General features: G+C 40.2%; 4 protein-coding genes and 1 long non-coding RNA gene across 10 annotated transcripts in view; 1 reads left to right on the top strand and 4 right to left on the bottom strand.

Moving 5' to 3' along the window:
- Positions 1–1,107: 1,107 nt before the first annotated feature.
- LOC124875846 lies at positions 1,108–3,398 on the bottom strand. 2 transcript variants are annotated; one of them, XR_007040151.1, is made up of 4 exons: positions 2,923–3,398; positions 2,677–2,819; positions 2,536–2,590; positions 1,108–1,679 (listed from the first exon to the last, which is right to left on the bottom strand). It is a non-coding gene; the product is annotated as an uncharacterized LOC124875846 (long non-coding RNA). The 2 variants fall into 2 exon arrangements; XR_007040150.1 differs by having other exon boundaries at positions 2,677–3,388.
- A 5,626-nt stretch (positions 3,399–9,024) lies between these two features.
- xrra1 (X-ray radiation resistance associated 1) lies at positions 9,025–19,427 on the bottom strand. 3 transcript variants are annotated; one of them, XM_047378618.1, is made up of 16 exons: positions 19,259–19,427; positions 18,314–18,427; positions 18,160–18,231; positions 18,012–18,084; positions 17,831–17,928; positions 15,308–15,456; positions 14,830–14,934; positions 14,623–14,735; positions 14,055–14,185; positions 13,891–13,984; positions 13,692–13,807; positions 10,462–10,632; positions 10,188–10,329; positions 9,962–10,077; positions 9,749–9,854; positions 9,025–9,295 (listed from the first exon to the last, which is right to left on the bottom strand). In XM_047378618.1, exons 2-16 carry the CDS (start codon positions 18,386–18,388, stop codon positions 9,132–9,134), a joined length of 1,725 nt encoding a protein of 574 aa, XP_047234574.1. In that variant the 5' UTR covers positions 18,389–18,427; positions 19,259–19,427; the 3' UTR covers positions 9,025–9,131. The 3 variants fall into 3 exon arrangements, with proteins under 3 accessions (XP_047234574.1, XP_047234575.1, XP_047234573.1); XM_047378619.1 differs by having other exon boundaries at positions 13,761–13,807; positions 18,314–18,454; XM_047378617.1 differs by having other exon boundaries at positions 18,314–18,454; positions 19,259–19,426.
- A 190-nt stretch (positions 19,428–19,617) lies between these two features.
- On the top strand, positions 19,618–26,856 carry LOC124876110 (sialidase-3-like). 2 transcript variants are annotated; one of them, XM_047378622.1, is made up of 3 exons: positions 19,618–20,018; positions 20,220–20,459; positions 21,755–26,856. In XM_047378622.1, the coding sequence occupies exons 2-3, from the start codon at positions 20,235–20,237 to the stop codon at positions 22,760–22,762; spliced, it is 1,233 nt and encodes a 410-aa protein (XP_047234578.1). In that variant the 5' UTR covers positions 19,618–20,018; positions 20,220–20,234; the 3' UTR covers positions 22,763–26,856. The 2 variants fall into 2 exon arrangements, with proteins under 2 accessions (XP_047234578.1, XP_047234579.1); XM_047378623.1 differs by having other exon boundaries at positions 19,618–20,012.
- A 6,596-nt stretch (positions 26,857–33,452) lies between these two features.
- On the bottom strand, positions 33,453–71,824 carry LOC124876109 (voltage-gated potassium channel subunit beta-2-like). Of its 2 annotated transcripts, none has more exons than XM_047378620.1 (14): positions 71,228–71,824; positions 47,471–47,514; positions 47,354–47,391; positions 47,070–47,149; positions 46,563–46,607; positions 46,135–46,179; positions 45,979–46,022; positions 44,782–44,868; positions 44,606–44,691; positions 44,392–44,512; positions 44,201–44,295; positions 43,937–44,057; positions 39,321–39,409; positions 33,453–37,404 (listed from the first exon to the last, which is right to left on the bottom strand). In XM_047378620.1, exons 1-14 carry the CDS (start codon positions 71,521–71,523, stop codon positions 37,315–37,317), a joined length of 1,281 nt encoding a protein of 426 aa, XP_047234576.1. In that variant the 5' UTR covers positions 71,524–71,824; the 3' UTR covers positions 33,453–37,314. The 2 variants fall into 2 exon arrangements, with proteins under 2 accessions (XP_047234576.1, XP_047234577.1); XM_047378621.1 differs by lacking the exon at positions 71,228–71,824 and adding an exon at positions 64,954–66,084.
- Positions 71,825–96,959: 25,135 nt separating this feature from the next.
- ephb4a (eph receptor B4a) overlaps positions 96,960–144,179 on the bottom strand; it is a 54,421-nt gene continuing 7,201 nt past the window's right edge. Inside the window, exons 2-17 of the mRNA XM_047379238.1 lie at positions 119,695–119,765; positions 116,410–116,697; positions 114,485–114,875; positions 110,643–110,795; positions 106,496–106,831; positions 106,296–106,420; positions 104,137–104,302; positions 103,746–103,845; positions 102,435–102,499; positions 102,164–102,277; positions 101,536–101,783; positions 101,225–101,440; positions 100,975–101,124; positions 100,554–100,747; positions 98,305–98,463; positions 96,960–98,149 (exon numbers count right to left, since the gene is read on the bottom strand). Of these exons, the coding sequence (XP_047235194.1) occupies positions 98,041–98,149; positions 98,305–98,463; positions 100,554–100,747; positions 100,975–101,124; positions 101,225–101,440; positions 101,536–101,783; positions 102,164–102,277; positions 102,435–102,499; positions 103,746–103,845; positions 104,137–104,302; positions 106,296–106,420; positions 106,496–106,831; positions 110,643–110,795; positions 114,485–114,875; positions 116,410–116,697; positions 119,695–119,765 (2,885 nt within the window). The 3' untranslated portion in view covers positions 96,960–98,040. The remainder of the gene's footprint in view (positions 98,150–98,304; positions 98,464–100,553; positions 100,748–100,974; positions 101,125–101,224; positions 101,441–101,535; positions 101,784–102,163; positions 102,278–102,434; positions 102,500–103,745; positions 103,846–104,136; positions 104,303–106,295; positions 106,421–106,495; positions 106,832–110,642; positions 110,796–114,484; positions 114,876–116,409; positions 116,698–119,694; positions 119,766–144,179) is intronic.

The raw sequence follows: 144,179 nt of genomic DNA on the forward strand, positions 1-144,179 counted from the left end.
AACCCTCGACATGTCCTCCTTGACCCCCACCCCCTCCCTTCTAGACAATGACCCACTGTGTTTTTTTCACACTTGCACCAGACACACAGGTATGAACCAATATTTTGAAAATGACGCACTTCCCTTGAATGGCTTCATTACGTTAACAATAAGAAAAGTTTTTTTGTGCATGCTCTCAGACCTGACTGTGTCCAGCCATCTCTCCCTCTTGCTGTTCCAGGTAAAACTGTGAAAAAAACAACTCTGCCTTGATGCTACCAACTTCAGCAGACACAACAAAACTTTTAAGCAAGGATCAGCATTTCTAAAGTGGGGAACTTATAAGCAGTCAATATCTTAACCCGCAAGAGAAAACTCTCTTGGCACCTTCCTTTAGTATAGATCCAGATTAGCTGGAGTGACTCACAGCACTATGTTGGCAACTATGCATCAAAGTGGTTTGCACTAACACTATTTAGTGAAACTTTTATCCATTGTCATTTTTACATTGAGTGATTATTTACAAAGTAGCCGACGATTGTTTTGACAGAAAATGGAGGAAGGTGGCACCAATAACGTTCCTACTGTATGTGAAACACCAAAACAAAACATGTAAACTGTTTCTGGTGAGGACCACTGTCCAATATTAGAGTAAAGGAGTGTAGAAATAAAGTATTAAAGTGGTTTAAATAAAACCTTTTTTACAGATTTTTACACTGCTTTAATACCAGACAGTTATTCTGAATGCAAAAGCTTTCCATGTTCGGGTTGTACAGACGAAGATCATTCCTTTGTACAACAGCCTTCTGCCTCCATTTCCAATGCTAATAATCATTGAGTTCTCTGTAAATAAATGCATAACAAAACACGGCAACATTTTGAAAGGTTCTTAAAATAGCTTTAGCTTAAACTACTTGAATAGTTTTGAGATTGAAGTTGTTTTAAAAAGAGTACAAGTTCACTCTTGTCTGTTATAAAATATAAAATACAAAATATTATACCATTCCTATGGTTCTGTGATTTAAATGAGAGTCAACAGAAAGTCCAGAGGGTGGCTGTATGGAGTACGGTAGCCGTCCCTTCCCCCACTTGTTTCTGCACACAGCTGGTCAGTTGGCTGGAAAAAAAAACCCAAAAAACTACTACACTTTTCTCTAGCTTACAAAAAGACAAATGTGGCTCTTGGAAAAGAGTTCTGGTGATGAAAAACACAAATATTTAGGGTGTGGAAAATAAAGTAGCATCACCCATCACTTTTATTATCGTAATATTACTCTAAAACTAAAGTTGACAAGCAGCATGTCTGTCAAGGAGCAACTGTCTGAATCTATAACTTGAATAATTACCCATCTAATATAAGTTCTCTAAACTATTTGGAACCTTTTACAAGACCTCACTTGAAAAATCCTGAAATATCCCTTTAAATGCCAACTTCCAGATTATCCAATTCCAATCAAGGTATTTACTGTGCAAATCTGTGTTGGTAAGAAGCATGTTTAAGGATGTCGTTATCTGTCATTTTTGCAGAAAATCCCATCAGTTGGCATTTCGTGGATGTTTAAATAAGTTCTATGGGCCATTTCAGCCATGCATGCTTAGTCTTGGCTCCGGCAAATGAAACAGCTGGGGGCAGTCAGTGGGTATAAATCACCCACTCTGTAAGCTCTCTTTGTACGAGTTCTTCAGCCTGCTGCCCAGGTCTAGTCAGAAAAAGAAGAAAATATTCAACTCAAGGTGATACGATGTTGCTTATATTGTGAGTCATATTTTTGTTTTTGCATGCAACATCCAGGGTGACACAATCAGAAATAGTCATGCACAATGAGGAAAACATCATGTCTTTACACATCTATTTCTTGTTTTTGCAGTAATCATAGTCTTGCAAATAAATACAAAAAGCTCAGTTCAAGTTGCAGAACAAAAAGTGCTTGAGAGGAACTGAAGCATTCAAATCAACCGGACAGTCTTTTGATTCCAAGAGAGCCAAATTATGTTAAGTTAATTGAGTCTGATAGAATGTGTTTGCTTTCAGGGTTGATAAAGGTGCTCAGCAGAACCCCCGAGTTTATACTTCATCAAAATACTTCCGAAATCTATCAAGAGCTTTCTTTTTGGGTTTTTTTTGCACTCTTATCCACTTGCTAATTGAGCTGGCTCTGATCATTTTTAGCTAACAGTTGGAGTATTTCCAGGAAATCATGCACAATAGCAGGACACATATTAAAGACATTTCATTTTTTGTCCTCTCACACAGGCTGATGGTAAACTGTGATGAACAGCTTCACAGTTCTGATCTGCAATTAATAAAAGGCTCTATTCAGAGTATCTGAAACCTTTCCAGCTCTACATGGTAAGTGTGTTATAGTTTAATTGTCCATCAAAAGACATAATGAATAGGTCTAGCCTGCGGTGAACTCATTTGGCACTTTAGTAATGAGGAGTGTTGATGGGGTATTTGAGCCTATTCTCCCCGAGCCAAATCTGGTGTTTAAGTCTGTGGAGTTATTCTCTGAGTTTAACTGCTGGCCCTCAATCTGAGAGTCAGACAATCCTTACCCAAACAGTTTTCAGGCATGATTGCTGCGACGACTTCTCCACTTGTGAAACTGTCCTGTGTTCACAAAGACATAAAGACAAAAAAAAAAAATAAATACATTTAGAAATATAAACAAAGATGTGCCTTCCTGAAATACAGACCACCAATCCTTTCCTTCACTGGGTCCTTGTTGTTTTTGCTCTTGGATGGAGTTTCCGGCTCCCCTGCCAGATTTTGTTATATCACCAAGGGCATGGATAAAAATGTGTTTTCATTTAAAAACTGGTCTCATCGTTTCTTCGTGCTAAGAGAAAGAGAGGAAAATATGTTTAAGTGAGCCCTGCATGTTTTGATGTTAATGTGATGAAGCATCTAGTCCAATCTGACTGAGCTTGAACTATTATTACTTGCAAAAAATGTTGTCTTCAGAAATGGGGACATAAAACTAAAAAGACTTGCAGTTGTAACCAGTGGTAGTTTTTGAAATGGTCCAGTTGCCCATGGCGGCATTAAGCAGGGAGACAAATGATCACCAGATAACAACATTTAATTTATCAGTCAGTTGTTACCTAAACTGTATTTGTATTGGTTTAATGCCTGTCAAAGGGGAGTTGGCATCCCCATTTGTTGATTAAGTGCTATCTGCTGAGAATAGAGAGTAGCTTACATGTTTAGTGCAGGATTGCACTGCATTTTGTCCCACTCCAGAATCTAATTTGCTCATTTTAATTTGTTATTTGGAAGGAGGGGCTCATAGCAACCCAGAACTTTTAAAGTTGATTTGCCTTCCACTTCAGTAATCTGAACTTATTTTTTTTTGCTTCATCACATAAAATTTCACCAATTATACATTGAAAGATTTCATAGTTGATTTAGTTTTTATAGCACATTTAAAAACAAGGTTGATTAAAGAGCTTTAGTGTAAATAAAAAGAAGCTGCAATGTAGATACAACAAAATCAACATACAAAAACAAGGAAATGCAGCAAAATATAAATAACAACTGGCTTAAAAAGTAGACATTGAACATGAATCAAAGGTCAATGTAAAAAAGTGAGTTCTCTGGCAGGTTTTATTTTTATTTTTTTTAACTGTCCTGTCCGGTAGAGTAGCGCTCAGAATTGTTGTCTGAGTGCCATGAAGAAGCCCAACAGATTTACTTTCACAGGTGGAGCATTACAGCTAACGCTTTAAAGCTCTGCTTGATATTTATAAAATAAACTTTATTAGAAACTGCTTTGGGATTATTTCAATTGCTACGGACACGGAAACAGAAATGAAAAGGAAAAAATAAGCAGCACGAAAGAGAGAGAGGTGGGGCAAAAAGGAAAAGGGGAGAGAAGGAGAAAAGAATAGAGGAGAGAAAGAAGGATGAAGAGAATACAAGATAACACCCTGCTTGCTTCTACACCTACAGAAACATTCATATTGACAACTTTTTACCAAAAAGTGCACGGTACTTATGCAAGATGTATTTAGTGGTAAATACTGCTCAATATAGAACATCTGTTAACACCTGAATCTAAACACCTGTGGGTCTGAGTGTGAGCACCCTTGTGCATACAAGGTTTCTCCATAAAAATATGCAATAGCGAGTGTGAGGAGCCACAGACCTGCCCCCCTGAACCTGGTACAGATATGGAGATCCCAGCCATAGACATCCAAAGGCCCCCCAGAGCACAGGTACCCCAGGAGAACCATCGCCGGGACTACCGCGATCCCCCCAGAGAAGAGCAGGGGAGAGTCCCAGGGAAACCAGCCAGCGGCCACAGTGCAGAAGCCCCAGGGAGCTGCAGTGACGAGCCCACAGGCCCTGCTGGCAGCTGTCTACGCCCGAGCAGATCCAGCCATGGACCGAGAGACCGGAGACCCCGGGACATATCACTCCCCAAGCAGAGGCCTGAATTAGCCAAGGGGTCCAGGCCCCAGCAAGCAGCCACCGGGAATGAGCCAGCACACACCAAAAGCACCCAGCCCCAGACACCAAGAACCACAAGTACACCAGGAGGCAGAGACACCAACCACCAGCAGGTAGTGTGGCGGGGAGGAAATAGGCCCCACATTTGATGGGGGGCCTAAACTGATCCAGGTTGGGTCTTGGAGCAATCCAAGACTCAACCTGACACAAAAAACAGGCACACAGTCACAATCACACATTCCAGCCCTCATGCGTACACATTAAAACACTCACACCCAAGCACCCAACGTGAAGACAAACAATGGACGTCATACACTCACTCACACTCCCCATACATACTTTATACTCCCAGGTCCAGGTGCTGATACCCCATAGGGGCAACCAGCCCCAGGACCCGGGAGGTGGTCCCCTTCCCTCCAGGTGTGGAGACTGGCAGACCGCCCCAGCACCTGCACCTGGGCTGGGCTAGCCTGGGCTGGTGCCTGAAACAGAGCGACCCGGGCCCAGACCCAGACCCTCCGCTCCGACCTCAGTCCCTAACGACCCCCATCCTCATCCGGAGTGGGGGCCATGTACAAAAGAGGGGTCTACATGGTCCAAACTAGCCCACCAACCAGAGCCGCCACAGAATGAAACAGTCCGAACCTCCCAATGAATTCTGATCCTAAACCCATGAGCCCCCTACACTCAATGAACCCAACATGAATCTACCCACAGGGCCACCCCCAACCAGGACACAGATATCGAACACATGCCCCCAAACCCAGGTTTCAAATGACTGTATTAAATTAGTTATAAAAGCACCGTCCCCTGTGTGCTTCAGTTTTGACTTTGGCTCAATTAGGACCATCTTGCGGGATTATCTCTGTGCTCTTTTGGGGTTATAAACCACAGGTCTTTGTGCAAGACCATTTAAAACTTTAAATATCAATAAAAATTTTATAATCAAGGCAATAGCAAACAGGTAGCCATTGTAAATACCCTAAAACTGAAACAATGTGATCATGCCTTCTACAACCTGTTAACAGACCTGATGTGGCATTTTTAACTAACCTGTTCAATATTTAAAAACTGAAGTGGTCCAGTCTATAAGGTAAGAATACATTAAGTAATTCAGACTGAAGAAACGATGTAGTTTTGCAATTTGATGAAACAAATATAAATTGGTCTTGACAAATGATTTAACTTGCGAGAAACGATTAAAAAAACATCTAAAAACATATCAAGTTTTCTAAAAATGATTAATGAATCGGTGAGCTCATCCAAAGGGGTCTGATTGAAATGTTATGGTTATAAGATTAAAATGTTCAAGGGGTAGATATACTATCACAAGGCACTGTATGTGATATGAATGCAATCAGAAATATTTTAGTCTATACATTTTGAGGTGAGGGGTTTGAATGCAACATGGGCCTTTTATAAAGCTGCAGTGTGGGTATTGTAAGACCCAGTGTTTCAGAAGCTCCATAAAGTCTTTGGTCTTTGTTCTGCTTTCATTTTAGATTAAGTTTACTGCTACTTTTCACCTACAATAAATCTATATATTTTTTTTCTTTTTAGATGTTTATTACAGTGAATGTATGAAATGGCCAATGGGAACATTTATTGCAAAAAACTCTCAAGGTACCAATCATACAAGTAACATAGTGAAACAACGTGCACATTCTCATTTATTACATTAGGGGGACATTATGAGTTATAGACCGAAATTCCAGAGTAGATTTATAGAGAGTTTACAGCATAATGCAGATACACTATGCCTGTGGTAATCATGTATCTTAGGTAGTTTACTTTCATTGTTCGAGAAATCCCCAAAATACACAACTAAGAGCATAGATTTAGCGTCAGGCCTGCAATACCTGAAATTTCATCCCATACTTCTTTATAAAATGTGGATTTCCGGACATTCCCATGAACTATGCGTCAGTGTGTTATTGGTCCCACATTTAACACATATATCTGGGCTATTAGGATCAAATTTGTTCAGCAGAAAATTTGTTTCTTATGCACTCCTCTTCTACTTTTAAAGGGCCAAGTCTTCTAGCTGAAAGTGCATACTGTATGTGTTGCACTTCAAACAGTAATATATAATATATGGAATTGTGTCTGGCCAGTAAACATGGACCACTTCTATTCTGTGTATAGAATAGAATAGAATAGAATAGAATAGAATAGAATAGAATGGTCTGATATTAATTGGTAAATTAGGCTGCTGGCACACTGTTGCCTCTCTTGCCATTTTTGCTGGCATTTTGAAAAACACCTTAAAAAGTTACTTGACTGTTTTGTATAACTGAGATGAGGTGTGTGTTTGAAAAATAAAACCACTTGTACCAATGTTCACTGGCCAGAACCATGAAGCTCACACTTGTGTCCAACAACCTCTAGCAAAAGAGCAGGCATCAAAGAACTCCAGCATGAAAACACAGCTTTCATGTGACCATCAAAGCATAACACTTTTCATCATTAACACATTAGAATTTCTTTGAAAACGTTTGTTTGTCCTGCAGAATATGTTATGAAGTGGACTCCCAGGGTGGGGAACAAATCTTGTTAGTGAACATTTTCTCAGAGGGCTTTTACTTGAGCAGCCTTAGAACAAATGTTGAAGGAAATGTGTTCTAAAAACATACCAACATATAAATGTTATGAATATCAAAGACTCTAGATAAATATCAGGTGACTACGTTGCAATAAATGTTTGTTGCCCATTGTATGCTATTCTAAGTTGACTATTTTTGAGTAATGCTCTATGAACCTCCAGTTTGGGTTTTCACAACTTCTTCAGCTTTCATTAACTTTTGTAATGCATCACCCAAGTCCAAAGTGAGGAGCCTCCAGACATCTAAAAATCCAGTGGAGAAAAGAGATCCATCCTAGGGGTTTCTCTTCTGACAAAGATTTGATGATCATTGGTAGTTGTGGAACCATGCACCTGGAGAATCCAACCTGGTTCCGAAAACCGAGGCAGACAATACCATGTTCCGGACCAAAAGTAAGTTGTCTTTCACTATGCTCTTGCTGCCGGTCTGATGCAGAAAGATGACAGATTACCATGGTGGCTCTGAAACGTTTGTATCCCTGGTTAAATGTTTTCCCTGCTTTTAGTCTACCTTATTAGATTTAAATATGTCATAAAGGTCCAATGAGAAACCTTCTTCTTAACATCAGAGACTCAAACAGATTCTTGATAACCGTTAGGTATTTGATCAGCTTTTATTTTAGTTTAACTCATCATCAATAAACAGTGTATAACTAAGAATTTGAATCATTTGTCCTGAAAAAATGTTTTAGAAACGTTTTTTTTTGGTTTCTAATTCCTCAGTAGTGAGTGGACATTAAATAAATTCGATTAGATGTGCTTTTTTACTAAGCTCTTAGATTTTGTAGGTGCATTTTTTTCTCTCAATAAATATAAATAGTTTTCCCTTCTACTGTTTAAGTTCAGTTGTTAATTTAGTAAAAAGATAGAAGAAATAAACCTTCTGATGGTGTTAATTTGATTGACACTTTATGAGACTAATCCAATTGTAAATAACTAATTAAACTGCTTTGGTAATGAACACTATCTTTTAAAGTAGCAGATATTTGATACATTAGATACATTAACCAGTTTATTTCGTGTTTGGAATACATTAGTCATGTATCATTCACTACAAACAGAAAAAGGAACATATCCCAATACGAATGTAAACACGCAAAACCACACTTGAATTATCCTGATGCTGCCGACTGCTTTATCCCGCTGAGGCTGGATGTGCATTCCACATCTGTAAGTTGCTCCGAAGACGAATAATGGAAATCATATGAGCAACACAGCCGTGAGCCGAGAGCAGAACTTAACTGGAAATTTAAGATCGCTGTAATCAACCCCTGTTATAATAATAAACATGAGGGTTTAGTTGTTGTAGTCATAAGGCGTCTTTGTCAATTTTCCATAACCCAAAGTGGAATTGTTTCAGTAATGTGTACCATAAATCATATTGAAGTGCGCAGTCTGTTTAAAGTCTTAACCCCTTCTAGCTCCAAGGCACTTATGCTCATTTCTGATAAAATGGGTTATAAATAATTAGGTTACAGGATAATATACAAACAAGACACAATAATCATAACAAAAGCCAGACTAAAATCAACTTGAATGTGTCTGCAGACCTTAGAGAAAGACTCTTTCAGCTTTCTAGGATTTTTTTTTATGTAGGGTATGAGACAAAATAGGTCAAAAATTATAAATATTACGCCAAGTGTAAAACACAATTCTTAGTCTGAAACATAAATAGCGGATTTCTTATACTTGCAAGTAAGTCCTACTTGATGTATAGGAGGAATGTTTAGTGGATTAACTGTGGTCGCACTCGTGGCTCGGGCAGCTGTCCCAAACCATCAGAAAAAGACAGCTTGAGATAAATACATTTTTTGCAGATGAAGTCACAACTGCAGACACTTCTGCTCTATAGCTTAATCTGAAGTTTCATACTCTGGGTGCCAACTACTGTATGGCTTTGTCTTACATAAACTTCTCGGGTTCTCTGTTAGATGTGCAGAATCTGTCTTTGTTGTTAAATCCTGCTTCAAAAACAGCTCAACATGACTTGTTATCTTTGACGTGAGGTTTATTTTCATCCACTCCACCCATAGCAACACTATCAAGGTGCAGTTCTGGTCGACATGAAGCCACCAAAGCTCCTGCATAAGACAGCATCTAGAAAGGTGGATGTTCAGCTGTACTTTGCTCAAATCGAACCCTGGCTTCTTGTTCCATTGTTTTCTCATGGAGCATCTTTTGCTTTTTCTTCATATCCCTCAGCAGAAATAAAGCTTCCTTATAATCCTCCTTGTTAACTCCTCTGCTGTGTATAGCACTGCCTGCACAGAAAATAAACAGTGATAATACTATGAGACTGGAGTGGGTATATTAGTTATATTAGTTGGCAGTGCAAAGCTATAGAAATGTTCTGTCATCAATTGCCCAAAATTATTTATTCCAATCTCAATAATAAAACAGCAGTCAAATCCATGTTATAACTGCTACCCAGTGTTTTGCATGTTTCCACTGGTATTTTATTTATCTTTGGCGATGAACTCCAAGTCCTTGAGGTTTTAGGCCTTCCTGCCATCACCCTAAACTTTAGCTCCCACCACAGATACTCTATCAGATTAATAAGAACTCTCATAAAAGCAGGGATCCCTCTTTTTGTATCAACATTGGAAAATGTTATAGAAGACTAAGAACTGCTCTAATGGCAAAAAGGGGTTGTGCAAAGGATTTATAGCAAAGGAAGCCAAAAATTGTGGCGAGCACTGAAGACACATGCATACCTAAGGCTACAACTTTGACTGTTGTACTCTCTTTTATTTCCTTGATCAGCTCTTCAGCCCTATGAGCCGGCTTCTTTACTGGTCTCAGAGGTGGAAGCTCCTTTATCTGTTCCCAGAAAGACAGAGGAAGGTAACAGTAGATTTAGATTTATTAGGATCTAGAAGCAGTGATGTGTATGTGAAAAAAAATCTTTGTGGCAAAACAAATCAAACCCTCTTTTTCATTTCTCTGTATGGTGTCTGGATGCTATCAAGTCTTGGTTTGGAGTCTCTGTAGATGTTTGGATTCCTTAATGTTTGCTCCAGCATCCGAACAGCTGTTTGAATTCCTGTTGTGAGAAAGAGCAAAAAGCACATAACAGTTTTCTCCGGGATGAATGTATAGTCAGAGTTTTGTTTTCTCAAGATATCATGCAGCTGCATATCTATCACTCCGAACCGATATAGGGAATTGGTTTTGCATCCATTAACACGTCGTAGCATGGGAATTGTCCTGGACTGGTTCCATTTCCATGTTTGTTCTGTGGAGATTCTTTCTGATATGACGAAGAATCAAGTTGAAGCTCAGCTTTATCTTCTGGCTGACCATGCAACAGGAAAATGTGAGGGAGAAGTAATTTTAAATGTTGCTTGACATGCTTTTTTTACGAGCCCAGAGGAAACTTTGATTTTTAATATCTGAACTCTAATATCTACATACTATATATAGATACCTGAGTAATAAAGAAGTGTTCTGCATTTTCCTGACATTTGCTTTTATTCTTGTCCTCAGAACGTGTTGTTCTCCAATCCCTCTGTCTACTTTTGTTATCCTGAATATGTCTCACACACATTGCACCCAGTATAAATGGCCTCTGTGACAGCTTTGAGGTGTTTTCTTCAACCTGGGAAACATCAAAACAAAAGAATAATCAGAACTGACGCAAATGTTCCAGTAGGCAATCAGTAATTATGCATCTACTGTACCATGAAAATGTATTCAAACCCCATGACCTTTGTCATGTTATAGCCACAAACTTCAGTGTATTTTATTCAATTTTAACACGATAGCCCAACAAGTATTGTGAAGCGGAAGGAAAACAAAACGTCGTTTTCATAAATCTTTGCAACTTAGTGTAGCACACATTTGTAGTCAACCTGTTTTAATCTGATACCCCTAAAAATGCAATGCATTTAATTGCCTTCAGATGTCCCCTATGTAATTTACCGGTATGTAATTTAATCTCATCTGGCCTTAGAGGAACAGTGGTTAAAAGACTGAAAGAAAGCCCTAAGAATTCCTGTGTAAGGTTTGCCACAATCCCTATGCATGGAGGACACAGCAGGATGCAGAAAAACGTTATTAATTCCTTAAAGCAGCGGTGTCCAAACGTTTTACACTATGGGCCAAAACCACCAAGCTGAAAGTTTTCAGGGACCTATATATTTCTCGTACTCATACTCGTCGTCTTCTGCTTCATCCAGGACCGGCTCGCAGGGGCAGCAGACTCAGTAGAGACATCCAGACTTCCTCCACAGACACCTCCTCCAATTCCTCCAGGGAGAGCCCAAAGAGCCCCCGGGCCAGCCGAGAGACATAGTCCCTCCAGCGTGTCCCGGGACGTGTCCTGGGCCTCCTCCCGGTGGGACGTGCCTGGAACACCTCCCGAGGAAGGCGTCCAGGAGGCATCCAGTACAGATGCCCGAGCCACCTCAACCCTCTCCTCTCGATGTGGAGGAGCAGCGGCTCTACTCCGAGCCCCTCCCGGATGGCCGAGCTTCTCACCCTATCTCTAAGGGAGTGCCCGGCCACCCTACGGAGGAAGCTCATTTCAGCCGCTTGTATCCGGGATCTCGTTCTTTCGGTCATGACCCAAAGTTCATGGCCATAGGTGAGGGTAGGAACGTAGACCGACCGGTAAATTGAGAGCTTTGCTTTTCGGCTCAGCTCTCTCTTCACCACAACGAACCGGCACAGTGCCCCCATTACTGTGGCAACCGCACCGATCCGTCTGACAATCTCCTGCTCCATTCTCCCCTCACTCGTGAACAAGACCCCAAGATACCTCCACTTGAGGCAGGAAGTCCCCTCTGACCTGAAAAGGACAAGCCACCCTTTTCCGGTCCAGAACCATGGCCTCGGACTTGGAGGACCTGATCTTCATCCCAGCCGCTTCACGCTCGGCTGTGAACCGCCCCAGTGCATGCTTTAGATCTCGGCTAGAGGGGGCCAGCAGGACCACGTCATTCGCAAAAAGAAGAGACGAAATGCCCTGGTCCCCAAACCCGACCCCCTCCGGCCCTTGGCTGCGTCTAGAAATCCTGTCCATAAAAGTTATGAACAGGACCGGTGACAAAGGGCAGCCCTGCCGGAGTCCAACATGCACTGGGAACAGGTCCGACTTACTGCCGGCAATGCGGACCAAACTCCTGCTCCGCTTGTACAGAGACCGGATGGCCCCTAATAAAGGGCCCCAACTCTGTACTCCTGGAGCACCCCCCACTGGTCACCACGAGGGACACAGTCGAATGCCTTCTCCAGGTCCACAAAACAGATGTGGACCCTTTGGGCAAACTCCGATGAACCCTCGAGTACCCTGCAGAGAGTATAGAGCTGGTCCAGTGTTCCACTACCAGGACGAAAACCACACTGCTCCTCCTGAAGCCGAGGTTTGAATATCGGCCGGACTCTCCTCTCCAATACCCTGGCGTAGGCCTTACCAGGGAGGCTGAGGAGTGTGATCCTCCTGTAGTTGGAACACACCCTCCAGTCGCTCTTCTTATGAAGGGGGACCACCACCCCAGTCTGCCAGTCCAGAGGCACGGTCCCCGACTGCCATGCAATGTTGAAGAGGCGTGTAAACCATGACAGCCCCACAACATCCAACATCCACCACCTGAAAATGTCCCCAGTCGAGGTGAGCAGCTCCCCACCCGCACTGTAAACAGTGTTGTCGAAGAACTTCTTCCCTCTCTTGAGGCGCCGGACGGATTGCCAGAATCGCTTCAAGGCCAACCGGTAGTCCTTCTCCATGGCCTCTTCAAACTCCTCCCAGGCCCGTGTTTTTGCCTCGGCCAAGCGGTGCCACGGCCCGGGCCGCGGCACGCTTGGCCTCACGGTACCCGTCAGCCGCCTCAGGAGTCCCGCAAGCCAACCACAGCCAATAGGACTCCTTCTTCAGCATGACAGTGTCCCTTACTGCCGGTGTCCACCACCAGGTTCGCGGTGGACAGGCACCGCAGACCTTAAGGCCACAGCTACGGGCAGCAGCATTGACAATAGATGCAGAGAACATGGTCCACTCGGACTCTATGTCTCCAACCTCCCCCGGAATCTGGTCAAAGCTCTCCCGGAGGTGGGAGTTGAATACATCCCTGACCGAGAGCTCCGCCAGACATCCCCAGCAGACCCTCACTATGCGCTTGGGCCTGTCAAGTCTGTCCGGCTTTCTCCTCTTCCAGTGTATCCAACTCACCACCAGGTCTCCACCTTCATCCGCTGCCCAATCCTCTTTGTACCGGTCCCTCATGGTTCCCTCTGCAGGTTTTGGGCCCACTAGGGGATGGCCTCACGTCTCTCGTTTGGGCTTGGCCTGGCCAGGTCCCGTAAGGAGCAACCCGGCCACCGGACATTCTGCCGATGAGTCTCGACCCCAGGCCTGGTTCCAGAGTGGAACTTTTCAGATTTTAATTTGAACAAAACAGAAAAATATCATATTTCTTTCACTTCACCATTATGCACTACTTTGTGTTATCATTCACATAAAATCTTTGTAGAATACTATAAAGCTTGTGGTTATAACTTGACTAAATTAAAGGGGTATGTCTACTTTTGCAATGCTTTTCATGTTTAACTTTGAAGTCTTTCCTACTTTGTATCTGCCAAAATAAAATTTCTCATTTAGTCATTCTGTGTTTATCTATTAATATTCTCATGTGCCTGTCGGTGCAGAACACAGCCAACCTTCCATCCTGGATAAGTAGACAACTTCTGAGGGAGCTTCACAACATCTTCAGACATCTTTCTCTTTACCTTAATTCCAAGCCTCTCTTGGAGGTAAGTCAGTAAAGGCATGTCTCCTGGGTTCAAACACAAGCATAAAAGGGAATTTTTAAAATTCAGCGACTACCTTCAACAAATATCTATAAAAATGTAGGAATACCTCTCATGTGTGTGATTAGAGGGTTGGAGTGAATATCTAATTCACAAAGCTTTGGGAAAAGAGCAGCAGCAATCAGAGCTTCCTCCGAAGCGATCTGTTGACAAAACACTGATGAGATGTGATAGACAATCACAGATGGTGTAAAATGTCAACAAGCAGCACACCTTGTTGTCAGCTAGACTGAGGCGTTGAAGCTCAGGCAGAAACAGACTGGAACCTCTACAGCCGTCCTCGCTGTCTGTGTGAAAGAGCTCAATAATCTTGAAGAGGTGATCGACATTAGACTCAGCGTGGGCTAAATTAGGGAGAAAAATGTACAAATAAAATAAAATAGAATATTATTCATTTTTTTGTTCGCTACATAATTCCATATGTGTTCATTCACAGTTTTGATGCCTTCAGTGAGAATCAACGCACACAATGTAACTAGTCATAAACATAAAGAAAACCTTCAAATTAGGAAGCTGTTCTACAACTTTTGACCAGTAGTATATTCTCTGCTCTTGATATAGGTCAGGAAATACATACATCTAAATAACAGCTAATTTTAAACAACTGATTTCTCCATCAAGAGCTATAACTAAAAAAAATATTAAAACAATTGCAACTGTGACAAAACAAGGCTGGACGAGGGTCTGTGTTTGTCTTCCCCCTGATTATAGAAAGGATGGTAAGAGAGGTCAAATCCAAATGGATCTCCAAAGCTTACTTACAAAGAACTGCAGTTTTTACCTTCCTCTTCACCTTGCCTCAAAGCAGAAATTGGCCCAGGTTTTGAACTCTCCGTCACTTCCATACAAGGTATTTCAGAAATACGGTTCCCCTGAAGGTTTAGATGCTTCAGCCTGTGCCCGGTGTTCAAAAACAACAGTTCTAAGAGTTTGCATTAGGTAAAAAAAAAAAACACACCAAACAACAAACACTGAACCTTATAAAGACCTCTTAAGGTTTCTAAGGCTGTAAAAGACCCTAGAGGTCAGTTTGTTATCGTCAAGCATCAGGACTTCGAGAGCTTCAAACTGTTTGGCTCCCTCTTCAGACAACCTATAAGTACAGACATAAACAAAGAAAAAGTTTACAATTCATTTTAATTATAAAATGTATTTATACTCACACTAATGATAAGCAGTAAATAATATGAACAATGCAGTTAGTAGTTAGTATCTACTCTGATCAGCTTTACAACTGGTGGTTTGCAAAAATTAAAAAATAATGTTATAGTAGAATTTTTGGGGGATTTTAAGCATAAAAGTATGTCAGTGTTGACAGAAAAACAGGATGAAAGGCTGCGAGCAAAAAATAGCAAATGTATCATGTTTTGACCTATTCTATCACATTGAAGCAGATTTTTCAATCTACTAGAGGAAAGAAACCTTTAAGTACTATAAATAGCCTTCTTTGTTCCTGATGTGCTTACAGATAAGACTGGTCACTGTGCAAGCCACCACAATTGGGAGGAAGACTGAGGAGCCGATTTCCAGTCAGATGAAGAGTTTTAAGATGTGGGATCTGACCGAGGAGGAGTAAATCCGCAGATGATAAACGGTTGTAGGACAAATCTAAGATCTGTGAGAGTAAAAACACATGGTATTAGGAATATTTATACCCCTGGACCCTTTTCAGTTTGTCACGTTAAAACCACAATCTTCAATGTATGTAGGGTTTTTGATGTATTTCTCTATCAGCTTTGCATATTCAGAGACTGAATTGTGTGCCAAAATAGCTCAGCAAACACTCCCAACTAACTTAATAAGTCGTTTATATGTCTGCTATTATTTGCACAGTCTTCAATATTCTTGTAAACTGTTCATGTTTTTGCACATCATACATTTTTTTGTTATGTCAGTTGCACATTTCCTAGAATGTGAGCAAACTATTTTTCATTATACTGTTATATATATATATATATAGTCAGTCAGTCATTTTCTACCGCTTATTCCATAGTGGGTCGCGGGGGAGCTGGTGCCTATCTCCAGCAGTCTATGGGCGAGAGGCAGGGTACACCCTGAACAAGTCGCCAGTCAATCACAGGGCAACACACAAACAACCATGCACACACTCATTCATACACCTAAGGGCAATTTAGAGTGACCAATTAACCTAACAGACATGTCTTTGGACTGTGGGAGGAAGCCAGAGTACCCGGTGAGAACCCACGCATGCACAGGGAGAACATGCAAACTCCATGCAGAAAGACCCTCAGTTGGGATTTGAACAAAAGGAGGCCCTACACCATACTAATAAATTATTGTGGTCTAAAACCAGGTGTTTCAGTTTCATGGTCCAACCTCTGTTGGATATATATATCCAACAGAGGATATATATATATATATATATATATATATACAGAGGTTGGACCATGAAACTGAAACACCTGGTTTTAGACCACAATAATTTATTAGTATGGTGTAGGGCCTCCTTTTGCAACCAATACAGCGTCAATTCATCTTGGGAATGACATATACAAGTCCTGCACAGTGGTCAGAGGGATTTTAAGCCATTCTTCTTGGAGGATAGTGGCCAGGTCACTACGTGATACTGGTGGAGGAAAATGTTTCCTGACTCGCTCCTCCAAAACACCCCAAAGTAGCTCAATAATATTTAGATCTGGTGACTGTGCAGGCCATGGGAGATGTTCAACTTCACTTTCATGTTCATCAAACCAATCTTTCACCAGTCTTGCTGTGTGTATTGGTGCATTGTCATCCTGATACACGGCACCGCCTTCAGGATACAATGTTTGAACCACTGGATGCACATGGTCCTCAAGAATGGTTCGGTAGTCCTTGGCAGTGATGCGCCCATCTAGCACAAGTATTGGGCCAAGGGAATGCCATAATATGGCAGCCCAAACCATCACTGATCCACCCCCATGTTTCACTCTGGGCATGCAACAGTCTGGGTGGTACACTTCTTTGGGGCTTCTCCACACCGTAACTCTCCCAGATGTGGGGAAACCAGTAAAGGTGGACTCATCAGAGAACAATACATGTTTCATATTGTCCACAGCCCAAGATTTGTGCTCCTTGCACCATTGAAACTGACGTTTAGCATTGGCATGAGTGACCAAAGGTTTGGCTATAGCAGCCCGGCCGTGTATATTGACCCTGTGGAGCTCCTGATGGACAGTTCTGGTGGAAACAGGAGAGTTGAGGTGCACATTTAATTCTGCCATGATTTGGGCAGCCGTGGTTTTATGTTTTTTGGATACAATCCGGGTTAGCACCCGAACATCCCTTTCAGACAGCTTCCTCTTACATCCACAGTTAATCCTGTTGGATGTGGTTCGTCCTTCTTGGTGGTATGCTGACATTACCCTGGATACCGTGGCTCTTGATACATCACAAAGACTTGCTGTCTTGGTCACAGATGCGCCAGCAAGACGTGCAATTGCAATGTGCAATCAATGAAGACTGGCTACCAGGCTGGTCCAATTTAGCCATGAAACCTCCCACACTAAAATGACAGGTGTTTCACTTTAATTGTCCAACCTTTGTATGTATTGCATCAGCGTCTTTCCATTTGCTTCTCACTTTGCTGCTGAAATTCTATTCTATTCTATTTTCTTCCAGTGGTGTCCTGTATTTAGTATTATTGATCTTCTATCAACTCTGACAAGCTTCCCTCTTCTTGCTGAAAAAAAAGCATCCGCACAGCATGATGCCACCACCACCATGCTGCACTTTGGGGATGATGTATTCCTAGTTATCTGCAGTGTTAGTTTTTTCACCATACATAGCATTTTGCATGTAGGTCAAAAAGTTAAATTTACACAATTATGCACTACTTTGTGTTCATTTATCACCCAGAATCCTAATTTAATATATAATAAAGATTGTGATGGTATCATGTAAAATGAGAAAACATTTGGTATGAATACTGTTACAATCAATGTTTATTTCCAATATCTCTATTTTATTCCTTCATATGAAAGTCTTACCTCTAAATGTGGGAAATCAGCAGCATCAAAGGCAATGTTGCTGATTCTGTTTAAAGGCAGAATAAGTTCTCTCAAACCAATGAAACAGCTAAACAAACCTGCAGAGAATAATAGAAGTTTAAGACGAAACCAGATATGAAAGATAACCAGGCTGAAGATGTATCATAGTTAAATTAATCACCTAAAGAGAGGAAGTTATCAGATGCATCAATGTAGGCTACGTTTTTAAAGGCCTTGAGCTCCACTGGCTTGACCTATGTAAATTTAGGAAATTGTTTAGCGTCATGTTCACCTACAGAGAATCAAATACATTCTGTGAAAATTCTTACAGAATTCAGTTTCTGCTCGCTGATGTCGACAGAGCAGAGCTGAGACGGGTCATCTACACAGTGTAACTGGAGCTGAAAGTACAAATACATCACTAACTAGGGTGGGTATAGCTGTTTTCAATCATATAAACAGTGACATGTTACTGTTTCTTACCAAGAAGCGTCCATCTAATGTGATCCCGCCAGGAGTACTAGGCTCCTTGTTTGCACTGTTCCAAGTCTTCTTCATCCTTCTCCTGGTTTTCTGCTGCTCTGGTTTTCTGTGAACCTTAAGACAATGACCTACATCTAGAATCTGGAGAAAAGAACTTACAAGTAGATTTCTTTTTATGCAGATTGCTAAACCTGAACACTCTTTAAAGACTACAGCTCATGTTACACATTACTCTCTTTTACATCACAACAAACGGTCATTTGTTGATATGTCTGAGGTTCATTTACAGATTTGCATGACCGACTGTAGACAAAACAAAACAACAAAGAGTAAATTTATCTTCAACTTTATCCTCACTGATAGATGTAACTCTGATGTAAGCGAGATACGTTGATTGTTAAGATCTTTTAAATCTTCATAGCCTACTTCATGTTTTCAAAGAGGTTCTATTCAGGTAAAACATTTAATTGTGACAAAACAGTAGCAATCTGTTATAAGGCAGATATATTTTCACAGAACTGTATTCTGAGTTCTAGCTCAAGGACAGCTGCACCAAAACCTACAGAACATTTCTTTCTTGGATCACTCCAGATGGCTTTAAATTTAGTCAAAGCAGTCCGGTAAATCATAATCACGAATCTGCTAAATTGGTATTGTCTTGCTTGTTTGATTGCCTGACAGTATGTGTGAAGGATTTTCAGAGCAAAGGGTTTGAATGAGGGCCCTAAGCTGCAGCAGCTCGGTTTGCTTATGCCTCTGGCAGACTCTGGCTATCATGGCAGTTTTTAAAATAAATAAAACTAAATATTATAATTGTCTCATTTAAGAGAATTCAGATGTTGGTTTTTGGTGTTGTCTTTGCCAACTGATCAGCCGTTTGACAATGAAATCAAAACTATTGGATTGCTTTCGAACAGCTCATTATTGTGCCTTGATTTAACTCACCTATTTTCCTTCCTTTCTGTGATTTCCTGGCGGGGAAAATGTATTAGGAAAACTCTGCCGGTCATTGTTCACGGCAGGCTCCGTGGTCATTCCGTTTTCCTGTCGACAAACAACGTTTTACGCCTGTCATTACATGTTAAAAGCTGCTGCCTGCTTCGGTAGACCTGATCCTGAGCAACAGTCTAGCGCTCCGTATCCTAGCAACTGAGTGAAAGGGGAGAACAAGTCCTCTTATCCAGCAGGTGGCGCTAACAAAAGCGGTTGACAGGCGAAAGAAAAACTGATCAAAGAGTAGCTGCATCTGTAAGATGGGACCCTGCCACGTCAACCTAACGTGAAGAGTGTAGCATCCGATCTGATAAGTTAACAAGTTAAATTTCCTCTTTGATGCAGTTTTTATTTTTTTTATATTGCTCAGTTTAGTGGCTTCAAATCACAACTGACAACCCGTACCATTGAGGCATCGATGGCGGTTATGTTGTCACTGTTATCAACGTTTAAACGTCACCTCAACTCCGTTCACAAAATGAACAGAAACTGTAAAACTGACGCATCTATTTAAACTCGGCGTCACGTTCAGTAGAGAGCAAGCTCGAACCCGGAAGGGAAGGTCCATGCATCTCTCGTGTCGTTGTCATCTTCGTTTCTGCATGAACTTCCAGCATTAGTGTCGTGAACATAGAGGTTCCTGGTTTCGCATCCAAATGGACTGTGTAACGCGGAGCCGAGGATAGAGGCAGGTCAAGAGTGACAGGTAAAGGTGAGGTCTCTGCTGTATGCGTGGTGTGCACGGTCTGGTCTATGTGTGTGAAGAGGCATTGGAGTGTGAAGTCTTCCTGTGAGGCTGAGCTTCTGTCAAAGGTTATTACAGCAAGATTATAAAACAAACCTCTGCTTGTGTGTGTGTGTGTGTGTGTGTGTGTGTGTGTGTGTGTGTGTGTGTGTAATGTTTCTGTTGCAGGAGCTCTCATCCGCCATGGGGAACAAATCATCGAAGAGTGTGAGCGTCGAGGAGCCCCCTAAAACAACTTTGTTTGAGAGGGAATCAGATGGGATCACATACAGGATTCCAGCTCTGCTCTACCTGAGGCACTGTCACACATTCCTCGCAATTGCAGAGAAAAGAACCTCCTGTCATGACCATGACGCCAAACTTTTGGTTATGAGAAGAGGATTGCTCCAAGAGGACGGATCTGTTCAGGTTTTTTACACCTCTGTTAATATTAATGTAGTGTCTTCCAAGAGTATGCATACAAGATGAGTCTTACATTACAAAGACAAACTTTTGATATGATAGATCACAAATTAGTGCATACTTGTGAAGTCAAAGGAAAATGATAAATGGTTTTCAAATTATTTTACACTTTAAAATTGCTTAAACTCAGATTGTATGGAGGTCAGTAATTTTCAAATGTAGCCACAAATTCTCCATGGGATTGATTTCTGGACTTTGATTAGGCCAAGATTAGATCAAGATTAGCCTATCGTCGTTCTGGCTGTGTGTTTAGTGTCTTGCTGTTAAAAGGTGGAGTCTAAAGTTCTTTGCAACCTCCTAACAAGTTTTCTTGCTGTATCGGCCTGTTTTTAGCTCAATTCATCTTTTCATCAACTCTCTCCAGTTTTGCTAAAGGAAATCATCCCCACAGCATGTTGCTATCTCCATTATTTGTCAGTGTGGGGATAAATGTGATGTGCAGTCTCAGTTTTCCACCACACATATAGCTTTGCATGTAGATAGTTCCGTTTTGGTCTTATTGGATCAAGGCACCTTCAATTTTAAGCACGTTTTTCCACAGGAGATTTCTCTCCCCTAAATGGCTTCTGTCCAAACTGGACTTCTTATGACTTTCTATTACCAGTGGCTTCCTTCTTGCAGGTTTTGCATAAGGAGCAAATTGGTTAGATTCAATTATTTACAATTTCTACCGGCTGAGTTGTGGCTCTCTACAGCTCCTCCAGAGTTAAGATGGGGTTCTTGGCTGTTTTGTCTGATTAATGGTTTCCTTGGCTGAACTTAGATGGATGTCATACCTTCGTAGGTATACAGTAGTGCCATGCTCTTTCCATATTTGGAACATCTGAACAGTTCTCTGTTAGTTGTTTACTAACGTTCTAGACCAAACATCCGAGGCCTTCATATAACAGCTTTATTTATACTAACATTACATAAACGTGGAATTTTTTTAATTACTTCTGAATGGAATCACTTACACTGGACTTTAATTAGAATTATCAGAGTAAAACGGGGTTGCATACTGCAGCATGTTAAACTTTCCTGTTTTTTGTTTACCAAACATTTTGCAAATAAAAATGTGCTTTCTGCTTCACATACAGTTTATGTTCTGATGTGGGTTGGTCTACCCCATTAAATCCCTTTAAAATCCCGTTTAGGAGTGTTATGTGCCAAAACGTGAAAAACTTCTGCATACACTGTAACACCTGTCGGTGCGTCTTGCTCTTAACTAATGCTGTTTTTTTTTTGTTTTTTTTCTTCAGTGGACCTCAAGCCAGGAGCTTTCAACTGCATTTCTGCCAAACCACCGCACGATGAATCCCTGCCCTGTGTATGAGAAAAACAGCAAGACGCTCTTCTTGTTTTTCGTCTGCATATGGGGACACACCACAGAGATAAAGCAGATCGTGACAGGTAAGAACAAGGCCCGTCTTTGCTGTGTGAGCAGCATTGATGACGGGCACACCTGGAGTCAAGCAACGGACTTAACGGAGCTCGTGATCGGGGAAGCCGCACACAAATGGGCTACTTTTGCTGTGGGGCCCGGCCATGGCATTCAGTTGGAGAACGGCAGGTTGATCGTGCCTGCTTATGCCTACCATGTCCCGTATAGATGCTGCTCCTATCCCATTCCCTTTACGGTCTACCCACGTGCGCTGTCGATATACAGCGAGGACTTTGGCCAGACGTGGCGTCTTGGTAAGATGCTCCGAAAGAAGTCATGTGAATGTGAAATGGCAGAAATCATCGACCACGAGGGCAGGAGTCACCTGTACTGCAACGCCCGACACACTGGGGGCCACAGATGCGAGGCCCTGAGTGAAAACAGTGGCCTCTATTTTGATAAACCCCACATGGCCAGGGAGCTCGTCGAGCAACCCTCGGGGTGCCAGGGCAGCGTCATCGGCTTCCCTGCACCCGAGTTCGTCCCCAACGACGACACCGAGAGCAAAGCCTGCGGAACGTCCCTCCTTTCGCCAGACACTCAAACCTGGCTCCTATTCATGCACCCGACCAACAAGTCCGATCGACGGGACATGGGCGTATACTTGAACCGATCCCCCCTGCACTCGTCTGGGTGGGACCGGCCCAGGATCATCCACAGGGGGCCGAGCGGTTACTCGGACCTGGCCTACAATGTGGACAAGGATCAGTTCTCCTGCCTGATGGAGTGTGGGAAAGAAAGTGAACTGGAACAAATTGCATTCATGACCTTTTCCCTCAATGATGTCATGCAGACAGGCGATAAGAAAGATAAAAAGATGGTCTGAATTTGGGTTGAATGAAGCTCTCCTTTTATCATCCCACAACCAGAAGCAATCCAAGCAGAACACTGTTAATGTGCTGTAACATTTATCTGTGTTTACTACTGTTTTACATTCTGGAGATAGTGATGCATGCATGAGTCATGTGTTTTCTTGCCTCCTTTAGTAAACTAAATCTTATTATAATTTTGCAGGTGCATATATTAGAAATAGGTTATTTTAAATTGGTCATGTGGTTGATTTTAAGCATGCTGTGTTGAAGTGTCATTTTTTTAAGCAACTATTGTATGTGGCATGTTTGGTGATCGCTTCAAAGCCGTTTCAGCATCTTATTGAAGCGGCACAGCAGAATTAGCCTACCTCTTTATTTTCTTATGAAGATCATAGGATGCCTTGCAAACTAGTCCACTGATTTCCCACCCTAAAATCCTCTCCTTTACATTTAGTGTACTCTAATTCACATATGCCTTCTACTGTATCGTTTTATATGGAAGCTGTAGAGCAGCATCGTTAGTGCTCCGCCTGTGAAGGTCACAGTAAGTGCCATAAAGCTGTCGATAAAACAGGGAAGGGGAAATTTAACATGGACATCTAACATAGAGTTCATTAATGAAGAGACCAAACATACCGCTATGAATCTTTTTATTTTATTTTATGTTTAAAGCAGCTCAAGCAACTGGTCTCTTGGATCCAGTCTTCACTTGGAGAATGATGTATGCTGTGTAATTTTAAAGGGCATATATCATCTTTTTGATACAATTCTGCCTTTTAAAATGTGTTCAGGCTTGTAGCTCATGATAATTATTTTCATTTGCTTGACGGAAGTAAAGAAATATAAATAAATAAAAATTAATAATAATAATAAATTTAAAAAAGCAGGGAAGATAGACATTGAGCACATGGCAGCTGAGGAAGCAGCGGATAATTACCAGTAAGTGATGCTGTTATGTTTGCAACGCTGTGCATAACACAATGGCTACCAACTCGAATTTGATATATATGCCCATTAATTCGTTGCGGAAGATGCTTTCTGAGAGCTGTAGCTTGGCAACCCTACAAACCAGTAGCCTAACTAAAGATTAAAAAGTGCTCTCTGGTGAGACCAGTAGGCTCGTAATTTTCCACAGCAGTGAATTGTCACTGCTGTCAGTTTCTGCCAATTCACATTATTTGTCCATGAATACAAATTACTTGAAGCTAATGGTACACATAGGGAAGAGAAGTTAAAATACTGATAGACAGGCCGACCGGAGCTGCGGCAAATGCTTGTACATTTGTCTCAGACAGCTGAAGCTAATTATCGTGGATAAACATGCCAGAGGATCGTTTGGGGAGAGTAGTTTTTGGTACATTTCCTGCACATAGGGTCACTTTAGTAAAAGTCCCTGCTCCATTGTCTTTTAGTGTTCCCAGTAAGAGGTCACGCATCCGTTCGACATGCACTGGTAAAATTGGTATTATTATTTTTTTTTAATATCAAGAACGCAGTCCCTGTCTTATGTAGTCCATCTAACGCCACGGATCTGGATATCACGTCATCATCCATATGTGGTGCTTACTTTCTGTTTTTTGAGACAGACGTGTCTTCAAAGGCTTTGTAGTTGTCAAAAAGTGCTTTTAAATGTACTTAATCTGCTTTGAAAGACAGTGACAAAAGCCAGTTATGATTTATTTATTCACTATACCTCGTTAACTCTAAAATATATTTGCCCTGTAAGCATTTGAAACTGTATCCTGAAGTTTACAGGAACCTAGTGAAGAACTGCTCAAATATGCAGAACGTTTTTTTTTTTTGGTGCTTCATTTGCACTGAGATAAAACTGATTTCCAGTAATTTACCCTAAAAGAATGAGACTAGTTTTTGAGCAAAAATATGATTAAATGCTTTTTATAGTTTTAGCTGTTCTGCACAGTAATAATAGACTGTTTATATGCGAGTTAAAGACATCATGTTTTAGTAGAAACCGGATTAGGTGAGTGGTTAGACAGGGTTTAGAAAATGTAGTCACTACAGTTTTGTCTGCAAACAGATGCAGAACATTATATGTTGCCCAGGCATTTAGAGCTCCCTCCACACTTATTGGTACACCTGGTAAACAATGGGTAAAAAGTCATCTTTTATCAGTACCTTCAAGATGGACTTTCAGTTCAATTTAGTTTATTTATATAGCAGCAATTTTATCCCAAATATTATCTCAAGGCTCTAAAACAACAAATTATTGAAATTAAAATCCAGAAATATATAAACAGATCAAACCAATACAATCTAATCGTATAAACAGATTAGAATCTAATTGCATGCATTTCTATTTTTCTGTTTTTTTGAGTTCCCAGTTGGAAATCCAACAAAACGTCTCTTGAATTCGGAATTAAAACTGGGAAAATTGAGCAGGCCCAAGTTTAGTATCCAATGTAGCTGCGTTGCAAAAAGAAATGTAGTGAAAGTTCCCCTGCGCAATCTTTCTTAACTCAGGTGTGACTTCATTTCCGCCTCCAAGCTCTGACTCTCAAAGGGCAAAACAAACGCACCAATAATTATTTTTTATTGCAACAACTAAGATATTTTAGAAAATACAATTTAAATTCTTCCTATAATGACAATGAAATTATTGCCACCCAAACAATTCCTTTACATAAATGTAACTGAAGTATTTGTTTTTTCTATTTTACACTTTATGTTTTTTAGATTGATGTCTACAATAGCTAGAACTGTGACAAACAACCCAAATTTTTGCTTCCCAGAAAGAGAAGTAAAAAAATAAGGAAAAGTCACCAAGTCTCTATAACAACCATTTAATTAAGGGCTTTTAACACATCTAGTAAGAGTTTTCAGCTTGCAATATTGGTAACAGAAGGGTTTTGTTGGTATTAATATTTTGGGATTAATATTTTCAGCATTAGACATGCAAAGGTTTACATGTCATAATGTAGACCAACAGCTTGCTGAACGTTTGGCCGCACCACAAACGAAGACCATGAATTTAACTAGAATAAAGATCGAAGCATCCAAACATGAGCAATGAACACCTTACATGCTTTTTTACAGCCTCTTCCTGGTCCCAAAGCATAAAGTACTTCATAGTGATGCATTTTATTCAGATTTTTTTTTAAGCCAACATCATCTTGATATTCTGGCGATTGTTAAAACAAAGTTATTGGATAAACTTCAGAGGCCAAGAGGACTGTGAAAATATAATACTGTGTATGGATGATTTTTTTTCCTAAAGGCAATGTTATGTATAGCAGCAACCATACAGTTAAGTCTGGGTCAAATTCCAATAATTGGAATAAACCATCCATGTACTTTTAATTGGTTAGCAGCTGTCTATGTTTCATCAGAATAAGTAAAAAAAATCAACAGTTTTATTTGCCAGTTCCTTGTCATTACAAAGGTGATTTGGAATAAAATATGATTCCAATCATTATTTTTAAAGTTATGCTAATTATTCTTGACAACAAACTGCTTTTAACTCAGATTTTGCGTGGTTATGACTGACAGGGAAAAGCTTCTACGTCTTTAAATTCAACATAGAACAGTTAAGTGCTGCTTTTTTATTATGGTGCCAAAAAGGCAAATATCAAACATAACTTTTTTTTTTTGCCAAAAACTTAAACACTTCTCATGTTTGCAGCTGTGGTGACTATTACAACAGCAGAACGGTAAACTGCAAAAAAATGTTCTGTATTTATTATTTGAACATGTACACTCATCAGATAAATAATATATTTATTGAGCTTTAATATTTATTTGCAAAGCAATATTCTTTTTTAATTCCTTGCACATTTAACATTATTTCGTGAACAGGCCTGTATTTCCAGACAGAATTAGTAAATATGTGCAAGACTGTGATGCAGATTCAATAAGCTTGGTACTCTGGGGTAAAAACTTGTTACAGCAGATGGAGACTCACTGTTTGTGGGAGCCACTCAGAATTTGCACAAAACAAACTACTGTACCGACTTTAACATCTCATTTGCCTATTGTTGTGAGGCAAAATGCCTCATGGTTGTTTTGTTGTATTCCTACTGGCTGTTGTGGAAAGTGAAAAAACCTGCATGAAACCTGTATTTTAGTAAAAAATAAAAGTAACTTCCAATGACTTGGTTCATAATTTGTCCATTTGTTTTCTTGATTACATTGCAATAGTGATAGAAATTGCTTTGAAAACCAGTAAAACCTTACAGCTGCTGGTGATACTGAAGCACCAGTCAGCCAGTGATTCAAATTGACCACATGCACTTTGTTGTTTAGTAAAAAAATCATATACAGGTTAGGGATATGTGTTTTAGTTTGATAAAAGTGGGTTAATCTTCTTGAAACCTCTACCTACTTACACAAATGAGTAAGTATGGAAAAAGAAAACAGAATATGTAAGAAATGTGTTTCCATAATCCGTCCATTCATGGACAGATAGAATAAACTGAAACCTGTCCAACCGTCCGTCCGTCCTAAATGGACTGTACACACATTGAGTTTCGAAAACTATAAAATGCTGACATGAAAAAAATTGGTAAATTGTTTTAAAAGCAGATATAGATGCCATTTTTGTTCAAGGGAGTGTTTCATCCCCTCAGCTGTGAACAGAAGCTGAGAACTGCTCAGATGATGCTGGAGACTTGTGTTATAAAGCTGTCTGGGGAGTTGAATAGGATTCAGCAGATGTGCAGGCTTTAGGGACGAATTAAGGACAAGCACAAGCATATAAGACAGACTGAATATGGATATTCATTTTCTGACAAATTACCTCAAAGCCTTCTGTGCATATATGAAGAAATTGTTTTTCAATGAAATTGTGAATTTGCATCTTGATGGCATGAAGGAAGATTTGTATTGTAATGATAATTCCTCTATAAAAGCTCAAGGAGTAATTTTGATGTTACTCTTAACAGTTTCCAGTTCATTGCCCACATAAAGTGAGGTGGTCTTACGTATTGATGTGTTTACTTGTAAGAAATTGGAGACCACATGTAAGAACCTCATCATCATTTGCAGTTTTAATTTAAACAAAAGCAAAGAAGTAGAATAGAGGTCTGTGATTCCAGAGAGCAGGTCTTTCTTTTACTACAAATGGGGTAAATTCAAGCTCACTCAGCTTGGTTTATCAGCCTCCAAAACATGCAGTTCTAAGAAAATTACAGAATAGATGTCTGTGCCCTCAGGTTGAGAGCAGTAGCTGCAATCTGCTTTGGATTTCATTACCCTGACTTGTCACAAATCTAAGCCCTTACATGGCAGAAAAAAAACACCTAAGGTGTAAGAAGAGCGGTTTATTAGATGTGGGAGCTTGTAGATCTCAGATGTGCTCATCAGCTGACCGCCTGCTTCTTCGATGTTTTTTTTCTCAAATTGTCCAACCTCATTCCTCATGTAAAGGATGATTTACGTGGCAACAAAACCTGTTTGGCTCCAATGTTGTTAGGCGGTGAGGGAGTCATCATTTTCTCAGCACATATGCTTCATCTGCTGCTCTGATGGCACTGGGAATCCCAGTGACAGAGAGGCTTGTAAGTGTTGGCGTCCCAGATGTTTTTTGTTTGCAGTAAGCATGTGTGCGTCCCAGCAGGGAGGGGCACAGACACTGCTGGACACACCGCTTTGGTACGTTTGGTGCATCGTCCATTTCAGGGTCGCCGCGGCTCACATGAGGAAGAGCTTTTGGCATTTTTGATGATGTAAGGGGGGCAGGAAGACAGTCACTGTTTAATTTAAACTCAAACTAATGACTATCAATGTTTCTTGGAAGTGCTATTTGTATATAAGTCTATTTGTAACGACTGCAGTCTTTAAGCAAAGCAAAATGCCTCACATACAAACCTGATTCCAAATTAGCTAAGATCTGAAACTTATGGAAACAAAAATAAAAATAGTGATTTGAAATAGTTCAGAATGTGTATTTAAATGTAAACCAATTATTCACATTTTTACTTCAATCAATTGTTTTGCAAAAGTAGTAATATCCCTTGAAATATTTAACATGTTGTCAAATTACAACCAAATACTGTAATGAAGACATTTTGATTTTATGTGATACACCAGTACAAAGTCCTTGAACCACCACCTTAACGTGGTGGAGGGGTTTGAGTGCTCAAATGATCCTAGAGGCTATGTTGTCTGGGGCCTAAATGCCCCTGGTAGGGTCTCCCATGGCAAACAGGCTCTAGGTGATGGGTCAGACAAAGAGTGGTTCAAGATTCCCTCATGAAGAAAAAAATATCGAGGCACGTGACGTCGCCCGGTACAGCGGAGTCGGGGTCCCACCCTGGAGCCAGGCCTGGGGTCGGGACTCGTCGGAGAGTGCCTGGTGGCCGGGTTGCTCCTCGCGGGACCCGGCCGGGCCAAGCCCGAACGAGAGACGCGAGGCCATCCCCCAGTGGGCCCACCACCTGCAGGGGGAACCGTGAGGGTTCTCCCATTTCCTTGAGAGGGGTTGGACTCTGTTCTACTCTGGAGTGGCCCACGGGGAGAGGCGGCGGGCTGGTGTGGGTTTGCTTATTGCCCCCCAGCTCAGCCGTCTCGTGTTGGGGTTTACCCCAGTGGATGAGAGGGTCGTATCCCTGCGCCTTCGGGTTGGGGAGAGGTCTCTGACTATAATTTCAGCCTACGGGCCGAGTGGCAGTGCAGAGTACCCGGCCTTCTTGGCGTCCCTGTCGGGGGTGCTGGATAGTGCCCCTCCCGGGGACTCCATTATTCTGCTGGGGGACTTCAACGCCCACGTGGGGAACGACAGTGACACCTGGAGAGGCGTGATCGGGAGGAATGGCCTCCCCGATCTGAATCCGAGTGGTGTTTTGTTACTGGACTTCTGTGCTAGTCACGGATTGTCCATAACGAACACCATGTTCAAACATAAGGGTGTCCATCAGTGGACTTGGCACCAGGACACCCTAGGCAGGAGGTCGATGATCGACTTTGTTGTCGTATCATTAGATCTTCGGCCGCATGTTTTGGACACTCGGGTGAAGAGAGGGGCTGAGCTGTCCACTGATCATCACCTGGTGGTGAGTTGGATCCGCTGGAGGAGGAGAAAGCCAGTCAGACTTGGCAGGCCCAAGCGCATAGTGAGGGTCTGCTGGGAACGTCTGGCGGAGCCCTTGGCCTGGGATGTATTCAACTCCCACCTCCAGGAGAGCTTCTACCAGATCCCGGGGGATGTTGGAGACATAGAGTCCGAGTGGACCATGTTCTCCGCATCTATTGTCGATGCTGCTGCCCGTAGCTGTGGCCGTAAGGTCTGCGGTGCCTGTCGCGGCGGCAATCCCAGAACCCGGTGGTGGACACCGGCAGTAAGGGATGCTGTTAAGCTGAAGAAGGAGTCCTATCGGCTGTGGTTGGCTTGTGGGACTCCTGAGGCGTCTAACGGGTACCGTGAGGCCAAGCGTGCTGCGGCCCGGGCTGTGGCAGAGGCAAAAACACGGGCCTGGGAGGAGTTCAGTGAGGCCATGGAGAAGGACTACCGGTTGGCCTCGAAGCGATTCTGGCAAACCGTCCGTCGCCTCAGGAGGGGGAAGCAGTGCTTCGCCAACACTGTTTACAGTGGGGGCGGGAGACTGCTGACCTCGACTGAGGACATTATCGGGCGGTGGAAGGAGTACTTCGAGGATCTCCTCAATCCTGCCATCACGCATTCCGTGGTGGAAACAGAGGCTGGGGACTCGGGGTCGGACTCTTTCATCACCCAGGCTGAAGTCACCGAGGTGGTTAAAAAGCTCCGCGGTGGCAGGGCTTCGGGGGTGGATGAGATCCGCCATGAGTACCTCAAGTCTCTGGATGTTGTAGGGCTGTCATGGTTGACACGTCTCTTCAACATTGCGTGGCGGTCGAGGACAGTGCCTCTGGACTGGCAGACTGGGGTGGTGGTCCCCCAGACCGGAGGGTGTGTTCCAACTACAGGGGGATCACACTCTTCAGCCTCCCTGGTAAGGCCTACGCCAGGGTATTGGAGAGGAGAGCCCGACCGATAGTCGAACCTCGGCTTCAGGAGGAGCAGTGTGGTTTTCGTCCCGGCCGTGGAACACTGGACCAGTTCTACACCCTCTACAGGGTGCTCGAGGGTTCATGGGAGTTTGCCCAACCGGTTCACATGTGTTTTGTGGACCTGGAGAAGGCATTCGACTGTGTCCCTCGTGATGCCCTGTGCGGGGTGCTCCAGGAGTATGGAATCGGGGGCCCTTTACTAGGGGCCATCCGGTCCCTGTACGAGCGGAGCAGGAGTTTGGTCCGCATTGCCGGCACTAAGTCGGACCTGTTCCCAGTGCATGTTGGACTCCGGCAGGGCTGCCCTTTGTCACCGGTCCTGTTCATAACTTTTATGGACAGGATTTCTAGACGCAGCCAAGGGCCGGAGGGGGTCGGGTTTGGGGACCAGTGGATTTCGTCTCTTCTTTTTGCAGATGACGTGGTCCTGCTGGCCCCCTCTAGCCAAGACCTACAGCATGCGCTGTGGCGGTTCGCAGCCGAGTGTGAAGCGGCTGGGATGAGGATCAGCTCCTCCAAGTCCGAGGCCATGATACTCGACCGGAAAAGGGTGGCTTGTCCTCTTCAGGTTGGAGGGGAGTTCCTGCCTCAAGTGGAGGAGTTTAAGTATCTCGGGGTCTTGTTCACGAGTGAGGGAAGAATGGAGCGGGAGATCGACAGACGGATCGGTGCGGCTGCCACAGTAATGGGGGCGCTGTGCCGGTCCATTGTGGTGAAGAGAGAGCTGAGCCGAAAAGCAAAGCTCTCAATTTACTGGTCGGTCTACGTTCCTACCCTCACTTATGGCCATGAACTTTGGGTCATGACCGAAAGAACGAGATCCCGGATACAAGCGGCTGAAATGAGCTTCCTCCGTAGGGTGGCCGGGCACTCCCTTAGAGATAGGGTGAGGAGCTCGGCCATCCGGGAGGGGCTCGGAGTAGAGCCGCTGCTCCTCCACATCGAGAGGAGCCAGTTGAGGTGGCTCGGGCATCTATACCGAATGCCTCCTGGACGCCTTCCTTGGGAGGTGTTCCAGGCACGTCCCACCGGGAGGAGGCCCAGGGGACGGCCCAGGACACGCTGGAGGGACTATGTCTCTCGGCTGGCCTGGGAACGCCTTGGGCTCCCCCTGGAGGAACTGGAGGAGGTGTCTGGAGAGAGGGACGTCTGGGCGTCTCTGTTGAGTCTGCTGCCCCCGCGACCCGGTCCCAGATAAAGCGGAAGACGACGACGACAACACCAGTACAAAGTTGTGCATATTTTAAAGAGGCAGAAAATGATACTTGGTAAAGATAAAATAATAAAAATGAATGAAAAGTGTGACATGCTTTTATATCTTACCCCCTTTAATTACCCTGATACTTCGAAATAAAATTCAGTGCAACCAATTCATTTCAGAAGTCAACTAATTAGTAATCAGAGTCCATTTGTGTGTATGACAAGAAGTTTAAAGCATGATCAGATTAAAAAGTAATATCCAAAACTTTGAACATCTTATATTGTTCAATCCATTACCTGAAATAAAAAAGTATGGCTCAGCTGCAAACCTAAAAAGACTAACAGGCCAGGCAAGGAGAGCATTTATCAGAGAAGCAGCCAAGGGGCTTGTGGTGACTCTGGGGGAGATTTTCTGGATGATTGGCCTAAAGAAAGCCAAAAAACGACTGTTTGCAGTTTGCTACAAGCCATATAGGGAACACTGTAAATATAGATGTTCTCGTCAAATTAGACTAAAATTGATCGTTTTGGCCTACATTCAAAACGCTGTGTATGACAATAAACTAACCCTGTGCATCGCCCTGAACACACCATCCCCACTGTAAAACGTGGTGGTGGTAGCATAATGCTGTGGGAAGGTTTATCATCCGAATGGACAGAGACTCTGGTCAGAGTTGATGGAATGATGGATGAAGAGATCCTAAAAACAAGAGATCCTGGAAGAAGACTTGTTGGGGCTACAAAAGACTTGAGACTGGGACAGATATTCACCTTCCAGTAAGACAACAACCCTAAACATACAGACAGACCTTTAATGGAATAGTTTAGATCAAAATGCACTTATGTACTAGAATGGCCCAGTTAAAGCCCAGACCTCAATCCAATAGAGAAGCTGTAACAAGAATTGAAAATTAATATTCAAAGACCTCCATCACCGTCCAATAATTAAGTAGTTTGCAAAGGAGAAGGGGCAGAAATGTCGGCTTCCAGATGTTCAAAACAGGTAGAAACATACACCAAACGTTTTGGGGCTGTAATTGTAGTCAAATGTAGTTCTTTAGGTATTGACTTACCTTTCTTCTTCACATTTATTTACAACTTGTGTTTGCCTGTTACATAAAACCTGATAATGAACATTACAGTTTGTGGTTGTAACTTGACAAATTGTGAAAAGGTTCAAGCAGTGTGAATACTTGTACAAGGCACTGTATATTTATAATTCAATTACATATATTTATCATTTATATAATTACACTATTATAATATATTTGTACTCTTTTTAACATTCGAAGAGGCTGGTAATACAATCCCAACCTTCTGAAAAAAAAACAAGATCATAGTTCTCACTGATGCCAGCTGCCTAGGGTTCTGTATTATAGACAAACATAACAAAATGCTTTAACTCAGGAATGTGTTGTTGGGGGAATAAATGCTCATTTACGATTTTATGTCAACATATTTCTAAAAAATTAAGCAATGGCAACAAAAAAATCAGTTCACTGTAAAAAAGGAAAGCGCTGATGATGAAACAGAGTCTTAAGTTTATTGTCGGTGAACAGGTAAGTAGCCAATATTTTAGGACTGTATGATATTAGGAATGTATGCGGTCGCCCTATATTTTATTAATCCGATGACAAAATGCAGTGTGATAAACCCCATTTTCCTTAGTCAAGTCTTCTATAACATTACGATGCATCCAACTCTGTGACTTTTAGTGTATCGGTCAATATCATGTATGTTATGTGTGGGCATATGGTAGAGTTAGCTTTTATTAGCCAACATGCTATATGTAGCAAGTTAGCTAAGTCTGGCATTCAGTTACATTTTATTGACTTAGAATATCATCAAAAAGTTTGTTTATTTTAGTAAATGAGTATAAAAAGGGAAACTCTATATACTATATTATAAAGATTCATTATGGCTTGTGCACATTTTTGTACTGAGTTCCTTCCACCTAATTTTCCATTATTATGCTTGGGTACAGCGCTTTGAACAGCCAGCTTCTTTACCAATGACCTTTTGTGGAATATCCTTGTGGAGGGTTTCAGTTACTGTTTACTGTTTCATTAGCCTTCTCATAACTGTGTTTAATAATAATGTTATTAGTCTTATGTCATAGTTTTATGAGAAACTGAATTTTTGGTTTTCATTGGCTGTATGCCATAATGACCCAATATAACAGACATAAATGCTTTAAATATATGACTGAGTGTAATTAATTTATAAGAAATATGAGTTGAACGTTTTTAATAACTGAAATAAATTTTTTGATGAAATTTAAATTTTTGAGATGCTTTTACTGACTTACTTTGGCACAGTAGATAAAGTTGCCTTATTTATAGCTAAGATGTTAATGTTATGTTAGCATGTTAATGTTATAGCTAAGATGTTAATGTTAGCATAGTAAATAGTTGATGTTTGGTGACATGCTAGGGTTAGCTAACATGCTCCATCCAACAAATTGAATAGATTAATTGCATTGAAATCAATCAGTTAGGATATAGGAAATATACCATCTAAGGATTACTGCATTTCAGTAGTTTATGATACTAAAATTACACGACATGTTTCCAGTAAATTTCCAGCTAAAGCCAGCATCTGTGAAAGAAACCATAATGTTCAATCATTCATTCATCTTCTATACCGTTTATTCCATAGTGGGTCACGGGGGAGCTGGTGCCTATCTCCAGCAGTCTACAGGCGAGAGGCAGGGTACACCCTGGGCAGGTCGCCAATCCATCGCAGGGCAACACAGAGACATACAGGACAAACAACCATGCACACACTGATTCACACCTAAGGGCAATTTAGAGAGATCGATTAACCTAAGTCACGTTTTCTGAACATTGTGTCCCAATTTTTCATTGTTGCATAACTGATGGTCTGTGGCAGGTAATTAAGTTTTTTCCACCTCAGTATTTTTTTGGAGATTGGAAAATATATTTTAATTTATCCTGGACAATATTGTTTTTTTTTTTTTTATGAATATTAGAACTAGAAATGTGTAGGAAAACTACCTAACTGATGAAATTTATCTTTCAAGAATTAAAATCCCTGAGGTGAAAAAGAAAAAACCTGGTAACACTTTAATTAATAGGCAGGATTTTCTAATATCTTAGCTGCTTTCTGTCTGATTCTTTCATCTGAAACATTTAACAAAGACTCAGACAGAGTCATGGGATTATTTCAGTTAGTTCTGCAGCTACAACCAAAGCCTGAGTCTCAGTGAGGGCAAAAATGGAGCAACCAGATTTGATAAGCAGCAGAGGAATGCACTGTGCTCTGAATGTTATCAGCCTGCTTCAGTTAGCTCAAGTTAAGAACAAGCAGAAAAGCTGCAGGTGTTTCTTTTGCCTAGAAAAGTGTCTAAAGAATCTGAAATATTTTATTTATGACGGTCCACAGCCCACAGCTTGCTATTGTTTAAAAAATAAATTTAAAAGTTATTAATCAAGGCTTTAGTGGGACGTCAAGTAGCTCAATGATAGAGCAGGTGTAGCTGTCCTGGGTTCGCTTCCTGGCTTTGGGTTATTTACTGCATACCTTCCCCTTCTCTCTCTACCCTTCTTCCTGTCCAGCTACTAATGAATGAAGACCATTACTGCCACAGAAACTTATTAAAGGAAGGTTTTACTTTAAATCCTTCACCCTGCAAGACATTTTTTTCAGTTTATAATATAACAAATATATATCAGGGTTTTGGGGAGAATGTGCCTATGAAGCAAATCAGAATCTAAATATTTGCTTGATTGTGGTTCATCCTTTTAGCATCCTCCCTGGTAGACCGGTTTAATAATTTGTACATCCCCCACATGAGTTCTGGTCTCTCTTATATGCTCTCCTCTCTTCATCTCACCCTAAAGTTTTTCTACAGGATTTAGGTCTAAACAATAAGATGGCCACGGAAGAACAATGATTTTATGTCTGGAAAATCACTTCTACTTGTATACGGCCCTAGCATTTGGATCATTATTCTGCTGAATTATTCTCAAAATTTGTAACTATGTAAGAAAAACTGCAAAGAAATCATGTAAGTGTGTAAGAATCAAAGGGTAGACTGACACAGAAGGAGTACTTACAGAGATACTGTATGAGCAAAGAAGCTATATTTTGAATTTCAAAACAAAAAGAGAAAGACAAAACAAAACAAAAAATACATTTGCTAATTCTTACCCTGGAGCTCCTTGTATCATGGTAAATAAACTTTTTTCCTATGATTGCAAAAGTACAGTTTCACCACAGTGTGTCCAAAGCTATGTGACCGTCCCACTCTCTCCTACTGTCTCAAACCTTTTCTTTAAGTACAGCAACAGTCTTTACATTATTGACACTTTTCGTTGGCATTTGCCTGTACAGTTTAAGACAATACAAAGGGTTTACATCAGATGGATACGGCTGTGTTCCAGGATAGCTGGGCCTATTTAAAGTAAGACCCCAGCAGCAGGGGTACTGGATCAAACTCCAGGACTATTCGAATAAAAAAAATAAATAAAAATAATGGCTTACAAGGGCACTGCAAATCTACATAAGCCGTAAAAGCCATGCCACATTTACGCCCGGTTAGGGCTAATTCTCTCTTAAAGGGACATGCGCACAGTTTACAAACAGAGGAGGCAAAAAGACTGCCGGGAAAGCAGCAGGGTTGGGAAAGTCTTTCTAAACTGCACCCACTAATAATACCTGTTTTCATTTTTTTAAAGTGACCTTTGCTAGCCAAACTAAATGGTTAATTCAGCCTTTTCTTTATACTGCACAATACTTATGAGATCAGATCCTTTTTTAAAACTAGACTGATGGTTTTGTTTGTTTTTCACAACACAAGTAACTCATTGTTCCCAACCCTGTGAAGCAGTGAGTGTTGCAGACCAGTCACATGCACATGATGGGAAATGTTCAGCTAGACACACTAACCTTTGGCTCTCTGGCTGCTGGCTCCTAAACATCACACAGAACAACAGGCTGCTGCAAGGGAGGGCAGACTCAAATGTCCAGTGAAAGCACCATTTAACCAGCAATGTTGAATTTAAGAAAAGAGGTGGGATTTATTTTCCACTGTGGGCCATTTCCTGTGCTTTGACTGCAGCTGAACGCTTGCAAACCTTTCTCGGTTTCTGTGAACAGCAGAAGCTTCTCACTCTTGTTCTATGAAGTCTGCGAACAATTGACAGTGAGCAATATATGATCCTTTTTTTTCACAGCTGAGCGAGATTTTCTTTTTTGTTGTATATGATACAAATTTGTGCGCCAACATGGGTATGCGCACAGACTGGAAGCATAATGTTTGCGGAGAACATGCAATTTGAGTATACAGCAGAGCAAGAAGCGAAGTTTCCCAAGGTTTTCTTGTCATGAAACATCACCCGTCACTGTTTATTTTGTATCTTTAAGCACGCGTCTCTTTCTTTGAGTGTGGTTTATTTCCCAGCAGGGTGTCGATCTCAGTAATGGTCTGAGGGGTCATTTGGGATAGAATCTGGGGAAAAAAGGAAAGGGCAGTTATACAATGTTATTTTTATTGTGTATGTCAGTTGTCTCTTTGAATGGCACACAGGGTAATGTGTATCTGTTGGTTTAAACATCTGTGTCTCTAAATACTTGCAGTGCCTTGCCAAAACGTTCATATGACTTGAACTTTCACATTTGTTGTGAGGTGAGGTTAGCTGGATAAATATCTCCCAACTAAAGCTGTGTATTTTGCATGGGTAGCATCAGTACATATAAGAAATCACTCATTCAGTAAAATCATTAATTTCGTTAGTCTCAAGCTATCTTTCTGTCTAAAATCAGTTTGCCTGAAGGTTAAATTCTCTTTTCCAGGGAATTGCATGAAAAGATGAAAAGAATATACTATACAAATATATTTTTTCTCAAAATCACAATATTAACTTCACCTGTAAATAGAATTATTATAATGCATCCGGTCACAAAAAAATCAATCATTAAACTATTAACACTTCCAGTAATATAACATGAGATAAACAAACATGAAATTGAAATACTTAAAGGGGAATTCGAAAGGGTTGGAGAATGAACGTTTAGGTTTTCTTTAGCTGACAGATTTACCTTACCAAAACGATCTCCCTCTCTCTCTCTCTGGAAAGGTAAACTCATGGTTCTCACGCATATTTTGGATTTCTCAGTCACTGGACAGGACGGAAAGTTTGGAAGAAATCAAGAAAGGGGACCCAACAGAGGAAGGTCTGTAGGTTGGGTGGCGTCTTATGATGGGACAGGATAGAGAGCATCTCCAGGCGGGTCAGATGCTGTTTACTTTCTTGGTACCAGCTTGGCCTTCTCCAGGATACTTCTCTCAGTCTAGTTTCTCTCAGTCATAAAGGATCATCATCATTGCCTCACACAGGTGTTTTCTGTTTGTTCTAATTTTCTCTAGCAAGTCTCTGAGGCCTTCACAAAACAGCAGCTTTTTTTCAGCAAAAATAGGGCAAAAAAACAAAGGAACACCACGGTTTTTAGATTTTTATTTACAAAATCATGTATCAACCTCCTTCCAGTTTTTCAGTACTTTGTGTCGGTCTATCACATAAGACACAACAATATTAACTGGAACTGCAAGCAGTTATCAACAGGTTCCAAGCCTAAACTAGCAACCCCGCACCTGGCTCCACCCCTCCCAGCACTCCATGTCACGTGCCCTGCCAACCTAGCATGCGGCGACCATTTAATATGAGCGGATTTTCCATTATGTCATGTTATAACTAGCTTGCAGAAGCACTCAGGCCTCAAAGGCTTGGCCCTTACAATACATTGTGGCCAAGTTATATCATTGGTAAAAAAAAATAAAAAATCATAGAGGATCCAGTTTCTCCTTAAATTCTTAAAATATTGCTAGAGGAAGCATTTTAAGACAGAAGTAGGGTATAAAAGTCCCACGTCTTTGCATGATTTTCTTTTTAAGAAAAATGTTCATTCCATTTTGAGAGTGAACAGAGCATTTTATGCGAATTTCATAAATTCACAAAAAAACCATCCTATGCCTCATAATTTTCAAACAATTCTCAATTAACCATGTCTATATCTGCAATAATATACATTGTTTTAATCTCCCTAAATGTAATGATTTTTCAACAAAAAAATTATAAAGCATTGTTTATACAATATAAGCCAATAATGACACAAATTTAGAAAATCAAAAAAATCCATATTAATAAAATGAAGTTAAAATTCCCAAAATATTCTCCGATGACTGACTGTAGAAGTGTTTATTCAAGTCCTGGATTTAGTGCTTTTTTACAAAAAACGGTTAACCATCATGTCTACAGTCCTTGAAATGTGGTTGTAATGGGACAAAATGATAAAGAGTTCAAGTGAGATTAATACTTTTGCAAGACACGGCAGAAAGAATACAGAGAAAGAATGAAAAATATATACCTGGAGGGCTCCAAGGTTCTCTAGTAGCTGGTCAGTATTAGAAACACCAAGAAGCACTGAGCTGACACCCTCACTTCGCAAACACCAGGCTGTAGAGAGAAAACAGAAGATTGTGAGCTCCTGAGTTACTTGTTAGTGATTTTGTTTATTCCTCCTATGTGCGGCTAAAATGTCAGTAAAGGTTAAAAGCTGTTTGCATTTTGTGTGCAGATGATGCATCTAACAAAACATCTCACAATATGCTGATGGTAGTCTTCCAGAGACAACCCTGGAATATAACAAGAACATAAGATGAAGCTGAGGTGTATTGCTGAGGAGCATCGTAGTAAACAGGTACGATCCCAAACAACATTTAAAGAAAATCTATTTAGACAAACACAATGGAAATCTTTGCAAGAAGTCAAGAAAGTTTCTGAAGATTACTGGGAAAAATATAAAAATGATTCTGAAATGCTTTAAATGTTCTCAGAATCAAAAATTTAACATTAACCAAAATTATACAAAAAATATTATCCAGTGGTCTCTCAAATCAAATGAGAAGTCGTGAGCAACATAGTAAAGAGGAGAGGCGTCGACCATCTTGTTATTATCATACAGGCAACAAGTCTGCATCTGTTATGGCACTAATAATATGATCTGAGTGATAACATAACGCTCCTTCCACACTCATTGGCTGCTCTGGTAAGGTCGTGTAAAAAGCCTTAAGATCAATATGTATTTTATTGAGATAATGGCCAATTTCTCTTAGCCACTTTTCAAAATGGGAAAAACAAGAGAACATTCTATTCAAGTAACTGTCGTTCTTGTAGAAGTCCTGAAATGCATTAAGCAGAGTTGTTTTAGAAGACCTATTTACTAAGTCTGACTAAATTTTCTTATTCTCACAACTACAGAAGTAAAGAAAATATAGATTAAAATATTTATATTAAGTTTTTTATTCATGGAACTTTTTATTTCCTGAACAAAAGTACATGTAGTTTTTATAGTGATGTACAAAGTCTGTATAATCAGGAAGACCAACTCTTTCTGATTTGTTTTTCTCTCATTTATTAAGCAAGCATTGTTTTGTTTTATACGACGAAGTGTTTGAGACATTGCAGATAAAAGAAAGAAAAAAAAAACCTTAACCCTAATAACAATGAACCCCTAAATTATTTATAAATGTACCTATTTCTAATTTGGTTCTTGGAATCTATGGAAGCAAATCGTTACCATATTTCAAATGAAAAACATTTTCAGAAATGCTTTTTCATTTTAAGAATGTGGCTGCATTGTTTGACTCATAAATGAAATTAATAATCAATAATCCTATTTGCATTTTAATTTTCTTCTTCAAGACTGCTCATTCTTTCACTTAATTAAAATGAAAAAGAAAAAGACATTTGAGATTTATTTTTCAAAATGTACCCCAGCAAATAGATACCAAAATTCAATTTGAAATGTAAAATTTGAAAATGAAAAAGCATTTCCAGAAATGCTTTTTCATTTTAAGAATGTGGCTGCATTATTTGACCCATAAATAAAATTAGTAATCAATCATCCTATATGCATTTGCATTTTCTTCTTCATGACTGCACATTTTATGCCATAATCAAAAAGAAAACAAAGCAGACATTGCTTTTTCGTTTTCGTGGTCTGCCCGCAAAGTACTGCCCAGAACTCGAAAACGAAAAAGCATTCCGAGCTGCGGGCGCAGAAGAGTGACGTCAGCAGCCGCTCTTCCTCAGCTCCCTGCTAACAGAGCTACCCATCTTGTTCGGTAGGGGGCGCTGTGCACGTCTGCATTGCATTACATTGCAAACGTGCCGAGAAATTGATTGCATTGCAGCAGGGCCGAGCTCAATTTGTGGCAGTGGCAGGCAGAACATGAATCATGGGATAGGGTGGGCCACCCATCCTTCAAATGGAAAAGAAGGACACATTTGTTGGAACCTTGGAGATTGGACAGCATTCAGGACGTTATCGGCCTACAAATGCGTCCTTCAAAGGATGCAGACCTCAATTTGGACACAGCAATAGTGAATGACATCCGTGAATCAGTAAATCTGTGTTTGATTAATCTCTGGCTTCAAGAACCTGGATGTGTGACACAAAAAACTGAATTTTGGAACTGAAATTGAATTTTAGACCTGAAAGTGAAAGTAATCGAACAGAATTTTCAATATAAAGCAAAACAATTTTCAAAGCAAACAAGTTCAGTTTTAAACCATTACAGGTCCTTCTCAAAATATTAGCATATTGTGATAAAGTTCATTATTTTCCATAATGTCATGATGAAAATTTAACATTCATATATTTTAGATTCATTGCACACTAACTGAAATATTTCAGGTCTTTTATTGTCTTAATACGGATGATTTTGGCATACAGCTCATGAAAACCCAAAATTCCTATCTCACAAAATTAGCATATTTCATCCGACCAATAAAAGAAAAGTGTTTTTAATACAAAAAACGTCAACCTTCAAATAATCATGTACAGTTATGCACTCAATACTTGGTCGGAAATCCTTTGGCAGAAATGACTGCTTCAATGCGGCGTGGCATGGAGGCAATCAGCCTGTGGCACTGCTGAGGTCTTATGGAGGCCCAGGATGCTTCGATAGCGGCCTTTAGCTCATCCAGAGTGTTGGGTCTTGAGTCTCTCAACGTTCTCTTCACAATATCCCACAGATTCTCTATGGGGTTCAAGTCAGGAGAGTTGGCAGGCCAATTGAGCACAGTGATACCATGGTCAGTAAACCATTTACCAGTGGTTTTGGCACTGTGAGCAGGTGCCAGGTCGTGCTGAAAAATGAAATCTTCATCTCCATAAAGCTTTTCAGCAGATGGAAGCATGAAGTGCTCCAAAATCTCCTGATAGCTAGCTGCATTGACCCTGCCCTTGATAAAACACAGTGGACCAACACCAGCAGGTGACACGGCACCCCAGACCATCACTGACTGTGGGTACTTGACACTGGACTTCTGGCATTTTGGCATTTCCTTCTCCCCAGTCTTCCTCCAGACTCTGGCACCTTGATTTCTGAATGACATGCAGAATTTGCTTTCATCCGAAAAAAGTACTTTGGACCACTGAGCAACAGTCCAGTGCTGCTTCTCTGTAGCCCAGGTCAGGCGCTTCTGCCGCTGTTTCTGGTTCAAAAGTGGCTTGACCTGGGGAATGCGGCACCTGTAGCCCATTTCCTGCACACGCCTGTGCACGGTGGCTCTGGATGTTTCTACTCCAGACTCAGTCCACTGCTTCCGCAGGTCCCCCAAGGTCTGGAATCGGCCCTTCTCCACAATCTTCCTCAGGGTCCGGTCACCTCTTCTCATTGTGCAGCGTTTTCTGCCACACTTTTTCCTTCCCACAGACTTCCCACTGAGGTGCCTTGATACTGCACTCTGGGAACAGCCTATTCGTTCAGAAATTTCTTTCTGTGTCTTACCCTCTTGCTTGAGGGTGTCAATAGTGGCCTTCTGGACAGCAGTCAGGTCGGCAGTCTTACCCATGATTGGGGTTTTGAGTGATGAACCAGGCTGGGAGTTTTAAAGGCCTCAGGAATCTTTTGCAGGTGTTTAGAGTTAACTCGTTGATTCAGATGATTAGGTTCATAGCTCGTTTAGAGACCCTTTTAATGATATGCTAATTTTGTGAGATAGGAATTTTGGGTTTTCATGAGCTGTATGCCAAAATCATCCGTATTAAGACAATAAAAGACCTTAAATATTTCAGTTAGTGTGCAATGAATCTAAAATATATGAATGTTAAATTTTCATCATGACATTATGGAAAATAATGAACTTTATCACAATATGCTAATATTTTGAGAAGGACCTGTATATTCAGTTTTAGTTTGGTGAAATTCATTTTCAAACCAATGCATTTAATTTGAAATTACACAAATACAGATTCAGTCTGAGCAATTCAAATTAAGTTTCTTCCCATACTTCCTCTTCTCAGTCTGAAGAGCTCACTGTTAGAGAACTGCTGCAAACAGTGACATCTCAGGGTCACCAGGTATTCATAAAAACCATTAGACGTGATCTACAAGCCATGCCATTTCTCCTACAAAGGCCCTGGGAATGTTGTCAGAGTGCGTGGTCTCATGAAATACCATACTAGCATATTTAAAAAACATCTGCCAGAACACATAAATGGGCTTTCATTGTGGTTTTCAGCAACATAAAGACCTAAAACATGGCTAAATCAAACCAGAACAGGGTTTTACACACCTTCAGCAGGGGTGCCATTAAATGGTGTCCTTCAGGGCATCTTTATTTAAATCATTACATACTTTGTAGAGTTTTTGAAACCCCATAGCCACAATTAGGTATTTTCTTTCAGGGATAACATAACTTTCAAGAGTAAGACTGAGCCAAACTAAATTCTGCAAACATCATTGTAACCTTACTCTGTAGTACAGGACAGCAGATACTAATATTTATATATTTAATGAGCCTCATAGTTAACGTCTAAAGCACTCCGTCCTCCATTTACCGGTGGTTTGGGTGACTTGGGCTGAAACTGAAATCTACCATATTTCAGAAACAGATCTCTTCTCACACATCCGTAAAATAAAAATAGACATGTTTTATGTTTTCATCATAAAATCAGGCCCTGTGTCATGGTACCTATGGCTAATTGTGCAGCGGTGCAGCCCAGTCTGTCTGCCAGTAGATGGAGCTCCTTGATTTTAGCCAGTTGCCTTCTGCCTTCTTCACTGTTCACCCGTTCCTTCAGCCACTGGTATCCCTTCAGTAGAACCAGCATTGAGAAAAATAAGTGATACCGCACTGACTTTTGCATAGGCATACTGATGAAGTAGAGAAATAGTATAATACGTTTTATTGTGAGCGAGAGAAATCCCTAACGCACACCGCTTAAATCAAACTGACCTTCATCGCTGCTCTGGAGCACTCGGGCACACCATCGCTGTACTTCCCTGTGATTAATCCACAAGCAAGTGGAGACCAGGTCATCGCTCCCACACCTGAGAGAGAGAATACAATAATACGCAGTGAAACAAACTGAAACCTTTATTTAATTCATCCGAGTGGACAAAGCTCCAGGAATGTAAACGTCTGACCGATCTTGTGGTAAAGTTCAGGAAGCTGAACCTCCACTTTGTCCCTCTGGAAATAGTGATACTCTGCTTGCTCACATACAGGTGGTATCAGGTTGAACTGACGTGCAACGGAGTACGCTTCCTGGAGACCAAAATGTGTTGAGTAAAGATGATAATGTGTGCACAAAGGTGACTGCAATGAATTTGTACAGATTTTGATTTTCTGAGTATGTACCATGATCTCCATTGAGCTCCAGCGAGAGGTTCCCCAGTACATGGCCATGCCCTGGTTTATTACAAATGTCATGGCCCGAACAATCTCTGTAAAATCACAATATTAAGCAGTTTATTTAAAAAAAAAAAAAAAACACGCCTTTGCTAAAAAACATGATTGAGATATCTTCATCAGACCTTCCATTGGACTGTTGACATCATTTCTGTTGGCGAAAACTAAGTCCACATAATCCAGTTGGAGTCTTGATAGGGATCCTCGTAAACCTGTGATAAAGAGAGTTAAAATAATACACTTAAATAGGCACAAATGTGTTTCAGGATAAAGCTTTTGTTTCCCGCTGATAACCACATCAGGGCAATATACATAAATTAATGGCTAGCAACTGTAATGTTCACATGTCTCATAGATTTTTCTTAATACTGTGTTAGCAACGCATACATTCAAGACAAAAAGAGAGGAGCAATTTGGTGAACAAAAGCTTTGAGTTGAGCATTGATCTCAGTATTTGAAGAATGGTGAATGTAACACACAAGATGCCATATTTAATCCTGAAGAGGATACAGTCTCTCCAGATAATAATACATGATATCTGTGTTTCTGTTTGAAATTATTGTCTGAAATCAAAAGTACATTTGAACTAATTAAAAAAATAAATTAAGATTATTTTCGTTCAACTAAGAAGTTCTGATAGTTCCAGCAGAACTTCTTCTGATACAAAATGAGACAGGCAGGTTGCAAAAGATGATAGAACAACATAAAAGGAGAATCAAATATGACAGGCTGTTTTTATTTTATTTAAAATGGCATTTTGAAATTTATTTGGACGCCTTTTCAATAATCAATGGAAATATCTTCTTTGGCATTACAGCAATCAAATCTGATTCTTATAACTGCTGATCAGCGTTTTTGCTTGTTTCTGATGATATTGTAATGATTTATCTTTGCTAATGAGCTCCTGTCTTTGAGGTTGGAAGGTTTCCTTGCCATCACCCTAATCTTTAGGTCCCTCCACAGATTCTATGTTAAAATAAAGCAGCAATTCCAGCTGCCGCACATTAATATTACGTCCAATCAGAAGAAACATGTTCATACATTTTATTTTCTGGATCATGTTTTTTTTTTTTTTTTATTAGTTTAGCTTTAAATGAGTAAATGCATCTCCTAATTTACCGTTTAAGCTGTTTTTTTAAGCTATTTGATGTTAAAATAAGAAAAAAACACAGGAAGACATTGTGTCCTTTTACTCTTTGGATGATCTCATTTCTGTACTATACTGTATGTTCCAATTTAAGTTTAAAGAAAAGACTGAGGCAGACTCATACATGTCTTTTTAAGTCAAAATACTTGAATGTTAATAGCAGAATGTGTCCTACCTTCAATAATGTGCTTTCTGGAGAGTCCTCGCTCTGTTTCTGCTCTATGGAGTGATAAAAACAGACATAAAATTAGATTATATGGAAAATATTGAAGAAATGACAAGCTATGGTAAAATAAACCAGTAAACTTTAGTTCTTGGGTGGTATACTTACTGGCCTCCCCAGTAGATTTTTGTTGTGATGACGAAACTTGAGCGCCTAAAAAGAACACGAGAGTTATATAGAACCTAAAGACAGGTAAATTAAGAGCAATTTGAACTCATGCAATCTGCATACGTTCAAAAGGAATAGCTGCTTTGTAGAGTATGTTGCAGTGAAAATTGGGTGAGTCAGCAGCAAGGTTTTGATTTGGGAGTTTATTCACATATTATATGATTTTTGTTAATCTTTTTATAGTTTGCCTGAGGTCAAAGCTCTATGGCTTTCTAAAGTGCATAGAGTTCCCTAGAGATTGGGTTTAAAAGCAATGCAGTGCATTTGAAGTGTCAATTATCAGCAAATGCAATCTAAAAAAATAAAATAACATTTGTAGTCTTTTAACATTTATGTGAGTCAGATAAGAAAGAAATGATTAACATTACCTCCATCCTTTCTTTTTGATAATGTTCCCTAGAGTGATTTCCGCTCTGTGGAGAAACAAACCAGAGATTTGATTTTTTTACTGTCATGAGCTTGCACTACAGAAGCATGAGAACATTCAGAAAATTTAAGTAATATTTCTTGTACTTTGATGAAAACAGACTTTTCTTGATTTATTTGCCTCAAGAAACAATGTATGCTGGGTTCTTACACGTTTGTGTCAAAATAATACATTTTTACAGCCTGAAATTTCCAGAGTTCTCAGTCCTTTTAAGCCTCATTTTATTTTCAAACAAGTTTCAAACATGGAACCTGAAAAAAAACATAAAAAGAATAGGAAGGAGAAAGGATAGATAGATAGATGGATGGAAGAATAGATGGATAAATAAAAAGACTTATTGGGAGACTGAGAGATGGATGGATGGAAGGACGGAAGGAAAGAAGGAACATCCAATCAAATCCTGTACTTTTCCAGACATTTTAATTTGGGCTTGGGAGAAAAGTCTGACCTTCCAGAGGCATACACCTCTGCTGTATCAAACAGGTTGACTCCATTTTCATAAGCGAGGGTCATCAGGTTCTCAGCCATCTGAGAGAATGCAAGCAATTAGGAAACATGGAGACAACCTATGCAATTATATCCAATTATGATTTTTTTATTTGCAACACACTACAGCAAATGAAAAATGATACAAGTGGAAATAAATTCCCCACAAAGAACAGTTTTACAAAATCAGTGGAGGAGGAGGAGCAGATAAATCTCATGCAAACAGTTAAACAGCAGAACTCTTACCTCATCAGAGATCTGGGATCCAAATGTCACCCAGGTGCCTGAATAACAGGAGACGTCTTGTTAGTGTGGAGTGTTTTAAAGAGAGATTAGTTTTTCAATGCCTTTAAGCCAACTCACCTAACCCGAGACAGGATACACGAAGTCCGGACTTTCCCAGGTTCCTGCGAAAGAGGGTGTAGGGAACACACCCCACAGTGACAAACCATATCATGAGTGAATATTTAGTTCTTTGCACATGTATTAATCTTTCAAACAGTGCACGGTCAACTTAACATATCAGTACTGAAAGTGAGGTATATTCAGCCTCAGACGAACAACAAGGCAACACCCAGAGATAGCATATTAAAACTGAAAAAGGCCTAACATTTTTGTAGGAAGTAAAAAAGTACATACAAAGCTCGGTCCAGCAAATGATATGCAATTTATAAAGTTGTCATTACAAAGTAAGACTGGCTCTTTAAAAACTGTACTGGAGCGATCAGGTTTGGTTAAACGATGCCAAACAGGAATATCATCAGCAGTAATCTTAGAGAAACAAATGTTGCTGCCAATCAACCTGGCAAGGTTGCTAAAGCCACTTCCAAGTAATCTGGAGTCCGACAGTGAGAAAGATTATTCACAGCTGAAAACCATTCAAGGCAGCTGGACAACTATCTGAAACACAAAAACAAATCCAAAGATGGGCTGAAAAAGAAAGAAATCTGAGTTTTGGAACCACTCTGTCAAGGTCAAGACCTGAATCAGGCTCAGATGTTGTGTTCTGACCTGGACAAAGCAAACTTCAATGAACTGATGAAGCATCACCTTTAAAAAAGAATTAAGTTTATCTGTGCATGTATTTTTTCTATTTTAAAAGAGTTTGACCACCACTTATACATCGAAAAACATTTATTTGATATTTCATGGACTCCATGAACAAATTAAAAGGCAACAAGAAAAACTTCAGATGGGACTTATGGCTTTCTATAACAATGGATTTCATCTTGCAGCTCTTTTTTATGTGACAGATTCGTGGAGTGCGTGACTAATAGTTGTCCTGCTGATTCTCCATCTGAACTGTGGATCTCTGCAGCTCCTCCAGAGTTACCATGGACCTTAGGGTGCTCCTCTGATTGACGGTCTTCTTGCATGCTTAGATACACAGCCATGTCTTGGTATGCCTTCATAGAACAGCTATATTAAAACTGAGGTTAAATTACACACAAGTAAGCTGTAGCTGGACGGGATTTTATCTGAGGTATTAAGGTCAGAATACAAATGCATGCAAAAAAAAATGTAAAAACTGTTTAATTTTTCATTAACATCACAAGCGAACCTTTGTATCAAAGTGACAACATTAGGTAAAGTTAAAGAGGTGTGAAAACCTTTGCATGGCATTGAATGTTTGGCGCTGGAACTCTTCCTCTTCAGCTAAAGGTCTCTCTTGCCTGAGGTTAAATTTGATACCTCTGCCTAATTAATTTTGAATAGCTGGCCTTTTATCCATTATATGTGAACAGTTGAGTCCAATACAGTGGGTCAGTAAAACCACTCCAGGGGGCTGGAGATCAGCTCCTGCTAAAAGCTTCTCTGGTCTTTACTATAAATGACCCAAAATGTTCCATAAGCTATGGGGAGTATATTACCCAGCTTGCCACCTCTGATTATCCAAACAGCTGAGTGTTGAAGGGATGGCAGGGAGAAGCAGAGAGCTGCATCTCTCCGAACACAGCAGCCTGTGCAGCCGAAACTGAAACGGGCTTCATGCTTGCTCTCCTCCTGTTCCTCCTCTTTTATGTGCGCTCTCCCCCATCCCAATTAGCGGAGGAGCCAGCTGGAGGGACAGTAGAACTGCAGTGAAATTCACTGCTGCTCATCGTCTTTTCATCTCCTCCCTTCCTCTGCCTGCCTCCCTGCGTCCGCCACAAACCGCCAAATGCAGACAGACAGACTGTCAAAGCATTTAGATGCAGCCAAACAAGTCTCGCTTTTATTGTCCTGGTCTATTTTTAATGCTGTGGACGTGGAACTATTTTTAGCATCCTGCATATGTAAGCATTTGTCTCCGGCTGCGTGTGCAATGTGGGGGGCATCAGTGTCTGTGTGTGTGTGTGTGGGTGCCAGATGCAAAGTGTTTGTGTCATTACATTAAACCATGTCGGAATAGCACACAGGTTAAAGGCCATGGATGACAGATGAAGGGAAAATGTGTTTGTGGGCTTTGCACATTGCTAAATCCTTGTATGGTAATCTGGCTGTGGTTCGTCAGCCAACAGCAGCTCTGCTTCTTCTCTCACACTGAGGGAGTTAATGTAAACGAGTGGCTTTTCTTTGAAAGCATATGTCAGATCAGTTATTTAAATGTTTTCTAAATTGGCTTTGTGCTGCATGTTTTGCGACATGTTTTTTTGAGAACACGCAAAGACAAGTCACACATCTAAAGTGTAGTGATGGGAAGTGCAGCTCTTCTTAAAGATTCAACTCTTGCCTTGGCTCCCTTAGAAGTGATGGATCTTAAAGGCCCCCAATTGGCTCTTCGCCGTTTATCACTCAAATCCTTCTGTTTTAAAAGGCATGGATTGCAAGTTAAAGACTCAGATCTCCCCGATGGGAGTCGGCTAACTCGTTTGCTACAGAGCAAAGGTCAGCTGTTAGAGCCAGCTCATTCACAGAGGACGCACCAGTGTAACCGTGCCAATCAGAATTAACTTCATATTACTTTGAGCTTTTAATGATATACTGTAGATGAAGAGTTCTTTTTTTGTAATGGAGATCAAAATTTAAGTGCACAACTTTAATTCTACAGTGGGCTTTCTCAAATGTAAGCAAGGTAATAGCCATCCACAAGCACAATTCTTGCTAGATATTTGACCACTTTTCTTATTACAAATGTTAGTACAAATTTAAAATGGTTAATTTTCTTGGTAAAGACCCAGCTTTTATTCATTTACATTATTTTTTATCTCTGTTGAGTTAGGGATTTGAACCCTTAACGTTAGCACGCTTTATGTATTCTAAAACCAGTTTATATTTGTATGGGATCATCGTCCTGTTGGACCACCGCGCTGGGCCCAAGTTTTAACTATCTAGTCATTGACTGAGGTGAAGTTGTGGAATATGAAGGTAGTCCCGACTACCAATGTACGTCGGGATGAAAACCAGCCTGACAGCATGATGCTGCCACCACCATGCTTAACAGTTAGAGCAGTCTTCTTTGGTTTAAAAACCTCACATTGACTTCCTCAAACATACGTCTTGCCGTTGTTGCTAAAAAGCTCAACATTTTTCTCATTAGATGATAAAACATTTCCCTTTAAAAAATATTAGTTTTGTCCAAGCCAGCACCTGGAAATTTAAGTTGTGCTTAATGATGCTGAAGAATGAGCAAAAGCTTCCTTCTTAGCCTGCAACATCTAAATCCATGTTGATATTTATTTGGCTTCACTTAGGACTCTGCTATTCCCACCTGTTCCGCTGAGTGATGCTCTTGAGCTTAAAACGGTAAATGGGTTGTTCTTGAACATCCTAACTACAGTATCTTCTGAAGTCTGGTGGTTTCATGTTGGTGATAATTTGGTGTTCCAACTAAGAAAGATCCTAAACATACATCAAAATTGGTTTTGGAATAGACAGATCACGCTCAACATAAGATTCTGGGGATTGCCTAACCTCAAGCCTATTGCAAATTCTTGGGCTACGCTTAAAAGTTGAGTTTGTATCAAGAAACCAACCAGTAAAAATAAATCCCACCATTTTTAAAAGAAGAGGTCAAATATCCAGCCAGAATTATGTCAGAAGCTAATTGACAGCAACAAAAAGCATGTTTTTCTGCATCATTTAGAAGAATGTTTAGCCAAATATTGGGTGGTTTGTATGTATATATTTGAGCTTGTATTTAGAATTTTTACTCAATTCTTGCTTCTAAAATTCACTTACTGTAAAATCATTCCCACGTGGGCAAAAAACTTCAAATAAATCATTAAAGGCCCACAATGTTCTCACTGCGTCTAAATTTCTAACCTGAACTGTGCGTTCACTCATGGTGAGAAAAAGCTTTGGGAAAACTAGGAAATGTGTTACATTTTCACTGCCTGTTATTTATCCCAAGGCTGTCTTCCACAGGCGAAGCATAATAACACCAGCCTCTTTCCATACTTTCCTCTTCAAAGTGCTCCACAATGACAAACAGAAAGGTTATTATGTGCGACAAGCACAAAAACAAAACATGAGTCAGCATTAGGAGAATGTCAAGCATCCAAGAGAGCCGTTGCACAACTGCAAGTCTTTCTTTGTCCATGCGCTTACATTCCATAAGCCTGTTAAGGATGAGTGCGTGATGCGTGTGTGTGGCATGTTTGGTGAGCATTGCGAGTTATTGCATTTTTGCCAGGAGCAGAATGCAATGGCTTGGCGTACAAAACTAGGCGAATTGTATGATTGCTGTGCTCCATAAAATCCTTTAGAGTTTTTTTTGTTTCTGGGCAGTGGGCAACGTCATTGTTCCTGTGTGTGACAACTACTCCCCAACCACCACCACCCTCCTCCTCCCACTCTTAACTCCACAGCTCTCTGCAGTGCTGCAGTCTGCTAAATTACTATCAGAGTCTGGAGAGACACATGCTTACTCTTTTCCTCTCACCACCTCCTTCATGACAGCCTCTACCACTATATCTCCCGTGCACACATTTGCATACACATCTCTGCAGACTGCTCGGCTCGCATTGTGCAAAAAAATGGGCGAGATTCTTAATGAGCAAGCCGTCGGTTGTGAATGTTCACGCTCGATGGGAATTGCCCTGGAACGCAGGGACAGATCTACATATGGACACGCATGAATGCACTCCTGAGCAGGGCACACAGATGCTTCTCTGTGGCCTCTGTAAGTGTGGCCCCCTGCATTCTCCTCCCGTATTTATGCATCTTTTTTCTTTTTTCTTGTTGCCATAAATCATAATCTCCAAACAAGATGATTACAAAGACGGGGCTCTTCTGTGCGTTAATTGTTAATGAGGAAAAGAGAGAGAGGTATAAGCACACACACACAGGTGCGCTGTCATGGTGTAGTCAGCATTTTAACCTGTGCTGACATTTACATTTAGTTCTCACCCAAGACAGAAGGAAGGTGCTGGATACAGATGGTTAGGTGCAGATGATGGAGGGTTTTTTTCTCTTGCAGTTGTCATAAAATGACACACACATGCTGAGCAGGCTTTTCTCCAGAGGGAAGCACATCTAGATATTAATAACAACCATGTCAGTGTGTGAGTGTGTGTGCGTGCTGGTGCTTATATGTGCATTTTCTGAACACTAACTGTGGGAGGATGGTGGACAGTCTGTTGTCTTTTAATAACACTGTGTTCTAATCCCAAAAGGGTCTTTTTGCCCAAATTTAGAAGACTTTTCTCACATCCCGTATGTTATTTTTTATATTTTTGCCACCTGTTCGTGGTTTTCAAACTAATTAGCTCCACTTGGAGATGTGAGGGCGGAGAATAGTCGGTTCTGTTTACTCTGAGTGGTGATTTGGAGCACAGTTCAATACACTATCTGTAGCATAACTGCAAATCCGCCAAGACAAGGCCATCCACCTAATCTGACAGGTATGAAAAACGTTAACAAGAGAAGCAACTAAGAGACCTATTGGCACAGGCGATGTGGAAAAACATGCTCCGGCCAAACTGAACCTTAATCAAATCTTTCTAGCACAGTATACATCACTCTGAACACGCTTCGCCACTGTGACATTTGGTGGTGGCAGCATCATGCTGTGGGGATGCTTTTCTTCAGCAGGAACAGGGACGCTAATCAGATTCGAATGGAAGTTGGATGCAGCGAAGTACAAGGTACACATTCCTCGAAGAATAAAAGTAAATCTACTTCAAAATCAAAAAGAGTTTATTTATCCCAAACAGGATTAGATAAAAAACCATGTTAGTGTATTTAAAAAACTGGCTTGGAGGATCACCTTTCTAGCAGTACCGCAACCCTAAATATACAGCCAGACCTGTCACAGAATAGTTCAAATCACCTCATGCACATGTGTCAGAATGGCCTAGTTAAAGTCCAGTTTTAAATCCAATTTTTCAATGACCTTACACTTCTCAATTTTGCACTATTTTGTGTTGGTATGACCCAAAACATTCCAAATATTAATGTTGCCACCACAAAATGTCTAAACTGTGTTAATATGAATTCCTTTCCAAGGCACTGTATCAGAAATATTAAACAGATAAAGCCAGCTTTACAGCAGATTCTGTGACAAACTATTTCTATTGGCTGTACTGGACTGTTTAATTCTGAAAAAAAGGGTTTTGTTTAAAACTTAAACCATTTATAAACTGTTTGGCTGAACAACTGTTTTTTTTTTTTTTTGCCTAATGTTAAGATTTTTATTCTGAGATGTACCAAAAAACCGTTTAAAAAGTAGGTCTGCACTATTTATAAAATACACATGCTGAGAGTGAAGCAAATGGGAAAAAGGCCAAGAATCGCTCACTTTCCCTCACATACAAGCATAGACACACAATCTCAGTTTCCCTCCTCCAATCCTACAGTAACCACAACATTTTCTCAGTTGTCGTGACTCTCCTCTCAGCTCAGAATACATTTAATGAAGGGGCATGGCATTGGTAGATATTTTAATGGTAATAAACCTATAAAAAATGCACATTAAAGTATGCATGTGTAGCTCTGCCCTTGGTTAAAACTGGGTGGGAAACATCAAGTCAATTTGAGAGTCATCTTCATAGGTTCACGGGTTATTACAATTCTTTGTGTGAAAAGGTCACCGCCTGTTTGATGTCTGTCAGACAGAGGAAGATGAATACATTAATGTGTCAGTTTTCCCAGACAGCTACCTCATAAATTACATCTCAGTGAATTAAAAATGATTAAAATGACCAGTGGGATGGTTCTGAGTTTATGCTTCAGTTCTCTTGTTTAGTCGCTGATTTAAACATTTCTGCTGCTTTGCAATAATTTTTATTTTAAACTCTGTATTCACATTGCAGAGCTTAAAGTTAGACTGAATTTAGATATTGTTTAAGGGCCGGGTTTTTTTCAAACCGTGATACAAGTACTTCTGGTGTTTCCTTTAGTGGTACTAGGAAACTATGGTTTTAACCAATTACAATGTAGGTACAAACTTAATACGGTCTTTTGAAAGAAACAGGACTTCCTTTTTAATATTCAGTTTTTTTCAAACACATTTTTATAGGTAGATGTCCAGTCTTTTTTATCTCTGGAGGAAAAAAAGAGCCCAGTCATTGGGCCCTGTTAGCTGATGTTACCCACTTGCACTGAAATAACTTCAGCGATGTCCTTCTTGCATGAACATCCAGTTCAAGTCACCCACAGCCTCTCATGGTCTAGTTGGACCAGGACTTTCTGTTTCTTAATCCTTGCCAGTCCTTGGCAGATTAACTGGTATGTTATGGGTTCCTGTCATTGCAGTATCCAGTTGTGCTTCAGTTTTTTGTTTTGTTTTTTTTTTGCAGATGGTGACCCATTCTCCTTGCTCATCCTCTGCTACACTATAATTCATGGTGGATTGTATGATGGTGAGCTGACCAGGTCCTACTGCAGCAAAGCATCTCCAAACAATGATGCTTCCACCTCCCTGCTTCACAGTTGACATGGGTTTCTTTTTCTAGAATGCTGTATGAGCTTCATGCCAAAAATACCCTGTCCAAAGAAATTTATTCCAGTGGTCCTGGTCTACATTCTCTTTGGTAAACTTCAGCCTGGTCTTCATGTTTTCTAAGAGCAATGGTCTCCTCCTAGCATATCTTCCAATAGAAGTTAAATTAAGCAATCTCTTTCTGATTGCAGAGGCATGCCCTTTCCTATCAACAGCAGCAGGATCCTACTGTAGTTGCTGTTATGACATTTCAGGGTTTTTGGAGACTTTTTTAGCATTCTGTGGTCTGCTCAAGAAGTGAACTTACTTCAGTGGCCATATATGGGCATGTTGCCAGTTGTTTTTGAATGTCCTCTACTTGCAGAGTATTTTCAGTTTAAAACCCTTAGCACACTCATAAGCTGCTTCTTTCTGAATGGGTCAGACAGCTCTGTCGATCTTACCATGGTGTTCACGCTCACTTCAACTATCTGGGGCACACCAAACTAAATCTCTTGAGGTTCAAACGTGGCAAACCTCCTTCAGAATCCAGAGTAACGATGTTCTCATCTTGAGAGAGTAAGTGTAGAATTTTAGATATATTAAGTAGAATAACTGTGGATTTCATTATACATTTTACAAAAACATTTAGGGGCTCTTCAGTTTTGTTTAGTTGTTACTTAAAATTTACTTTAAGTCTAAAGGTACTTAAAATTTTCAGTATTGTTGAAATTGATATAAAATCTCAATATGTCCTAATATGTTAGGAAAACACTGTGGCTTCCAGTAGGTGTTTAATTGTTTCACGTGACTATAAACTGTAATGCAGAAGTCAAGTCTGTTTTGTAAAGCCTCATGCAGCAGCTCTCACCATGTGACTTTGTCTGGTAAAATAAGTGTGGGTTATTATTATGAGCCCTGGATGTGAAGCTCTTGATGTAAAACAGAAAATAAATATTAAATTGCCTGGTCCTGTTGATGAAGTCGACTAGTAACGACTAGTAACGACTGCTAGTGCAAATAAATGGTTTATTTCTGCAGCTATTGCTACATTTTAAATAATTGGCAGCCATATTACATTTTGAGGTCAGGCTTGGTAACAACCCACCCGCTGACTTTCCAACTTGGAATTCTGACTTCAGGCATCCTTCCTGTTTATTTTCCAACCACGAACATAGAAATTTCCATGAGTGAGTCACAACGAAATGTCTTAATGAAACAGACAGCAGGCTGGAAAACATCTACTGAGATGACTTGTTTTATGTTTGAGAACCAGTGGTCTGAAATATTATAACATCTACAACATTTGTTGATAAATAAAACTTTAAACTTAAGTTCTGAATCTCTGTCTGAGCCCATCCAGACTCTGAAATGCAGATTTGCGCATTATAATGTCAGAGGAAAATATCCGTGTCTGACAAAACAGCCGATTCACTGGAAGTGATGAGTATTTTCTGGCTCTGATTATGATCCTCGCAGTCCAGAACAGCCCTGTTGACGGCTGCAGCCATCAGCAGTTAATTATTGACAAATCCATTCCTCGTCAAACAACGCTGACCCAGAGGTTGCTTCACATTTTGAGGGGATTAAGTTATCTGCTTTATGTACCTCTTCAAATACACAAGCTTTTAAACCTCTTAAGGCTTCATAGGTAATAAAAGTACTGTGTGGGTAAATGATTTATAATTAGAAATTTCAGGACTGGGTTTTAGGATTTAACTACAGGTGACTAAATAAGTGGGCAGAAAAACGTCTCATAGGTTGGTCGTTTTTTGATCATGTGCCAGGCTGAAATGAAGCAAATTAAGATACAGTGGGGCTTTGCCTGAGACATGCTGGCCCTCATGGTGACTCACTAATCTGTTCATCCAACTGGAAACTCAGCTACAAAAATCCAGAGAGTGGAAGAGAGAGGAGAGCTGAAGGTCAGAGCAGCAGCAGCTGCACTCTGTGATCTGTGTGCCACATGAAGCTTTTGTTTTCCATTTATTAGTAATCATTGGAACAATACAAGGCCAAATTGCTTAGTTAAAGTTAGGGGCAAGTTAATTAATAATGATGATCATAATGACTCTACTATGTAAAAAGCGGCTTTTTTCTGGTGCTTGGAATTGATTAAGTAACCATTGGGGCTTATAAGAAGAAGAGGAATATACCTGTTTGAACTGTGTGCATGGTCAGATAAAGACATTTCTAGTTATATGTCAGGAACAAATGCACACAGTAACTGAATCTCTGCTGTAGTGATTAAAAAACTCATGGTTCAAATCTATTTTATAAGACATTAAATCTCTGCACAGCTAAATGTCACAGCACGTCAAATCTTCATGCAAATGACATTTCAGTGGATACTCCTGTGCTCTTTTTTTGGCTGTAACAGTGGTGGAAAGAGGGGAACAACTTTTAAATATTTTGTAGAAAATTAATCAAATTTTACCTTAACAGAAAAAAGACTGCCAGCTGATGCACCAGTATTTTTCTGTTAATGTTTTATGTAAAGCTATAATGGCCCGCAGTATAAAGGTAAAATAGATCAGGTGTTTTAACCTCTGTAAAATGTAAAACCTTATTGGAACTCCATTACTCTGCCCTGATACAGTTGCCCTTACTTTGCTTTTGTCTCATCACAACTACTATTGTTCGCAATAGTTTTCTTTTTCAACTAAAAATGGGCTATGTATACATATTCCACCCTTGTTACTCTGAGAACCCTAAATAAAACAGAATTGCCTTCAGAATTCACCTAATTATTCAATAGATTTCACCTCTTCATGAATTATTATCAGTACATAAAGCTTTTCTATGAAGGCTTAAGAGGTTTGTAAGACTCCATTAGAGAGTATCATGAAAACCAAGAAATAAAGTTATAAACTAATTAGTTGTGCACTCCACAAATCTGGTTGTTATGGAAAAGCTGGCTATCTTATTGATAGATAGCCATAATAAGTCCTGTTTGCAGTTTGCCACAGGCATGTCGAGGACACGAGACATGTAGAAGAAGGTGCTCTGATTAAAAATGTTCACCTCTATCCAACAGGCTTTGTGGTAGGAAACTAACATTACACATCACCCTGAACACACCATCCCACTGCGACACATGGTGGTGGCAGAATCATGCTGTGGAGATGCTTTTCTTTAGCACAGACACAGAAACTTCTCAGATTTGATGAATGAAGCTGAATATCAGAAGTTTGTGGAAAAACAAAACTCGGTAGAGGCTGCAAAAGACTTTATGGCAAGATCTGAAAGTTGATGTTCTCCATCCAATCTGACTGAGTCTGAGCTATTTTGCAAACAAGAATTGGTAACATTTTTATTGTATTGATGTGCAAAGCCAGTAGAAGTACATCACTTTTTAATGAGTTTTTATGAGGATATAACAACATTTCTAACAACAAGGCTAGAAGAGGGACTCAGGGGAACCGAATCTCTCATTTCCAATCATAATAACCTGTCCATACCCAAAAAACCTGGCTGTGATAGTACTTGATGCAGCGGTTTGTGTTTGGTCTATCACAAAACAATTTAATAAAATACACCGCTCTTTAGGGTTGTAACCTGCCAGAATGCGAAAAGTTGCAGGCTTATGAATATTTTTGCAAGGAACTGAAATTCAAAATGTGTTATATTGAGAGCGACCACTTGGAGGCAGATTATTCCAAAGTACTAAAATATTCATTTGAGGAACAAAAGTTGCTGCACAGAAGGTAAAGACCACTTACTTGGACCCAGCGGAAAGGTGACTGTCTGTGTCTTCTGTCCTTTAATCGTTTCCGATGTACATTAACATAAATGCATGCAAATGCCTACTGCTGTGACAATTTGCCCTGCAGCCTTTAACTCACCAACATCTGTTTAAAACAGCAGCGCGAAAGCCTATGGTACATGTCGGTAATTTCCACTAACAGTGGAATAAGAGTGAAAAACAGGCTTTACTTGCAGATGTAAGCAACTGATTCTGGTTGTGTAAAAATGTTATGAAGAGGTAATATCTTACTTTAATCGATACTACTTGGGTTAACACTGACTTCTATTGTATTAAAACCACTCCAGTCTCTATGAGGTAATATAAATGCTCTCTTTTGAACTTTCAAAATTTACATCATGCTTATTTACAGAGACATCGAAGTTTATTGATAATGAAAATGGTGGTAGGAGGTGTTGTGATTGCAGTAGTCTTCCTGTGTTAAACATACTAGGAACTGAACTTGTGAAGTCAAATTAATTGACAGATTGAAAAGGCAATGTAAAAATAAATAAAATCGCCAAAATATTTTGTTTTTTTACATTTGTTTACCTGATTTCTTCACCAACAATTACCCTAATCCTTTATATGTTCTGTTCTCAGTAACTGTCTCACACAGGAAATATATTGGTAGTGCACTGCCTCCAACCTTCATTTCCTGTCTAAATAATAATCAGTTTCTAAGTAAATAAGTAATGAAGCCCTGTACAAATGTGGTGACAGTTTAAAGATTCATACTATTGATTCATAATTGTGTGAGAGAGGTCCACATTTGGTTTTGGCCCCTTTTGGACCAACTGTTGGCTTCACCTTGCACGACCAACTAAACTGGATTTATGGTAAATCATGATGCCAATAGAGTTATCTAATGCAGATAGGATATTAAGTGCCTTTAATGTCTGACCAGAACCTTGGCAAACCTTTAATATACTGACCACTGCAGTTTCAAGAAAGAAGTCGTTTTGGAGATGGTCTTACCCTTCATATCCCAATGCTTGCCCATTTTCCTGAGGTGCCATGAAAAAGAGATTATTTTATTCTCTTTACCTGTCAGTGGTCATAATACTTTGGCTGATTGTTGTAAACACAGCATTAGGCCCAGACCTTGCTCAGGGCTATGAAAAGTATGATTCTCTGCAACGTGCAAAAAGATATTTATCCAAATATTAGTGGGGGTCTATAAATATGACTACTTTAATTTAGAGAAAATCCACAATAAATCTGATTTTGGCGTTGGCCCCTCTGAGATTAGCTTTTACCCTGAGCTCACTAAATGAAGATGCCAAAAAAGTTATCTGCTGGAAGTAAGATATTAACTGCTTATTAACTTTTAACAGAAACAAACTGTTTATGGTCTGTGCTTAGCGATGAGATACTTTTACAGCTAATTATTGTTGCTTTTAGGCCAGGCATCTGATTCTTTGAGGCATCTAAGTTTACAAGAGGGATTCTTTTAACCTTTGAATTTCCCAAGAATCTTGAATCTTATTAAGTTAATTTGATTATAGGACAACTCCTCTAGGTCTTATCTTTTAATAATATTTTTAGTTATACATCATCTACTTTACAGTACATAATAGTGCCTTGTAAGCATTATTATCCTTTGAACGTTTTTGCATTTAGTCACCTTAAAACCACAATCTTTAACGTATTTTAAGTGATAAACCTACACAAAGCAGTGCGTATTGGGGATTTTTATACAATTAAAAATCTGAAAGGGGAGGTGCACATATATTTTGGCATTTTTGCTCTTTAAATATAATCCAACCAAGTGTTTTAATGGGTTGCCTAATTAGTAAATAGAGCCCATCTGTGTGTAATTTAACCTCAGTATAAGCACAGCTGTTCAGAGAAGGCCTCAGAGGTCTGAAAGTAAACTACAAGGAGTTCATTTTTTTGACATAAACCTTTCAGAAAACATACCAGAGATTTGGAAAAGATACTCTGCTCTGATGAGACTAAAATTGAACTTTTTGCCCTACATGGAACACATTACCTGTTAAGGAAACCATCCCTATGGTGAAACATGGTGGTGGCAGTATCATCCTGTGGGGATACCTTTCTTTAATATAGACAGGGACAGGGAAGCTGTTGAGAGTAGATGGCTAAATAGATGGAGCTAAATGCAGGGCAATCCTGGAAGAAAGCTGCATCTCCCAGCTGCAACCAGAGCTGCAATGGGGCTTTAGATTAAAGAATGTTCATTCATTACAATTACTTAGACCTAAATCTGATTGGGAATTGCTGTTAAAAGATGCTTTCTATCCAATCTGACTAAGCTTAAGCTATTTTACAAAGAAGGATGGGCAAAAATGTCTGTCTCTGAATGTGGAAAGCTGGTAGAAACATACTCCAAAAGACATGTATCTTTAACTGAAGCAAAAATGGCTCTACATACTAATAAATCAGTGAGCTGAATACATATGGATGCCATACGTTTTATATTAAAAAAAAATTCAAAACCATTTATCTTTTTCGATTTCAACAATTATGCGTTGCTTTGTGTTGGTCTATCACAAAGAAACACCAATAAAATATATTAAAGTTTATGGTTATAATGTGACAAAATGTCAAAAACTTATATACCTGGTTTCTCTGTGAGGGATCTGAATCAAGGAGGCATCACAAGAAAACTTCCATTTTCATAAAAAAAGAACAGGCCACAGAGAAACTTCGGACGTCTGCATATCATGGTAAAAAACCTCGATTCAAAGGCTGAGGGATTCATGGGAGTTACAACGGACAGCAGGGGCTGTCGTCTGTCACCTGCTGGTGAGTGATGAGTAGAGAGTTTAATCAGATAGGAAGTGGCTTAGAAAACATGTAGTCAAACAGGGTAAATGGAGGCAAAAATATGAGCCATCTGGAAAATAGGATTAGATCAAAATTCACTACCAACTGTTCACTTCTGCTCTCTTGCGGTACTCATTTAGCTTCAATCAGTGTCACGCTAGGCTACCCTCCCAGATTGGCTCAGAAATAAACTGTCTCATTCAAACAGTATGCAGACATGTCCGTAGGTTCTTCATTTGTCCTGTCGGAGCAGGGGTAAGAGCCACCTCATCTAGAATACAGCCTGATGCTGGAGCTTCGACTGGGCTCAGTTGCATACAAGAGTGATAAGAGTGACAGCCACACTCACTCATTAGAGAATAAGGGAAAAAACACTAAAGGCAGTGCCTGGGGAGTTGCCAATGGCAACCCTGGCTGTCCATATGCTGTATAGACTTATTGTGCCGCTGCGCTCCCTATTAGTGACACTCCTTTGAAGAAAGCAGACTAGCAGAATAATCTGACTACATCAGAAGTGTGACTTCTAAAAAGGACAAGACGGTAAAAGAGATATCCCAGTTTTGTTTTGAGCCTCATTCCCTTTTTAAGCATCCAATTAAAAGAACCAAATTGCCTGAAGAGAATGGCAAGAATTCAATCAACCTGATTACCAGAAAAACAGGTCATTAAAACTCTCTTCCCAGTTTCTGACGCTTCCAGTCAAACTGTAAGAAACATATGGGCTGTGTTCTGTATCAAAGTGCATGCTTCGTGCTTTTTGGATGTACATCCGTACGAACGTGTATTTTTCAACCCCCCCCCCCCCCCCCCATATGTTCCTACTTTGCTGACTCAGTGCTGGACTTTTCAACTAAGGTCTTACATTTAGAAGATGCTTAGCTGAAATGCTGTTTTATGAGAAGGGGATGCTTTCTAAGCTGGGTGACCTGGAGAGTTTCTGCAGAAAGCTGTCATTGGTGTTAGGATTTTTCTTAATCTGCAGCAAGAGGCCAGGGAGAGATCTGCATTAAATCAAGAGGGCTGTTTAGTATGGATTATACTTTTACATCTATCAGGATAAGCATTGCTAGGTTTTAATGTTATTTTTAATGTTAGAGAAATGTGCACTCTCTGAGTTGGTTCCCATCCAGCTAATGGGTATGTAGGGGGCGCTTGCAGGTCATCTGAGACACAGTGGTTACATTTTACCTGAGCAAAGAGACTGTTAGAAATGGGAAATAACAAGACCAGACTGCAAGAGCTTTGTTGTGATAAGAAGGCTTGATCTCAGATGTCTGCATGTTTCGTTGGTTGGGACAGGAAATTCTTAAATTAGAAATAATATGAATTCTAGACCTTAAGTGTCTTAAATATGCTCTGAGTCTTTTACCCAAGGTCTTAGATTATCTTTATTTAGGTCCTAAATCTGTAAAAAAAAATATTCCAATTTAGAACTTATTGCTGTGGCTTTTTAGCGTTGTTTGTTTTTTTGGGAGAAATACTTTGGTAGTATTCTTCCATTGTGTATGTTGTAGTTTTAGCTAAGGTATTTGAGCATTAAACATGTTGACTACAAAGAAGTACACAACCCTGTTGGAAGCAAGTTAAAGTCAAATATTTAGTCCTAATGGAGACACTTGAAAGATAAATCCTTCTTCCACAACTGAATAATTGTAGTTTATTTAGAGAATGCAAATCGAAACAGTTTTTATTCTGTTTTACTACAAGCTAAACAGATAGCTATTATTATCTAATCTGCTGGCAACAAATGTGAGTACACTACAAAGAGAAAATCTCCACATTGTGCCCAATTAGCCATTTTCCCTCCTGGGTGTAATGTGACTCGTTAGTGTTACAAGGTCTCAGGTATGACTGGGGAGCAGGTGTGGAAAAATGGCTACTCATGGAAAAGAACTCTGAGGGTTCTTAAAAAAAGAATTGTTGCTCTACATAAAGATGGCCTGGACTGTAAGACGATTGCCAACACCCTGAGACTGACCTGCAGTGTAGTGACCATACTGAGGTTTAACAAGACAGGTTCCACTCAGAACAGGCCTCGCCATGGTTGACCAAAGAAGTTGAGCCACAGGCTCAGCATCATATCAAGGTGTTGTTTTTTGAAAATAGACATATGAGGGCTGCCAGCATTGTTGAGGAGGTTGGAGGGGGGGTCAGCCTGTCAGTGCTCAGACCAAACGCCACACACTGCATCAAATTGGTCTGTATGGCTGTTGCCCTAGAAGGAAGCCTCTTCTAAAGATGAAGGCCTTCAAACAGTTTGCTGGAGACAAGCAGACTAAGGGCATGAATTACTGGAACGATGGCCTGTGGTCAAATGAGACCAAGATAAACTAATTTTGTTTAGATGGTGTCAAGCGTGTGTGGTGGCAACCAGCTGAGGAGTACAAACACTGTGTCTTGCCTACAGTCACGCATGGGGGTGGGAGTGTCATGGTTTGGGGCTACATGAGCGCTGCTGGCTGTGGGGAGCTACAGTTCATTCACACAAAAATATAATTCTTTGGGCACAGTTTGGACATTTAACCCATATGAACTGTCTGAAGTTTTGCAAAAGAGCATTAGTTAGCAACTGTTCAACCAAACAACCTGCTTGTTCACTACTACAAGAAATTACTGGTGGAGGCTGCTGGATTTATCAATCCATCTAATAAGCTGTTCATGATTTCCACATAAGAGACCAAGAAAAAGCACAGGAACGTACCATTTTTAATGCTATTGCACAAATGACAAACACACAAAATAGCCAACTGTATCAGTTTGGAAGTGGAGGACAAGGACTGTTGCACGGTGGAGCCGTTTGTTAGCACCGTTGCCTTGGAGCATGAAGGTCCCAGATTCAAATCCCAGCCTAGGCTCTTTCTGCATTTTGCCTGCCCTTTCAATATGGAGTAGTGCACAGTTTAGGCACTGTTAAGTACAACTGTACACCGTGGCAGGGGGGCTAATATTAATGAAAATTTGAGAAAATGCTTTAAAGCTAATTTAAAACGGCTGCCTAGTGACAATTTTTGTTAGAAAGCAAAAGACCTGACACTGAGCAGCTCTTTTAAAAAATGCTTTTACTGATCCTATAAGGTCACACATGGTAAAAACATTTTTGCTTTTTACAGACTGGGCTTCGTCAGGCGAGTTGGTGTGTGAGTTTGGTTGCATGTAAGTTGGCAGGGGAAATGCCGAAGGACAGACTCACACAGATGCTATTCAAGCAATAACCTGTATGGTGTAGCTTCACCTCTTCCCCTAGTATAAATAATTAATGACTGTTCATAGAAAGAAGTCTGGAAATATTTTAAATTCTCTTAGTTATAGTTCTATAATTGAAATTGGAATAAGCTAAAATTGGTATGGACAGGTCAAAGCCTATCTCTAATCAGTCCCTCTATAGCGACTGTAGCCAAACCCCGATGAAGTAAACCAAGCCTCCAGCCCTGCAGCTCCTGGTCTGCTTCTGTGTCCCATACTCACCTGTATTTCATGCTGGTGTGGCGCCCGATGGCCTCCTTCATGTGGGCATGGCCCTGTGCGGTCTGCCGGGACCCGGGGCCCTCCCTGTTCTTCACAGAGCCATGGGAGGTGTAGTTACTGTTACCCCCTTGTCCTCCACCACCTCCTCCGCCACCACTACCTCCTCCTGATCCACTACCGCAGCCGCCACCTCCTCCTCCACCACTGCTGCCTCCACCTCCTCCACCAACTCCTCCACTGCTTCCTCCAGGAGGTGGAGCGGTGCGAAGGCCACAGAGCCGGTCCTCACTGCGGCTCTTCAGGTTGTGCTCAGTGCATGCGAAGGAGACCTGCATCTTGACCTCTGCTCTGTCCTAAACTGACAGTCAGAGATGTGAGGAGTCTTTTTGTTGGAAGGAATGAGGAGGGGATTAAAATGGGCAGTAATGTCTACAAACCACCGCAGAGATGCTCATATACAAAGGCCTCAGACAGGGCAGGTCACCGATTTTGGCAGGGAGCTGGTGTGAGCAGGAAAGAGTCCAGCCTCTAACATGACACACACCGAGTTACCGTCTGCTCTGTCTCCGTTCTGTTGATGCAGAGCTGGCAAAAGGGGACTCTGAGAGCTTTCACACGCACAAGATGCATCGGGGCTGCCCTCCAACAACCATCAGGAGGGGTTGTAAGCGCTCAGCAGTCCTCAGACGAATTTGGGGATGTGGCGGTTCCTGGGAAGCCCCTGCGCCAGTGTGATAGATGCCCCATGCACCGGCTCCCTCGGCTTGGGTTGGGTAATACAGCACTTGCCAGCTTGCTGTTTTTCGTCTTCAGCTGAGGTTACTTGAGTCTGTCTTGAGCTGAGGAGCTGCCGCAGCAGGAGAGACACAATTACAGCCACTGGCACCCTAACCCCAAGCGTCAAAATAAGGCTTTTTTTTATTATTATTATCAATGTAATTATCGCAGAGCAAACAGCAGAAAAATTAGACTTATTGGCTCCAATTTACATTGCGAATGAGGAGAGTCCCGTACAGGATTCACACATTCAAAGCCCGCCGATGCAGCCGCATCATCATCATCATCGCCCAGCAGCTTCACGCCGCATCAAATTGATGCAAGAGAAGGAAATTCAGCGGCGTTACCTTCAGCGCATCAAGTTGCTCATACACCGGCGGCAGCGGCTACTGTGGGGGTCCCCTGTGAGGCGGCAGAATCTCATGGTGCGTGGCTGAGATAAAAATGCCGGCATACTGGCCTCCCCCCCCCCCCTCCAAATTAAAAATATCAGCTGCAGCAGGCGACTTTTTTAAAGCGTCGATCCCGCCTGCCGGCTCTCCTTCAGTTTCCTTCTGTCAGCCCAGAGTAAGCCTTTTGTAATTTTCCCGTTTTTTGCAGTAGCGCCTAAATGTTCACGACACACAAGCAGAGTGATGGTTTGGTGGGTAACACTGTGTGTGCGTGTGTTGCTCTCACTCCGTCTCTGTCTCTCCTCTCGGCTGGAATCTCTACATTTTTCATCACAATATGTGTTGCTACTGCTGTGGCAACACATATTTCATCACACCTTTGAGCCAAATTAACGGTTCCCAACTGTGTGCCCCAAATATCTGTCACACTCACTCTCAAAGGACCTAACATGGCATCAGTTATTCTGTTTTTACCTTTTTTTTCTCCTAGTTTCCACTCGTGGCTCCCTGTTTTTATCGTTCTCCCACACATTTGTGATCATTTACATTGTACGTTGATTCTCACTGAAGGCATCAAAACTGTAAATGAACATATATGAAGTTATGTAGCAAACAAAAATGGCAAAACAACTTTAAATATGTGTTTATGTTAGATTCCTTAAAGTAGCCAGCCTTTGCTGTGATGACTGAAATATTAACCTCTGGCCGTCTCTCAACGAACCTCTGGGAAGTTCTTTCTGGACTCTTTGGAAAACCATTTCAGGTGGCCACCTCATGAAGCTCAGAAAGAGAATGCCTAGAGAGCAAAGCAGTCATCAAAGCAAAGGGTGGCTCACGAATCTCAGGAACATGTTGTCTTTACTTTGGGTACATTAAAAATACTATTTTAAAAATTAATTGATTGTTACAAACTGACTTGTGGCACAACTACTGTTCATATTTTGTACAACCGCCGTCTTCCAATAGAATGAAGTCTTCCTATAAAATTTCACAGGGAGAGAGATAACTCTTTCTAGTTCAGGGATGTCCAAAGTGAAGTCTGCAGGCCATTTGTTGTCCGCAAAAGGATTTTGCAGGCCCTGGTATCACAGTTCAACGTTGCAGGTACGTTGCCCAATAACTTACCTGCAATATTGCAGGTACGTTGTTGAGCAGGTAAAAATGTAAAAAAATGTACAGTCTAATTTTGTCTTTTACATGTTTTTAAATATAATTTTTGTGGCCCATGAATACTTTCACCTTGATGATTTTGGCCTGATTGACAAAATGTTTGGATATCATTGCTCTAGAGGGTCCAAAGGTTGTTAGAAACACATCAACTTCAAGGTTCTTTATATATATTCTTATAAGCACAGCATAATTTTTAGAAGTCTTAATCCACACAAAAAAAATTTTCAAAACGTTATTGAATCCATGCCAGGTCGCTTTGTGCCAATTTAGCACCAAAAACATCATATACTCAATGCTGTTGTTATCCGATGTATTAGCTAAGGGGTTGAGAGTTAGATTTGTTTTTGTGATATCTTCATTTTGTCTTTTTAAGTTACGTATTGTTATCTGCACGCCTCCCAAAAAGACAGGTTGGCATGTAGATGGCACTTTATGAAGATTTGGTGCCCCAAGATGCCACTCTTTGCTGCGATTCTCTAACAGTGAACTTTTGAGACTGTTTTTATTGTCCTTCCTGTCCTGCTCCTTGTTTATCACAGTGGTAAATCTCCTCAATCTAAAAAAAAAAATGTAAATTAGAACAAAAAAAACAAACATCAGTTACAAACGTTTTAAAGGGATTATTAGGGTGGCAAATTTAATTAATTAATAGAAGTTTTACAAATCAATGATTTATTTGCTGAATATATATATACACTTAAACAAAAGGTTTGATTTTTCTACATTTTTCTGTGTAAGATTATGCTACTGCAGTGTAAAGCCTTTGCCACTTCTGGTAAAATCTTTACACGTCTTTACCAGAAGTGCATTTTAAGCATCGCATATCATATCAATTTATATTATATATCATCATATTAATCTCAAACTGAAGTGTTATTAGCTGGCCAGCTAGTGGAAGTAGTCCCTCTCAGGCAGTGTTTAACACCTTGGCAGCCAGGTCCTTAGGGAAAAATATCAATCCTGCTGTCATTAGCTCTCACATGTGATGAATTCTTGTTTTAAAGCCGTTTGTAGCCCTGGAGTAGATTGTATGGCACTGAGCAGTCGGCGGAATATAGGGCACTTATCAACTCATTTGAGGACATGAAGAAGCTATATTGGGCAAATTTCCAAATGTACAGACTGCTGTGATGCTTTGAAAAAAAGAAAAAGGTTTCATGATGGTTGCTACTGTTAAAGGGTTTTAAAATCTCCATAATCATGTTGTCCTGGTCTTTGCTCCTTCATCTTCATTCCATCACTTCATGCAGGTTATAATAGCAATTTTGCCAAAAAAGCTGGAATCTACTAAATCACAATTATCCATCATGAATAAACTTGAGAGTAAATAGTAAACAAGCACTAATAATGTAAGATTTGATTGCTTATATAAAACATCAATTTAAGCTTTAAATGTTTTTATTTTTGGGGGCTTTAAATTCATTCTTCCTCTGTCTTGTCTTCAAACATGGTTACACTGCCACCTAGAGGTGACATGACTGGAGTCCAAGTGTCTGTAGCTGCTGCCATGCTGTGACATGAGTTACACATAAAATTTTGTATTTTCAGCAACTAGAACTTTAGGCATATCTTTGATACAGTACGCATAAATAGTATTCGTTGTCATTCATATTCATATGCATCCCCGCTCCAGCACACCTGAATAAAATGCCAGGTCTCTGTTAAACTTGCTGACATACCAAGGATGTAATTCAGCCTTTTGACTCTGGTGTGTTGGAGCAAGGATGCATTCAAAGGTTGCAGGACAGTGGCACTCAAGTACTGGAGTTGCAGACCCCTACTCTAGCTCCTTCTGTGAGATCCCACTATACCTACCCTAAGGTCACCTCCAATTGGAATGTATACCCCCAAAAAAACTCAGAATAGGGTCATCCTGATTAGTTGCACTAATTAAATGTCCTCAACTTAGTTTCCTCAAATTTTCAGTAAAAAAAAATCAAAAAAAGGGGTAGTTGTCAGGATGTGACGTTTTGGACTTTGTGTTTTGTTTTGTTTACTAATTATCATATTTCTCCAGCCCCTCTGGTTAGGTTGTGTTTACTTATTGTTTACATTTTGTTTGTTTTCTTCCTAGTTCTTGTGTTCTCTGCTTCCCTTCCTGTCTGTTCAGTCTGTGTGGTGTTAGATTTTATTACTCTGTAATCTGGTTTGCTTTATGGGTTCCTTGTTCGTTCTTAGGTTTGGTGTTTCTTATGTTCCCTTCAGTTTCTCAGTTTCCTTCAGTTCATGTTCATCCCTGATTCTTATGCTTTATTTTTATTTTTGTTTATAGTTTTGTTTTAGATCTGCTCGGTGTCTTGTTAATTACTTGTATTCGGTTCACCTGTTCCCTCTGCCTTCCTGCCTCCTTGCCTCACCTGTCCTTAGTTCCTTTGATTACCTGCCTTTGTTTTCTCTCTGCATATTAGTTGGTTTGTTTCATTATGTTTTTGTGGGTTCCTTGCGTTACAACTTGACCCTTTATCCTCGTCCCTGCCTTGAGTCTCCATGTTCCTGAAGTGTCTGTAATGTAAGTGTTTGAATCTCGACCCTGTTCAGTACCTGCAGTGTTTTTGTTACGTTTTGACTTTTTTGATTAAAGCTGAGAGACTGCCTTTTTGAAATGCTGCTTCCAAGCTCTTGTCTGCGCTTCGGTCCACTCCAAAACCCCACCGTGACAGTAGTTTTAATTTGTGTTTAATCCCCCTGATACTAACATCCTTAAATAAAACCAATTGTGCAACCAATTGCCCTTGCCCAATATGAAACATACTAGTGGCAGAATCATGCTATGGGGATGCTTTTGCTCAGCTGGGGAACATGGAAGCTGGTTAGAGCTAATGGGAGCATGGTTGGAGGTAAAAACAGGGCAACCCCGTAAGAAAACACATTAGATGCTGCAAAAGTCTTGAGACCCGAGGGTGAAGGTACACCTTCAGCCATAGAATATTCATAAGTTAGAATGGCCTAGTCAAAGTCCAGGCCTAAATCAATTGAGAATCTAGGGCAAGACATTAAAACTGGTGTTAACAGCGACTTTCCATCAGATCTTACAAAGGTGGAGTTATTTTGCCAAGAAGGTATGTTTTTTTTTTCTCAAAATGTAAAAAGCTGGTTGAGACATACCCCAAAAGAGTTGTAGGTTTAATCACAGTAAGAGTTGGTTCTGCATATGTTGTATAGCCCTACTTTGTGTTGTTTTGTCACGTAAAATGCCATAAAATTATGTTAAAGTTTGTGATTGCAACGAGACAAAATGGGAAAACATTTTAAGGGGTTTGAATACCTTTGTGAGGGACTTTATATGAAATGCACCAGTGAGATAACACACATCATGCTGCTGTATATCTATATGTTCTATTTATTTATTTTTTTTCCTTACATGCTTTCATTTCCCACTTAATCCCAGCACTTTAAATGGAGAGAGACATGAACTGTGCAACAAACAAATCCCTATGTACTGCTGTCTAACGCACGCATCATTAAAGCTGAACTTCTGCACAGATGATGTTGACCCCATGAGGCTGTTGTTGGAGGTCGACATAAGACAATGACTCATGCATGAGTCCCATATATGATCCAAAACAGAGACATTCTTCTGTGGTTTAGCCACATTAACTGAGTGGCCCCTCTGCTTTGAAATCACATCAAACGCCTCAGATTTCTTTCTAGGTCACCAGTGGAGAGAGAGAGAGAGAGAGAGAAACAGCAAATATTGTTGCTTTTTTCACTTATTACTTTTAGTTACTATCACCATAAAACATATTGAACAGATTACCTGCAGATAAATACATAAAATCTAAACCTGTAGCAGCTCACTCTCCATGTTGCTGGAAATGCGCGTCTTTTGAATCAAAAGAAGATTTTATTTCAGTGTGAAATACATGATAACTGTTCATTCTGAAGCATCAGAAAAAGATCCTATACGGCTGAATGTAGCAGTACTCTCCCCTCACCTGTATGGCATTGCAGAGCGCTCGGCCTCACACTCAGCCAGAGACAGGCCACATTCTCTGAGGTACAGCTCCAGTCGCCTTCGCTCCACCAGCCGGTGGGCAGCCTCCAAGATCTGGGAAGCGATGGCCTCCGACTCACTTCTCTGCTCTGGAGTCTTGCTGCTCCTGGTCCCAGACTTGGTCACAATGCTCGCTGAGGAGGTGGACGCCTTGGGCTTCTTACTGATGCCATAGAGATCCTCCACGGAGTATTTGCCCCCTTTGCCTCCTCCACTGGCACCGCGGCTGGCAAACATTGTTAATCTGGATTCAGGCTTCCTGTGTCAAACTGATTAAAACTGCTCTTGTGCCTCTGTTTTGTTCACTTTTTTACCTGCTCCATCTACCTTAGACGAAAGCAGCCTCTGAGTTTGAAAGAAAACAAGGCAGTGCTATTTTTGATACTCTTGGAGATCTGAAACATCCGGCCCGAGGATGTCAGGCTTTTAATTGCTAAAAAAGAGATCTTAAAGCTCTTGGAAAATATCAAAAACCAATGATTCCTCCCTTGTGGAGTTTATATCCAAAATAAAACAAAGCAAATCCTGAAATGTCAGCGTCAGCACCCAGTCACAAGCAATGACTCCTGCAGATGTGAGGAGCTTTTCTGAGTAAAATGAAGGGGAAAGTAATCTGGATCTTTCTCTCTTTATCTCTCAAAGGAGGGACAGTGAGGGGATTTGTGGGCTTACATTTGTTCAGATTAAGAGCGCCCGGGAGTATCTGTACTTCTGTGGCTACTGTAAAATCAAATGGAGGCTGGGAGGGCCTCGCTCTCTGACCTTTGCTGCAGATATGAAATGCTGAATATTTTTTTCTCTCTTCTTTTGCATACACTATCACTTAATCTGCTGCGCCAGTGTCATCACAACCAATGCTTTTGCTGTCTGCAAGCTCAGTGGATGTGGAATCCTCTCAAATGCCTGGTTATGACTTCAGGCCAGTGAAACCAGGGTGAAACCCAAACCTCACACAGACTTTAAAACGGTGCAGAATGTGAGACGCCTCAGTGCTAGAGGGCAAAATTTTAATCTCAGTTTTCAAGCGTCCTGTTAGGGGAATAGGATCTGTGCAGCAAAATAAATACAATCAAAGAGAATAAAACAATGACAAACAGCAGACAGAAAGGGAGAGGAATACTGTAGTGCGTGCACACACATTGGATTTGACATATCACCTACATGAGCTCTCCTTTTCCAGATCAGTTCTTATGCCTTCACCTGACTTTAGATTTTGCCAAAGCAAACTCTCTTTCCCACAGTAGTGAGTTTTTTTTTTTTTTTTTTTTCAAATTAAGAGATATTTTTCATGAACAGTCTTGTTTTTATTTTCCTGTCTGTCTATATGAAAGCTGCCAAGAAATGTGAAAAGATAGAGACAAAGATTTTATTAAGGTAAGTAGTTTAATTAGGTTTCATTTAGAAATCCAGAAAGCTTGAAAATAATTAATAATGAACTGTAAATATCAATATCGGCTATTAATGTTTCAGACTTTGAATATTTAATTAAATGATTACATATACAGCCTCAGTCATGAGAGTTATTATGGCCAAAGTGATTGTTGACATGTTTGAAACTGAGAGGAGTCTCTGTCATCGAAAAGAGCTGTTTTACAGACATACAGACATTCCCGCCAGTTTTTTTAATCGCAAACTCGCCATTGCTCAGTTTGTATTGTCACCAACCATCTCTTTGAATTATTGCAGCAACAAAACAGTCAGTTGTCTTCCATTATGAGGGTTCACTGATAGATCACGTCAAGGGGTTAATTATAAGACCTCCAAGAACCCTCCAAAATAAACAAGTTAATCAGTTTTTCTTTACCAGTTCAGCCTTCTTTTATATAGTTCACTTCAGTGGCTCTATTTTTAGTGTGATTGTTCTGACTACAACTTATAAGCCATATTCAGAACTGATGAAGTTCTGAAAATGGAGGCAAAATGTATTCAAGAAACAAGAGAAGTCCAGTTGCCTTCTTTGGGTTCCTTCATCTAGCATCTATTTTAGTAACACCAATCATCTTCTTAACTTTACTAAATCTTCACAAATGAAAAATGTATCATTTTATAATCTAACACTCCAGTAGTTATGGTTTAGAACTAATTATTAGTACCACAATCTGATGATATACTCAAGAACAGTTTGGGGGATTTTGTTCTTTTTCTTATTATCTTACCAACTCTGGAGTCTTCCTTCCTTCCTTCCTTGTGCCCTTCATTCCTTCTTTCCTTAGGATTAGAACATAAATATATGTAAGGAATTTTAGAAATGTCTGAATTTAGTCTGAAAGGTTTGATTTCTTACATGACACATAAAATAAGAATTAATAAATAAATTAATGAAGTTATTTTCATTTGGAAATTGACTAAAATATGCTGTAATTTGCTTGCCTTTTAAAACTTCAGATTTCTTTTAAGTGGGGCTATGTGGAAAGGTTATGAACAGTAAACATCTTACATGTAGTAGATAACTTTAAAAATGCCTTTATTTTGCATAATTCTATTAAATTGAAATTACTTTATTATTCCCAAAGGGAAATGAAATGTTGTTGTAGCTCATATTAGGCAGGTTTCTTCAAAGAGCCGTAATAGATGCTGAAGATTGTGGGCAGGAAGGATCTCCTCTGACTGAAGACACTCTTGCTGTACGACAGTCTGATGAAGAGCTATGTTCAAAAAAAATAGTAGAAACCATTTATCATAGGTATATAACCTATGATAAATGGTTTCTACTATTTTTTTTGAACATAGCTCTCATAATGCCCCGTTCACTCCAGATTGGTTGATCAATCCTTCGTGATGACTCCTCCCGTGAAAGCACGTCCTTCTGAGGAGGTGTAACTCAGATTCAGACAGTACTTTAGAATTTATTATGAAAGGCCAAATGGTGTTAGAGAGGACTACTCATACTTTTGGCATTTGGTTTTAGTGCTATACAACATTTTTGTATCAAATTCCTGCAAGATTTTGAATTTTTTGTTTTTTTCTCTTTATGTCTTGGACATGTGCTCAGCATCACTTAGTAGTTTTCTTAAGGCGCAGTTTACTAAGTGATTCAAAGTGGGGAACCTCCAGACATCCAAAGCCTATGCCAGAACTGACATCCTGCCAGTCTCAGAGTTTTGTCCAGGCAGACAGAACAGTTGTTGGACTAAAAATGAGGGATGGGGGAACCACACCAGCGGAGATGCAGAGAACTCCTATCTAGTTCATAAAACCCCTTTCTTTAATCTCCTAGAAAGCTGATTAACTCCTGATAAGTTTTAGATCTTTAATCTGGTTAGATAACATTTAGAATGTTTATTCCCTCATTATAAAACTTCCCTTTAATCTGTAGTAGAAGACTGAATGTTTGTGTGATAAATATTAACATTTAAATTATATCTCGCCAGTGTAGCTTAATTACGCCACACAAATAAATAAATGAAGCATAACAAAATTGTTTCTAAATGTCACAACTTGAATGTAGTAATAAATAAATAAGTGAGCGAATAAATCAATAAATTCCTAACAATTTATTTACTCTCATTTATTATATACATATTTTAATAATATAACTTTCAATTTAATAAAAAAAAATTTAAATTCATCATATCATGCAAGATTACTTCAGTAAATATTTTTAAATGTATTTATTTATTTTATGTTTCCTGTACTGCTGTACACCATAAAATAGTTTCACATATCAATCTTGGCATCTGAAATACTGGCACACCAGAGTAGTTCTACCCCGCCCACCATCCTTGTTAGGTAAGGCTGAGAGAAAATTAACTTATCATGTGCTGTAGCACAGGACCATGAAATAATTAAATAGTGAAGTTGTTTATTAGTAGCATATTTTATCATTAATTTATTTAATAAAGAATGTATTCATTTCAGTTTTTTTGTAATGGCACATTTAATTAATGGTTTAATGTTTTATTTCTTATGCAACTGTAGCACTTGTTTCCTTCCATAGTGGTCCACCAGGTCATGCAGAGTAAATAATCATGCTGTTGCATCTAAAAGCCTAAATAAATGTACATCTCATTCCTAAATATTTTATTGTCTCTTTTCCACTTTAGAACATTACACTGATGCTTGTTCAGTTCTCAAAAGACCACAAAACTAATTGCTGCCATCGTTATACCTGTCATTCTTCTCAGATGGTTTATTGGGTAAATCATAAACAATTAAATAACAATCAATACTTTATGGATGAATAAAAGTTCATCACTGCACAGATGTCAGGCTCATTAACAGTCTGGTGGTCATATCATTTGCCTGTTTAAGCGTCTCTGCTCCTTCAGGTCCGACCTATCAGGCTCTGTACTTCAGAGCTGCAATCCTGCCTTTTTTTTTTTTGCTGCAGTGGCTTTTAGAGGCAGAGATCATCTGGGATTAAAGCCGCTATAATCACTCTTTCAATTGACCACAGTCGGACAGGCAGCTGTTGAAGGTCAGCCCTGATTTTCCCACTGTAAATTACTGCACATCATGTTTTCAGGCTCAGAATGAACACGTATATGTTTCTGTCAGCTCTAAGAGGTGGATTTTTTTAACGAGAGACCGGAGAAGATGGTAAAGAATATGTACATTGGGATTTCTTTGAGGATTCCTGGTGTCCGTATTGTGTAACTGTTAGATATCTGGGCTGGAAGAGTGAAGTTTTGTTTTTAGTCATTTGTTGTATAACAGTACAAAGATAGACTCAGTTAAGTCTAGCAATATAGTAACTCATAGGTGGAGAGCAAAATCCTGTACATACTGTACAGTGATGAGTGGGTGTTGTTCTTCAGTGTTTGGAAGAGAAGTGTATCAACTGCAGATACAGACAAAACAAACAAACAAAACAGTCAGTTGTCTTCCATTATGAGGGTTCACTGATAGATCACGTCAAGGGGTTAATTATAAGACCTCCAAGAACCCTCCAAAATAAACAAGTTAATCAGTTTTTCTTTACCAGTTCAGCCTTCTTTTATATAGTTCACTTCAGTGGCTCTATTTTTAGTGTGATTGTTCTGACTACAACTTATAAGCCATATTCAGAACTGATGAAGTTCTGAATATGGAGGCAAAATGTATTCAAGAAACAAGAGAAGTCCAGTTGCCTTTTTTGGGTTCCTTCATCTAGCATCTATTTTAGTAACACCAATCATCTTCTTAACTTTACTAAATCTTCACAAATGAAAAATGTATTATTTTATAATCTAACACTCCAGTAGTTATGGTTTAGAACTAATTATTAGTACCACAATCTGATGATATACTCAAGAACAGTTTGGGGGATTTTGTTCTTTTTCTTATTATCTTACCAACTCTGGAGTCTTCCTTCCTTCCTTGTGCCCTTCATTCCTTCTTTCCTTAGGATTAGAACATAAATATATGTAAGGAATTTTAGAAATGTCTGAATTTAGTCTGAAAGGTTTGATTTCTTACATGACACATAAAATAAGAATTAATAAATAAATTAATGAAGTTATTTTCATTTGGGAATTGACTAAAATATGCTGTAATTTGCTTGCCTTTTAAAACTTCAGATTTCTTTTAAAAAGTGGGGCTATGTGGAAAGGTTATGAACAGTAAACATCTTACATGTAGTAGATAACTTTAAAAATGCCTTTATTTTGCATAATTCTATTAAATTGAAATTACTTTATTATTCCCAAAGGGAAATGAAATGTTGTTGTAGCTCATATTAGGCAGGTTTCTTCAAAGAGCCGTAATAGATGCTGAAGATTGTGGGCAGGAAGGATCTCCTCTGACTGAAGACACTCTTGCTGTACGACATTCTCATGAAGAGGATGCGCAGGGTTCTTCATAATGTTTTTCATTTTATGAAGAATCCTTCTTTGTACAATGATCTCCAGAGGTTCCAGAGGAGTCCCCAGAACAGAGCCAGCCTTTTTTATCAGCTTGTTGAGCTTTTCTAAGTGCCTGTCTTTGATGCTGCTTCCCCAGCAGATGATGGCAGAAGAGATCACAATTTCCACAACAGACTTATAGAAGATATGCAGCATCTTGCTGGAAACACAGAAGGACCCAGGTTTCCTCAAGAAGTACAGTCTGCTCTGTCCCTTCTTGTAGATGGCTTCACAGTTGCATCTCCACTCTAGTCTGTTGTCCAGGTGAACACCGAGGTATTTATACTCCTCCACCATCTCCACTTCTTCTCCCATGATGTAAATAGTGTTTGACCAAGATGAGGTGATTGTTTCCACACCATGCCACAAAGCGGTCCCCCAACTCCCTGTCTTCAGCTTCTTGTCCATCTCTGATCCACCCCACAACTGCAGAATCATCCGAGTATTTCTACAGATGACAGGAGTCTGTCTTGTACTGGAAGTCTGAGGTGTACAGAGTGAAAAGGAATGGTGAGAGTACAGTCCCCTGTGGTGCTCCTGTGCTGCTGACTACCTGGTTAGACTCACAACCCTTCAGTCTCAAAAACTGTGGTCTGTTTGTCAGGTAGTCTTTGATCCAGGAGATTGTTGAGGCCTCCACCTGAGTCTTCTGGAGTTTCTGACAAAGCAAATCAGGTTGGATTGTATTAAATGCACTGGAGAAATCAAAGAACATTATCCTCACAGTGCTACTGGCTTTGTCCAGATGACAGTGGATTTGTTGAAGCAGATGTTTGATGGCATCTTAAACTCCAACTCCACAGCGATAAGCAAACTGAAGGGGGTCCTGATGGTTTACTGTTTGCTTACTCAGGTGGGCCAACAGGAGTCTCTCTAGGACCTTCATGATGTGGGATGTCAGGGCAACAAGTCTATAGTCATTGAGGACTGATGGGTGAAATTTCTTTGATACCGGAACAAGACAGGAGGTCTTCCACAACACTGGAAGCTTCTCCTGGGCCAAGCTAATGTTGAAGAGGTGCTGCAGAATCCCATGGAGCTGCTCTGCACAGCCCTTCAGGACTCAGGGACTGACACCATCCGAACCCACAGCCTTATTCTGGTTCAGGCTTTCCAGTTGTTTCTTCACCAGGCTTCTTGAGACACACAGGTGGAAGGTGGAGGCAAAGGAGCATCAGCATCTTCTGATTTGGTTGAAGGTAAACATGTAGAAGCAGAAGGGTCCATGGCTGAGGTGGAAGATAAAACATTTAAGGTGGCACAGGAAAGCTGTGGGTCAAAAGGAAGGTGGGATGTCTGTTTGGTTGTGAGCAGGAGAGGAGGATGCTGAGCTTGTTTCTGAACTGAACCTATTGAAGAATGTGTTTAGTTCATTGGCTCTATCCAGACCTCCATCGATCTGATCATCCTTCTGCACGAAGCCCAGGATCTTCTTCATCCCTGACCACACGTCTCTGATATTGTTTTGCTGGAGCTTGCTCTCCAGCTTCCTCTTGTGCACCTCCTTGCTGTCTCTTGTCTTGACTTTAAGTTGCTTCTGTACATCCTCAATAATTCCCTGTCTCCTTCTCTGAATGATCTTTTTTTCTTTGATAACCAGGTCCTTCAGGTCAGTAGTGATCCAGGGATCACTAGTGACCGTTATTGGGGAAGTATCTCACGGTTCTGGTGGGGATGGTGTTACCCACACAGAAGTTTATATAGTCGGTCACACACTCAGTCATGGCATTGATGTCCTCTCCATTTGGCTGGCACAGTGCGTCCCAGTCTGTAGTCTCAAAGCAACCTCACAGGCTTCTTCAGCTTCCTGTGACAATCTTCTCACAGTTCTTTTTATTACAGGTTGCCTCTGAACAAGGGGCTTATATTTCAAGCAGAGAAAAACAAGATTGAGGTTTTGCTTTAGAGATGCTTGAGTCCTTGCCTTGACATTTGGATAAAACAAATCCAACATTTTTGTTTTCTTTGGAAAATTATATGGAGGAAAACCTACTGCTAACAGTTCAATATCTGGACTGCAGAGATGATTCACAACAGCATGTCCTGGATTCCACCATCTGTTGTTCACAAGTACTGCCAGTCCACTTCCTTTGCGTTTGCCACTCCTCTTTAGTCTCTGTCTGCTCGTATGGTCAGAAAGCCTGACAGAGAGATACTGGAGTCAGGGATATGATCCTGCAGCCATGTTTCAGTGAAACAGATAATACTGCACTCTCAATACTCTGGCTGGGTCCTTTGTAGGGCTTGGAGTTCATCCAACTTGTTGTCTCACCCTTTTCTCACATTGCCCATCATAACTGATGGAAGAGATTATTTTAACTTCCTCCTTCTCCCTCTTCTCTTTGCTCCTGCTTTGTGTCCTTTTCAACTCATCAGGGATTTGGGGTTGTAGTTGAAGTATTATTTGAGCTTTTGAGATATTAATCAGCTGCTCCCGGTTGTAAAAACAAAACAAAAAACCATCCTGTTGCCACAGGGAAGCATCATAACACATGTCCAAAAGTAAAAAGGTAGCACCAAAAATCCTTCCAGCTGCACAGCATCTGATGCCAGAGAGTAGAGATTTGTTGGACCCGAAGAATAAAGCTTTATGATGAGTAAGAGCAGGGTGAAGACCAACATGGTTACACTGCTAACTGAGCTAGGTTACAGTCTCCTTGGAATGATCATCCATGTGAAACACGTACTGCAGAAAGGAAGGCATTGTAAATAATAACTAGTTCTCAATGGCATCACCTGGTTAAATAAAGGTTGAAAAATGTTCGGCTTCTGTGGCCTGTGAGTGTGCTTTTAGCTGTGGGTCAGTCTCATCTGAAGCAATATGGAGAAAAATATTTACATAGAGCAACTGTTGAGATATTGACTTTTTGATCACTGGTTGGTAATAAGGTCAAGGACACATTGTTCTTAGAATTCAACAATGATTTATAAAAACTTTTCCGCCTGTCAGCCTGAGAACAAATGGCAGATCCATGTAATAGGTTTGACTGTTTTATTTACTGTAGCAGCCTTTTCACCTCAACCTCCTTCACCTCTGTGTAATACATGACATTATATGAACCCATCATTAAAGCAGGCTTTGGTGGTGTTGCTTGTAAAAAATGAGGTTCAGCTGTAAGTTAGTACATTTGTTCATAAATCATTAAAAGACTCCAGAAATAAGCACAAATAAACTGCAGCAACTACACTGCTATGAAAAAACACACAACTCTGCCTACAAAGTTAGATAATTGTAAGTCCGACTTCAAACATCACCATCAAAAGATTAAAGGACATATATTCAACAAGAAAATTAGCTACTGCTTCTTTGAGCCTGATCTAATTTCAGATAGCCTTTTGGAGCTTTGGTTTGACAAATCAAAAATTTAATTTCCTGTGTCTTGTGCACTGAAGGACAGAGGGACCATCTGGCTTGTTACCCATAAAACCTCAGCACCTCTGACAGAGGCTGTATTAGTGCAAATGACACAAGCACCTCTGCACATCTGTGGAGGCTCCATTAATGCTAAACAAACATTTTTGTTTTGACTTCAAACAGTTTAATGTCAAACCACCCTCACAGCAAATATCACACCTACATGCAGTGTAGTGCAAAGTATTGATGCCACTTGAACTTAACCACATTTTGTCACATTACATCAAACCTCAATGACTTTTACTGGTATTTTATGTTACAGGCCATCAAAAGGTAGTACATGATTGGGCAGTGAAAAGAAAATGAGACAAAGTTTTTACTTTTTGTACAAATTGAAATTGCAGAAGTGTGTGTGGCATTCATTTGCAGTCAGCAACCTTACCCTTATACCCCTAAACACAATCAAGTGCAACCAGTTGCCTTCAGAACTCACCTAAGATATCACCTAAGTTAATAAAACAGCATTCGAAGTTTTGAACATCTCACAGGGTCCATTATGACTATGGTACAGCTGTAAACCCTCCAAACATGGCTGTCCACCTAACCTGACAGGATCGGCAAGTAAAGCATTAATCAGAGTATGCAGAAAAGAGGTACAAGGTAACTCTGGATGAGCTGCAGAGATCTACAGCCCAGGTGGGAGAATCCGTCCACAAGAAAACAATTAGTCATGCACTCCACAAATCAGTTCTTTATGGAATAATGGCAAGAAGAAAAACATTGTTAAAAGAAAGCCATATGAAGTTTACCGCCAGGGATGTATGGGACACAGCAAACATGGGAAAGAAAGTGTAAAGTGGGAAAATAACACTGCACATCACCCCGAACACATAATCTTTACAGTGAAACTTGGTGGCAGCAGCATGCTGTGGGGATGTTTGTCGTTGTTGGTTCAGAAAGCCAGTCAGAGTTATTGGGAGGATAGAAGGAGCTAAATACCAAAAATAGTAGCAAAAACCTTTTTAGTGGCGGCAAAACACTTTAAACCTGGTCAGTGTTTCACCTTTCAGCAGGACAACAACCATAAACATGCAGCCAGAACTACAACAAGGTTACATGGGGTGTTGAATGGCGTAGTCAAAGGCCAAACCTTTGACTAGGACCCCGGTGCAGATAGGCGGTGAGTAGAAAATATTTAATATAAAAATAACTTACATCCAGGCCAAAACGTGAGCAGGCATGACAGGAACAAACAGACATGAACAGGCTTGGCATAACAATAGTATTCTCCAGTGAGGAGTAAACAGAACAGAAGAGTATAAATGGAGCATGGCACAGGTGAAATCAAAGAGACTGATTGGCATGAAGCCGGTGGACTGATTGAAGCTGATTAGATGGAGACCAAACATGACAGGAACTGAGCAGAGAAACAATGACAAAGAGACCAAAGGATAAACCTAAAAGTAGCATAACTAAAATGCACCATAACCAGAACAAGTAAGAACCTAAAGGAATGACCTAAAGCACCACCTGGAAAACATAAACCACCATGACCAGAAGCAAGACTCAAAACAAAACTCAAACACTTTAAAATCATGACACCAAGAAATGCTTTCCACTCAATTGGACTGAATTTGAGTCATGTCTACTAATTTTAGAGATGAACAAATCTGTAGTTGCATTTGTAAGTGAAATGTGGTTCTAGAAGCATTCAGTGGGAGCACATTTTATTATTTGTATAAATCATTTTAAACCATATTTCATTTAAGGTTGTGAGAGCCTGTGTCTAAAGCTCACCTGAATACATTTCAAACTCGCTGCAAGATGAAATAAAAAATTATTTTTCCTGTGTTTATGTTGCTATCATCTGAAATAACTAGTCTACAAATGTCTTATTTTTTCTTTTTTTTTTAAATATTCAGATGCAGTAACGCTGTTTATACCCGAATTTAAAAAACCTTTTCAGATGTCCGTTTTTCTTTCGGTGTTGGTGCCATAGCCTGATATAACCACAAGGAGGCGCCACAGAAGCACAGGTGAAAAAATAAAAAAAGATCTCAAGTTACCATGCCGTGAGAAATAAAAGCAATAAACACACATTTCTGTTAGCGATTGGAAAAAAATATATACATAAAAATTGTTATTTTGTCAAACATGCCAGCCAAAAATCTTATAACACACCCTTTTCATGTAGTTTATGTTGGCTGGGAGGACGGATAGAAATCTGCAATGTGTTTGACTTGTTTACAGATGAGAGCTGCGCACTGCCGTGTCACACTGTCTGTCCGCCCAGACTGTGGCGCAGGCTGCACACTGTAGTTTTTGGAGCTCTCAGTGTGAACAGTCTGTGCTGGAGAAAGCCAGTCAGCCACCAAAAGGGGCTGATTTTGTAGGCGTGAACCTTGCTGGTTGCTCCAGAGGGAAGAATTTCTGATTATTATTTTTAGGGCTGAAAATGGATCACAATATGGTATCACACCTTGAAATTGGTGATTTCTTCGTCTCTATAGCGAAAACAAGTATGAGAAGATGTGTTTTAAATGTTATGCTTTCAACGACTTCACCATACCTTAAGGCTGCTGTCAAAAAACGCGATTTTCCAATACTCTGGTACTCTTTCTGACCGCCAGAGGAAGCCCTTAACCCAGTGAAGATGGCTTTCTGTGCCTCTGCCGGTGTGTGTTTGTGTAAATTCCTCTGTTCTGGGTATAAAATGCATTACAATTACTGTGCCTGCTGGTCAGGGCTGTTGTGTCCAGGTATACAGTCACATATTATGGTGCATACCCAACATTATATTTATTTATGTCTCAAATCTGATCACAGAGCTGCCTTCACTGACTTGCACTTTGTGCTGTTTTTAAAGCTTGTTGTATTGTGTCCAGATGCAGTTAAATCATAACCATATGCTCCTTCCTCAAATTTCTAAGTGGGCAACAATCACTTAAACATGACACACTCACTCACAGACACACACACACACACACACAAACACACATACACAAACACACTCAGAAAGAAGCCTTCATGCCCTGCAGATTTCCAGAATGTGATCACTTTAAAACACGCTTGTTCGCAGGGTCAGCTCTAAACGTGAGCGGTCATGTTTTTACAGTATAAACAACAGCTCTGATGGACTGTCGCTCCTAAACAGGCTGAAACGCTGGGTGAAGGGCTACATGAGATGGGAAATAAAAAGGGGGATGAGGTGGGGGTTGCTCTTTAATCTTTTGTCCCGCTGTGTGGGGAGATGCATTTATCCAACTTTTCATTTAAGTGCAAAATATGTCCTCAGCACAGCGGGGCCCACATGTGGAGAGTGTTTATTTGGATTTTAGGCCTGTAAACCTTTATGAAAACATCACATTGGCGCTATCGGTTGCCAAACTGTAATTATGATGTAGAGAAAAGCAGAAGCATCCAGTTAAGGTAAACAACAACGACCACAATGCAAATATGAAACACTGTAATCATGAAAAACATAGAGAACAGGCAGGAAAAAATGATGGATTTTAGTGCACTACAACAGAAAAACAAGCTTTGATGTTGTTTAGCAGCTTCTCCAAATTTCTGAAAGTTCAACAAACTTGAGATCAAACCCTGGTGGTCAGCATGAAAGGGGCTGCTTCTCTAATGATGAGGTCGCTTTTGGTGGACATGTATTTCCATTTTTCCCTCTCTCCAGATGATGGTAAAGATTTATTCTCGTGTAGCTCAGCAGTGTGGAGGAGTCAAGTTTAAAGGTGAGGCCTTTTCTTAGAGGTTGAGCACAACATGAGAGGAATAAACTTATCCATCCCAGCTTGCCTTGACAAGTTCACACACGCGATCAATCACGCTGATCAGAAACATCTTCGACATGAGACGCTTGCCACTTCTGATCATGGCCTTTGGGTGAACTTTCCTTCCCTTCACACACAAATCCTCCTTTTTGCATAATGCCTCACCGCCTCCCTCCTTTAGAGCAATCTGATAGTTTCTCCCTACTTTTAATTCTCTGCCAGCGTAACGGCCTTTGATGCATGTGGATAAAGTTTCAGAATATGGGTTAATTCACATGGAAAGGATATAAAGAGGGAAGATTACTCTTCTTTCATTTCTCTACACAAGGCTGGGAGCACAGCTTTGCAGAGAGAAAAACAAAAGAGTGCCACAGGCAAGATGGATGGCTGCTGAAAGCTAAGACAGAACAAGAATCTGCCAGCACCTTTAGATGGGCCATTTGCACGTCCTGAAGGTGTTGACATCCACATTCAGATTCTCAGATTCTAACTGTTACACATCCATCAAACATCTGATCCATTCAAAGAGGTCTGGTCATGGAAATGTATAATGCCTTGGATAACTATTCATAACTACAACCTGTTTTTAACTTTTTATCAGATTGCAACCAAAAAAACATCAATTTATTTTGTTTACGTTACAGGTTACATGGTTTTCAAAATATTTTACAAATCATAATGTTAAATGTGTCACCCATTTCTGTCAAGTCCCCCTTTACACTGAAAACCCAAAACCTAATTGCCTTCAGAAGTCACCCAGTTGGCATATAGACTCCCCTTGTGTGTAATTTAACCTCAATGTAAATACAGCTGATCTGTGAAGGCATCATTGGTTTGTTGCAAAACATCAGTGAACAAACAGCAACATGAGGAACAGCAGGACAGGTCAAGAATAAAGTTGTGGAGATGTTTTAAGCAGAGTTAGGTTATAAAACAATATCCCAAGTTTTAAACATGTTAAAGAGCATCGATCAATCCTTTGTCTAGAAATAGAGACAACTGAAAACCTACCAAGGCATTGGTCGTCCACCTGAACTGACAGGCCTAGCCAAGAGAGCCTTAATAAGAAGCTGCTAAGAGGCCCATGGTGACTGTGAAGGAGCTGTGGATCTCCACACCTCAGGCTGAAGAATCTACCAACATGACAATTTATTAATCCCACACTTCTCAAATGTGGCTTGTATGGAGGAGCGAGAAGAACAAAGCCAAGAGAAGATAAGAAGTCCTGTTTGTAGTTTGCCATAAACCATGTCGGGGACACAACAAACATGTGGAAGTAGGTGGTCTAGATGAAGACTAACACTGCACATCAACCCAAACACATATGAGTTGGCAGCATCATGCTTTTCTTCAGCAGGGACAGGGAAGCTGGTCATAACTGATGGAAAGATGATTGGAGCTAAATTGAAGATAGTCCTGGAGGACAATCTGTTAGAGACTACAGAAGACTTGAGACTTAGGTAGTTTCACATGTCATCGGGTCAACAATCCTAAGCATCTGGCCAGAGCTATAATGGAGTGGTTTGGATCGATCGGAATGTCCAAATGGCCTGGTCAAAGTCCAGACAAATCCAATCAAAATCTGTGGCAAGACTTGAGAAACAGATATCCACAGACGTTCTCTGTCCAATCTGACTGAGCTTCAGCTTTTTTTGTAGAGAAGAATGAGCAAAAAATTAAATCAGTAGATGTTGAAATCTGGAGACACACCCAAAATGACTTGCAGCTATAATTGGAGTGATAATCAGGTTCTACAAAGTACTGGTTCAGGGAGTCCAACTACAAATACATCCCACACTTTTCAGATTTTCAGTGGGTAAACAATTCTAAAGCCATGTCTCGTTTTCTGTCCCGTACACATTTATTTGGCATTTCATAATACAATTTCTTGAGGTTATTGGTTATAATGCAACAGAATAGTAAAAAAAAAGGGAAATAGTATGAATACTGCAAGGCACAGTAAATAACAACTACCATATATGCCACTGTTGGCTTTTAGAAATGTTTACAAATAAATTATTTTACTTCAGTAATAAATACAAAAAATGTCAAGAACAAATGGCAAACAAATCACAGTTGGGCTGCTGTGCATACTAAATAATTTGGAAATAAATCCAGAATGCATTCATGTCCTCCATCACAAAGTGACTCAGTTAAAAATGTTACCCTGACATCATTTTAACCCGAGAACATTCGCCTATAGTCATATTTTCCTCTTAATTTTCCCAGTTTTTGGGACTCAGGAAAGTTGTAATGTATCATCATAAAGGAAATAGTTTTCTGTTTTGTGTTACATGTAATCCTACCTCCTTAACAACATTGGGGGTTCACTTCTGGGTGACGTTGTTGTTAAATAATGAGGCAAAGGTGACAGGTCTGGACTGCAAGCAGGCCAGTTCATCCTGCATGTATACTTCAATATTAATGGAGGCTCCATATAGATGTGCAAATTACCCACACCACTAATGCAACCATAAATCAGCTTCAAAACGAGGTCAGCTCCACAGAGGATGGAGGCCTTTCTGGATCCTTTTGTGGTTTTCAGTTTAAACTTTCATTTTTGGACAAACTGTGTGCACTCAGACTGATCTACATATTGCCTGTGCTGCTGAGTCCATGCAAATGCTTTCACTCTACTCAATCATATCTGATTTTAATGCTCTATGGCCCATGTCTTGGGCACAGATTGGATTTCATAATTTTCTAGTTCATATGAAAAAGTAAGAAAACCTTCTTATATTTGAGTAGATTTAAGAATTGGTGTATGGTTTAAAAATCTCTCTAATTCCACCAGGTTTAATATTACTCAGTCTCAGATAAAAAATAAAATGTGGCATTATAACATAATTAAACTATCATTAAATCCAAATGTACTATCTAAAAGAAATTATTTGATATCTTGCAGCTGATGATCATCAGATGTTCCTGATGAGCAGGTTTTTAGCAAGTGTGACCCCCTCCTTAGGAGTATTGTCTCTTTGTTTCTCTCTCTGTGATGTAAAGGTGTGTTAACACAATGCCAAGAGGATAAAAGTCATCAGCAGTGAATATGGAAAAGCAGCTATTACTAAAATAATTATAGACTTAAGGGATTTCCAAGCTAATCAAAGTAAAACAAACAAGATGAACCGCTTCTAAAACCTTACAGACCTCAGTTAGCACGAAGTTGTTCAAGTTAATGATAATATGATTAGAAATTGATACCATCTTTTCTTGGTTTTCTTGGTACGAGGTCAGTCATGCTGACATCGCATGACTTAAAGCATTTCTAGTCAATGCCAAAGAAACATGCTCTTATAACATTTGTATATTTAACAAGACAATCAACTTACACCTAATATAAAAACCCATTAGACTTGCGGATTTGTTACGTTTTATTCGAAGAACAAGATCCAGACTAAATCAACAGTTTATTTTCACAGTGATAGTTATAAACATCTATCAAAAGAGCAAACTGTCCATGAATATACATATATGACATAACAGGGTTTTTATATTAGGTGTAAGTTGAGTGTCATGTTAAATATACAAATGTTATAAGACCATGTTTCTTTGGCAATGAGTATAAATACTTCAAGTCATACAAGGTCACCATGACTGAATAATTATTTTTAAGCCATCTATAATTCAAGAAACATCTATGTAAAGTTTGGAGAGAGCCTTAGTTTAATTCAAATGACAATTTATTGGTTTACTCTCTAAATACAAATCTGATTTATTTGATGGAGGAGTTTAAAAAAATATCTTAAATTCTGTTTTCACACCTCAGGTGTTACCTGATAACTGAATGGACTGGTGTTTAAGATAACTAACAGACACTTAAGAACACAAACCTAACCTCTTTAAAGAAATATTATTATATTGTTATTTTTCTTGTGCTTGCGTCTCAGAAACCACCAAAGTGAATTTAAAAGCAGGCTCATTTTTAAAGGACTGATTCCATATATTGACCCCCGGCCCGACCCCTGACCCCCGACCCTGAAAGGATAAGTGGGGATGGATGGATGGATTATGGTTATTGATCCATTTGGAGAATCTGCTTTAACCTACCGTTTGATGTTTTCAGATGTTGCGTAAATATTTCCATATAATGTTCTTTGCTTATGATGCCATCTATATTGTGAAGTGCAACAGGGCCCACCCTGTGCAGCTGCTGTCACCACATAACTGACCCATGAAAAGCTTCCTTTGGTCCAATACTGGTACTAGCACAATATTTACTGCTTGTGAATTGTACATGCAACTGTCTGCATACATTATGCAATTCACTATTCGAAGCACAATTCTAAGCAGACATAAAAAATGTGATACAGGACATATCTTAGTCTCTATTTTTTTTTATTGCAAAAATTCAGAACGACTGTCCTCACAATAGCCTCTCTGTCCTTATCAGTCAAATCTGCTGGCCACAAACCTGGGTCAACATCCTTTATATGACCTTTTCTGTGGTCTTTCACCATGCACTTCTCATCGTCATCACGGTTTCTTTCTATCCCTTCTTCCTCCACTTTCACACTCCTTCCCCCTTCTACCCTGGGCGAGGGCCCTGACTCTGTAGGATGTGATATATACGGTATAGTATATACATTAAAATATGCCCTATATTAATAAATTACACTAACATTATAGAACAGTACATTGACACAAATTACCTACAGGTATGTATCGTCGCCACTTAATTACATACAATAGGTACATGTTTTGGTGTGTGTGTGTATGTGTGTGTCCGCAAGTTTCTCAAATAAATTAGCCCTAATTATGGTAATATTAAGATCTGTATTTATAGACGTCATTAAGCAACCCTTATTCAAGTTAAACAAAAGCATCAAACTGGATTATTTTAATATCGACTGTAATTTAGATGCAAGCAAAGGTAGGATACTCGATGTTTCTAAGCATCCAGTCCAGACAGGAATCTGTTTTTAATTATTATTATTTTTATGATTGTTTGAATTTCTGTCAGTAATAAATTTTTCGTATTATAAAATACGTTTTTGCTGTGTAATGGTAAAAAGAGCAAGAGTAAAGAACAAGTTTTTTTTTTCTAGGCAGCATGGTTATTACCGTCATTTTCTACTAAGTCTGCTACTAAACACCATCACTGTCAAGTGCAAAAAAGCATGAACAAACCTATGTGTGGGGGGGAGGGGTAAATATGGACGTAAGATTTAACTTTTACTGCTAAAAAAAAAGTAAAATAGTTTTTGAGGGGCCCCTGTCAGTCAGGGGAATTGGCCTAACTTTTCCCCGTCTATGGCGCCACTGGATGTCACACAAGGAAGCAGTGTGTTTAAGGTGTTGGTTTAAAATACATCCACGTGTGTGACTCCAATTACCTTAAATGTTTTGAATTAGTTCGGCACTTATAAAGCCATGACATCATCAGCCGAGCTTTCCCCAACTGTATAAAGACGTGGTATTCACAACGTATATAAACTTCTGACATTTCTCCGTCAGCACAAAGACCTAATTCCAACTATAAAGCACACTGGTTGGTGGTTTGGGCTTGTTCAGCAGCCTATCTTGAAGCCGTTTTGAGTGGACCAGAAACTCCTCTGTGTAATGAAGTATTCTAAAGTCAGATGTGTGTGAAAGCTGAAATCGCTGAAACAGAGGTCAAAGTATTGCCATGGCCCCAGTCTAAGTCCAGACCTCCAACCAGTTTTGTGGTGGGGAGGCAAAAACAAACAGAACATAAGTACTGTTGAAAAACAAGATTGGGCCAAAATTCCTTCACGATCATGTGGTCATTTCATTGCATCATGTAGTGAACTTGAGTCTTTTCTTTCTTCAAAAATGATAACACATTGTCACATGCTGCTCTTCCACTGAAGTTGTATTTACTGGTAAGGATCAGGATTTTTATTATGTAAGTAAAATGGAAATTATTATACGTTTAGCTATAAAACTTTTTTTCATAGCTTTGATATGCAACATTTAAAACTTTTTAGTAGTGTTAATCCAGAGACTTTTTAATTAACTGAGCCTCAATTGACTGATCAAGAAGGTGACAGACTGGAATGTTTGAATACAGCAAAGTTAGCACTTGGACAGCAGGGCTTTGTTGACGCTGATTAAGTGAACTGGGTCCATGATGAAAAAACACCAGACTATTTCCACATTTAAGTGTACTGCAGCCTGAAAGCAAGATTAAATTCCTAACTCTTCTATTTGACCAGGTGGGTCAGCTGTGAAACAATTCATCTTCACAACTTTTGCCCAGCACAACCTCCTGCAAAGTCAACATACTTGCAGCAGGAGCAGCAAGGAGTGCAACTTTCTCAGTGATGGGATTTAATATGAAACAGAGCGGGTGCGCTCTGCTGAGCAGTGTGCCTTCCATCTTTCAGCACAATCACTCTGCGTACACAAGTGAAAAATAATCTTAGCGAGGCCGTTTGGTGAATTTGCTCGGAAATACCGGAGCATTCTGATGAAACTGTCTGTGAGTCATCTCCGGGAGAAAAATCTGGAGGAGTCAGAGTGGTGAAGGAATCTAAAAACTAAATTTTCATCTTCAAGCTTGCTGCTGCTAGGAGAATCAAAGCAATGCTGGAAATCATATAAAAAGAGAGAGACTGGTTGAAAACGAAATTAATAAGAGGTTGGAAGTGGTGGCAAGCATTTCATCAGAAATGCTTTGGCCAGAGGGGAGGTTGGGTTTGCTTGGAACTAATTTGGATAACTAAGGTGTTTGACCACAGATGAAAGACAAGGTTCCTGATTGTTTAGGGCAGCAGCATTTACAACCATCACTGTGAAGAATGAGATGCAGTGACCAATCCAGGATGGGGATACAGAATTAAGAAAGAAGCTCTAAATTCAGACATACCTCATTAAAATACCTGTGATGTTGTAAGAGTAAAATTCTACCAGGCAAGATTTTCAACAACTCCTACAAAGCCTTGTAAAAGTATTAATACCCTTTGAATTTTCTTCATATTTTGTTCTCAAACGTCTATTTATTTCTTTGACATTTCATGTATCACACCAACACAAAGTAGTCCATAACTGAAGTGGAGGGAAGACAACTCATGTTTAAAATAATTTTTCACCTCTCTGATTGTCCAATCCAGTGCCTCCATTCATTGTGAAACATGACAGTGGCTGCATCATGCTGTGGGGATGGTTTTCTTCAGCAGGAACAGTGTCAAAGTCGATGGGAAGATGGATAAAGCTATGTACAAAATAACATCTATTGCAAACAATTACCTTTAAAGGTCTCCTAACTAGTAAATACAGTCTACCTGTTTGTAAGTTAACCTCAGTATAAATCCAACTATTCTAAAGGCCTCGGGTTTGTTAGAGAACATTAGCAAACAAACAGCAACATAAAGACCAAGGAACACATCAGCAGGTCAGGGATAAATGTCTAGAAAAGTTTAAAGGAGAATTAGGTCTTGGTAGTGGCAGCATCATGCTGTGGGGGTGTTTTTATTCAGCAGTGACATGGAGGGCTAGTAACAGTTGGGGAGATGGATAGAGCTAATTACAGAGCAGCAAATGCTTTCTGTTCACTTTCCAGAACAAAAATGACCCTAAACAAACAATGATTTCAAAACATATTTATTGGTTAGACTGGTCCTGTCAAAGTCCAGACCTACCTATTTTGCAAAGAAGAATGGGCTAAATATTTTTGTTCTAGACGTATAAAACTGGTAAAGCCACAGCCCAAAACACCTTCAGCTGTAATTGCAGGAAAAGGAGGTTCTACAAAGTATTAAATCAGGACGCTAAAACTACAAGCCTGCCAAACCTTTCAGATTTTTATTTCTAAAACATTTTGAAGACAAAGTATCCTTCTCCTTCCCCTTCCCACAAAAAGAATCCCAGTAAAACACCTTGAAGTTTAAAGCTGTTTCATGCCAAAATATGAAAAGTTGCAGAGATATAAACACTTTTGCAATGCACTGTATTTGATGCACAATTCTCCTATGATTCTCCTGCTGTTTACTGCTGCAGACACTGAAACCATTTCAATTTATCTTCCTTCCATGACAACCACCAACCCCCACCCTACCTTCTTGCTTTCAGACTGTCATGTACCTGTCCCTCTGGTTAACCCCCACCTATCACAGCTATCTCTCTCACACACATAACCTCTCCACACTTGGATGCACACAGGAATGTGAGAGGAATGACACAATCCAGCAAAAGCAGAAAGGCTTTTGGGGGGGGCTGGTCTACTTTCTGCCTAAAAGCAACCCTAATGAATGGCCATTCAGATGTGCACACAAAGCTGATGCTAGATTTGTACTATACAGAGAGGTCAGGGGTCACTCAAAGCACTGACAGAAGTAGAAACCACAGATGAATGCCAGTCTGTCTTTGCAAAAAAAGGGAGATATTCATGCACACCAAAGCCCTTTGCTGTTAAAAAAAGTGCTCCCAGTTACAGTTACTCATCAATTTTTCTATCCACTTATGCAGGTCAAATGGTTACGGGGGCACATAAGGGCAAAGGAACAAGGGAAATGAGTCGGAAACACAAAAAATAATCAAGGCATAATAATCAATGAAGCCCAACATTTTCAGCAGGCCTGTCAGCTTAGCCTGGGTATGGTAACTTTAAAGATAGAAAAGGGAGGGAGAAGGGAAATAAAGTGTGTGAGAGGCAGTTTAAGCTTATTCTGCGCTATAAGCTGCTCTCAGCCCAAGGCGCAAGAGAAGAATACAACATCTCTCCATGATTAAAAGGGCTGAGGACCAGGAAGGGAAACAGAGGAGAGGACAAGCTTCAGAACCTCAGGGGTAAAGGTTCGCTGCACAAACAGACGAAACGCTGCAAGAAAGTTAAGCTGGGACATGCAGAGAGGGGGAGAGTCAACTCAAGACCTTGCAGTCTCTTGTTTCCCATTATTAAAAACGAAAGACGAAAGACAGGTCTGTTACATGAGCTAGAAAGACAGCAAAAAAGAAAAGAAAAAAGTTGCATGTTTTATTTAATTGATCTAAGCTTTATTTAATAGATAAAAAATTCTGAGGAGGAACCATTTATTTCTTTCACATCCACCGGTTGTGGAAATAAAAGCACACTGGAGAGTACAGCCGTCCAGACATACCCAGAAAGATGCAGCTCTTTCCTGTGTGCCGATTTTCCTCGGAATTCAGGTCAGAGGTATCATGGGTCACTGGAACAAGAAACAGCCTGTTATCAGACTGGAGACAGGTAAAATCACCGATTTTCAGTTCAGGTCTACAGGGATCCTTCATGATGTTTGCACAATATCACCCGTGCTCATGTATGTAGTTTTACCTTTTCACTAGCCGAGGAAATGATTTTAGAGGCAAATGATGTGGAGAACACAAATGAAATAAGTATTACAAACACTACAATCTGAGACTGCATTTATACACTCAAATATACACTTAAATATTACTGTATATTACTTTACCCAGTATTTAAACAGGGCGCAGTATTTAGGTACTTCCAGAAATCCTTTAAGAAACGACACTAACACTGCTTGTAATTTAAGACTGCAGATTACAAAACGAAAGCGAATACAAAAATGTTCAGCTTTCTGACGCATTTTGTATTTTTCCCCCCAAATACTGCTATAAAGCAAAACTAAGGTCTTTTGCAGAATTCAAATCCGAGTCATCAGAGTTGGACTTGTTCATCACCCAGTCATCTGGATGTTGTTGGGCTGTCATGGTTGACACGCCTCTTGAACATTGCATGGCGGTTGGGGACAGTGCCTCTAGACTGACAGACTAGGGTGGTGGTTTCCCTTCACAAGAAGAGGGATCGGAGGGTGTGTTCCAACTAGAGGACGATCACACTCCTCAGCCTCCCTGGTAAAGTCTACAGGTCCTTCTCAAAATATTAGCATATTGTGATAAAGTTAATTATTTTCCATAATGTCATGATGAAAATTTAACATTCATATATTTTAGATTCATTGCACACTAACTGAAATATTTCAGGTCTTTTATTGTCTTAATACGGATGATTTTGGCATACAGCTCATGAAAACCCAAAATTCCTATCTCACAAAATTAGCATATCATTAAAAGGGTCTCTAAACGAGCTATGAACCTAATCATCTGAATCAACGAGTTAACTCTAAACACCTGCAAAAGATTCCTGAGGCCTTTAAAACTCCCAGCCTGGTTCATCACTCAAAACCCCAATCATGGGTAAGACTGCCGACCTGACTGCTGTCCAGAAGGCCACTATTGACACCCTCAAGCAAGAGGGTAAGACACAGAAAGAAATTTCTGAACGAATAGGCTGTTCCCAGAGTGCTGTATCAAGGCACCTCAGTGGGAAGTCTGTGGGAAGGAAAAAGTGTGGCAGAAAACGCTGCACAACAAGAAGAGGTGACCGGACCCTGAGGAAGATTGTGGAGAAGGGCCGATTCCAGACCTTGGGGGACCTGCGGAAGCAGTGGACTGAGTCTGGAGTAGAAACATCCAGAGCCACCGTGCACAGGCGTGTGCAGGAAATGGGCTACAGGTGCCGCATTCCCCAGGTCAAGCCACTTTTGAACCAGAAACAGCGGCAGAAGCGCCTGACCTGGGCTACAGAGAAGCAGCACTGGACTGTTGCTCAGTGGTCCAAAGTACTTTTTTCGGATGAAAGCAAATTCTGCATGTCATTCGGAAATCAAGGTGCCAGAGTCTGGAGGAAGACTGGGGAGAAGGAAATGCCAAAATGCCAGAAGTCCAGTGTCAAGTACCCACAGTCAGTGATGGTCTGGGGTGCCGTGTCAGCTGCTGGTGTTGGTCCACTGTGTTTTATCAAGGGCAGGGTCAATGCAGCTAGCTATCAGGAGATTTTGGAGCACTTCATGCTTCCATCTGCTGAAAAGCTTTATGGAGATGAAGATTTCATTTTTCAGCATGACCTGGCACCTGCTCACAGTGCCAAAACCACTGGTAAATGGTTTACTGACCATGGTATCGCTGTGCTCAATTGGCCTGCCAACTCTCCTGACCTGAACCCCATAGAGAATCTGTGGGATATTGTGAAGAGAACGTTGAGAGACTCAAGACCCAACACTCTGGATGAGCTAAAGGCCGCTATCGAAGCATCCTGGGCCTCCATAAGACCTCAGCAGTGCCACAGGCTGATTGCCTCCATGCCACGCCGCATTGAAGCAGTCATTTCTGCAAAAGGATTTCCGACCAAGTATTGAGTGCATAACTGTACATGATTATTTGAAGGTTGACGTTTTTTGTATTAAAAACACTTTTCTTTTATTGGTCGGATGAAATATGCTAATTTTATGAGATAGGAATTTTGGGTTTTCATGAGCTGTATGCCAAAATCATCCGTATTAAGACAATAAAAGACCTGAAATATTTCAGTTAGTGTGCAATGAATCTAAAATATATGAATGTTAAATTTTCATCATGACATTATGGAAAATAATGAACTTTATCACAATATGCTAATATTTTGAGAAGGACCTGTATATATATATATATATTTCTTTTTTTGCCAAAAATAGTGTCTCAAATTAGATGCTTAAAGCATATCTGAGAAAAACAAAAAAAGTTAAGTTTCCTCAACCTTGTTTTTTGTTGCATACCCAACTCTTCTCTTTGCATAGGGTAAATTATTCACGACCTAAATGTCAAAAGGGTTAGCAAATCCCTTCAAGAGCTGCTGCTAAAGAAGGCAGGGAGGGGTTGGGGGATTAAAACAGAGCTGTTAGCATTCCTCCTGCTAACATTGTTCAAATTCCAAGTGGAAACCAAAGCTGACAAGCTAGCAGCTAGCCTGCTAGCTGTTCACAGCAACCAAAGTATTTCTGGCAGTATCCCTGGAGCAATTGTGATAAAATGCTGATGGTCATAACACCAGAACCTAAAATAGTCACTAAAATTAAATTAAAATACATGTATTGCTTTAAGCGAACAAATCTTCAAGGTAGCAGCTGTTTACACAGGGTCCTGCACATTTTTCATTTAAAAGCTTTTCCAGGCTTAACGTCCTAGAACTGAAAGTTCTTTACATTCATTATGAATTTCACCATGAATTTATGGCATTTATTTCTTTACATATGGAACCTGAAAAGATCAGAAACCAAGAGAAGGCTGTAAGGGTACAAGGAAGCAAAGGAATGGAGGAAAAATAAGGACATGGGGGTGGGGATAAGGAAGGACAGAAGCATAGACGTAATAAAAAAGAAAACAAAATAGGTAGGAAAGGAAGGAAGGAAGGACAAATGAAGGACAGAAAGAAGGAAAAGAGTTGGGAAGGAAAGAAAATGAGGGACAGAAGGGCACAATACAGAGAAAAGAAGAAAGAAATTTAGGCTAGTAAAAACAAGAACATGGTGAAGGATTGAAAGACCGAAAGAAAGTAAGAATGGAATGTAGGAAGTTGACAAAGGAAAGACAGAAATATTTTCCATACTTAATAGGGTCCACCTCCCCCACCACAAAGCTTTTACAAGCATCCCGGAGAATATCAAAATCAAATTTCACACATTTCTAGACTGCATAAGAAGTCTGACTGTAGTTTGCCATGTACAAACTAGCTGTGTTGTTTGAAGAGCAACACAAATATTTTACCAACAATGGAAGATAGAGAAAACTATACCTAAACATGAGGGAAATTAAATTCCAAATAAAAAGCAAAACAGCGATGTTAGCGATTTACACAGAAACTTAATGCTGCTACCATTTGTTCACCGCTAGCTATGACTTATTTTGAAGTAAAAAATTATAATTTAAGGTACAAAAAAAACAAGACAGACTGAATCCCACAGGAAAGATATTTGCTTTATAAAACAGTCATTTAAGACCACATACAGACATATAAATGGCACTGGAAGATGGAGAATACAGAATAAGAGTATTAAAAATGTACATTATCACTAATATCGATTAAAAACCTGTTTTGAGGCCAAATAACATGAACAACCAATTCTACAGTGTTCTCTGGTCTCTGAGTCCACCTGGTCCTTGTTCTGGCTGATTAGAACAAAAATGAGCTGCCAGCAGAAAACATCCAACAGAAACACAGCCCAGGAGAAACGCATCAAATCACACAAGATTACAAATCACTCTGAAATGACAAAAGTGCTGAAATGTCTCCTCTGTGCCTCATTTTTCCTCTTGTATTTTTTTAGCTGGCGAAGGGGAAGCCAGACAGAGGAGGATGAGGCGTCTGATTACGGGCATCTACTGCGTCCCTCGAAGTCTGTATTACACATCACACCTGAGTAAGGACGAGGTCATCTTGAAATATAATGGAAGCAAACTAGTCCCGTAGTTCAAATGTGCACTGCTGACATGGAAGGTGATCCAGAAGGATTAGTAAAAGACAGCCAGAATCAAAACAGTTCTCATTCCCAATTATAGTAAAACCGGAAAACAAAGATAAGTCTTAGATTAGCATTTATTTTCTGTCTCCTTTGGTTAAAAGTCAAAGTGACATTTTTTATGGACAACATATAAGTAAACGATGCTTTGAGAATGAAACTTTAGAAACTATGTAAACACTGGTTTGTCGCTAATCATGGTTTGGCAGATGTACTGGGTTCTACACTTGCTAAATGCAAAAATAGTGACTGCAAACTTTAAAAAATCGACAGAAAGTCTGGATGACTTTACCACCTGGTTTCTCCAGGTGACTGGTTCAAGTCTCAGCAGTCATCCTTATCTGCTGTTTTTTTCCCCCTCTCTTTTTTTGTTCTTTTCCCTGGTCGTGAATTCAATCTCCCTCCTTCCTCAGAGTCCGTGTTCAAAGTGGGTCACACAAAAGGATCCAGAGTGCTCTAGAACACGGCGGGACACCTGTGTGCTGTCTTTATGTCCAAGATGAAGAAGGGTAGAGCAGCTAGAATGTCACAGTTGCTGTGCTCTTGTTTTGCAAGGTCATTGTCTGAATGCTGGAGAGGATTTTCCTCTGATGTCCAGCTAATGTCACTCCCATGTGCAACAGATCCCTGAAAACAACAACAAAAACATAAATTACTGAGAAAAATGAGGATGGTAAAGGCGCTGTCACCTAAAGTCATTCAAACAATATTTTTAGCCAAACTAAATTTCAAACAAGCTTCAACGTGTAGGGTCTAAAATTAGAGGTAAGTTGGAAACTAACTGTGCAGTGATTGAAGCCAGCTGATCTACAGAGTTGAAGCCCGCCTGCAGGAAGCTGTCCTCGTAGCGCTCCATCTTGATGGCCCTCAGCCAATCTCCGACTGAAGAGCACGGCGAGAGGGCTATAGGTGCACGCTGGTCCAGCAGGGGGTAGGACGGCCTGCGGGGGGGTTGGAGAGAGCAGACAAACAAAAGAATGACTTACATTCACTGTCACCAAAACAGCAGTGAGGAGCTTTCACGCGTCCTGCAGCAACATTCGGTTGACGAGCAGAGGTATAATCTCAGCCGGAGTGACTGACGGGTACAAACAATGGGATTTGTCAGGGGTGGAGTGTCTTTAGCGGTATGTAACCAGCTGACAGGCAGAATGCGAAGGAAGGGAAATGGGCACAGTAAGTGGCTGACAGTTCACAGCAGGACTCTGAGGTGGTATCTCAACAGTGGGCAGTGGGAGGGTAATGTCTCTCCTGTTACTGCCAGGACTTTGAAATGACCCCAGAAAGAGACATTGCAGCCTTTTCAATCAGGGAACACATACTGCTGACTTTATCTGTGTGTTACCACGACAGTCTGTCAATCAGAAACAGATCAGCCCGCCTTTCTGATCTTGTCATTAAGACGTACGTACTGTGACAGTTTTAAAATATCCCTAATTTTAGTGTATTTTGCATCTGACAAGAGTGAATTTCATGCAATCTTTTATAAAAATCTTTTAAAGTCCCTTTTTGGACCTTGTGTGCTTTACTTTTACTCATTTTCAGACCAGTGATTGTACCTGATCATGACCAGATATAGGAAACAATTAAATCAAGACCTAACACAAGATCTGAGAGATGAAACATCTTTTTTTTAATCTTTTTATTACTTATTTAGATTCATCTTGTAGGTGTGAGAATAAAAGTTTGTCTGATTGTGTTAAATTACTGATTTTACACAATTTCAACAAACAAATGGAAAAGTGTTTCCCTGTGACAGTCTGCTAGTCTCAAAGTGCATGAAGATTCAATTTAAAATTAATTGTTTGTTGAGTCATGTTTCTGCAGACCCAACGCTAGTCCATCCTTTGAATTTAGGAGCTTTTTTATGCCTTAATGATTCACTGGTCAGAGTTGAACAAGCTAGTTCTAGGTTGAAAATAAGCAAACAGCAGCTAAAAGTTAAAGAAACATTCAAAAAACAAATTCCAGAAACTTGGAAGAAACCCTTAAAGATAACAAGAATGTCTGAAAAACAAACACGATTAAGAGAAAAGGTCACTAGAAGCAAAATATAAAAAGACCAGCACCATCCAAAACCATTTCACATTGCTGGTTTAGCTCTTCCCTTCTAATTAAAGGCACATTACAGAGAACCAACATGGATCAACATTGTTCCATCAAAGCTTGTGTAATTTTTGAAGCAGGTTTAATAATTTAACCTATGAAACAAGTATTTTAAAGGTTTCTTTTGAAGACCCAACACAATCTCTTTTTCATGACTAGTTTTGTTCCATTAGAGATTTCGAACCTTCTCTGGGTAAAAGCCAGACTTATATTTTGAAGACCTGTGAGCTTTATTTGAAAGGGCCATTTTCACTAGTAACGCGGAATCTTCTAATGCAATAATATAGTTAATAAAAATAGATCCCATTGTTCTGTGCTGTATCTGGAAAACTATCTGAACTTTATTGGGATGCCTAATCATACACTTTCAATTAGTGAAAATCTACTTTTGCAACAATGTTACCAATGAAATATTAAAACTTATAGGCCAACATAATCCCTTGTTTAGTGTTTGTTTTCCATGAGTAAAGTTGAAAACTCCTCTTGAAACACTGTAGGCTTTTATTTTGAAGTGTTTCTTGAAACATATTTTTGATCTTTATTTTGAAAGACCAACAGAATCTCTTCTATAGCAAAGAAGGACTTGAGCTTTATGCAGAGGACTAATGACAAACAGAACATTGGTACAGTTCCAGTTTTGTGAAGTCCAGAAAGATGCCTTCACCTTTTTGTTGGACACAATTATATTTTGGTTTCATGGACAGGAAAGAGGTTGCTGCTTGACCAGAACTGAGGCCAGAATAGTAAAGGGAGCATTCAGCATAGTTTTCTGCTAACCATCTGGATAAGCCACAGCGAAAAACAATGAGTCACCATTACATCTACAAAAAGAAAGACTGGGATCATTGGGACAATGGAGGAGCCATAACAATCTACATGTGTTAAAACTGCAATGTTTTCTGAAGATGTGTGTTTTTCCTCTTACCCGCCTGCTTCTTGAGCAACTATTTTCAGCGAGGCAGGGTTGCGGATGAGTTTATCCAGAGCACTGACGAGGTCCGCGAAACGAGGACGCGCCGACCGGTCCTTCTGCCAGCAGTCCAGCATCAGCTGGTGCAGGTGGGTGGGGCAGTCGGGCGGCGGGGGCAGCCGGTAGTCCTGCTCTATGGCGTTGATTACCTGACAATGGGAGACAAACGGCTGCTGTTTAAACAATGTGTTTCAACTAAATGATGTTTAGATCCATTTGGAGTTGCAAAGTGAGGGTGCAAACACAGTGTAAATAATTAGCAATCTGATGATTAGAATTCAGGTTTTAACCCCGAGGTAACGATGTAAATAATTCAAACAAATTCTGAAACTGATTATTAAAACGGGCTCGATGTGGATTTCTTGCTTAAACTCACATCCTGGTTGCTCATGTCCCAGTAGGGTCTCTCGCCAAAAGACATGACCTCCCACATAACAATGCCGTAGCTCCACACGTCGGAGGCGGAGGTAAACTTTCTGAAGGCTATTGCCTCAGGTGCTGTCCAGCGGATAGGGATCTTGCCTCCCTGCATTAAAAAAAGCAAACAATTAGCTGTACGTACACCCAGACTTCCCCACCAACAGAACTGTGAGTAATGAGTAAATTAGACCTGGCTGCTGCCTCACCAGAGAGCTCGTGTAAGTCGGGTCGGAGGAGTTCTCCTGTAGGAAGCGTGACAAGCCAAAGTCAGACACCTTGCACACCAGGTTGCTGTTGATCAGGATGTTGCGGGCAGCCAGGTCTCTGTGGACGTAGCTCATCTCTGCCAGGTACTTCATGCCGGAGGCGATGCCGCGCAGCATCCCCACCAGCTGGATAGGAGTGAACTGGCTGTCGTTCAGCTGCGGGGGAGGAGAGAGACAGTTTAGATGAGACGCTGTGTGCCTCAGTTTGGGAGATAGTGACAGTTCCTTTCAGTGCATGTTGTCAAACTGACCCGCAGGAAGGAGTCTAGCGCTCCGTTCTCCATGAACTCTGTGAGGATCATGACTGGACAGCTGGCTGTTATGATGCCCTCAAGGTGGATGATATTGGGATGCTGGAACTGACCCATGATGGAGGCCTCAGACAGGAAGTCCCTCCTCTGCTTATCGGTGTAGCCTCCTTTCAGGGTCTTTATAGCCACATAGTTTTCTTTTTTCCCTGGGATTTTCAGCCGTCCTCGACACACCTCTCCAAACTCGCCTACAGCGCACACACAGACACATAAATGCACATTAGAGCTGCTGTGTTCCACATTATGAGCATAAGCGCTTTATCTAGCCAATGTAAAGTTTGCTTGCAGCAAGTGGTGCCCTTTTGTTAAAATGAGGGCCAATAATGTTGGACACATATTTATCAGTTAATTGCTTTATTGGTGCAACTATATTGAATTTGGCCTTAAAAAAAAAGCCCAGACAATGTCTATAAATCTATTTAAAAGACTTAATTGGATATAGACTAATAACATTGTTTTTAAAGAGAACAATCAGGCACAAAAAACCCACAAACCAAATGAATTCACAGAAAAGTAACCAGGTTTAAACATTTAGCAATAGTGAAAAAAAGCTACGAGTGGAGTGTACCGGCACCGATAACCTCCTCTATCTTGACAAAGGAAACATCTATTTCCTTGGCAAATTCTCGCACCGCCTCATTAGGGTCCTCATAGGTGAAAGGGTCGATGTAAACCTTGACCCCTGCAAGAGAAGGACAAACAGAGTCGTGGGAAAGGAAAGAAATGTTAGAGAACTGTGAGCAGCAAAGAACCACCCCTGTATCATTAGGAATGGTTTCTCTGACATAAACAGGTTATAAATCAGTGGAGGTTCATCGTGCATGCCCTTGATGGGTTACCTTGGCTAATGAGGTACTGGCTGTTTTTGTCACTTAGCTCAGGATCTTTAACTCGGCAGTGTCGGCTGCAGCGGGAAACAAAAGGGTGTAAATGCAACAAGATTAGGGCACAGGTTGTTTTCCCAAGAATTATTAGCTATTAGCATTCTTTGACAAGAATTTGAAATACTTTGTCAGCTTAATAATGTAACTATCTGGTTTATTTATTGGACAGAAGGATGGCTCAATTAAATTTTGTTGAAGGATTATTTCCAGCAACAGTACCTTATAAAAGTATTCATACCCTTTCTCACACTTTGTCGTGTTTTGTTACAACCGCGAATCTACTTCTATTTAACAATTATGTGCTACTTTAGTTTGGTCTAACATGTAAGATCTTGATAAAATACACTGAAGTTCATGATGTGTGAGTTCTTCAACAAAGCAGTATAGAAAACAGGTAAAATGGCTCCTTTAGAAATACGCCTTTAATTTCGTTTTGTGTATCTTTTGACAGAAAACTGTCCAGTTTGAAAAGACCTCTCCCTGGCCTCAACAATCCTCGGAAAACATAAAGGCACAATACAAGATGACTTGTTGTGAAGGGCAACATCCGAGCCGAGCCCTACGGTCCTGCTCTTTGACACAAGCGGCTCCATTAGGATTCCGCTGGCGCGGACTCATCCCTACAAGACTGTAACAAGCCTGTGGCTTCTGGATCACCGCCCTCCACCGTTCCTCTCCCTCTTCCACTTCATAGGCCTAAAATAGCAGTAAAGCACCACCCTCAGTTTGTGGCAGATCTGGGCCTCAGTAGCTGGTTCGTGTGTGTGTGTGAATGTGCCACAAGGTCATAGCTATTGTTCTCCTGTCCTGTGGAAACAGGGCTGGGACGCCAGCATCCTGTCTTTCCCTGCCCTCTACCTCTATCGTCATCTCCCGCTTAACCAGATCTATGCACTTTCTCTCCTGCTCTCCCCTGTGAGGGCATCCAGCACTATTTACTCAAACAATGAAGCCTCAGGAAAACGTTCTAATGAGCAGGATAGCTTTTAGCTGCGTAAGCGAAAGAAATCACAAACGCTGCTTTGTGTCTGAACCGTTTCAGACGTAGAAAAACAAAAGTGAGGACAGCACAGAGCAAATCTTTCGTTGATAAGATACAAAAGGTGTAAACAAAAGAACAAAGTGGTGCGAAACTGTAAAATGGGGGGTCATGGTTGTTTTAAATCTTCGATTTCCCTTCTTTTCTTTCACATTTCCTGTTGTTTTGGCAGCTTTTTTTCCCCATGCAAATCCATCTTCTTCTCAGCCTCTTTTCCTTTTTCTCACCGTAGGCAGAAGACGGCTAAGACGACAAAACTGACAAGCAGCACTATCCCGACAGCAATAAGGATGCCAGGCACCAAGAACTGGGAGGCAGAGTCATATCCTGAAAGTGGAAAAAAAGAGAAAGAAGAAAGAAAAAGAGACATTACTGAGGAAGTTAAAGTTTTATGGGTGCAGAAGTTAAACTGCAGAGTTTACACTGGTGTAGCAATTGGGACATTACAACAATCTGTATTAACAGGCTGGATACAAGAACACTATCTCACAGACAATGAGGGCATAATAAAAAACACCACAAAGGGATTGAGAATGCTGATAAGAAAAAAACAATCCTAGTGGAAATGAATAAAAGAGGAGTGAGACTTTTTTGCAAGAGCAAACAAGAACATTTTACCATCGGGCAGGGTGCGGAAGATGACTGCACGACTGAAGCTGCCATAACCAGCCTGGGTGCGCGCCCGAACCTGCACTTCATACTGAGTGGCTCTGCGGAGGTCTGTCAGCACAGCCTGGTTTCTGCTCGTCTCTGTGTACGAGCATGGATTTTCACTGCGCCTCTCCTGCCAAAGAAAACTGAAGTCAGCTGGACGAGAACGGAGCATAAATATGGAGTAAAGCATGAGAAAAAAATACTAGGTCAACCCAAGAAGCTAAAAAGTAATCTGTTGGCATCTTAATATGTTTAATCAACCTGACCTGAAGTAAACCTGGATTTTCTTACTATCCAATGACAGTACATTTAAATAGTCTTAGATATGTTGAGGTTTTACATTGTTTACAATAATAAAGTTGATCGTACCATTCCTTTATCTCAGCTGCAGTTCTCTCCAGGCACCACTGGCACTGAATGGTTTCAGTCCTGTTTGTCAACGAGGAACTGCTTCATTCATCTAGACCGTATGCTTTATCAGCTGTGGGGGCCCTGGGTTCAATTTCTCTAAGGTTTTGAGGACTGTAGGGGGGCATTAAGGGAAGATTAGCAGAGGCACTCCCTTCTTAACCGAGGAGAGCCTCTGGGATTTGGTTTAGACCCCACATTGTTTGCATTGTATTTGCTATCCCTGGCATCAATAATCAGAAAACACCTCCCATTGCTTCACTGATGATCTGCTGGCCCATTCAGTTCAATCTCTACTAGGGTTGAACAATATTAGGATACCATTAAATACACTTGTTGAATATTGTAATGATGATATTGATTTATTTTCCACCATCAAGCCTTATTTAATGTATACCTTCGCTTAGCAGTTGATATGAGAGAATATGACCACAACAAACGTCCTGTTGCCATGTATACCTTCATTTGAGGCCTAGTTGACGCCTGTAGTTCCTACAGTAGATGTAGCTGCAGATAAAATCTGCCTGTAATCAATAACTGGTCGTAGAAGAAGAGTCTAAAGATGAAGTGCATTCCTCATAAGTGTAATTTTGTGCCATTTTTACAAGTCTATCAAACATTTAGCAATAATCACTCTGTGTTTATACTGAACAGTGCCTAGACTTGTAAAAATGGGTGGCTTTCAGACTCTACCTAGCTGCTCTTCCTGTTTGGAGAACGCCATTCAAAATGCGCGCATAAACAGTCACAAACATGGGAATATGCGAAGTGGCCTGCCACGTCCTCCAAAAACAGCCCGTGTTAGTGCGCTTCTGGCAAGAATCGCTGTGGTTTCCTTGAGCTTTAGCATCTTCATCACCAGGATCAATGTCTGGTATAGACTCAAAAGACAATTTAGACCCATCTAAGTGGCCAAATATATTGTTGGACAGCATATTTTTAATATCTACAAAATATTGCATCTATGCATTCTTTTGCTACTGTAATTTTGCACACAATGATGACATGTGGATATTCAACAGTCCTGCAAGCCTATGACAGCAGTGCATTTGGCATCTAAAAGCCAGAAAATTAGCTTTCATTCTTTATATAGATTATAAAACACTCAAATGAGCATGCAAGCTTTCAAAAATTCAGCCATCTTAGCCTAGCTAAACGGATGGACCACATTGCAGTTTTAGATATCTTGCATTGGCATCTGGTCTATTTTAGATTATCTGTGAAATGTTATTTTTGTCTTTTAGGGTGTCTTCATTGACTGGGATAACAGATCTTTTAACCACTTCCTTTAATCATACTCGTATCAGAAATATGAGATTAAGAAATCAGCTGCGTCTAGACTAATCGTTGCAGCGGACAGGGTCTTTTTGGTCGCAGCCCCGAAGTTCTGGATCTTGAGCGAAATCTATCCAGGAAAAAAACTACTTTAAACATATCCCTTCAGATGAGTCTTTTGCTCTAAATGAGTATGATACACTGGCTTTTAGCTGACTTATTAATTGTATTTCTTGTTTTTGAACACATTTTTCTAATGTGCAGCATAAATAAATGAATGAATAAATAAAAAAATTTCTTTGACACACTCCTGGTAAATCTTATTATGATTCAGCAGATTGAGAACCAGAATATTTTTCTTAAAAAAGCTGGAGAACTGTCTAACCCTGAGCGAACTAAATAAATAACTGAATGGTCAGTGGCTGGTTAAGGGGTGTTACCTTCTCACAGTAGCGCAGCTGATACATCAGCACGTTGTAGTGTGGCTGATCTGGGACCGACCACTGCAGAGTCAGGCTGCTCTCAGTGGAGTCACTCTTCCGAATCGCAGAAACTAGCGATGGTACTACACAGATGGCAGCAGGATTACAAAAACTGAACGAAATCCAGATTTTTTAAAGCCTTTGCTTTTGTCTCTCACCTTCATGGCTGGTGGTGATATTGATGCTTTCGCCAGCCGGCTCCTTGGTGCTAAGTGGTGACACACCGTTGAGCGCCTGGACGGTGAAGGTGTAGGTGGTGTGAGGCAAGAGGCCCCACACCTCCACCCTGCGACCCTGCAGGCCTTCCTGCGCCGGACGGTAGGTGACGCTGTCTCCGCAGGGGAGACACGTTTCCTTGGGTGACCTGCATACAAAGCACTTGATGGAGTAGCTGAGGTCTTCTCTGTGGCCTCTGTCCAGAGGCTCATTCCACTCCAGCATTAGTGTGGTGTCATTGATATGGGGGATGACACTACGGGGAGCCGAGGGAGGTTCTAGAGAGACAAAAATACACAGAAAATTACATTATGCAAATTGGACTAATTGTCAGATACAAGGATGGACTTTTATCCGTTTCTAAAGCTGGAGTTGCATGTTTACTACACTGACAAAAAATGGCCAATTTATTCCTTTTTGGCTGCAATATTTCTAATCAGTGTTTTTCATGTTTCAACCATAGACTTCAGTTCATGTTATTGGGAATGTATGTGATGGACTAACAGGAAGGTTTGCATTATTGTGAAGTGGAATCAAATGTTTTTTCACAACTTTACAAGTAAAAATCTGCATAATGTGGCCTGCATTTAAGTCATTTTTTTCTCTACCAGCTTTGAATATCTACATACTGCAATCTTTCTTTGCAATGTTGCTAAAATGCAGTCAGATTGGATGGAGTGTGTATGTGAACGTCTTTTTTCAAGGCTTGCCCCAGATTCTCAGTTGGTTTTCAGTCTGGACTTTGACTGGGCCATTACAGCACATGAATATACGTTAATCTTCACCATTCAATTGTAGCTCTGGAGGTGTGTTTAGGATCATTCTCCTGCTGGAAGCAGAACCTTCAACCCAGTCTTAGGTCTGTTGCAGTCTCTAACAGATTTACTTTCAGAATTACCCCGAGCTTCTTCTTAACTGTTTTACTGATTAATGCTGACCTTGCCTGACCTGTCACAGTTTAGGTTGGTGTCCAAGTCTTGGTAGGGTTTCTATTTCAACAACAGGGCTCTGTGAGATGTTAAGGTCTTGAAATATTGTAGTTCTCCATAATTTTCTCACTGATTTGTATGCAGAGTTTCTTGATCTTCATGATGCTGTTTGTTCACTAATGTTCTCTAACAAACCTCTGAGACCTTCACAGAACAGCTGGATTTATACACACAAGTGGACTCTGAAGCAATTGGCTGCACTGCATTTTATTTAGCGGTGTAAGAGTAAAGGAAATGAATACAAATGAACACCACACTTTTCAGATATTATATAATAACTTTGAAAGGCATGTATTGTTTTCCTTCCACTTCATATTTATGCATGACTTCGTGTTGGCATATCCTATTAAATTCTAATAAATGTAGGGAATTTTTGGTTGTTTTGTCACAAAATGTGAAACATTTTTTAAGGATATGAATACTCTTGAAAAGACACTATACAACATAAAAGAAAAATGAAAGATTCTGACTTTTTGTTTCGTTCTCAATAGTTACTCTCTGAATATTTCACTGTTTTACAAAAAGGTCAAAATACTATTTAACTTTCAGGTGCCACTCAATGCCAACCAAAACAACAGGAGTGCATTCATATTCTCTGCTCACATCTTCTTCACGACCCACACGGACCACTTGTTTACATTTTTGCATTAAAAACGTCTAACATTTTCATTTAGTCACGAAGCAGAACAATGCTCTTGCAGTGGCTTTGCATCACAGCAGGAGCAAGTTTTGCAGAACTCGACTGGTGCAATTAGGTTCATCCAAAGACGATAATGATCGCCGTCTGAAAATTGTAAGGAGACAGCTATCGCCTCAAGCTAAGCATAACTAAACAGAGACACCACTCAGGCTCTGTGAATCGGTATCACTTCCTGCCAAAGAGACAGAGCTTTGTCACCGAGTCTGCGGGTGATTTCAGCGCTAATAGTGTTCTTCATTAAAAACCAAAATGGGACAACATCTCACCCAATGAGGGACTGTAAGAACTTGGAACTCAACAATTGGGAATGTTTTTTAAGAGACACATTTCTCTATTCAGCAATCACCTTACTGAAAGACAGTAATACAAAACACTTGCTGTTAAAAGCATTTGCTCCCTTACAGATTACTTCATATTAGACTAAGCTAATCTGACTATATAAAATAGGCACGTTTTAAGACATGATTTCATTTATTAAGGAAATAAAACTGTCAAAACAAAATTGGCACAATGAGGAAAAAGTAATCAATTAACCTCATTTATATAAGCTAAACCCAGGTCTGATTACTACCAAAGCTGAAGAATAAATGATTCAATAAATTAGAACCTGTCTTAAAACATGAAGTGGCCAAATGATCTTAAAAACCAATACATCAGACCCTAATCTAAAGAAACTCTGCAACAGTCAAGTAACAAAACCACAGAATGACTATCAGCCTGGAATGGGTTAAAAATCCTTTTCTAAGGGGTTTGGGACTGCAGTGGACCACAGTGAAAGCTATTATCCACAAACAGAGAAAACATGGAACAGGCAGGAACACAAAAATTACTCCAAGAGTGCATCTACTATTCATCCAGGAGAAATACAGTACAGCTTCTAAAGCCCTGAAGAACTCACTTACCTTACCTACAGTAGGGTAAGGGTTAAAGACAAAGATGGCATCCAAAACAGAGTTCCATGGTAAAAACCACTAGTGACCAAAAATGACACAAAGACACATGTCATATTTGCCAAACAAAATCTTAAAGATCCCCCAAAAAATATTCTGTGGACTAATGAGACAGAAGTGAACCCTTTGGGAAGTGTGTCCTGTTACATTTAGTAGTAAAACTATTATAATTTTAGTATAATAATACCATACTGACAGCGATGGTGGTGTGATGTTAGCACCGCTTTGCTGCTACAGGACCTGAACTACTTGCTGTATTAGTTGGGTCCATGGATACTACAGTTTAGCATTAAATCGCAACCTTAAGCTCTAGTGATGCAGCAGGGAAATGATCCATGCTACACCAGCAAGCCCACCTCTAAATGGCTCAAATAAAACAAAACCAAAACAAATGAAGGGCTTGGAGGGGCCTAGTCAATGTAGGGACTAAAATACAGAGGAGATGCTGTGACAGGACCTTAAACAGATCATTCCTGCTTGAAAAGCCTCTAATGGAGCTAAATTAAACAGTTCTACAGCGAAGAGCAGGCTAGTGCCAGTTATCACAAGCACAGGTTGACAGATGAGTTATTAAGGTTAGGGGGCAATTACTTTTTCACATAGCACTAGGTCGGGTTTTTTTTCACGTAGTAAATAAAATCGTCATTTGAAAAAATGCAATTTGTATTTGCTCAGGTTATCTTTGATATTAAAATCTGATGGTCTGAAGCACTTCAGTGTGACAAAAAAACTGAAAGAATGTGTGGGGTGCAAATACTTTTTCACAGCACTGTATTTTCAGGGGAAAAAAAATCTTTCAAGTACATATATGGCACGGCTGGCTGGAAATTTAGCATACAAATTAAAAATATGCAAAATAAAGATTTGCGCTGGCAATCAAGTGCAAAAAAGAAAATATATTATAAACAGCTAAATGAAATGATAAATAAGATAAAGCCTTTGTAATTAAAGTTATCGCTACTAGTATTAAAATTAGTGTGTAGCTATTTGGTCGGTATTTATATCACGCCTGCAGAAAAGAGAAGAAGTCATAAACCTGATGCTTATTTCTTTTCCACATCCTCTGTAGGGTCATCTCCAGACAGTGCACCTAATTACTAAATGCCTCCCATTCACACATCCAAAACGTGCCTGAATTGAAATTCCTGAATCCACACCGAGGTGTCAATTCAGACTTTCAGTACTGCACTTTAGTGAAAATAACCCTACCCCCAGCAGCTTGTGACAAAAGACATGCATCTCAAAGCCCGGCAGAGCCACAAAGGACACAAAGAAGCTTAAGGGAGGGCTGGATAAGAACACAAGAAAAAAGAAAAATAATACCAGAGGTGTCAAAAAACAAAGTGAAGACGAGCAGGACAAGTTAAACGACGAGAACAAGGGAGTACATGATGCGGTTGCTTGGCAGCAACATACCGCTTGGATTAATGACTGATTAATGTAGACTTACTGGAGCAAGAGCTTTCTGCAGGGTCGGCGTCTGCACGTAGGTACCCGGAGCGACACGCACACGCCGCCGCCCCTCTGCTGTAGGCCTGGCTGTATTCTGGACATTCTCTGCAGCGCCCCTCTGTGCCCGACTTGAACTGACCCACAGGACAGGCTGAAGATGACACAGTAGGAGATTAAATGAGAAGAGATTATAATTTTCCCCCAACCAACCTCAGACACGACTTTCATCATCAAAGTACATTATGCAAAATTGTCACACTCACCGTGTCCCCGACAAACCTCGGTCAAACTCAATTTGCAAACACATCCGTTATTTTTTTTTCCCCACTGTACTCATGGTGGCAGATGGTTTCAGATTGATAGACAATTGTGTAATGAGAGTCATAAATTGAGACAATCACCGTAATGAGGCTGATGCTAATAGTCAATTTAGTGCAAATAACCTGTCTGTCACTGACATCTGCCTATCATTGGGTTTACCTTGGCTGTATCTGAATAATGATAAAACATATTTGAGAGTCCTTGTAGGAACAAAATACCTTTGTTTGCGGATTCACATACTGTTGATTCTGTTTTTTAAAATTCAAAAACCAATTCTGTGATACGGAAAATATTCAAAAAGAGAACTGAGCCTGAGCAATTCTATTGTGTCAACTCAAATAAACTGCACCTAAAATAAGAGGAGGAGGAGAGGCAACTCCCCCTGTTTTTATCTAAGTGTATTTCCTCAGCCCAGACAAACCCTAACTCCAAGGTTCCAGCACATTTTTTACTTCAAAATATCCCTTTTTTCCAGGTTTACAAGTCTAGATCTCTGTCTGTTTCTGTAACATTCAACCAATACACTTTCAGATTAAATGATAGCAGCTATTTCCAACGTGGTGAAGCTGTTAATATAGAAGTTGTAAAATCCAGCATGGACGGATGGATGCATGGATGAAGATAAATTTCATTGATAGTAAAATTAAAAGAGACGGACGGAGAGATGCCTGGATTTGAAAATGAATGGGTGGATGGACAAAATGATGGGCTCTATGAATGGATGGATAGAGGCATGAGAATGAAAAATGACATGGACAAGCTGATGGATGTATGGATAATGGATGGATATCAAATATGGATAATGGACAGGGGATGATGGATGGATGGATAAAATGAGGGATGATTGATGAACAGATAGACTCAGTGATGGATGGTGGATGAACAGGAATGATTGCTGAATACATGGACCAATGGACTGAAGGTCTTCTAGATGATACATAAATGGACAGACCGGCTGGACTGTTGGATGAACAGAGGGACAAATCAGCAGATGGATGGACTGGGAGATGGACAGACTGAGGGATCAATGGATGGATGGATGGATGGGGAGAAGGACAGACTGAGGGATCAATGGATGGATGGATGGATGGGGAGAAGGACAGACTGAGGGATCAATGGATGGATGGATGGACAGAGTGACAGATGGATGTGCATCCTTTGTATAAACCATCAATTGTGGCCCTAGATGTAGCACCTTACTTTTCGAGATCTATTTCATAAACCATGGGAAAAAAACTGAATATTTTAAACACTCTTTCCTTTTCTGTTCTTTTCAAAACCATGCAGGAAAATGATAATTATCAACAGTTGGTGCCAGAGTGTGGACCTCTGCCCCAGACAGCGTCACGTTCAGCAGACTAACTGAGCCTTGGCCAACATGTGAATGTGCAGCGAGCTGTCGCAACGCCGCCACATACAGTCACGAGTGTTTACGCTTGTTGCTCAGCGTGGCAGCTCAGGCCCAGAAGATTTAAAACAATAAACATTCACGGCAATTATGACATTGTTTCCAGTGAAAATCGAAGTGACTCTCAGGGTCGACAGGCCTCTGACTGACATTTTGCCGCAGGACCTTTCCCACATATGAGAAAAAAAATGTTATGTGTGCAAATGCGGCTGCTCAGAGATCCTGTATATAATGTGATTAATTAAAACTGCTCTAATAACAGTGTGCAGTGGCAGGTACTGAGGATTTTTTAAAACACACAGGCTGACTTTAACTACAGAACGTTGTTGCAAAAAGTTGTGTGAACGATTTAAGGTGACAGTATGTGGTTAGCTGAGAAAGCTGAAATGGCTGCTTAAAGGGTTTAATAATAACAATTTCAAGGATTGAAGTTTTACTATAAATATGTTAAAACAGTTTAAACCCATTGCCCGAATACACAAAATATGGACATAGCAGCAAATTAATAGGAATTATTCATTATGAAAACTAGATTTTTTTATATTGGGTTAGTAGAGTGTATTTTCTTGCTTCTGATGCATTTAGCTGAAATTAATTATACGGTTCACGTTATTTTTACTACATGAAAGAGGACAGATTTTATGCCATTTTGACGTATAAACCGGTGTTGTATTGCTAAAGGTGCAGCAGTAGGAAAAATGTATCTGGAATTCTTCATAATGAAACTAAAACTGCAATTTTATAAACTCTAAAAGATATTAAAACAGCTGAAGCATTTGGAAATATCTCAGTGCCTTGTGGCACGTTTAAAGTTTGAATGGTGGTTTTAGCTGAAAGTGGTGGAAAAGGGTCTAAAGAGCTCAGGATGTTTGAATGACCCAAAAGAGTCTCTTATTTATTTCTGTTATAGGTTATAAATATCAGAAGGCACAGCTTTCGTGTTGTGAAAGAGGTGAAAGGTTTTTAAATCTGCATGTTAAAATAGCACAAAGATTGCTGAATTAGTTAGAGGACATAACATTTATGGATGTTAAGCAGGTGGATTTCAATAGTGTGAGGATTTCCTATGTAGAATGTTGCGCTGTGAAACAGTGGAATAGCATTTAGGGGCACATAATGATCCAATGAAGTGGTATAAAAACACTGCTAAAGGGCTCACTTCCAAGACAAGGTTTAAAAACTCTACTCCTCTCTGCTCTAAAACGCTACTCGTACGTTCTAGACGTTGGATTTGAACCTGACTCTATATGTACAGTCTCAGGAACAGCAAAATGAATATAATTTCAAACCTAGGTGTCAATTTCATTTTGTGAAAATGACCTGCATATGAAGCAAATTAACTGTCCAATCTCTACATGAAGGCAATTTCCTTTTATGGCCTAGTGTGTATTTTTCCTCACAGCTTTCCTCTGTGACAGAATGCTGGAAATGGCACTTTGCTAGAAACATAATGTTAGAAGTTATTCCTTTTTTTTAATGAAATCATTATACCGCCCACAGAGATCAAACTAAATCTTGCTTTCACAAGCATACAGCTAAAGCCACACATTTTCTGGAGAAAATGTGTGGCTCATTCTTGTGTTTCTTTGTTGGTAGCGCTGAGCATTTGTCCGTGGTGGTGGGATGTGCTAGGCGTGCACGTTGGGAGTGTTTGTGCACGAGGCATGTTAATTGGACTCATTAGACGGAGGCTGCTGCACAGCTCCTCAGAGAATCGCTCTGCTTCTTCCTTCTTTTCTTGTGTGCTTTGCTTTGATGTTCTCAAACTGATACAATCTTTACCCGGAGCACCACCTTCCCGCATCGCCCCCCCCTTCAACTTCTCAGCTCCTCCTGAGCTCCTTCTATCTGAGCTGAACCCCGAGCTGCCGCAGCAGTAAGCCTTTGACTCGACTCTTCCTTTATAGAGATGAGTGAAGCTCCAGTTGACCTTTCCTACTGTCCCCACTGTGTCACTGCCGTCCTCCTGCCTCATTAACTTCCTCTGGCTCTCATTTCCTCCCAAATGCCTCAACCATCTATATGCCTCTACCCAAATCCAATTGTTTTCTTCTTTAGTCTGCCAGAATATGCGGGTGTAGATCATTCATGCTTTTAATCTGACATCTTACCTGCACAGCGGGTCTGCATCTCCACAGGTTCATATCCAGGTAGACAAGCACAGGAGGTTGTCGGCTGCCCTACCCACTGGCCGTCTTCACCACAGAAGAGCTTAGGGGGTCGAGGCCGGGGCCCCTGCAGGGCGGCGTGCTCCACACACGAACCCTGAGCCTCCTGCACTAAATAACGGGGGACTGTCTCAGGGAAAGAGGAGAGCGTGCTGATGAGCGGAGGACACTTTTTAAAGAACACCCTGACGGACAGCAGGGCCATGCAAGCGCCCTGAGACTGAAAGGCCAAGTAGAAGCCTCTCTTGGTTAGAGGGCCCAGCCTTAGGGTCTTCACATTAAATTTCCGCTCCCCACCCTTCCTCAGGAGAAAGTCTGCAGCCACGGTGTCCACCTAAAACAGGAAGAAGAAAAGGTATTATGTAACGGCCAGATTCCAGCACAGAGAGCGCAGTTAAAAACAAACCACTGGTTACTTTGCAAGTGTCAGTATGTTTAGTGGATTAAACAGACATCATAAATCATTTAGATGACTGAAGATTTTCCCCAAAACACCACAGAGATTCTAGAACGACTCACAGCCCTCCTGGCAACCTTTCAGTTGCACATGTTACAACACACTTTGAGGCTGAACCCGCAGACTCAAAGGCAATTAATTACAACTCATATGTCATCAGCTCTGTATTTCACACAAAGTAACCATTTTAGGTGCTGACACCAGATTTTGATGTGGTGTTGTAGGACTTGACAAAATCATAGTTTGACATTTCAATGCCGTAAAGCACTGCCCTCATAAACTATGAGAACCCCACTATACAAGTATTCACTGTGTTTCCCCATCACATTAAAATCCCACAGAAGTACATCGAAGTTTGTGAAGAATTGTAGAAATTTGAAATGTGAAATATACCTTGGAGAGAAGGAGAGATGGAAAAACAGCACTTGGGGTGATAACCTACTTTGCACCAGCAATAAAAGTGGTCAAGCACCTAAAGTACTGAATTATGTAACTAAATCAAGTTTTTCATGTCTTGAAACTTGTTTAAGCGCAGTAAAACAAATACAAGTAAGCCAAATGGGCGCTGAAACAAAAGAAATTTGTCTAAGAACACACATTCTTCTAAAAACAAATGGCAATCATTTATCATAAGTACGCTGCATACTGCTCAGTAGGATAACAGCTACAAAAACACAAAGAGATTTATAAATCATCGGCTGTACAGAGTTGGAAATATTTGCTCATAATTATTTAAAAGAGTAAAAACAAAACATAATTGTTTTTCATCTTTTTTGACTCTGTTAGGACAACAGCTAACATTACGTAAATGAGTCACTGAGTTTAAGTTAACGCCTCATTGCCTGGAAATCTGTATTTTGCCCACTGCCTTTAAGTTTATTATATTAAGCATCAAGTATAACTTGCAGTGAGACAGAAAAATGTTTTTGGTGCTCCAGTTCTGTTTGATGATAACAGTCATCTAAATGTAAAGTAGTGGGATTAATTTATTCTACATATTAATAGAACAGTACTATATGTTCTTCTGGTTTAATGAGATCCAAACTGCGAGACGGGCTAATAAATATCTCACATCTACAACTTTCGTAGTATTTTATGTGTGGCAGCCATGTTGGATACTGAGCTCATGACTGCTTGGAGACCTATGACTTTCCCTGTCAGAACTGTTCTTGTTGTATTTCTCACTGGGAACTGAGAAAATCCGACCTCTGAGTTTAAAGAGAATAAATGCATTTATCACCTCAGTCCAAAAATAACATGCATAGATCATCGAAGCTGGAAATGGTTTATTCTACAATGAACATTTTTTTAAACCTATTTGGAAATAAATAAAACATTGACATTGGTTGAGAAAATGATTTCCTATGCAGTTATGCACTGCAGTGTAAAACCATAGATCAGAGGCTTGTACCTTGGTGTAAGGGTTCTCCATCCAGGGCGGGTAGGTGGCCGTGGCCTCGTTGGAGTCTGCCTGGTAGTAGTAGAGGTTAAAAGTCTCTTTACAGCTGCGGTGGTGTGTGCTCCTGGACGAACACTCCATCATGGTGAAACGCAGCTCCACGTAAACCTGAGAGGCGCTTCGTCTCTGGATGAAGCCGCTGCGCAGCCACTGGCTGGACGAGCTTTCCATCTGGCAGATCTGAAAGGTCCTCACGCTGTTGTTTTCCTCATCCAAACCGCTCACTTCCTCCCACTGAGACTGAAGAGAAAAAAAGGCTGTCAAACAACACATAAAAAAAAAAAAATACATCTGACCCAGAAAACCTGTGGACAGGTTTAAAATCGCTACGGTGTTTACATAACTGGTCATAATGAAATCCACATTAATCCCAGGAGGGCTGCACGTATTCTCGGGCTCCTCTGTGCTACACCTGCCGAAGACCTGAGGGAAAAATCTGGCCTGCTGTGGATGTTGATGCAGCCTAAATTTGAAATTGGGTTGTTAACTCATTCCTCCCACTGAGCAGCAGCACAGCTAGTGGGAATCCAAGTCTCACTTGTCAAACAAGGCACACTGCTTCACGTAGCATCCAAGGCAGAGATCTCACCCTGCAAACACATTTATAGACTAAAACCCAATCACGAGTGTGTAACAGGCAAAACCTCTCCTCAGAAGTCTACATTTGTTCGTAATCCAGCCACGACAGAGAACCGCTTTAATGTTTGACTTCTGAGACAACAGTAAACATGTTCACCATCGCCGCGTTCCCAGGAGCACAAATCAAGAAAAAAATTAACATACTTGAGGCAAAATTTAGCAGATTTACTTGAACGCGAAGCTCAGAGATTCAGTTATGTAAATATGTAAATCTTTAAAAATCCATTTGCACATGATTTGTGGAGGGAGACAGGATGCTGGTCTGAATGAAAGGAAAGCACTCAGGTCTAAACCACTTAAAGGAAGAAATTCCCTTCAAAATCCAAAAATAAAATTAAAACACTGTAGCAGGAGACATTCAGTCATGTGAAACATTAGGACAACTATGAAAGCCTGTGTGTTTTTTATCGTATCTGGACATGGGGATCAGTTTAAAAATTACTTTAAGAAATAACATAACCAAATGATTTAAACTGAAGAAAAGGTCTTTTTACTTGGAGTGTATTTAAAGCAGCAATTTCTGGTGAGGGAAAAATTAGGACGGCCCCACAATTCCAACTTAATATGGCTAAAAATCACAAACACAGGAGCACATAATCAGACCCTTGTTACTCAGCATTTAGAAGGCAGTTTGGTGCATTTAAACCTCGACATTTAGTTTAGTTAGTGAGACTGAACACCACGTTTGGATTAAAGAACTGTCTGAGGCTTTCAGAAAGAAGACTAGATGTGTCTTTTAAGGGATTTGAAGAGGTATCAAAGAAACTGGAAATTACCCAACCCATTGTATGGAAAATAGTCTACAGGAGGACATGCAAAATACCCACCAACATACCCAGAAAATAACCAGCTGGAGGTGAAAGTGTCATGGTTTGAGGATGCTTTGCTACAGTAGGACCTGACCAGCTCACCATCAAAGAATTCCCCAAAGATTATTCTGTGTCAGAGGGTGTTTAAGGAAAATGTGAGACAATCTGGAAAAACATTTAAGCTGAAGCAGAACATGACTCTGCAACGTGACGATAACCCAAAATCCAGATCTTGGTCTGATTGAGATGCTGCGAGGAGACATGAAACAGGCTGAACATGCAAGAAACTCAAAATGTCACTGCTGAAAGGGAAGAGTGGAGCAAACCTTCCTCTGACTGACATAAGAGACTGGGAGGTGGCTACAAGAAGAGTCACACTGAAGTCATCTCCACCAAAGGGGGTAACATGCTTTATTTATTGAGTAAAACAAGGCCTGGGACAAATAAAACATAGAATTAGACATCAATGTATGAACATATCCTAATTAAGAACTTATTAATTGGAGTGTCCCTCATTTTTTCACATGACTAGCAAAGTTTCACACAGGCACAGTCAGTCATTTTCTACTGCTTATTCCATAGTGGGTCGCAGGGGAGCTGGTGCCTATCTCCAGCAGTCTATGGGCGAGAGGCAGGGTACACCCTGGACAGGTCACCAGTCCATCGCAGGGCAACACACAAACAACCATGCACACACTCATTCATACACCTAAGGGCAATTTAGAGTGACCAGTTAACCTAACAGGCATGTCTTTGGACTGTGGGAGGAAGCCGGAGTACCCGGTGAGAACCCACGCATGCACGGGGAGAACATGCAAACTCCATGCAGAAAGACCCCAGGCTGGGAATTGAACCCAGGACCTTCTTGCTGCAAGGCAACAGTGCTACCAACTGCGCCACCGTGCAGCACACAGGCACATTGTTCAGTTGTATTTTACAACAATACTTAAAAGAAGTTAAACTAGTTTTAAACAGATGCTATGATTAAAACCACTTTTTCTGTCAAGTCATTACATGGGAGACTCGCTTGAATCTAATCAAATTTCTTTAATATTACTTTTCTAAAGCAAACATTTTCTACAGACATTAATGTATTATTAAACTAAATAATGTATTGGAGCTTGCACACATATCTGCTATCTGAGTATCATCTTCCTTTAATACTAAAAATAAAGAACCATATGGTAACCGTTTGATGCCCACAGGTTTTGATGCAAACAACATGTGGCATCTCTCCGCTTCTGCTTGTCAGCACTACCTAAATCACTGTTTTGTACTCTTTAATGCCGACGTAATGTAAAAAAAAAAAAAGATCAAACCTACCGTGTTTCTGACAACATGAGGCGTTTTGATAAGCTGCTTCACATGATAACTGTGTGAACTTTGCAGGGTGTCTGCATGTTTTGGTTTGAATCTCAATCAAAAGAACATGCATACCTCCTCATCCACCAGCATAAATCTGACCGTTTTCTTTCAGAGCTAGTCAAGCAGTTCTGGTCCCAGACGCAAAAGAACCGCTGCAACCACTTTTCAACTGATCAAATTACAAATATGTCTTTTTCTGGCAGGGGGATTCAACACTGTGGGCAGCCAGTCACTGCAACTCCAACGTTGATGGGATTTTATCAAAGCATCTGCTTTCCATATACATAAACGGCGCAGTCAGACTGATGAAGGAGTCTGCTTATGACGAAAGTAACAAAGAAACTGCTGGAGGCCAAAGATCCACACTCACCGCTGGGATCGTGTTGAAATTATACATAAACACAGAGATGGCAGGGATACGCACCTCGGATTTGTCTTGGGAGAAGATGGTCCATTTGAGATCTGACGTCTCACTCTTAGTGTTCATCAGGACCTCTGTGAAAAGAAGAAAAAAAACAAAATTATAAGCAGCAGGAAATGTACAAATGACACGTATAAAACCTATTTAGATGCAGAGAAACAAATCAATACGACAGAGGGAACATATTTCAAGTCCCAAGTTCTCTGCCAAGTATGAGCAGTGGCTTATACGAGGATTAGGGCGCAAGATGGAGTTTCACCAGTCAATTACATCAACACAGAACATTCCCACTAGCCTCAAAATTGTCTTTGCTCTAATGTTTGTTTTTATTCCCCTACATCTCCCTCTGTTCCCAGCGGTCTGCCGTGCCTGTGGTCGTACTGAACCTGAAGTGAGGAGCCTGCGTTTGTCCAGGGACAGCAGTAGATTCAAACACACGTACCAAGATTTAAGCCCTCCCGGTCACAATCTGTGATTACAAAGGGATTGATTTTCTTGGTTTGCTTTTGAAAGGCATGCAGCCAGCTCCCAAACAGTCGTCGCTGCTCTGCAAAGATTCAGTATTCCAATAAAACCTGAGACCTGAACGACCTGTAACGAGAGCCACGCACTTGGTTCTTCTCATTTGTTTTTTCCCCCAGCCGTCTTGGCACACCCGGACTTGTATTTACACCAATGGGTAGAGGTTTCTGTCACACGCTGGCTTTTAGGACCTTACCTGTTCTCCGAGGGAGCCTATTTCATAGGCTGGAGCAGTTTGCTTTTAACCAATAAACAAGATTTAATGTGCTCCTGATCAAGGAGAGCACCTCCATGAAAATTGATTCTGGGGGAGCTGCAGGTTTATCATTGAGATTATTAGGGTGCTTTGTTGAATGAGGTTACGTATATATGGCCTGACAGTGAAGTCGGCATCTCATAACCCTACAAAACAACGCTCTGCACTAAGAAACACATGAACCCCTAAATCTACTTCTGTATAAAAAAAAAAAAACGGTTTATTTGATATATTAGCACAGTTTTGGCTTCTACTGCCACATAAAAGGGACAGAAACACATACTCAACGATGCCAAACACTTTCTGGTTCTTGGTTCTTTAATGCTAAACTTTCTGATTTACTCAAGTATGTAAAGAAATAAGCTGTGGGCTCTTGCTTACAGTGCTGCACATTTTAAAAATGACAGATTAAACAATATTAAAGAAAGAGAATCATTAGTTGCAGCCTACAGTATAGAAAATGACTTACAACTGAAGTATTTTTCATGCCACGTTCACAGACGGATGGCTGCGACTTTCAGCGCAATAAACTCTGCTGTCAAAATCATTAATGCCTGCATACTGTTTATACTGAGGATACTCTGAGCTCATACAGTACTTGAGCTTATTTTGCGCAACTCTTCTCACCTAAATCCATTAGTAGCACTTCATAAAAACAACAACAGCACCCATACCTCAACTTTGTGCTCCTTTGTAAAGGAGGAAGCCTGTATCCTGATTAAAATAGTCTAGAAAGCATAATCAATTTAGATTTAAAAAAAAAACCACACAGTGACTTTTCACAGGTAACCCATGCTTCAGTAAATTTGTTGGCCCAAGACCGATACTGTTTGATGCTGATAATTACAATAACTGTCAGTTAAATATCAGGCAGTGATATCGAGGTGTTTGCACGCTTGGCTGGAGAACCGTGCCTTCGAGGCTGGGCTCGACACAAATGTAAAAGGCACGTTTGGATTCTGTATGTGGAAAACCAACCTCTGTCTAAACACAGAAATACATCCTGCTTTCTCTTTTCCTGCTCCCTCTGAAAACAATGAAAGTGTGTCATTATAACTGAATTGATGTATCAAATAAAGCTGTCTTACATGGCAGCAGCTATTTACCAGGAAAAAAAGCAGGTGTATTAAGCAGGTAATGTTACTCATAAATACTTGACAATTTCACTGTTTTTCCATTGATGTTTTACTGCACTCTAGACAATTATTGATACCCCTTATAAAGATGTGTGAAAAGCCCAAAAGTAAATTCATTTTTTTTTATGACAGCATCAAAATCTCTTAAAAAATGAAGAAAATCAAACTTCTAATTTGACTGCAATTTTTAAAGTGGGAAAAATACATTGCAAAAATCAGTTTTTAACAAAATAACTAGTGCTATAATTGGTGGCACCCCTAAGACTTCCTGTAAAATAATGATTACTGAACAATTTTCTCAACCATACTTTCATTTTTGCAATGCCTTATGGATTTGTTTTAGAAATTAGTCCATGACTTCCTGTTAAAACTGCACAATGTCAGTGTTTGCAATTGCAAAGCACTGCTTAGATAGAATATTTGTTTGATATGAAACATTTAAGTCAAATAAGCAAAACCAGAAGAAATCTGTCAGGGGGCATATACAGCCTCACAAAAACAAGTATTACCAAAACGGTTCACTGCAATAATTACATTCAGAACTGAAACTGCACTGCTAAACTGTAAACAATAATTGAATTATTCCGATTTTTAAACATAAATAGGTCATTTATTTATACTACCACAGAACTAACTGTAGAAATATACATTATACAAGTAACAATCCCAACCACACTGAGTTTTGCGGGGTTTACAATCATCAGAGTTTCTTTATCACAGATTAAATACATTTTTTTAATGATACAGATAAACAATCACCCATCCCTGATGCGGTCAAACCTCCAGTTTTGCTGGGACATAAACACGATACAGAGTTCCTTTTCTCTTGACACTATTCAAAATAAAAAAGGCAGGGGAACGAGATACGTGCTGGTTGGTCTTCATAAGTCAGTGAGGAAATGGCCTAAATAACATAGAACCTTGCATAAATTTGCCAAGCAAAGCTGGACAAAGACCCACGTTCATCTTGCCACCATACAGTTAGGAGGAAAGTAAGCGAGATCCAAAATAAATCTGAAAGGCTGTTCTCACTGCGGCAGGTTGGCATTTTGGAGTCACAAAGACCCCATACCAGCAATCTGATTTAGGCCTGTGCACGTCTTTACTAGGCAAGTCAATAATAGAGGGTGCTGTAAATGATTATTCAATTCAGATGGTTAATCACAACTGTTCTTGTTCTGATGTCATGCATTTTTCACAACAAGAATGCAAAAAAATAGAAGTAATCCATCTTTATATCCCTCTATCCCTGCCACACAGCTGCATTATCTAAATGACCCTCTCTGCATTCCACCTTAGTGACATTTTTTGTCCTCACTGTCCAACTGAGCTGTTCCAGGTACACTGCAAATAAATGCAATGGCACAGAGTCACTAATCACATTTACAAGGCTGCATATGCAGTAGGTCTGTCGTAGCATCACACCACGGGGTAAAACTGTACATGCGATTGGACTCTAATCATTGACTTCTTCCTTCTGTATTATCTGCTTTTCTCATTTTCCTCTCTCTGTGGGTTCTTTATGAAGTAACAGCAACATGCATGCCTCAAAGCCTATTTTGCTACAAAACCACAGAAGCCCAACTGCTTTAAAACAGCCATATAAGAGGAAGAAAGGCAAGTTTGCAAAAAGCGGAGAAAACGAAGGAGAGCTGGGTAAAGAGGATAATTGGGTGACAGATTTCAGTTCGGTGCTTTCCCTGCATGTCTGTTACTTTGAGGTTGCTACAGCATAATAATAATAAAAAAAGAAAAAGCAAAACAAAGGCACTACACCTCAAACCTTACTGAGCGGACACCCCTCGTCTCTGATTTGGGATGCACACCTGCCTCCGTGTTCATTAAGGGGTGGAAAAGAAACATCCCACCCCGCAGGTACACTAATCACTGTTTATCACTGCTCTATCATTAAGCTTTATGAGGCAGGATGCGTGAGCGAGTGCTTCTATGAGACAGCCAGGGTTTCTATTATGTTCTGGCATTGCCATGCCTTTCACTGGAGCAAACACAGTGCTAAGCTCTGGTAAGAGGAAGCTGGCTTTTCCCCCTGCATTCTTTCAGCAGCGGCGGCCACCCACCGACGGAAAACTACCCCGGGTGCAAGAATATACTGGAACAATGGAAACTCGTCATCTGGTTGTATACAACACCCAAAACAAGCGATTGTACAGTAATTACAGGACGAGTGTCAACATTAGGAGACACTAGAGAAGTCTAAACTGATACAGGTGCAGGCAAGGAGACTACGTATGAGCTTTAGAATTACAATAGTGGAAAACTGTTATATGTGGGCCCAAGCAAGAGAAGCTGGGGAGAAGTTGGTGGGTTGGATATTAGAGCTGGCAGGGTTACATTTTATTTTAATCATAAAAAGAAAACGATAAGGAGTATTGGGTTTACTTTATAACAAGAAGAAAATTCAATCTGGTGAAAAAGTAGTTGCCCCCTGGCAGATTTATTCTGGTTGTGCTTTTAGACAAATGTCAGTATCAGACAAAGATAACTTGAGTAATTAAAAACACACTTTTCAAATGATAAGTTAATTTACAAGGGAAAAAACTACCTAAACCACCCTGGCCATGTGTGAAAGAAAAACAGACCTATAACCCTTGGTGCTAAAAACTGGTTATCAGTCTTTTACAGACGCACAGCTTCCTAAAAGTTCCCCTTTTGTCTCAGTCCAGAGAATATTTTGCCAAAATTCACAAGATGTTTTTTGGCAAATGACCAGGGCAGCATAGGTTTCTGTAGGGGGAGTTTTTAATACTTTGTTCTATCAGACTGGTTCTATTTAAGTGATTTTTTGATTTTCACAGGTCTGACAGTAGACACGAGTAGGACACTGAGGTGTACCACAGTTTCCAAGGTTACGGTTTTCAAACTAACAAAAGTTTCCATTACACCATTTCTACAGTTCAAAGTCTCTTAATAAAAGGTCAAAAAAACTTTGGGTACCGTTTTGGGGTACTACCTCTCAGTCTCAATTTTTTTTTCTTGTTTACAAGAGAAACAGTCAGCTGTTTGGGAAGGCATGGCATGGAAACCAGAGTAGAAACTCAAGGGCCGTGGCCCATTACTGTTATTAAGGTAATGCTAATTTAAAAGTATAGTTAGCCTATTACCGGGCCTTAAGAGCCACAGTCTACAAACTAGCTAACCAAGCTAATAGTCTGGCTAATTCGCAAGCTAATAGCACCATGTTAGACTGTCAGGGTCATTCTGTAGTAAGTACAACTGGCAAGAAACGCTAACATTCTGTGCAATAAGAAAAGGTACTTATAATCATTAAATGTTTATTACTTTAGGCGTCCATTGCTGTGTACAAATGTTACTGTAAGTATCTTAAACAACATGCTGTTTTGCTAACACTGACATTCTCACTATTTGTGCCCGAAGCACAAATTCATCTCTTGGTTTTTCTATTTTTAGCTGGAACAAAAAAAAAAACAAAAAAAAAAAAACAAACCAAGAATCAGGTTTGTAATTCACCGTTACGACTGGCTGTAAAGTGGCTTAATGGAGCTAGTGACAAAAGACCTAAAAAATGTGGTTCAACAAAGTCTTATGTTCAAAAACAACCAGGTTGGTTTGAATAAATTAAATCATCATTTCAAAAAACAGCTAACCACATTTACTTAGGTTATCTTTTTTTTGGTATTAAAATGTTTCTGTTGATTTGAAACATTTAAGCGTAATAAAAAAAAGCAAAAACAGACAAAGCCTATAAGACGGCAGAGACTTTTTCACGCCACCGTAGATGCAATACACATCTCTTTAGAAAGCAAAGCCTGACCTATCTGACATGAATTCCTTCTTTTAATAGCATCTACTGTTCTTAACTTGCATGTTAATTTCTTCCTGACATACCCTCTCCCTCCCCGTTTTCCACTCTCTCTGTGTCTCTGGAGTGTGATAGGGAAATTATAGGCCTACGAACATTTGGCCTGCTTCAGCTACAATTAGACCTCATTTTAATTAAAGAAACACAGTGCCAATTACCCTCATGCACCTATAGAGAAATGGAGACGGGGGGATAATAACAAGGAGGAATTCGAGAAGGGAAAAGGGTGTCAGAGGATTTGGAAATAGCAAGAGAAATGTTTAAAAACTAGTTAGACTGCAGTGGGTTTTTACTATATTACTCTCCACATTCAGTATAGTTGGTTGACAGAAACCCAGGCTGCAACCACATATGTCTGTACACCTTGTACTTTCCTTTCATTTTACATTTACTCAGAAAATGTGTGACTGACAGAGGCTTTTGTGCCATTCCTGCCCACAAATGACCATAATCAATACAAGGCACACACAGGGAAAGACTGATGAAATACGAATCCGAGGATCATATCTGTTTCCATAACATTTTTTGTGTTCTCACGCGTGTCGCCTGAACAAAACATACCAGAGAAAAACGTATTAGTAATGATTACCGTTTTGTTTTGATATTAACACTGTATGTATTTTGATACATCTGCAGTTCTTCAAAGAAAGGAATACAAATCAACACATAGGCAAGCAGGGGAGGAATATAAAACAGCAACCGTTATCGGCATGCAAACTGGTTCAGCATGAATTCTCTGGTGGATTACCTGCTGTGTTCACACATGGGATTGAGTAGAAACTACCTGAACTTTACACTTCAAAGGTAAAATCCAAACTGATACTGGCATTTGCATTCGGCTACACGGGCCTGTCTATGAAATGTCTAGAAAATTGCCTCATAGGACTAAAACCTGAGGCTAAGTTCGGCCTTTGAAAACATGAAGAAAACTTAAAATGTCCACTAAGCGTGTGCGTGTATCACATGCTCATTGTATGACAACCTTTTATGAAATAAAAACACAGTTTTAAGGCATCATGACACAAAAAAAAAAAATATGTAAAAATGAGAAAAGTAAACATTCCTAATGCTACAGAAATAATTTAATAATTTGATTATTACAACACACTCACTGAGGCATGGGTTGGTGATTGGAAATGAATGTTTTTGAACATGATCAGTTCTGATTAGCAACCATTTAGATGATATAGCCTGTGTGAGAGCAAGACTTTCAAAAGATAACAGGAAGGCTGAATGTGTTAGTGTACTTCTTTAGTACACATTTAGTATACATTTTCAACCTAATTGATATAACTACTTGACTAAAGTTCCTTCTCAGCTTTAAACCTCTGTCTGCAATAGAACATGCTCAACTTGGAAATGTTTGTAGCCTTTCTAGGATATGCATTCTCTACAAAATACACAGAAAGATGCTTTTGTAATGCTAACCCCACTAATTGCTAAAACTGAATGCTAAAGCCAGTTAAAATGTCAACTCTGTCATCATTTGACATTCTTTTATAACAAAAGTAAAGCCCTATTTTTTAGTAGCTGCTCTCTCTCACACACACAGTGTGACATCACCTCTGCTCCAACAGGTAGGGCAAGGGCAGCAGTGCTTTACTTCCTGACCCATATAACTCAAAATTATTCTGGAACTTTCTCTAGCATCTCATTAAAAGGAATTTAAACCATAATAATAGCGTGATGGAAATTCTAAATACCTTTTGAAAAACTATGTGTACCTTGATACACCTTGCCCACACCTTGCATCCACAAACACATTTTTTTTTATTTCTTAGCTTTTAAAAAGGTTAAAACCTTTTAATCATATTGCAAATGACCTACTCTTCCGTTTATGTTTTGCTGGTTTTAAAAAAAATTTAATTTAGTTGATGCTGCTTGTCCTCACATATGTTGCATCGCTCCAATGGTTGAATGCTTCCAGTTGGTTAACCCTATTAAATTTGATAAGATTTTATCCTCTAGTTATAACTCTGACTCCCAAGTTCATCTGGGAGTCCTCCTGACAAATCTAAATATGCAATGCTTTAACATCTAACATGTATGTCTATTTTTGTGATCCTTAGGCAGTTTTGGCAGCTCTATTTCTTTATGTTGAAAAGACAGTACTTAATAATTCAGGAATTGGCAAAATGCTCTGATCTGCTTTCTTGCCAAGAATTAGGGCTATGTTACGTTTTCCCAGCAGTAGATCTCCAGACGTCAATTTAGACCACAACAGATATTAGATCTACTTAGAAGGTGGAGCGAAAAGCCGGCGTTCACAGCGAGGAGCCCGCTTTCAAAGGAAGACATTGAAATATTGATTAAGGTGGGGACGATGGGGCCCGATTTCAGACAATCTCTCTCCAAGGTGCACATTGATAGTTTGCACTCAGTAGGGTTGCGTCAAAAGTCTCACACATTGTTCAGCTACAAATAAATAAAGAATTGGGAGTGCAGCTGCTCTCTCTTGGTAAGCAAGTCTCAGAATTTGTGGCGGGTTGGGGGTGGAGTGAAGTATTGCCGGTTTTAGAAAGACCGAGATAATGACTGACACAGACACTCAGCTTTAAAGAGTTAAGTGAAGAAGCTTTCTGAAGATAACAGACCTCTCCACAAGCAATTCAGATAAACCAAATCCATCCTCGCAAAGGAATATTTATACTTTTTTCAAGCCTGCACAGTAAAATCAGCTCAGGAGGTAGTACGTCCTTGTGATATTACAAACCACATGCTGCAAAACACTCTTAGATAATCTTTGTTTTAGCATTCATCAAATATGAAAAGCAAAAGTTATGTTCTGTAATGTGTTTGCTCTTCAGCGTTGTGCATGAAAAGAAATGCCAAGAAGCTGTAACACTGAATGTGCGAGTGCAATCTGTGTTTGTGTGTCTTTGACAGAGTTGTGTCTAGGGAGATTACACATCAGCTTCCCGTGTTTCCTGTCCCCTTCCCGTCTCCTGTTCTGGTGGGGGCCGGCTGCAAGCACACACATCTTTCACATGCACAGTAGCATAAGCGGGACACGGTCTTCCTCCTCGCCTGCTGCATGACAAAAAGCCTACTGTGGGGACATGTGGATGGGATCAGCTACTGTAAGTGTAGGTCTCTGAAAACTGAGATCAAAGGAATGAGGGGTGTGAAGAGAAAGAGATGTTAATGTTTGACACGTTGTGCTTTTCTGGTCTGTGGGGACACATTTAAAAAAAGGGCTGTGGTTTGCATCTATCCCAGGACAGGATGTGGCCTAGTTAGGGAGGATGCTTCACACTGGACAGAGATAACAGATGCTTCCAAAGACAATGAAGATCAGCTCTGTGATCCCTGACCTCTGAATAGCCACTTTTCAGATCGTCCTTTTGTTTACTATGCCTCGCAATCAACTAAAAAGGTCCAGACACTGAAAGTGGGGTTAAAAGTTACTCTCCAATATTAGTGATATCAGTGATCTGCAGTGATTACATTAATTATATATATAACATCAGCTACATGGATGGAAATATAAAAAGTGAATTAAAAAAAGTCTTGACTTCTGGTTTTAACCACTTGTTAAACCTGTAATGTTAGAATATTTTACATATTATTACATTATATTTATGTTCTGAGTGACAGATTAAAAGAATTGTGTATAATTACCAGACTAAGTTTGAAATAAACAAGGCAGCTGCTCTGTGTGACATTTATTCTCCTTTGGGACACATCATCCATCCCTCCATCCATTATACAGGGGCTGGATAATGAAACTGAAACACCTGGTTTTAGACCACAATAATTTATTAGTATGGTGTAGGGCCTCCTTTTGCGGACAATACAGCGTCAATTCGTCTTGGGAATGACATATACAAGTCCTGCACAGTGGTCAGAGGGATTTTAAGCCATTCTTCTTGCAGGATAGTGGCCAGGTCACTATGTGATACTGGTGGAGGAAAATGTTTTCTGACTCGCTCCTCCAAAACACCCCAAAGTGGCTCAATAATATTTAGATCTGGTGACTGTACAGGCCATGGGAGATGTTCAACTTCACTTTCATGTTCATCAAACCAATCTTTCACCAGTCTTGCTGTGTGTATTGGTGGATTGTCATCCTGATACACGGCACCGCCTTCAGGATACAATGTTTGAACCATTGGATGCACATGGTCCTCAAGAATGGTTCGGTAGTCCTTAGCAGTGACGCGCCCATCTAGCACAAGTATTGGGCCAAGGGAATGCCATGATATGGCAGCCCAAACCATCACTGATCCACCCCCATGCTTCACTCTGGGCATGCAACAGTCTGGGTGGTACGCTTCTTTGGGGCTTCTCCACACCGTAACTCTCTCAGATGTGGGGAAAACAGTAAAGGTGGACTCATCAGAGAACAATACATGTTTCACATTGTCCACAGCCCAAGATTTGCGCTCCTTGCACCATTGAAACCGACGTTTGGCATTGACATGAGTGATCAAAGGTTTGGCTATAGCAGCCCAGCCGTGTATATTGACCCTGTGGAGCTCCCGACGGACAGTTCTGGTGGAAACAGGAGAGTTGAGGTGCACATTTAATTCTGCCGTGATTTGGGCAGCCGTGGTTTTGTCTTTTTTGGATACAATCTGGGTTAGCACCCGAACATCCCTTTCAGACAGCTTCCTCTTGCATCCACAGTTAATCCTGTTGGATGTGGTTCGTCCTTCTTGGTGGTATGCTGACATTACCCTGGATACCGTGGCTCTTGATACATCACAAAGGCTTGCTGTCTTGGTCACAGATGCGCCAGCAAGACGTGCACCAACAATTTGTCCTCTTTTGAACTCTGGTATGTCGCCCATGACGATGTGTGCATTTCAATATTTTGAGCAAAACTGTGCTCTTACCCTGCTAATTGAACCTTCACACTCTGCCCTTACTGGTGCAATGTGCAATCAATGAAGACTGGCTACCAGGCTGGTCCAATTTAGCCATGAAACCTCCCACACTAAAATGACAGGTGTTTCAGTTTCATTGTCCAACCCCTGTATGTACCTGCTTGTCCTTGGACGGTTACTGGGGTGGTTGGTGCCTAAGCTTTATTTATTCAAAATTAATAGATTATGACAAATGCTCTATGACAAATAAGTGATTTTAAGTCAGTTTTAGTGTGTAACCCCAGGGAAATTGTCAAAGGTAATAGCACTGGGTTGTAATCTTGACTGAAACTCTTCTGTCATTTCGCTCCAAAAGCGATTAAACATGAAGTTTGCATCAGTGAAACAAATTTTAACATTTGGTAAAGTTGTACATTTTCATTGAGTTTGGACTCTACAGAAGTTACGGAGTGTAACCGCTGTGACTTTATTATTGGTTATAGATTTGTTGCTGAAAATGTAAATAAATAAATAAAATACAAGCTTTCAGTAAAAATTAGTCCCATTGTCAAAGCGTGTTTCTTTAATGTTGGTTATTTATAGTCAAAGTTGCAGTTTCTCCAAAAGGTCTCAGATTTCAACCAGTAGAACTTATAGTACTTAACCCTTTAACTCTTTCAGAGCTATTGAGAAAATCCACCACAAAACAGCTTGAAATTCTATTAAGTTGTATCCTGAAAATATGTTTTAATTTTCCTAGTGACAAGTAAAAATTTACCAGTAGATTATCTGAGGTATTGGCACACAAAGCAAAAGGAGATTAATAAATGTGGGACCCATACATGGTGTATTCAAATTACCTTTTAATTAACTACAGTAAACTGAAAGAAAAAACTGCTGCATTATTCAAGTCACATTGTACCAAAGTGGATATTAGCCTCCTATTACAGAGATATAAAAAGTTTTCACCTTTCCATAAAACGAGAGATTAGGGTTAAGGGCTATGAGACATCAACTTGGTTCCCTGTTGGTTTATATTGCCACCCACCACTAATGAGTTTTGACCTATGGTGTCAGATGCTGAACCGCATTCCTGTATCATGGAGAAGCAAAAGCAAAATGTACAAAATACATTCTGAGCAACAGGGAAAAAGAATCCGAAAAAATGCCTTATTCTGTATAAATGAGGAATTTAACTGACAGGATATCTGTCTCCTATATCATGATTTGCTAAATGGATTTACTTTACAGTGAATTTGTGCTTCTTTGGAATATTGATCGGATACTGAGGGAATTCACTTCCTGCTGCTTTCAATTATGAAACCGCTTTGTCAACTCTTCTTCAAAAACACCCGAACTAAATTCAGGGTTTCTTTAAGACATGGCTGCAGGCTACAATAGCTCAAATTTAAGTTGAAGACCTGGTGTGAGATAAATTGGTGTCTAAGGGCAAACCAACGAATTACTGTTTACAACAAAATTTAAAAATAATTTCAATGTGAAACAGTAAGCAAGTTTTATAAATTGCTAATCAAATTTTTCAGTTTTTATATTTCTACGTCAGAAAGAAGGACCATGCCCATGGGGTGTTTAAGATGAAATTATAGGAACGCAGAGAGATGTAAAAAGCCATTTAAAAAGACACTGATTTCAACAATGTGCTGAGACATGTCTGTGGTTCAGTAAGACTGTGGAAGAGAGAGTAAGACTTTCAGAGAGTAATAAAAAGGCTCTCTGAAAGTAATCCCAAAGTTAATTTATCAAGTTGAGCTTTCAGCGTGGGTTCCCACCGGGTAATCCCACAGTCCAAAAACATGACTGTTAGGTTAATTGCCCTTGGGTGTGAATGAGCGTGTGCCTGGTTGTATGTCCTTTGTGTCGCCCTGCGATGGACTGGCGACCTGTCCAAGGTATACCCTGCCTCTCGCCGGTAGAATGCTGGAGAAAGGCACCAGCTTGCCCGTGACTATGAATGATTTATCAATGTGAGCTTTCAGCTTCTGTTATTTTTTTTTTTTTTGGGGGGGGGGGGGGGGGGGCGACTCCACGGCCTATGGTATTTGTCTCATCATGGCTGCAAATAGATGCCGTAGTATTTTCAGCTTTATTTATAAAGGCTGTTTTAATCTACCGTTGGTATTCCTTCCAAACCTGTAATTCCAATAGTATTGCAAACAGGTGCTGCACACACCATTCCACACATGCTTGATTAACACCTGCCTGGTGGTAGTAAAAGACCACGTTTACAGTGTTTATGACCAGAGTCACAAGTGGCACTTTTAGATTTAAACAGCACTTGTTAATGCATCTACTCTGCATTAATACACATATTACTGTGACGGGCAATATGAACCCAAACAGCGGGAAGATAGCACAGCGAGCTGGTATTATTTCAGCGTTAATTTTACTTTTATGTTGAAGCTTCGGGTTTTGACTAGTTTTGTCCCAAATAAGACAGATCAAATGTGAAACTAACTCAGGAGTTTTAAAGATAATGCTAACAACGTATGAATTAGTTCTTGGTCTCCTGACAAACTGTTTTTTTTTTTTTTTTTCAGGGCCAGTGTTTGTAGTCGAGGAAACAGAAATAACAGGTCTCAAGCAAGCACAAACACCAATTTAGCAATCGAACAGAGTTGGAAAAAGAACCTTAGTGGGGCTGCTTTTCAGAGCCTATTTTGCCGCCATCTCTGTGAATGAGAACAAACCCAACTTGTCAACACTCCAGAAGCAAGTCAGAAAACAATAAAATTTGCCAATAGTTGTGCTTCATTAACTAAATAAGCTACAAACCCTCACAAGGCAAATAATTCCCAATGTTATCACGAAACTTTATAAGCGTGGAAGCCATATTCAATTTTGAGGTTAGGGTTGGCAGCATCTCTGACTTTGATACAACTTCATTGGATGTTTTTCTGACTTAAGAGTTTGGAAATTCTGAGTTCAGAGAACAAATAGACACAAAAAATCTTGGAGAATAAAATAGGGAGCCTGCTCTGTTGAGAAAATTCCTAGAGTCACATAAAATGCAAATGTACAAGGTGGCACACTTAGCAAGCCTGATGTAAACTGCAGAGAAATAAGTAAAAAGCTACTCTAATGCCTTATGCATTTACAACAGTCATGTTGGGGTTGTGTCATCTTAAACCTTGATTTTAAACCTGAACAAAAACACAGCAGAATAAAAATTATGTTTAATGTTTTCAGAATGTGTTTTCTAAGTGTGAATCTCTAAATTTGCTTTAAATAGTGTTTCAAAAAAAGTAAAACCATCACTATAGTTATCAAATGTCATAGAATTTTCCTTTAAAATGTATGACTTGGTTTAAACATTTTGGATTTCCTTCCAACAGTTTGCTGTAGTTTTGGTTGATTCCTTCAGACAGAGCTGGTGCAGCTGGGTCAGCTTCATAGGCTGTCTTGCTAGCACACACCTTTTAGCTCTGCTCACAATAATAAATTGACATTGTGATACTTAGGCCAGTTTGCAACTAATTTGCAGGTATGCTTACGCTCACTGTCTATTTGAAATTTACGCAAAAGCTTTAACTTACTGACGTAATTCTTAAAATGTTACTTCAGTATTACCACATATTGTTCTTTTATCATGATGCCATTCATTCTGTGAAGTGCACCAGTCCCTCCTGCAGCAAAACACCCTTACAACATGATGCTGGCACCCCTGTACTTTACAGCCAGGATGGTGTTGTCAAGATTGCAAGCTTCCCCCTTCTTCTTCCAAATGTACAAAAGACTGTTAAGGCCATACACCTCAAATTAATATCTTCAGGCCAGAATGTCTGGTTGTATGGAAGTATCTATGAGTGCTTTTGCAAACTGTGATCTAGCTTTTTATGTTGCTAATGGGGTAATGGCTTCTTCCTGGCTGTGGCTTTCAGTCAATTTGGGTCAGGACTCATTACACTGTGGATAATGACATTTTGATTTTCACCAGCTCTTTAGTGGTTGATGAACAAATTTCGCCAAAAACATGTTCACCTCAGGGATTCAGAACATGTCTCCTTCCCTAACAGTATGATGGCTTGACATTCCAACAGCGTTTATACTTGTGCATTAATTTAGAGCTTTGATTAGAAAGGTTTATTGTAAAAAGGATCCATATAGAGTTAGAGCTGAAATCCAAGAGTTTTCTGAACAAAGAATAAAATTAAGGTTCAAGAAAGTTCATTAAGTTATAATACAGATTATCGGCACCCCACTCAAGCATACTGGAGCTTTGAATCTAGTTTTCCGGTTATATTAATAAACAAACACACTGGTTGCCAATTAAATGTTTTATCAGAGAAGAGAATTATCAGTAGGCACGGTTTTAACCTTTCAAATAAATTAACTGTGTTTAATAAACATAAAGATATGCCAAAATAATATATCTATCTATCTATCTATATAAAGATATATATATATATATACCTACCACATGCCAATATATCATCCACTTCAGATGCTTTAGAAGGACCTTATAGGGATTATGTGTTGTTTGATGTGGCACGTTTCTTTTTTAGATTTTTTTTAAAATTATCATTACATGCATCTTTTCTTTTCTAAGCCGTTGACAGCTCAACATTTAAAGCCGAATCCATCAGTGAACAGTTTGAAAAGACCATTTCTGTAGTCCCACCCTCTCTTCTTTATACTTAAATGCAATTAAAACCTCTGTGCAAAGATAGACTTTAAAATACAGTTTGCTAAACAAAACCTCTAAGCACTTAGGGACACTGCTCACTTGGTTTACTCATTGATTTATCATCTGGGCAACGCTGCTATATTACAGAAAATTAAACGTTTTAACATCGTGGAAAGATTTAACACATACGACTAGGGATATAATTGTGTCATTGCATTGGGCTCGTCTTACTATAGTGCATTACCCTCTCAAAACAAATTTAAAATCTTAATATGGACAACTTCACTAGTCTACTATACCTTGGAGCTTTCAAAGATCATTGCAGTGCTCAATAAACTTGAAAAGCTTAAGTTAAGCCATCCTCTTTATACAAAGCTTGAAGGCAGAGAGCTGATGGAGACAATAAGAGACAGTGCAGGTTAGGGGTCTGTTTTCAAACACCTTCTCCGTCTTTGAAGGAGGATATTTATCTACTTGTCTTCTTCCATCAGGAAGGTTGAGGTCTGCTGAGCGAACACTTTGGAGTCACACAGTGCTAAAATCTGGGATGATCTTCCTACCCAGCAGGAAACACTTGCAACCTTGTCTTCCCTGTGTCTTTCAATAATTAGACCAGATACCTAGCTAGTTAAACTATGGCTCAGTTAGAATTTACTGTGAAAAAAGTTTACAGAATATTATACTACAAGTAGTAGCTGTTTGAAATATGGCTTGTTAAAAAATGCAAATAGAATGGATACAATGCAACATCATCCATGTCCTCCTGAAGGTTTCTGTCACAATACAAGCACAAACATTGATGAATTTATTAAAACCTAATGGGATAAACCAACACAAAATATACTGTGTGATTCTGAATTGGAAGGACAATAACATGCATGGAGCAAAAGTCCTGCCACAGATCCAAAGATGAATTTGCTCTGATCTAAGGCATTTAGTTATAGTTTTGACTGTATTTTTATGGTGGTTGTCCTGCTGGAAAATGAGCCTTTCCCGAAGTCTTTTGCAACATCTAACAGGTTTTCTTATAGGATTGCCTTGTATTTAATTCTACTCATCTTCCAAACTCCGACGAACGTCCCTGGTGAAGAAAGCATCCCTTTAGCATGATGCTGCCGCCACCATATTTCACCGTAGGGGTAACCAGTGATGTACACCACATTTTTGCTCTCTAGCCTCTACATGGGCTTGTGGGAAGACTACAAACATGACATCCTACAGCTTTCGTTCAGCAGGTGATTGTAACAAGTTGAATTCTGAAGGTAATCAGGCTGGATGTTGGTATCAGAAATCAGAAAAGCTTTATTGCCAAGTACGTTTTTGGACATACAAGGAATTTGTTTTGGCGTAGTCAGTGCAATACGATAAAAATTAAACAGTATAAACATATCTACAATATAATATAAATATATGTGCATAGTTTTAAGTGAGTGAGAGTATAAGGAATCAAAGAAGGGGCAAAAAACAAATGCAAAAAAGCTGAAAGTCATACAACCTTTTCCTTCCACTTCACAATTATGCACTACATTATGTTGGTTTATCAAATAAAATACCAAAGACAGCCCTGTAGGACCAACTTCTCCTGTGATGCATCATACAAACTCACCTTGAGTCCAGAACATATCATGCTTTTGGAATCATAATCTGCAAATTACTTTGGGGTAAAAAGCAAATGAAAACACACCCAAAGCTTTCAGTGACTAATTTGCAGTGGGAGGTGGACGGCTTAAAGTCAGAGCGGACTCCAGCTAAATAAACCATCTAAGGATTGACACATCTAAGTAAAGACATGAGAGGACTGATTCTGTGCAAGAATCCCCCCTCCTTTATTCTGTGGCAGCACATTGTTTTATATTCAACTGACAACAGACACCCTGAGAGCTAATTCTCCTCATCGGTCCACGCGTTGCTTCTACAAGCCTGCAATTGCGCGTCTGTGTGGCGGTGACCGATATATCTAGAATATAGATAAACTCATTGTCGGATATGAAGCCAGCTGCAAGAGAACAAAGAGCATAATTTCTCCTTCAGAGCCAGACATATTTTCTTTTCTGTGGGTGGTGAATTCAGCAGTTCACAAACGGTTTGAATGTCTCCATCACACTTTGTCTAATCTTAAAATAAATTGGAAATGGTTGACTTTAGATAGGGATCTCTTGGTGATCTAAAAGGCTTGATGGAAGGCCAAACAGAGAGAAATAAAAATACCAAGTTGCCAAAAAATGTGTTTAATGCTGCTTTAATTGAAGTGGCCCACTCCATTTTGGAGCTCTTGGCTGTGCGAGCTGCAAGAAGGCAGCCCGCGCTCAGGAATGTCTCTGTCATGCTGTTTATAGCTGAGCCCGCATGGTTCAGACCGGTGTATGAAACCAGGCCCTGGGAGACATCATCAAGGTGAGAGTAGATGCGAATATGCACGGAATCTCCAGACTGATGCTGAAACCTAATGAATTGCATTTTAACATAAAAATGGGCATGTCAAATACGAGATGTAGGTCAGCTGATGACGCAGGGAGGAAAAATATTCCCAGACTGAAAATCAAGCTTGCTGATGGCGAACACTCCCAGCTGAGAGATCTTTACATAAAGGCTCACACATCAGCCTCGCAATTTTTGCGGATTTAATTTTGTTTTTGAATGTAGCAACAAATAGAAATCATCAGGAATCGCACAACAATAGCGAACAGGAAAAGAAATAACTAACAAAGGGTGCCTCCCCCCCAGCACAATGTTTGGCGTGGCTCGGATAACAGCAGCGATGTGTGTGGAAGACAAATGAGAAAGATGGACCTGAGATAAATGCATTTCTTTCTGTTGTTGTCTCCTAATTAAAGGCCTTTTTAGCCCCTTTATTACATTGCATCTCATCTATCTGGCTCACAGTGCGGCTTATTAAGGAATGCAAATCAGCGGCATGCACATGTTGCTCGTCATTTGGCGTGCGCATACATGCAACCTTCGCACCCTCTGCCTATTCGCACTTTCATTCACTCATGCCGGTCTCCCCGTTTCTCCTTGACTCACTTCAAAGAGGAGCCCCCACCCAATCCCTCTAAAAGTGCCATTCTCCTTGGTGCTTATGGCTGATAGGCTGTGGCCTCATTCCCTCACCACTGCAGCCTGTCCCCATTGTGTCCCGCTCTCAGAGAGAAGCGTGTGGGTGGAAGACAGACTGGCTCTCCAAAGTGAGTGCCTGACATGAATGTATGGGCTCGGGGTGAATTCTCTCACCAAGTCGAGCCATCATCCACCTGCAACTCCCAGCTGCCACATGCACCCCCTTTCTGAGAGGGAGAGAGAGAGAGAGAGATAGGGAGACATGGACTGAGAGTACTTGTGGCACTCGGATGCCTGTTTAACTCTTGAGGAAGCTAATCATCGGATTGAGGTGCTGAGGATGATGGGGCTACAGGCTTTGAGAAGCGGGAGAGAGAGGGGGGAGGGCGCTTTAAATGCAAATCCTTTTCTTATAAAAATCGGTTCCGTTTAAAAGGATTTCTGGGAAACGATCCACATTTCCATGGCGGGGGAGACTGTCAGCAAGAGAAAACAGCATAGCACCAGTCAAACATCAAGGAGACCAAGGACGTGGAAAGAGTAGCAAATGAAAAGGCTACATGTCTGGGAAAGAAAGGATTGAGGCTAAAGTAAGGCCCTTTAGATAAAAGCACTCTTTTCTGCATTTGTGGCACTAAGTGAGGTTTAGTTTAAACCAAACAGCAGCACAGCATGTTTGTGTTAGTCGTGGGACAGTGTCAGGAGGTTGAGAGATAAACGGAAGACTGATGTTGGGAAAAAGAATCTGTGACTTGTGATTCAGAAGACAAACCTCACCTAAAAACCTCATGTTCATGCTCGCCCTGCAGAAACACTCTGCCAGTGCATCAGGTCTTTGTTGCTTTGTTGCGTTATGGCAGACTACTAAAGCTGGCATTAAACTGCGCACTTCTCTGCCCACATTAGGCACTTTTGCAACAGTTTCTGGAACTCCCAGAGAAACAAGATACTTTCAAGGGATATTTCTCTGGATTGATTTACACTGCAGAGAAATGCTGATTAAAAATCATGCTGTGACACGTAGGTTCAGTAAAACCCAACACAGTATTTGTCAAGAAGCCACTGTAAGCATGAAGACACGTTGCAACAAGAGACGGTCCAATCAGAGTTTCATGATGGATCTCCAGTGTTTCGTAAAGCTATGACTTGATCCAAATAGATTTAGGCAATTACCAATTTTTCCTTAAGAGTTGTAACATTAACCCCAAAGTGTTTTTGTTTTCTTACAATATGGTTTTTCCAATGTTCATACCCTAAGAGATCATTAATGGTTTAAATTAGAACCAGAGACATCATCACACAGTACAGGTCCTTCTCAAAATATTAGCATATTGTGATAAAGTTAATTATTTTCCATAATGTCATGATGAAAATTTAACATTCATATATTTTAGATTCATTGCACACTAACTGAAATATTTCAGGTCTTTTATTGTCTTAATACGGATGATTTTGGCATACAGCTCATGAAAACCCAAAATTCCTATCTCACAAAATTAGCATATCATTAAAAGGGTCTCTAAACGAGCTATGAACCTAATCATCTGAATCAACGAGTTAACTCTAAACACCTGCAAAAGATTCCTGAGGCCTTTAAAACTCCCAGCCTGGTTCATCACTCAAAACCCCAATCATGGGTAAGACTGCTGACCTGACTGCTGTCCAGAAGGCCACTATTGACACCCTCAAGCAAGAGGGTAAGACACAGAAAGAAATTGCTGAACAAATAGGCTGATCCCAGAGTGCTGTATCAAGGCACCTCAGAGGGAAGTCTGTGGGAAGGAAAAAGTGTGGCAGAAAACGCTGCACAATGAGAAGAGGTGACCGGACCCTGAGGAAGATTGTGGAGAAGGGCCGATTCCAGACGTTGGGGGACCTGCAGAAGCAGTGGACTGAGTCTGGAGTAGGAACATCCAGAGCCACCGTGCACAGGCGTGTGCAGGAAATGGGCTACAGGTGCCGCATTTCCCAGGTCAAGCCACTTTTGAACCAGAAACAGCGGCAGAAGCGCCTGACCTGGGCTACAGAGAAGCAGCACTGGATTGTTGCTCAGTGGTCCAAAGTACTTTTTTCGGATGAAAGCAAATTCTGCATGTCATTCGGAAATCAAGGTGCCAGAGTCTGGAGGAAGACTGGGGTGAAGGAAATGCCAAAATGCCAGAAGTCCAGTGTCAAGTACCCACAGTCAGTGATGGTCTGGGGTGCCATGTCAGCTGCTGGTGTAGTCTTCTTTCAGCGAGCTGACCAGCAGTGCCCAGCAATGGGTGGGGGTGGGGGCACTGCTGCTCTACTTTCTCTGGTATCTCAACAAAATATGCTGACTTTAAACAACAGCAACAGTGACAGAAAGTTTTAGCCTTTTTTCGAAACCGCTACTTTTTAAAACCTTGATATAGCTTGATGTTGGTAACCGTAGCTACGCTTAGGTAAATTTAAACCTTTGCACTTCTGCTTTTATCACTGTGTTCCGCAAATCCGCTACTATAAACTCATATAGAGAAAATTTTGACTTCTTGTTTTACTTATCAGTGAAACTTCTCTGTAAGAACTAGAAAAAAAAAGTTAAATTGTTACAGAAAAGAAACAACGTCATTATTCCACAATGTTGTCCAAATTTTTTTCATTTGTTTGCAGATGAAAGAGCTCTTTAATTACTTAATTATAGTTTAATGGCACCCCACAGGAGAACTGCAGCAGTGAGTGAACAGAAAATAATAATTTGCATTTTGTTGTGGTTTGTTTGTATCTTTATTGTATCTGCAACTTTGCGTAACTTTTTTACCCCTCGTTATAATGCAACACCCATAACACTTTCTAAAAACAAATCGAAACAAAGTAAAACAAAGCAAACAATTTGATGAAGACACGTGCTTTCATGCATAAAAAGGAGGGTAATCTAGAAATTCTTCAATTTTCTTTGTAAAAGAACCAGGAGAATTGTTTCCTTTTTTGGGTTTTTATTGACTGTTGAATAAAAACTAAATGAACAGCAATCCAGAAATCAGTATTGGGCAGTTAGGAAACGCATCAACAGCAGTAGACAAAAAGCACAAACGTCTTTATGAACAATAAATTCTATGGTTAAATAAAAGCTGCTCGTTTACATGCCAAAACCACAGATTGTTACTTTTTTTCTCCCATTCTGCTTGAGGCTTGCTAACCATAAATATAATGCAATTACATAAGGTGCTCCCATATCTTCTACGCCATGATTTTCCATGTTTTTCACAACTGGAAATATTTTCCACCAGCTGGATTAGCTTTTCTTGAAAGCAAAGAAAAGGTGTAGTCTTCCTTCAGCGAGCTGACCAGCAGTGCCCAGCAATGGGTGGGGGTGGGGGCACTGCTGCTCTACTTTCTCTGGTATCTCAACAAAATATGCTGACTTTAAACAACAGCAACAGAGTGACAGAAAGTTTTAGCCTTTTTTCGAAACCGCTACTTTTTAAAACCTTGATATAGCTTGATGTTGGTAACCGTAGCTACGCTTAGGTAAATTTAAACCTTTGCACTTCTGCTTTTATCACTGTGTTCCGCAAATCCGCTACTATAAACTCATATAGAGAAAATTTTGACTTCTTGTTTTACGTATCAGTGAAACTTCTCTGTAAGAACTAGAAAAAAAGTTAAATTGTTACAGAAAAGAAACAATGTCATTATTCCACAACGTTGTCCAAATTTTTTTCATTTGTTTGCAGATGAAAGAGCTCTTTAATTACTTAATTATAGTTTAATGGCACCCACAGGAGAACTGCAGCAGTGAGTGAACAGAAAATAATAATTTGCATTTTGTTGTGGTTTGTTTGTATCTTTATTGTATCTGCAACTTTGCGTAACTTTTTTACACCTCGTTATAATGCAACACCCATAACACTTTCTAAAAACAAATCGAAACAAAGTAAAACAAAGCAAACAATTTGATGAAGACACGTGCTTTCATGCATAAAAAGGAGGGTAATCTAGAAATTCTTCAATTTTCTTTGTAAAAGAACCAGGAGAATTGTTTCCTTTTTTGGGTTTTTATTGACTGTTGAATAAAAACTAAATGAACAGCAATCCAGAAATCAGTATTGGGCAGTTAAGAAACGCACCAACAGCAGTAGACAAAAAGCACAAACGTCTTTATGAACAATAAATTCTATGGTTAAATAAAAGCTGCTCGTTTACATGCCAAAACAGTGTTCGAAAAATTCATGTATGAGTCGTATCTTTTGGTTCACCTTCAGCCCACCAGTTTAGAGCTCAATGACTCATGAGTCTGCACATGCACCCTTTCAGGAGCCAAACAAAGTGTTAATGCCACCTCTTTTGTGTTTGTGGCTGCTTTGGTCTAAGTAAGAGCAATGTGGACTAGGGCGAGTAAATGTAACAGGGCGACATTTCACCTTTCCATCCATCCATCCATCCATCCATCAGCAGCATCTTAAAAAGTGCTGTGGACGTCTCTCGTCACCGAGTTGTGACGCGGCCTTAGCTAAACAAACTTGGCTGGCAGCTGCAAATCTCTTCTCGCACACAATAAAAAGATGACTTGCAGATTGAAGGGTGTAACAGCTGCAGGGCATAGTCCAAGCATGAATGTGTGAAGCAAGGATTTACAATGAGAAATACAAACGTTACAGGTAGAAATGGAACTATATAATAACCTTGGGTAAAAAAAACGCAAAGAAATTGCAGTTAAAATTTACAACACGATCTAAATGTGTGACACAAAAAACTGAATTTTGGAACTGAAATTTAATTTTACACCTGAAAGTGAAAGTAATCAAACTGGATTTTCAATACAACGAAATACATTTTAAAAGCAAATGAATTCATTTTCAAATCATAAAATTCAGTTTAGTGAAATTCATTTTCAAACCAATGCATTTAATTTCAAGTTACACAAATAAAGATTCAGTTTGAGCAATTCAAATTCAGTTTCTGATGGCACAAGTTTCTTCCCGTACGTTTCCTCCCTCTGCTAAAAAAAATACTGATTATTACAGATCAAATAATGTTATTTAAAACATTTATTATTTGATTCTGATATGCTGACTTAAGACAAACTACAAAAATACCCGGCTAACTTTATATTTAGTAAAATTGTAAATGGCCTGTAAAGATTATCAAGTTCCCAGAGACCCCAAAGGGCTTTACACTACAATCAGTTATCCACCCATTCAAACACACATCCACACACTGACAGTGGTAAACTACACTGTAGCCACAGCTGCCCTGGGGCACACTGACAGCTGTGAGGCTGCCATACAATCGGCGCCACCGGGCCCTCTGACCAGCATCATCATGCATGGGGGGGTGAAGTGTCTTGCCCAAGGACACAACAACTGAGACAGCAACCCACCGGTTACAGGATGAAGCTCTACCACAGATTGTTACTTTTTTTCTCCCATTCTGCTTGAGGCTTGCTAACCATAAATATAATGCAATTACATAAGGTGCTCCCATATCTTCTACGCCATGATTTTCCATGTTTTTCACAACTGGAAATATTTTCCACCAGCTGGATTAGCTTTTCTTGAAAGCAAAGAAAAGGTGTAGTCTTCCTTCAGCGAGCTGACCAGCAGTGCCCAGCAATGGGTGGGGGTGGGGGCACTGCTGCTCTACTTTCTCTGGTATCTCAACAAAATATGCTGACTTTAAACAACAGCAACAGAGTGACAGAAAGTTTTAGCCTTTTTTCGAAACCGCTACTTTTTAAAACCTTGATATAGCTTGATGTTGGTAACCGTAGCTACGCTTAGGTAAATTTAAACCTTTGCACTTCTGCTTTTATCACTGTGTTCCGCAAATCCGCTACTATAAACTCATATAGAGAAAATTTTGACTTCTTGTTTTACTTATCAGTGAAACTTCTCTGTAAGAACTAGAAAAAAAAGTTAAATTGTTACAGAAAAGAAACGTCATTATTCCACAACGTTGTCCAAATTTTTTTCATTTGTTTGCAGATGAAAGAGCTCTTTAATTACTTAATTATAGTTTAATGGCACCCCACAGGAGAACTGCAGCAGTGAGTGAACAGAAAATAATAATTTGCATTTTGTTGTGGTTTTTTTCTCCCCTTGATTTTCTGGTTGTTTAGATAAAATCTGCTCTGAATAAATGTAGAAACCACAAAGAGGCATGGCTTTCTACAAACCTGTTACACCTCAGACAGCTAAGCAAATTACCAATTTGAAATGGGCTCCCAGAAATGACTTGAAGCAGTGTGAATTTGATAGCG

Source organism: Girardinichthys multiradiatus, chromosome 11, assembly GCF_021462225.1.
Source record: "Girardinichthys multiradiatus isolate DD_20200921_A chromosome 11, DD_fGirMul_XY1, whole genome shotgun sequence".
Taxonomy (NCBI): Eukaryota; Metazoa; Chordata; class Actinopteri; order Cyprinodontiformes; family Goodeidae; genus Girardinichthys; species Girardinichthys multiradiatus.

Excerpts from the sequence above, each read along its gene's own strand:
- LOC124876110 (XM_047378622.1), top strand. The coding sequence starts at position 20,235 with ATGGGGAACAAATCATCGAAGAGTGTGAGCGTCGAGGAGCCCCCTAAA. Across the intron at positions 20,460-21,754 it reads AAGAGGACGGATCTGTTCAG|TGGACCTCAAGCCAGGAGCT; the intron begins GTTTTTTACACC and ends TTTTTTCTTCAG.
- xrra1 (XM_047378618.1), bottom strand. The coding sequence starts at position 18,388 with ATGAAGAAGACTTGGAACAGTGCAAACAAGGAGCCTAGTACTCCTGGC. Across the intron at positions 18,232-18,313 it reads CATTAGATGGACGCTTCTTG|CTCCAGTTACACTGTGTAGA; the intron begins GTAAGAAACAGT and ends TTGTACTTTCAG. Across the intron at positions 14,186-14,622 it reads GAGGCAAGGTGAAGAGGAAG|CCCACGCTGAGTCTAATGTC; the intron begins GTAAAAACTGCA and ends TCCCTAATTTAG.
- LOC124876109 (XM_047378621.1), bottom strand. The coding sequence starts at position 65,288 with ATGCAGGTCTCCTTCGCATGCACTGAGCACAACCTGAAGAGCCGCAGT. Across the intron at positions 47,150-47,353 it reads GATCCCAGATCTCTGATGAG|ATGGCTGAGAACCTGATGAC; the intron begins GTAAGAGTTCTG and ends GCATTCTCTCAG. Across the intron at positions 44,692-44,781 it reads TGTCAACAGTCCAATGGAAG|AGATTGTTCGGGCCATGACA; the intron begins GTCTGATGAAGA and ends GTGATTTTACAG.